Source organism: Typopeltis vanoorti, chromosome 23, assembly GCF_054136105.1.
Source record: "Typopeltis vanoorti isolate ZY-2024b chromosome 23, IOZ_Tvanoo_1.0, whole genome shotgun sequence".
Lineage (NCBI taxonomy): Eukaryota > Metazoa > Arthropoda > Arachnida > Uropygi > Thelyphonidae > Typopeltis > Typopeltis vanoorti.
This window is the reverse complement of record NC_143571.1, coordinates 15,001,923-15,120,202: the sequence shown is the minus strand read 5'-3', so window position 1 is coordinate 15,120,202 and position 118,280 is coordinate 15,001,923. Positions and strand designations below refer to the sequence as shown.

At 34.4% G+C, this 118,280-nt stretch overlaps 1 protein-coding gene across 1 annotated transcript; it reads right to left on the bottom strand.

Moving 5' to 3' along the window:
- Positions 1 to 9,908: 9,908 nt before the first annotated feature.
- On the bottom strand, positions 9,909 to 102,906 carry LOC150093642 (uncharacterized). Its single transcript, XM_090413170.1, has 3 exons — positions 102,720 to 102,906; positions 14,013 to 14,353; positions 9,909 to 10,452 (listed from the first exon to the last, which is right to left on the bottom strand). Exons 1-2 carry the CDS (start codon positions 102,775 to 102,777, stop codon positions 14,058 to 14,060), a joined length of 354 nt encoding a protein of 117 aa, XP_090269296.1. The 5' UTR covers positions 102,778 to 102,906; the 3' UTR covers positions 9,909 to 10,452; positions 14,013 to 14,057.
- Between the last annotated feature and the right edge of the window lie 15,374 nt (positions 102,907 to 118,280).

The window sequence follows — 118,280 nt, the reverse complement described above, 5'->3', positions numbered from 1 at the left end:
CTTCCTTATCCATTTCCTTATTACGTTCCTTAAAATTAGGTATGTAATTAGTTAAAGTATTTTTTACAAGCTCGTTACAACCTCGCCATGTGCACACTCACTTACTTCCGTACCATCGTATCGGTCAAAGGTTGCGGCTCTTCTGTCTTACCTGAATTATTTTGCCTCCAAAAGGACGCGTAGTTGACCACCCCTGCTATAGACCAAACATGGAACTTTTTCAAGTCACTTCAGATCTCCATGGCAATGAAATGCATCTTTCACCTAAAGACGATCTCAAGCATCCATGCTCATGGCGGGATTTGAACTTGCAGTCTGTTGGTCGAAGAGTGGGTACATTAACCCACTTGGCCAACGAGACCATTTGGGTTTCTCATGGCTTCATTTTTTTTTCTCTTATTATCCTCCACCATGCATCAGTGGGTTTTCAATTGATTGCAGACTCAATTCACATTTCTGCTAATGAATAATATGCCAACCACACTTTTTATTTTTAACAAATTAATATTTAATATTCAACATTAATAAAATCATACACAGCAGTTAGTTTTCGTAGTGTATTTCTTCATCTCATCTTTCAGTAAAACGATTGCTAATTTAACTACAGATGAAAAATTGCCCTTTCATCATTGCGAGCATACAAATAACTTTTATTAATCAGGAGCTAAAATAGCATTAAATAAAAATTCGCTAGCGACAGACAATCACCATCCTAAGAATCAGCGTAAATGTCCTACCTGAAAAGAGCAATTAGTGAGAATCATGACGTCGCTAAAAGATGGAAGACTCGACTTTATCTGCTGGACAACTTTTTGAAGTAATAACGCTAAGAAGTTATGAATGACCTAAGGATCAAACGTGTTTACTAAGAGAATATTTTGTTCTGGAAGACAAAATACGTAATAAAAAAATAAGCCATTTTATTATCATCTTTTGTTCTCCCATTCAACTCTATCCATTAACCAGATAATGACTTTAATAATTAAATTATTCGTTAATTGATAAGACGTGACCTTTCTCTTATCAAAAGAAAGCCGCTTCACCACCCCATCGTCTGTTACGTTATCGAATTTCATTCTATCCATCTTTTCTTCAATATTGAACGGAGAACTACTGACCAAAGTATATAGAGGCCGTAATCTTTAATTACATTTCAAACGACCCTCGGCTTTTAATTTTACCTGTTGACTTGGTGCAGAACGCGAGGGAAAAATTCTCTATTTTCTTTTAAACCATTAGCGCACTAACTCTTCTCTATCCTGTCTCTTTTTTTTTTTAACCAGTCTATTTACTGCTGTATAAATGATGCGTAATGAGGTATGATAGACTGTGCACTGATCTTTCAATCGTTCCTAAAATGTAAACAACGTCGTTCTTAAAATGCTTTTATCGGGCAATTAATTTTCGATTATGTAGCGAATAATTTAATATGTATAATATCTCATCGTACAGGTCAGTCATTTTCCTCTTGCGTATGCAGAATGATCTATTTATTTTGCCAGCTGCCTGGCTGTGACGTCTCTTTAGTACATCTGTAGATGAAATACGCTGTTGGAATGGTTAGCCTATGAGAAGAGAAATCCCAGCAAAAGAAATAAAAAAAATCAGCAATCTCTTTTTTTAATTCTAGCTTATAAATAAAATTTAAAGCTCCCTCCCCCCTCACAAATGATGAGTTTGAAACTGTTTACCCAGGGTGGCTTCATGTATTATACCAGTTTATTTCGTTACTTTCGTTACCCACCGATGCCTCCAGAGTGTAGCTCAGTGGATGTGGCGTTTGCCAACCACGGCGTTTGGCCGCACGAAGGAAGACTTGGTTTCGAGTCTAGTCGGCGACTAGAGGAAATTTTTCTAAGCCTTTTTTCGACCGGTTCCCGAGTTAGTCGATCTCTGGCACGGGCAAGCAGGTTTTTCCTCCCGGAAACTCGGGTTTTTCGTCCTGTAAACTCAAGAAAATCGACCGTAGAACCCACATTATTTCAGACATTAAATATGTTGTGTTAGGGTTAGGGACCACGAGATGGCGGCACATTTGAGCCGTCTCTCTTCACTGCGTACCGCTTAATTAGTGATAACCTTGGGCCATCTGTCTCTGATTGGTACCAGTGGAACTGCCCACTCAGTCTCCAAAAGTTATATAGGGCTAAATGGCCTCGCCTACTCCCCGTATACGGGAATAAAAAGGCGTTAGCTGATTTTTTTTTTTTTTTATTTCGTTACTTACATGTATTATTCATCTTTCCACTCTGATACGTTTATATTTTGAATATGAAGGAATATGGAACCGAAATATATCATTAATTATCGAAAATATTCAATCAAAATATATCCCTAAAACCCTTTTAATATGACATGTTGATTACTGCTTGACAGAAGGTTTACTGTGCATTAGGCATGATCGAATGAATTGTCAATGTTAGCGAAGGCTTATTCTACAGTAGAGTTTCCATTTTTAGATCACTCAAAGTATTTTTAAATGTGAATCCCACCCATGAGAAGCTTCATTACCTAACGAACATTATTATGGATGTAGTAATGAGTAAATAATCCAGAAACTCTGCTCGAAAGACCAAACATGGGCTATTTCAAACTACCTGAGGCTTCCAGTAATCAGGGTGATCCCTCACCGGGAATGAAATTCATTTATCATTGAAAAATGGTGGAACTACAATAAAAATACACGATAGATGAAAACTTGATGGAAATTTGCAGTTTTTGATTTTTACCGGAACACAAGTCTCGTATATACTGCTAGGAAAGAAGTCAATGGACCCCATAGTGTGAGGAACAAACAGCCATAGTGTCCACCTTAATAACATGTAGATTCCTGCGTATTTATATAGTTCTGAACCTAGCTTATCTTCTCCAGGTGATTTTCCATTTCTTGTTTCTTTCAGGGTGATTTCCAATTCTTCTTTAGTTATTTCCTTTTTATTTTTGTTAATTGTTTGCCAGTTGTCATTTTTAAAATATTTGTGTCCACAATTCTGTGTAGTAATTTAGAAATTCTTCTAATTTCAATTCGGTGTTTAATTTTATGTTTTCTTTGGTATCTGCATTAAGTGTTTCAAAATCTTATATACGTTGGGTCTTATTTTATATAAATCATGTTCTAAATTAGAAACAAATTTATTCCATGATTCTCTATGTCTTTTTCTGACTTCTCTTTTAGCTATGGCTCTTATTCTTTTATATTCTATTTCATCTTCTAATCTTTTACTGCTTAACCATTTGTGATAGGCTTCTTTTTTCTTTTTGATTATTTCTTTGATTGTATCATCCCAGATCTTCAGTTTTTTTCTTTTATTGAATTTTTTGGTCTTTCCTAAGCTTTCATTTGCTGCTGCATTTAGTATCGTTTTTATATTAAGCCATTCTATTTCTATTTCTTCATTTTGTTTTATTTTATCTAGATACTGGTTAATTCTTTGTTCATATAGCCATTGTACATTTGTATTATTCAATAGTCTAGTTTTATAAACAAATGTTTCAATTTTTCTTTCTGTTCTTGTTACTTGTAGCCATTTAGGTGGTAATCTTAATTTTATTTTAACAAGGAAGTGGTCACTGCTTATTTCATATCCTCTGTGAACTCTAACATCTAGTGAAAATTTTGATGTCTTTTCATTTAATATAAAGTAATCTAATATTGATTTCCATCCTCTTGCTGCCCAAGTATATTTATGCATGTCTTTATGTTTATAGAAGGAATTCATTATTTTTAGGTTATTATAAACTACAAAGTCAATCAATTTTTTACCATTCCTGTTTAGGGTATGTTCTCCATATTCCTATATTGTTATTAATTCTCGTGTTTCCAATTCTTGCATTTAAATCTCCTGCTAAAATTACGTAATCATTTTTATTTATTTTATTATATATGTTTTGTAGCTGATTATAAAAATCAATATTATCCTGTTCTCTTCCTTCTTCTGGGGCATATAAACCAATTATTGTAAAATAACCTCTATTCTATTTTTATTCTAGCTTCTATTATTCTTTCATTCCATAATTTATAATGTTTTAACTGTTTTGAAAGGGAGTTATGAATCCAAATCATGACTTTTGCTTGTGCTTTTTGGTCTTTGTCAACTCCACTGTATATCACATTAAAATTTTCGGTTCTCATGGTTCCTTTTAATTTCTTTTTTGTTTCAGTGATTACTGCTATTTTAAAATTTCTTTCATTTAATAGTTGGTCTAATTCTATTTCTTTATATGCTATTCCTCTTACATTCTAGTTTGCTATGTGTATTATATTTTGTCGTTTCCATTTTTGTTTTACCTTTTCCATTCCAGGGTCGTTTTCCATAGATTCAATCAGATTATCTTTTTCTGTCAGCTTACAAGTAGGATTATGTTCTCCATGTCAGGGGACTAGCCTGACGGTGGAATAGTTCAGTGGTAGGGCTGCTACCTTGAGGCTTCTGAACTAGCCTTCTTCCAAATTTAAACCCATAGGAGGAATAGGGTATATTGAAGGGGGAAAGAGTAGATTATAGAAGAATTATAGTAAGGTTTATAGAGAGGGCAGAGTTGTAAGGCCAGAAATAAAAAGATCCCCATGGCCCTAGAGTAGTCTAATAGCATAAGGGTCATAAAATAAGAAGAGTCGGCTGATAAGGCCGTATAGGATGGTTTAAAGTGAGTGGATCTTCCTCAAAGTAGAAGAAGAAGAGGATAGATCCAGCTATGGGTCCTTGGGAGTGCCACTTCCCTTACAATCAAGATGATTACCCCTTATGGCCCTGTTGGTCCATGAGTCCTTATTCAGTATATTTGGACCACCCCACCATACTCACACACACGCGCACACACACAACACACACACATACATGGTGGGCTCCCCTATCCGCCACCCAGGGGATGCGCTTTCTAGGGATTACAGGGTCCCCCCGAGAGCTTTAAGAATTATGATTCGAACTATATGGCATTTCAGCAAATTTTATTATGATTTTTCCAGGTATTTACTTTTAATTAAAGTCTTCAATACATAAAAAATAAGTTTGCATTCATTTTATGCATGCATAAAAAGGCAAGTAAAAAGAGTTTAATTTATCTTTTCTGTATATCTTTGTTGAAATAAAAAATGTCAGAAAGAGAAATAATGACGTCGATTAAACCAGGAAGTTCTTTCAGCCGAGATTTTCATTATAATATTTAAGCTGTCAGAGTCAGATTAAGAAAAGATCAAGTTTTAAGTAGTTAATTAGGAGCTTAAGAAAAGTGGGGGGGGGGCAAAAACGGTGACATTAATATTAAGCTAGTTAATTAACGTTAGAATAAAAAGGATTAGTCATCATTATAGGAAGTTTTTTGTGCAGAAGTCAGTAAAAAAAATAAACAAAAATAAACTTCATTATTAGGATAAAACATAGAGGGGGAAAAAGGAATTAATTGAACCGTTTTAATAAAGGAAACGTGAAAGGGGAAATACCCGGATGTTTTCTAGTGATTGGATGGATGACAAGAGTGTGTTTTTTCCAAAGGGTTGCGGGGTACGAAACTGCTTGCAGACAAGTATGCTCACGTAATGCTTCCTGTGGCAGATGATTTTCATCGCCTGGTGTGACGCTACTAATTATCAGCATTTTTATTTTATGAACCGAATTGGGCACAAACTATTCTCATGCTAAGATTCGTTATTTAAGATATGCACGACTTGTTTTAAATATAACCAAGACGCGGTTCGTTTATTTTTGAATTTTCTTGGGATTTTCTAATTGTATTTAAAAGTTTGGAAACAATGTAACGGTGTTATTTTTTTTTAAGACGTCTGTAAAAGCAAAGTCGTGTTCTGTCTTTTTTGTTTGTTTGTTTGTTTGTTCTCACTTACGATCTTATTTCAATTTAGCATTCAAACACAAGCAAGTCAAAGAGGATTCGGTTCAGAATATGAAGAAAAGAAGGAAACAGCAAGTAATGTTTTAAGGATTAGTGTGGAAGTTAACGGTAATCCCATTGCTGGGGGCAAAGCTCAACGGGATAATATAAGACTTAGTTGTATACTCATGAGTACTTGCGTCTTTGACATTTCAAAACAATACTCCAAGCGTCCAAACTCGTAAGAAAAGTTGAAATTTAATTAATGACCAACACGACCCTTCACAGGAGCAAAACATTAAAACAGAGACTTTAATTACTTTTTCTCGACTCCTACTCCCCCCCCCCCCGCTCTCGAAGTAGAGACCGCCAAGGGAGTTCGCATTTCTTTTCTTTGGTTTCTTGCTTTTTTTTTTTTTTTTTTTACAAATCATCGAACAATGCAAGTCACTTGCCTACTATTCAGGCGTTGTGTGTGTGGGGGGGAGAATTCCAAGTGTTCTCTCTGACCTTCAACAGTAATTTATACTCAATAACCTTCAACTATTCTGGAAGATAAATTCATGTTATTATTTTTCTTTCTTCGCTCTTTCTTACACATTGCATTACCATTAAAGATAACACTAATATTCACCGGTTTCTTCTTTCTCTGGTATTTATCTTTATAAATGTTTGGTTAAAATAAATGCATATGTTCCAACTTTTTTTTTTTTTTTTTGGTATGCGATGCGAAACAGATAAGAATTCAGGTTTCGATAATTATTTTCCGAAAATAATCTTATGGTAATGAAGAGAGTAATTTTTATTAAAGTACCTTTCTAACTGTATTATCTTCCCACTGAATCCGAAATCTTTCACAACCTCCCTTTGAGATAATATTTTCCTTTGAAGTCTCCGAGACTAACCTTCAATCTTTTAATAATAACCTTTTAACACGCTAGTCGTAGAAATGATTTTAACCACCCAGTGAAACATCGATAGCTTGTTCACTGGAGGCCGGTAGTAGAACAGATATACTGAGCTTCAAAAGTAAGCTCTCCTGTATTATTTAACACGGATTTACATACAGGATTAGCGTGCCAGAGCCCTCGTAGATCAGTCGGTTTCGATAAAGTCCTCTCGTTGGAAAGAACTAGGTTGGAATCACGGGTATGGCACGAAGAATCTTTATCAGGGCTTTTCACCTGGAGGTGAGCCTCCGTAAGTCAGTCGGTATAGACGCCATGATGTGAGGAACCTTTACCAGGTCTATTTCGACTAAAGGTGAGTTAGCCGATCTCATACGGAGGAAGCAGGGAAACTCGGGTTTTTCGTCCCTCAGAAAGGCAAACGGGCCCGTAAACACACACACACAGATCTGCAGTCATATAAATACTAAATCCCTCATTAGAAGGGATTAAGGAAAGGTTGAGGAAAGGGGGGAACCCCACACGAATAAATAAATAAATAAATAAACCTGGAAGTGAGTTAGCCGGTAGAGTGTTTCTCCCTCTGGGAGAACCAAACACACAGAGTGTAATACAGACATAGGAACTACGGGATTAAGGGATTAACTGCCTTATTCCGTCATATCTCAACAGGCATATCGGTACGGTGTGTATTTACGCATAAGAAGGAGCTGCTCGTGCATAGGCACTGCGGAACTGCAGTACCCCCAATTTTTCTCGATATATATTTATTAATTTATTTATATTTGCTTGTAATATTTAATTTTATAATCCTTTACAATCCTCTTATTTTGTATAAAAAGTAATAAAAATCCATCTTATAGCAGAGCGAAGGACGCTAGCAGCACTGTGTTTAGCACAGTGTCATATTGCTACGCGCGCAAGCATATGCACGTCATAGTGAGATGCGAGCTATTAGCGTATTGCGGCACTATCCATCGCGCAGTTCCACTGTTGTTTATATGCACTTTGAGCCAGTAGTAGAGTGTTCGTAGTGCTTATCGTGTTTACTCCTTTTCTTTAAATATTTGGACATTACAACTGAAGACATAACATTTGTTATAGTTTTTATTTTAGAACATTATTGGGGTTATGATAATAGATTTTATTTTTAAGTAATTTTGAATTACACCAAACTTTATAATTTTATCGATAATAAACAATATTTTTTCATGTTCAATTTTTTTTTAATGTTAACCATAATTTTGATATTTGATCCAAACACGCATACACTGTACTTACAGTGTGTATGGATATTTCGAAAGTTGCAGCACCCTCACGATTCCAAGCCACGAGTCGACACTGCGCATAAGTGTAAAACAAGAAGGATTAAATTGCTAACTGAAATGGAGACTATTTAAATCTGAGTTAGGCACATAATCACATATTTTTTCCACCTATTTTAATCATTAATATAAACTTCCCATGGAATATGCCTAAAATTTAAAATCCCGAAAGGGATATAATAAATTATTTTTGATCTGAGTCCATGTAATGATATTTTTCTGCACCCTTCCCCCCCCCCTCATGGAGTGGAAATGTCTTCACTTTGAAACAGTTCTACGAAGGATGGATAATAAATGCTCTTCAGTAGTGTGTGTGTGTGTGTGTGTGTGTGTGTGTGTGTGTGTGTTAAAATACACCGCAATTGCTCTTTCACGCATTGGTGGATTCAAAAAAGTTTGTCATTTAAAAACTGCTGCATTGGTGGGTTTAAGAGAGGAGAAAGTACGACAAATCCTTAATCAGTAACTTCGGTTACAAGTCTCACTTCCACGATCCGTTGGTGCTTGACCTGCGTTACCAAACTACTCGACGTATAACCTAACTGACTGATCCCAATGGGTTCGACTGTTACCGCAGAGTCCGGAGTTAGTTAAACTTATACAGAATATGGAGTAATTTAAGATGATGTCTCGCCAAAATAGTGTCCGTGTACCATAAGAAGAAAATCTAGAAAGGCATCCTGACACTCTATAGAAAATAAAATCGGGAAAAAAAAAACATACCTATAGAACATAATTGCAATATTTTATTCATAAACGTCTGTTTACTAGAAATTCGATATTTTATAGCACAGAATAGGTTTGAAAAGAATATAATAGTGGCACGTTCATTTTCTGATTATCTATCGGGAAAATGCAGCCGTAGATGGAGTAATATTTATTCAACAGTTATTTCGAAATAGAAACGTTATAGGTGGATTCTCTATGCACAGGAAGGGTATATGTAATAACTCAGCAGGCACACAGTATTTTGTATTAAAGATCCCCCCCCCCCCCGATTGCGCATGCAAACTGAAACGAGAAATTCTGTTTACCGGAGCGCGTGAATCACCGAATACCTTCAAAAAAAACGTGACTTGTGTGTTTAACATTGTTATTAACAAAACAAAGAATTGTTAGTCAAATATAATTTTTGCTTTATTCTTTATTTTTCAGCCATCGGAAATTTACTCAAGACACTCTACGACACTTCACATAAAATAATTTGCAATGAATGCCAATTTACAGACAGCTTTGAATTTACACTTCTTTTTTTTTTTTTTTTTGAAATTTTACAGACATTTTTAAATTCTAAAATCAATGTTAATTAATATATCATTAACATTAATGTGGATGTTATATTAATAGTCATGCTAGCAGCATTCATATTAATATGGCCAAGCTATATTTAAATTATAATGTGAATATTTATGTGCAACAAATCACCGATAGGAAACAACTTACTGTATTGATTTACACATGAAGCAAACATTGATACAAAAAGGGAAAAAATAGACAATGTTGATCATTATACCAGTATTTGAATTGTTCGTTATTTTTTATAATTATCAATTATCACAAATAAAATTAAATTATATAATAATTCAAATTTTAACGGTGAATAATATAATGAATAATGTGAATAATATACATACAGCTATAAATAAACAAAAATGTCTAAAATTTACTTGAGTGTATTCTTTAGAAAGCAATTAACAAAAATGCGATTGTCAGCCAGTCAGAACAATCGCTTAAAATCTGTGTTAATAATAATTATTTCATATACAACAATACGTTAATTAAAAAAAATAATAATAATCGTATTTAGACATCGTCTTCTGTATTTATTGAGTTGAATTTGTGTATCATTTAACTGCGCGTGTGTTAAAATAAAAATGTGCTATAAATGTAGCATTTTTTTTTTTTTTACATCACACAGTAATAAAGTGCTGAAATTAACACAACAGGAACCGGATATTGAGCCCCCTACATTTCTCTGAAGCTGGGAATAGGCATTTGCTTTAGTTTTAACTTATGCGCGCGCGTATGATAGGCTGAACGAAAATAAAAAGCATGTTATGATGTTTTCAGCAGCTAAGCACGAGTTTGATTGTCATTGGATATTGTGACGTATTTTATTAATGTAAGGCAAAAAATTATGTTTTAAAAATCTATATTTCGCTGACTCAATGTACAATGCTCTAGAGGAGTTATGGGGTTAATTTAAAAGGATATTTTTTCGGATAACAACTTTTTGATTTATTTATCCTGTTACCTCAGAGAAATGAGTGGTTTGTATCCTATATTTAACTTTTTTTGACAATAGTGATATCCTCCCATATCGGTAGGTGATTCATTTCTCTACTTCATCAGCAGCAGTTTGTTCTTTCCATTAATGAAAATTTTTCTTTTATCTGTAAAAAAAAAGCATTTAAATAAATATAAGTTAGCCAAATGATGTAATTATGTTTATACATATTTAGCTCCAGAATAAAACAGTAACTGCGTTATCTAGACCAGTGCTTCCCTAACTTCTGGATGTCAGGGCCCCCCTTTGAAAAAATTGAAATATTTCATGCTTCCACCCTCGAAAAGAAATCGTAATATAGACATATAGTATTATAATATTTATTGTATTTATAATCAATACAAAACATACACACGAATATTGCAAAAATCAAATGCAAATTACATTTTTAGCATTTACATGCATATTTGACATGCCACATTATCTTATATTTTTATATAGATAGATATATTGTTATTATACATTTGCAACGTAAAACGATTAGTAATAAAGAAAGAATTAAAAACATAAAAGAAGTTTAATAACAATTTAATGGGATGGATGTGTTTCAATACCGCTACATCAATATCAGGTGAAATATTTGAAACTGCAGTTCTTAGATTTCTGCTTTGAAATGAAACTTATATGAATAAGCCTATATTTACTAATATTCATTAAGCGCCGAAATACGCAGGAAGCAAAATTTGTGAACCAACACCAATGTGTGCTTTTTTCCAATAAAATATAAAAAATAATAATAAAGAAATAATAAATGATAAAAATGAAATACTTTTCTTTTAATATAAAAAAATCTACTTAGTCTTAAAAGATATTAAATTTGTTTTCATTATTTCACGTCCCTCCCCTCAACAAAACCTACGGCTTCCAAGGGGGCCACGGCCCACAGTTTGGGAAGCGCTGATCTAAACAGTATGACATGCTTCTACGTCGAATCTACTGCCATCTAGTGGTATTGTTTGGTTAAATTAAGATCAAAATAAAATTTATTACGGTAAATATCTTTATGCTTTTTTTGAATGATGTTAAAATATGTAAAGAAATTCGATTTAATAATTTCAGTTATTTAATTTCATTCTATTTAAGCTTATTAATTAAATTAACGCATAATTAATAATTGTTTAAATAATTTTCAAAGAATAAAATGTGTCAAACATGCTTAATTAAGAGATAGGTAGACATCAAGGTTTTTTTTTTGTCAAAAATTCATTTTTGGACGCCACGATTCAGCAAATTCAATTCATCGCTCATTAGTGGTTATTTCAGTGAATATTGTTAATAAAAAAAATATTTATAAAAACACATTGTAAGATGCAAATATTTTATCAAAATAAAAATATTTTATCAAAATAAATTTTTTTAATTTCAGCAAATAAATTACATGTTTTTATTAACTGCTTTCATTATGACTCATATAAAACCACATTAAAAAAAAAAGAAAGAAAGAAACATTGACAGAATGAATAGAATGAATGAAGAGAGATAGCCTTGAATCTTTAGTGTTATTCCGCTAAGTCATTTAAATAAAAATAGAGAAAATAAGAACAGAAATAGAACACGGAAAAACGCCTCGGACTGCTCTCCGAGGAATCAGAAAATCATAAATTTCAGTTAGAAATATTTTTATCGACAGCATTCCTGATCCGTTACACTTCATGTTACAGCGAGCGGATTTCGGCTCTCCCAACATATACCAAGGCTTTCTCGTTCAGTTCCTTTGAATTTCGCTTCTAAAAATTCACCGGATGTAAGCCACTGGAACCGAATACAAAGATGCCATAGAAGGGATGCAAGTTCCTGTGTTGGAAATCTTTTATTTATTTATTTATTTACCTTTAAATCTTCACCTTCGAAATTCGCACTGACATACGTATTTGTCAAGAACGGTCACCACTAGGGGGCGCAATAATAGACGTTTATTACATTCGCAAAATCAAAGAGAAAGAATGTTTTATTTCTGAAGAGAAAAATAAAATAAAAGTTAATGCATTCCCCCCCCCTCCCACTGACCTTTTTTCTGATTTCACTTTAAACATATGGAAAGGCTTATGTGTTACACGTTGATTAATTTTAATGATATTAATGAGAACACAGACTGACTGATAAGAAAATAACTATTTATTAACTTATTGCTGATATTTCGCTGGTATTCTATCCAGCATCTTCAGAGCACCACAACAGTTTGTTACAGCACGAGAAACAACAACAATCCGGTATAACAATGGGACTAGTCTGAACAATTGCAACGGATAACACAAAGACTAAAGTCCTAATGAGGCGCCATCTATGTTTAAAAAAAAAACAGAGAGAAAGAAAGCAGGTATTAATTAGGTATCCGCCTCAGTAAACATAAAAAATACATTCGGCACTGTCGTTATGGCAAGTCGGGTCTAGCAGACCATGCCTTGGATATCTCTGCACACAGGATCAATTGGGGGTGGGGGGAGTGCTGCAGAAGTCGTCATAAGTCGGAGAGATTGTTTTTGGAATCAACAGAAGCCTTGAAACATACTCCAAACCTCAACAAGTATAGCTGTATAAATTTACCAAAGATTTGTGAGACAGTCATCTTAAGACCTAATTAATATCTGCTTTCTCTGTGTGTTTTTCAACATAGATGGCGCCTAATTAGGACTTTAGTCTTTGTGTTGTACGTTACAATTGTTCAACTAGTCCCATTGTTATACCGGATTGTTCTTGTACTGTAACAAACAGTTTTTGTGCTCTGAAGATGTTGGGTCCAATACCAGCGAAATATTAGCAATAAGTTCATTTTCTTATCAGGCTTGTAAAATTAATGAACATGATTTCACTTTAATTTCTTATATTCAATCTTAGATGACTACTTTTTTTTTTTTTTCATAAAATAAAAAAGAATTTAAGGATGAATGACTGTGATTTTTTTTTTTAAATGAATATTGCTTAATTATGTGAAAATACATTCCGATTAGAAAAGTTGAACTCGGAAGAAACTAATAGGGAGTGAAAAATTAGTGTCAGCAATAAAAAAAAAAAAAAAAGAAAAAAAAAGTATTGCTTAGCACTACTTTCTGAACGTAACAAATTAGGATTTATTCCAAATTACAGTCATAATAAACCAAACTTTAAAACTCTTGCAAACAAATTATGAAGAAATATACTTAAAACCAACTTTCAAATAATCAAAATGAAAAAAATATATATATAAATTTAAGCCTTCAAGTTTTATTTGTACCTTAGATTTTCACAAGAGATTTTTTTTAAAGATTGATTATGGATCATTTCAGCGAACGAAGACTAACAGAGAATTCTTGCATTTCAATAGCAAATCAATAAACTGATTTTAATCAGTGAATATGTCCGAAAGAATTTTAATACAGAAGAAAACTACAAGACACTCGAAAATTGGAACAAACATTTTTTCAAACAATGAAGCAAACATATTTTTCAAACAATGAAACAAACATTTTTTTCAAACAATGAAGCAAACATTTTTTAAACAATGAAACAAACAATGAAAGAATGATTTTTTATGTGTGAATGCGAAGTATTTTAAGTCCATTTTATCGTTATCTGCATCTATGCATCAACTATTACTGATAAAAAAAAAAAAAAAAACATAAAATTTCCATCAGCAATTATCATCTATTTCAGAATTCATCATATTTCAATTTACGTAAATTTACTGACCTTTCTAAAACCAACGGTATACACGATGATACACGAGGGGGTTCTTTAACACAAAGTATGACACTGAACTGGATGAAGAACACCTTGGGCTATACATTTCTTCATGCAGTCCGGACCACGTTTCATGAACTGTACTTCGACCCTCCAAGGAAGGGATGCTCTGTATGCATTGCGTTCTTTAACTGGTTTGTTCCCGTTCGGCGAATTCATCACTAAAGCACTCCCTAGATGGCTTGTTTTCCAGAAGTAGTGGGCCTTTTCGGGTACGAAAGGAAAGAGTCGTTTGAACAGCCATTCAATTTCCTTCATTGGACCATGGAGGTCGCCTTCGTATTTAGACGCTACAAATGGAGAAATGAAAATAAAAAATTTTTATTTTGTGTTGGTACAAGAAAAGAATGATTAATAAAAGAACGAATAATGTTATAGTAAAAAAAAAAAGTGATTATTACTTTTGGGTGATTTCGTCGAATGAAATACATCAGTTCGCTCTTTTAACAATATTCGTGATAATGCCAAAAACTCTGATGCAGATGTGAAGGCATTTCTTTAATATTTTTAAAATTAAGGTTACTACATCCTAGAGGTATTTCTGTAGTTCAACTACAGATGCGAGACCCCTGTATACTTTTGCGCATGGCAGAAGAAGGCGAATCCATTCCGACAATAGGATAATCGATGCGTTTCGTAGGATGAGTGTTCGTTATTATTCGATGGAAAATCAGGTTTTAGTTTATGAAAATTCTAGTTTTTAAAGAATGGTAACTATTTTGTTTGTACAACAGTTGGTAAATTTCATGTATAAAGCACGTGATTTCGCGTGTTGGTAACACATTCGTAGATCGCCTTATTCCTTTCTCCTCTTCAACATGAATCGACTCGTCTTGACACGTTGCCAGCCGAGGGTCTCGGATCTGTGGTCGAACAATAGTATCGAAGATAGCCATGGTAAGCGTCAATATCATTCGAATTCCATTCTGGGATTAAAATATCTGTTATAAGTGTGTGTGTGTGTGTGTGTGTGTGTGTGTGTGTGTGTGTGTGTGTGTGTGTGTGTGTGTGTGTGTGTGTGTGTGTGTGTGTGTGTGTGTGTGTGTTTAGCTGGTCTCATACCGAGGTAGAAGGGTTTCATTCCAACAAACAAACTCCCTAGAAGAACGCACGCACAGTTCAGAGACATTGAAGTTATTTTAACTTCGGCAAGGTTTCGAAATCCTTATCCTCCAGTTACTTTTAAACCAGGAAAGAAGATAAGTGTCCCACGAGATCTATTTTTATTAATAGGACGATGGTATACTATAGGGATGCTATGCCTACCTAAAACGTCTTGGTTTCTGGAGAGGAAGATGCTGCAGTGTCATGGTGTAATCACTTAGAAGACTGTGAGATTATTTCCCATTAAGTTAGCCGCACACGTAGACGTAAGAGAATTGCCGTATCGAGAGTCAGATTCAGAATCTAATCAGGGGAAGGGAATTCCAGATACATCAAATCCTTAGCATCAATGAGGTGAAATCAGAGTTGTCTCGACATTTTTTTAAATTGTGAATTTCAATCTAGCGATGTGTTTGAATCGCTGCATCCCTGTTTCTCTGAATGCATCTTGTAACATAGCTTAAGTGCCATTTGCATTCACATGTATGTTGTTCGTTCAACACATCCATGCTTCGCTATAATTTGCGCACTAACGACTGAGTTAAGCTGCTACCTCTGAGAGATGACATTAGAAGTTATTGTAATACGCATGCTAATAATTTCAGATGCTTACAATCTTAGCAGCAGATAATCTTGCTGCCACTAATCTGTCATGTGTATGGAGCAGTGTTTCTCAACGTTTTTTGGATCGTCAACGTCTCAAAGATTTTGATGCCCCCCTCTAGCATAATAGTGGAATCAACTTGGAATTTCCTCCTTTTGATATTCTTTTACTCAAGGAATTTTATCAGATTCGTGTATTGTCCCTTGTTGTCACTCATCTAATGTAGTAAGATCATCTTTCTAGGAGATTTTAATATTCATAACACAAACTGGCTTTCATTTTCCAATAGATTAAACAGACAGAGAGGTTGAAACGTGTGCTGTCACCAATGATCATGCAAGAATTGTTCACTTGCCTACAGAATACCATATCATCCTAATAATTTTCCAAAGACTTTAGATCTGTCCTCACTATTTACCTCTACGTATAGTGGTTTTTTTTTTTTTTTTTACTTCTAGGAAATTCGGACCACAATCACGGAGTAACTGACGCATTCGAGTGCTATCTGACATACGAAGGCCAAGTGGAATTATGTTTGTAACCTTTTCTTGGTTGAATTATTCTTTTTAATCTTCTGTTTCAAATATGCACTGAAAGTTTCACTGATGTAATTCTTATTGGTATAAAACGATTCATCTTTAAATTCTTGTCCCTTATCAAGTATAGCCTTGGTTATCTAAAAAGTGTGCCAAGGTGTACAAGAAAAAATCTGACACGTCGCAATTGACTTTTATGGAAATCTCCATCGTCTTTTTCTATTTATACTTAAGCCTGAAACAGCTATAAAGAAATTATCAACATATGTAAAAGTAATTCTGAAAAGGGTAATCTTTCTACCACTGTACATAAACGCGTGAACAAAATCCATTATGTGAGGTCTTTCACAAAGATAATACGAATACAACACAATTAGAAATTTAACGGCAATTTCTAATTGTGTTGCGCCCATTGCGGATAAAGCAGCCGGATTAACCAAGAGGGAAATCGTCTCCGGGTTCTAAATTTATCATCGGCCTTCCACCAGGAGGCTTAAGTTCATCTACGGTACGTACGGATAAGGAGTGAATTCAACGAATTATCTAAATTCTTACTTAATACCTTTAACAGTACGTGAAATCAGTACCAAATATTTTCGAAGTTAGTTTTATGATTGAGAGGATGATGGAACCCAAGCATTTGAGACAAAATTCAATCCCACACTACGCATCCCAATAAATGCTGAAATAAAAGAACACCAGCCGAAACATATGCGTGACTAAACCGACATTCTCCTCTCTTCGTAACTCTTTTCTCCTACAGTAGAGCCTAGTTCAGTTACGTGGAGCAAAAGCTTGATGCCTATCTTATATAAACCCTTAGATAACTTGTAAGTTTAAATTTAACATCCTATCTTTACAAAAATTCAGATTACAACTGACTCTTATATCATCATTCTCATAACTACCATAACTGTTAAGTCTTTGGCGAGTGCAGTGGTGAACTGTAATACACCATTGGCCTCACCGAGAAGGCTTTTATAACCATATAATCGCTTACTTTTTCTACAAACGAAATTTATTCTAGTTAAACTTACATCTACTCAGTTGCATGGAGTGTCTTAACAATTTAATTTTAAAGTTTTTCCATTCATTTAAGATCGAATTGACCATCTTCTTATCATTCGATTTCCTATCCAATATCTATCTGGGGCATTTTAATTGGCAGGTTCTTATGTAGACGCCACCGAAGACGTTTCCAAAATCCAAATAAATTAGATTTTATATTACCAGTACTTCTCTTGGCAACCTCCTAATAAAGTTGTCACAATCGATCTTCGTTTAACGACACCATGTCCAATGATTGATCCCTTCCAGGGAAGTCCTTGATGCAGTACCTAATTAATTTTTCAAGTACTTCTCCATAACATCACTAAAATTCGTCCGTTTATAATTCTCCACTTTATGGATGAATCACCTTCACGATCTGGAACAGCTCTTTCAACCATCCAGTTAGAAAGTGTTGATTAAAAACTCAGTGAGTCATCGAAGACGATTAAAAGAGGATTAGTAACCCTTACACACGCCACTCCTTACCACTTAAGGAAAACATCATCCCTTCTACCAGCCTTAATCGTCAATGGATTTAAGACGTGAACAGATTCATGTCATTGGGTAAAGTAGTGTTAACTCTATTATACTATGAAAGTTAATTTATTTTAAATTCTATCCCTGTTGCTTCCTAATTAGTCATTCACTTATTCTTAATGTTTTCTGGCAACGTCAAATGATCACCATCGTTACATACGGCTCTAAGTTACTGATGTGATCTCATCATTAAAATATGGAAAACACTTATGCCTGAGCTACAAGAAAGCTGCGTGGTAGTCGACCAAAAAACCAGACAAAACAAGATTTCCCTCAGCCCCCCCCCTTTCTAGTGTATGCACACGTAACTCTTTTCATATGCGCTGTCTCGTTATGTGATGTCTAACGAAGAGACATCAAAATATATTTTTTGTTCGTTAATTAAAATGATTTTATTCTGCGAATTATTTTCTTAAATATTTTATTTTACGTTAGTCTCCATCATAGATCTTCTTTAAGAGCTTATTATAGAAATAACATCTCTCTAACTATAAAATATTTAAATTATTCAAGATCATGAGATATTGTCTAATACATTACACTTCTATTTAGTGACAAATTAATTAATAAGATCACTAAACAGTTGCCATTTCGTTTATTTTGTACATATGATAAATAATTATTTCAGTTATTAAATCCTAATTAATTTAAAATAGTAAATTATCACGAATCATATAAGAAAAAATCATATAAGTTCAAGAAAAAAAAATGTTATTTCTTTGAGTAAACCAGAACATTTCTCAAATAATAAAACAAAAAGTAGCAGAAAATAAGCATATTGTAGATATTTGTATACGTTTGTAGACATTTATTGTCTGGTTTGAACATTATAAAAAAGCACAACAGATGTTAACAAAGGAAAGTGGTGAATATGCTCGCAGAAACTCGTGTGTGTGTGTGTGTGTGTGTGTGTGTGTGTGTGTGTGTGTGTGTGTGTGTGTGTGTGTGTGTGTGTGTGTGTGTGTGTGTGTGTGTGTGTGTGTGTGTGTGTGTGTGTGTGGTACTCTTCGTTTGAACGTAAGAGTCTTCTCATACAACTACCAGGTGCAGATATAATTATATTAATCTTATTAAAGGAGCACTACAATATGTACGTACATATAACCTTAAAGAATAATATTAATAAAATGAATATTAACATAGCATTCAGACCACTTCTGCATGTGGAGAAGCAGATCGTGTCATCAGAGAATAGAAAACAAAAAATCCTCGCAAAGAATTTCCAGTTGTTTTTAATTTAATTTTTTTTTTTTGCGGTCTGTCGAGTATTTGTGAAATGAAAATTAAAACAATCTGAAAGATGAAAATCTTTTTTGAGAATATCTGCAGGCAATTCTGTACGCAAACATGAGTAGATCCGAGGACACCATCGCTCGTGCATTGCTTAATAAGAAACATAAACATTAAGTCAGAGAGCGTTTCTTGCTGTCAACCATAGCGTGAATACCCAACTAAATCTGAGCGACCTTCATGAATTTTAATACTACGTTTAGTTACAATTGATAAGAATAATCAAAATAAAGTTTCTTGGAGGGCTGTGGATAAATCATCGATATTTCATTGTGAACTTGAGAGCAGTGTTTTTTTTTTTTCTTTTTTTTTCCCCTCCACTGTCAAACTTGCAAATCCAAATGAAGACGGACACAGTATTTCTATTTTTATACGGATACTTATTGTTTCATATTACAAATTATTTCATGCGGTCTTTCTATTGATCGGATGCTGTCTCTAGGCGATGCCACAGGGGATTATTTGTTATTAATAATCTTATGGACGCCGTCCTTTATATTCAGATTTCTCTAGCAAGATTTAAATGTTTATTTGTTAAATTTTTATGGACCTTCAACTACTGTGGCCGAATCATTATGAATTTTGAATGAAAAAAGAACTGATTATCCATTTTTATTTCTGAAGTAGTGCCGAAAAGAACTCGTCAATGATTAAGTTAAGGCGGTTTTCTAAACAGAGTGCAGGTTTGCAGAAAAAAAGAGCGAAGAAAAAGAAAGGAATGACATAAATGGTAAAAGAAATGTTGATGATGATAATCAAAATAATTTAGTTGATGATGGTGATCAAAGAAATGTTAATGATGATTAAAGAAATTATGATGAAGATGGAGATAAAAAATGATGATGATGATGTGTGATCAAAGAACTGTTAATAATGATCAAAGAAATTATCATGTTGCTGATGATGTTGATCAAATGAATGATGATGTGTCTGACAATGATGATGATGATGATGAAAGAAATGTTAATAATAATCAAAGAAATTATGATTATTGAAGAAATGATGATGTTTCTGATTATGATAATCAAATAAATGGTGATGTGATCAAAGAAATGCTAATAATGTTCAAAGAAATGTTAATAATATTCAAAGAAATGACGATGATCGAAGAAATGATGGTGTGATCAAAGAAATGTTAATGTTCAAAGAAATGATAATGATCAAAGAAACGATGTTGCTGCTGATGATGATGTTCAAAGAAATGATGATGTTGCTGATGATGATCAAAGAAATTATAATGTTGCTGATGATGATGATCAAAGTAATTATTATATTGCTTCTAATGATGATGATGATCAAAGAAATGTTAATGTGTGCTGCTGATGATGATGATCAAAGAAATGTCAATATTGCTGCTGATGATGATGATGATGATCAAGGAAATGTTAATGTTGCTGATGATGAGGATCAAAGAAATGTTAATGTTGATCAAAGAAATGATGATGTTGCTGCTGATGATCAAAGAAATGATAATGATAAAAAATATGTTAATGATGATCAAAGAAATGATAATGATAAAAAATATGCTAATGATGATCAAAGAAATGTGAAGCAAAAGGGATCGCAGTACGGTAGTTTAAAAATTTGGCGATTATGTTACAATAAAGTATTCCACAAATTCTATTATAATATTTTTCCGCATTGCAGTGTTTATGATTCACCTCTTTGCGTTCTACTAAAGCCTAAAGAAAACAAATCTAGGTTACAAGGAAAAGAATGACAGGAAGTCCATTGATTTCTTTGACCTCATCAAAGAACTATTTCAAGGTTTAAATTTTGCATTCTAAAAACGAACGTAATATGAATGAATCTCTTCAGGAGATCAAAGCTCATCCCGATAGGAGACTATCATCTTTCTCATTGGAGGCCTGAAATGGCTTGAATAAATTCAATTTTGGTGTATTGAGCAAGATTCTGGGATTATCTAACTTTTAACCCGCTCTTGGTACTCACGTGAACTTTCGTGAATGGGATTCACATTAAAAAAAAAAACGAAACTTTTCAGAGGACAATATACAAAGAAAATCAGGAGCGATCATTATTTTTTATATTCTCATTTCTACTTTCAGGGATGACAAAAGAATTTTACGAATTAGCTATTCAAACTGCTGATTCCACGCGGTAATACATTTACGTACTTAAATTAATAGTTTCATTCCTTTAATTCTATTGTTACACACTAGATGTCACCACTATCTTACCATTATTTATAGTTTGCGTAAAATAACGCTTTTTAATACTCACTGCTAAGAAATGCGCAAAAAAAAAGAGGTCGCTGAACTCTGACTAAGCTTCGGATTGTGAAATATCCCAACGACTCTGCTATCTCATCCTGTAGGAATTTCCAGTCACGAAGTGTTACTGACCTAAGACACTCTAGAAATGTTTTTTTTTTTCTTTCTCTCTGAGAGCGTTTTGTAAGGTCAATTAACACCATCAAGACAGCAATTAGAAAGAAAATGTGACATAATTTAATCATGTTACGTCTTCTTTCTAATGCAGAAAGTGAAAAAAATAAAATAAATTGCTAGATTTCTTTTATACTATCACTCTATTAATATAAAATCCGAGATTTTATCTCAACGACGCAATTTAGAGTTTTAAAGCTCGTTGAAAGGACAAACAGATTAACTTTTCTTTTCTTTTTTCACGGCAATTCCACACACCTAAGGTTAGAATCCTTTCGTACATTAGCACTATGAGTGGACGAAAGATTAGGCGGGTCGTAAACCCTGTTCTTTGAGACCAGACGCTCATTTAGCGCCGTCGACTAAGAGACGTCAGCATTAAATAGAAATTGCAAAGCTCTTTTCCATTCGGAGTTGATTATAATGAGCTGATGAAACAATTCAGATCGTATTCATCAATTCAGACGGAAGCACAATTATTTGTAAAAAATGTATTGAGAAAAATCCCAACAACCAAGTGTTGTTGTTGTTGTTCAAATCTCAAGAAATAATTAATTATATCGCTTTAACATATATCTGATTTCAACTTTTGAGCTAATCATTTGTAAACAATGCTAGAAAAACACATGACACGTGCCACTGGCTCCTCGTGCTTCGATTGTTAATACTATAACAATCCGAGCTCGTTCTTTGTGGTAAAACTAGTTGCTGTTCTTTATGGGATTTTATTATTAGGATTTATTAACGACCAATAAAAACGTAATTTATCGCGTGATATGCGATGAAGTTTTGAATCGAAACTTTAAATCACAAAAAAAAAGAAAAAAGATTCAAACATGTTATATCTGTACGATTCTACCGCCCTTTTAAAGTGTTTCTTTGAACTTACAGCATTTGATATTTTTAAATGTCCTTTAGGGCAATCGCCTTCATTTTCTTGCGAAAGTTTAAGGGGATCGGGAGAGGAAGAAGTGACTCACTGATCTTGACGCGTGACAGTTCGTAATGTCTTTGCTGAATTTTTGGGATCAGCAAGTGGAATTTAACCTTGAGACAAGAAGGTTCGTAATGACTAGGATAAGTGCGTGGGGTCAGCTATTTTCCCTTGCTCGTTGGAAATAAAAAAAAAAAAAAATAAATAAATAAAACGTTTGGTGATGGCAATCGTTGGATATTAAGATCCCAGTGTGATACGAAGAAGTTATTTCGTCATAAATGGCGATAATGTTGTTATTTGAAGACAATGCTTGAATAAAGTGATTCTTATTTCTTTATAATGGTGAAATCAGTAATGCCTTAGTACTACCTTAAGATATTGGCGAATGGAATAGGGTTAGTTTGGTTGTGATTATAACCGAAGTCTGGAAAGTCAATATCTTAAGTTAATCTGTTTGTTACGTGTGCTTCTGGCCGCTTTGCCTGTTTTAAAGAATTTAAAAAAAAAAACGAGTTTTTGGGAGAAAAACCCTGCACCACTCTATGAGTGGTGCGCTCTCCTTGTAAGAGTGAATAAGTGAAGAACAACCGAGCAAAACAACTACGAAATTCAATCCAATGAAAAAAAAAAAAAACGTTTTTATCATAAAAGTCAGTATAGTACATAATTTAATTCTATAAAGAAGAAGACGATGATGATGATGCTGCAATGATTATGAATCATTGTGTGATTCATAATTATGAGTGATTAATACGATTCATGATTAATTCATGACAAATGTGATTCATGAATGATTATTAAATTCATGATTCATAATCATGAATTATATTGAATCATGAATGATTCATAATCATTGTATCATCGGAGTACCATGGCATATGTGTAACGAATGAGCTCTTCTGGTTTTCATTTTATTGTTAATACGAATACTAACTTATTCTAATGGTAATTGGTGAAGAGCATGGTGTTGAACAGCCAAACAAGTTCAAATAGTAGCGACTGTGCAACTGCTCCAAAAGCTCGATAGCTAGTATTTTTTTTTTTTTTTGAAATGCCTAACCAAAATGACTTTTACTTTGGAAATATACATAACTTTCTTTGTTTTGTTTTAAGCTTTTAAATCGGGCGTAGGAAGGAAGACCGAGTAATAAATAATTTAAGATAAAAGAGAACAGATAAAGCTGCCCACATAATGATCTCATCTCCATCCACATGATAATTTATTTATTTATTTTTGTAATACAGACACACCGCCGACTTTCCGGCAGTGGATGGTCCAGCACTTCCTTTAGCCAAGACAAAATTACCAGAACACATATGAAATTCTCCAGACTACCAGACTAATCCACTGGGTAACCACAGATGGCGTTGCGGTTGCGAACACTAATTATTTAAGTCTGCAATCGACGATTTTTTTTTTTTTTTACTTTTGATTCTTAGCTTATTCTGTTTACATTTATATCCTAAGCGTAAGTCTAAGTCTATTTGCACTTGCAATGCATTATTTATGCTAATTTTTTATAGAAATTTTTAATTCGCTTTTAATTTACATTCAATGTTTAAATTTATAGAAGTCCATGTGCTTTAGAGACAAATGAGAGGTATAATTAGTGGGTTAGAGGTGTACGGATGGATTTATATTGCGTGACATCCGTTGGTACGGTAAAACTGATAATCCGGCAGGGCTATAGAACCAAGGAGGCCAGAAAATCGGGGGTTACCTGTAGTTTGTTTTAAATAAATTAGCATTCATGTATTATGTACCAAGAAGACAGAAAGTCTTCCGTTTATTGATCTCGTAAGTCGATTTATGGGCCTCCTGCAAAGCAGCTAGTGCACGAACTGAAGAAAACAGTTACAAATAAACTTGTTTATTTCTCCCACGGCCGTTTTTTTTTTTTTTTTTTTTTTTGGACTCATTTCAGACTGTGGAGTAAACCACCCAAATAACAAACAATTAAAATAAATACTTTTTAAAATAATGTCTTGATTTCTCTATTGTAGAAACAAAATTTTTGTTTTTGTAAGAAAATTACAATAACAAATTGAATTTTCTGTAAACAAAAAAGGCATTCGATAAACTGAATGAAATCCACACATCCTCACTCAACATTACTGAACAACTGACACTTTTAATCATTTGGAATTTAAAAAAAAAATTGTTTTCTACAATGTAAATACCAATTTCCATATCTCTGCAAATGGCTGAACACGCAGCTCCGATTTTTCTTATAACGCTGATTGAATTTTATTATAATCTTAATTGTATTATACTAATTACAGAATTAATCGGAAATTAATATGTTTTTCCGTTTCATAAATTACGAAATTTCAGTGCCGTCCAACTGAATATCTTTCAAGAATTGTTTATCATTGTATAAAATGATATTTTTTATTTTCAATTGTTTGCTAATCTTTGCTCTGTTCATCGTACTTTGTTATCTCTTATTGTCTCCACTGGCATTGTTGGGAATTCCGATTGTTTTTATCGTTTGGTAATTGCCATTGTTCACGTGGATATCACTGTTTGTTAGTTTTAATTGCTATTATTGATTCTGCACATTAATTGTTATCATTGTCTGCTCATTCTAACAAAAAGGAGTTACATTTTTACGTATTTATATAAAATCAGTTTATTGCACAGTAGCTGAATTTTCAGGGGACAAATATTTTCGACATTTTTTATCACAGATAGTTGAAAGATTTTTGTTCTCTTTTGGTGAACAAACGATGATGAATCAACTTTTACGTTTTTGTTCTGATACCTTTGATTAAAACCCATAAATAAAAATCAGTAGAAAACCCATAAATAATTATATTCGTTAGAGCTTTGTAACCCCTTAGAAAGCGAAAAGTATGTAAATAACAGAATGGTTTACAATATCACATAACATTCACGAGAAGAAAGGTTTCAGAGAACGTGAAGTTAATCAAACCCTTTTATTCCTTCCAGTGTAATATTAAATAAAGGTGTGTGTGGGATATCCAATAGTTTTTTTCTTCTTCTTTTTCATGCATTATTAAGACTTCTTACGGTACTAGAAATCTGCTCGTTAGGCCTTTTGCCAAAGACACTGAAATCGGCATCTTAAAGAAAGCCCAAATTGGTAGTCTAGACACGTCATAAACAGAAGACGACAACGTGCATCTAACACTCCTTTTTCAAGGACATAATCAAGATTTTTGTGAATAAGGTCTGTAAATAAAGTTAAGATCGTTTTTTTTTTTTTTGTTTTGTTTTGTTTTGTTTTTGGAAAGAATGCCATTGTGGGAGAATTACGCAACTTGACACCAAGTTGCTGACCAGGGATGAAGAGAAAATTATTTCTTCAGCTGGAATCTGTTTTAAATGTAGCTAAATGCAAAATTTAAAAAAAAATGATATGTGAAGTGTTTGTTGTGAAAGAAAAACTAATTTTTATTTAAAAAAAAAGATCTCGAACTGCTACGCTGATTATGATGCAATAACAATTGATTGTGTAACACAATACTACTATTGCATCATCTACAAGCATAATTGCATCATTAAAGAATGTATATAGAAGACGTAATTATAAGTGTTATTGTGGACTTGTGAATACGAAACGGTTAACGCTAGTTAGAGACCATTTGCACTTACTCCTAATGAGGAGGGATATTCACTGCGAGATATTACAAAAAAGAAAAAAAAATTGTATTGGCTTCATTCACGTGAAATGAAATATTTGCAGAATGTTGCAGTAGTTGCCGGTAGGTACTGCAACGTTAGACATTATTAGTAGATAGAAAATGACAGGCTTCCTGGAGGCGTCATTGTCTGATCCTGTTATAGACTTTATCAGACAATTTGATCTTAACTTATAAGTGTTTTGTTTGCTGAAAGTATTAGTGTCTTTGTTTTATTCTAATTGTTTGTCACTTTTTACATATTTATTTTGACTTATGTACCTTTTGACTTATTTATTTTGACTTATGTATAACTGCATGTAGATTGCCATAGGCTAAATAAAATAAAATAAATAAATAGTAGATAGAAACTTGAAGTCCACGGTTAGCCTAGTGGCTGTGTGCTTCGCAACCATATGCCTGAGGAAGGAGCGTCCTAGGTTCGATTCCCGTGGACGACGTGAGAAGCTTAAGGATCTTCCTCAGCCGTAGCCAAGTTAGCTGGTCTTGGGCGTGGACAGCAGGATTTTTCCCAAGTTTATCCTGGGGTTTTTCATCCCGCAAACGGGACCCGTGAACATACAGGATACAGCCATAGGATATATAGACGAAGACAGAAGAGGAGATGGGCGCCATCTGTCTTAATTCACTCGCCATTAGACATTCATGGCTCAGCCATGAGTGACCCAATAAGTGACGTAGTCCATTAAGGACTACGGGAGAGATAGATAGAAACTTGAAAACACTGCTACAAGTAATAAAATGAAGGACACAAAGAGTAGGAGAAATGGAATTAAAATCAATAAAGTGTTGTAATTTTGTTGTTATGAATTGAAGTTCGTCTTAAAGGGCGATATATCCAGCCAAAGAGAAACATTTCAAAATGGGACATTCGAAAACTATTTCAGGATAACTCCACACCATTTCATTGAGATGATAAAAAGTAAACTTTATTTTCTACGGATACTTCTAATGATTAATAACTAAAAGTACATTTTTTTGCCTTTTTTTTTATATATATTTCCTCTCTCCACAAAATTTTAAGCACCAGAACATTTGCATAACGTACACAGCTGAATGCTGCCTTCGACTCGGATGTTAATTCTATTGCACATTAAGTATTATTTGATAAGTAAAGAAAAAGGGAAGAAGACACACTAAAATCGAACAAAGAAACGCAAGAAATAATAATAGGAGTGTGGTATCATGAACTCTATAGAGGTGCTGTGGTTAATAAAGACAAAAGGTCTTCATACCGTTGTTCTGGACGGTTCATATAATAAGGAAGGTGTGGACCATCTACCTCCGTGTTATATTGCTGCAATTGTCACACAATATCCAGATACATTTCTTTGTTATTTTGTGATGAAATATTTTCAGAATAAAAATATTACTTTTAATCATCTGGCATTTCGCACAGTATGAGTCCTTAGGTGATGAATTTCATCATCCAGTGTAAGACCACCTGCTTACTGGAGGCTTGAAGTGGCTCGGAAAAATTATCGTGTTTAGAACAGCTCCGGATTATCTTTACCTTAGCAACCATATGGGTTTACAACCTCTCATGAGGGATTCCCATAAATTGCACCTCTGCAGAGGAAGAGGTTCAGGTGCAGCTGCTACCACAATGGCAGTCGTCTAGACAGTTAAATGAAAATACATGCCCATTTAACATAAATATGACATCATCAATACGAAGTTGAACAATAATTTAAGAGTTTGTGGCATCTATTAGGGGTGGGAGAGGGGAGTGGCGTCATTAACAAGTTGATTAATATTTTTTGAGCACTGTTGTTCTCCTAAATGAAAACTGCTTCGATTTAGGGCAGTGATAAAAGGTTGTGGGGGAGGGATTAATAGATTTCCTACACTGTTCTGCTCTGCCGATTCTCAATTCAAGGCATTAGATGCAGAGATCAACACTTCACCTCTGACCCCCCTCGCTTTCTCATTAGCGGTGGCATCGTTGCGTACTTACAAGACGATCTTCGCGTTTCAACTTTACCGAGATTTTGAACGAAGTTTGTACTTCGATTTGCATTAAAGTTACGCGTCGGCTGACACCCGCCTTGACACTTCCCACGGCATACGAATAAACGATTGAGAATGCCAACATTAAGCCTCTTCTCTCGGTATTTATTAGACTGGTTCAAACTGCAGATGAAACGTCGCAGCTAAGTTCGACTGAGCGTCACCTGGCACAGACGTATAAGCATCGGAGTCAAAAGCAAAGAGACAGAGCATTCGTTGCTATTCATGCGTTGACGTCGTCATCCTCATGAATTTGTAGTTGTAGTTCCGGGTTTTCTCAACAGATGGCAGTAAAGACAATCTTTGCTCGGCAGCGGAATAAAAATACACTGAATTGAATGATTATGAAATGCAAACAGGAAAGTATAATAACATGTTGAAATTTGCTGAAATATTCGTAATATACATCATTGTTGAAGCATTCATTGTTGTCAATATTTAATCGACAACATTGTTGAGGCATCCATTGTTGTCAATTATTTACTGTTGTAGCTGATTGTTTACTCAAAGAATTTTTTTCACTGTTCCATTTGTCGAATCCAGAATCCATTAGTTATTACTATTTAAACGAAGATCGCTGATTTGACCTTCTATCCGATAATGTACATTGCAATAAATGGAATCTACTTTTACCTTGCAATACGTTCCACATCATATTTCTCTATATAATACGATATTTTTGTTTGTCTGATATCTGATGTTATTAGACAGAAATCGCATAAGTTTTATGTTTCCATGATAACAATCCGCTGTTCTTCCATCTACTCATTGCTTTCAAACGAGTATATATATATCTATATACCATAGATATATATATATCTATGGTATATATATTCCAATATATACCATAGATATGTGGAACATGAAAAATATTTTTTAATTAAAAACAGTAACTTTATAATTGTGGATGAAGAGCTGTATTGAAAGATTTATTGTAAGAGACTGTTGTTAGAGTTTGGGTCGTTTTTAATTTGGGTGTCGGTTATTTTTCCAATGTATAATGCTGTCAGGTAACACTGCCTACGACTTAATCTATTGGCACGTCTGTCGCCTCATAAACTTAATCTTCCTCAAACATTTACTCTATTGAGAAAAAAAACAGGTCAGGAGAATGTACTTATCGCTCTCTCTCTCTCTCTCTCTCTCTCTGTGTGTGTGTGTGTGTGTGTGTGTGTGTGTGTGTGTGTGTGTGTGTGTGTGTGTGTGTGTGTGTGTGTGTGTGTGTGTGTGCGTGCGTGCGTGCGTGCGCGCGCGTGTGTTGCAGTGAGTATGTATTGTTTCAAAGATCAATAAATTGAGGGCCCTACGCAAAGTGTTACCAAGTAGCCAACGAGGGCGTCGGCCAAATTATGCTAAACAAGACTGTGTTTATCTGAAATTGCTCCGCTAACCATAAACCAGCTAATTACAGAAATCATCCCACAAGCAATTGTTTCTGGGTGGTGATCTTAATCGATTGGCAATTAAAGGTAACCGAAAGCTCTGAACAAGGTCCCTTGAAAAGGCATTCGTTTTACATGCACCACATGTTTCTAACATTACAAACACCTGCATGATCACCTTGCAGCTAAGATTTATGACAACGATCATCGTATCACTTAGGGTCATCGCAAATGAAGATGTATTTTCATGTGTCGCCACCTGGTGACCATGAATGTAAAATATCAATAATAAGAATCCCAACACGCAAATGAATCGCCACTCTCCAAAAATATAACTAATTAATTACTAAATAAAGAGCCATACTGACTAAATAAATAAAATAAAATAAATATACTACCCGATATTGCACTGATAATACCCCTACCAGTGTTCATTTTTAAACAATTATTATATCAGGTACCTAACATATCAATGTGATATTTCAAAAAAAAAAAAAAAACTAATAAAGAATTCAACAGTTATCTTTGTTTCACGTGCACGAAGATATTCTATTTAAAACAACTCATATCTGTAGTGAAACAGAAATGGATACATTCATTAACTGCAGCCATTTCTACTGCACTTATCAACAGAGTTCCAGAACTTTGTTCCAAAATTGATTGGGACGTCATAGGCGCACGCCCTCTACTAGAAATTCTATTTCTGGGCAACCTACAAGCTCTTTTTACAAGAGTGGCAAGAAACGCGGACTAAAAATACAGCACTCAGACTAACAAATATATGTAGAGATACGTTTTATTCTTTCTCTCTATTTATCTAGCTTGCGAAATACAGCACGTGTTGTCATTGTTCCCTGACGGCTACCAAAACCCAACAACCGCACATTATGAAATAAGATATTTCTTCATCAAAAAGCCAGGGATTTCGCCCTCCCCCATGTTAAAATATGACTAGAAATGGAAAACGTGAATATTCAACTGGAAACCATATACATGTTTTATTCTCTCTCTCTCTCTCTCTCCGTTGATCCAATCGGTCAATATTATAAGGTAGCTGTCAGTGATGAGGCTTCAACAAAGAAAATGTTTTCCACGTGTGGCGATCAACAGCCAACTGCGAAGCGCGCGCACATACACAGAAACTGATCTATGTTGGCTACACCAGGACGAATAATAACACAGTAATAGGTACATTGTGGGTGTTTTTACGAGCTATCGGAGAGGAAAAACCGACATAATGTGATATTAAGACGTGAATGAAAGATGAGGATGCGCGACATCATAACATTCTAAATGCATCCAAATCTAACAAAATGGTTTTCTCTCCCTCTCTCTCTCTCTCTCTCTCTCTCTCTTTCTGTGGTATTTAGTTTCTCATCCTCTTGTTAAAAGTCCACTCCTCCTCCTCTACGCATGCGCACATACTCCTAATCAGATTAATCGCAGTCAATATTACGATAACATTTCTTAGTTATATTTGAAAAGCATGTCATTAAAACTATTCCTTCTTATTTTGCCATTCACGTATTCTACAGTCCCATTTGAATTCGCTCGGTGCAGCGTGCGTCATAGATAAAATAAACTTCTTATTTGAAACAATCAGAGATTTTCAATTTAACATTAAAACATTAAAACAATTTAACAACAACAAAAAAATAGCATAGATAGGCAGTAGATAGCGTTGCATGTTGATGCAGGAATGAGTAGAGTTAGCGGTGGGTTGTGTGGTGTGCTTATTAATAATAATTAATAATAATAATAATATTTGTCATTTTATCAAGCCATTTCGTTCTGTATTGGAAACAGGCCGTGTTAAACACGCAGTTTAAAAAAAAAATGATTCCTAATGATCATTTCAAAACACAATTATTTCAATTAAATTACAACAGAAAAACATTGCAAAATAAAAAAATAATAATTGCAGGAAAGTTTTCTAGTTGCTGAAGGATAAGGACCATAAACTATCATTCTATAAATAACAAAATGTTATTAATATGTCAGCAAAACTGATACAGTTTTTGATTGATAGTTTTATAAAAATAGGGCTAATGTTCGTCACACATGTGGCTTCACATCATTAATGATAAAACGATTATTATCCATCATGTCATGTGACATTGGATTTCTGCAAATTATAACTATGTAAAATCTAAATGCTGTTTGCGTACTATTATATAAAAGCAAAATTACTTACCAGACATATTTTAATATTTATATTTACCAATGTATTAATTTGATAATAAGTTTTTAATACAATAAGCACTTTTATTCTTTTGAAAGACCATTTTAAGTAATTTGTAACGAGAGAAAAAAATACGAGTGTATAAGCGCAGACATTGATGATTATTCTATCTCTGAAAGGCGTTTATTCCAATTCTATTAACACAATTAATAATGAATTAAACATCATTTAAAGCTACTAAATTACAATGCTATTTTATAAGTATTATAACTACATTGTTTCGATTTAGAATGGAAATGTTAAATATCTAATTGTTAAGTAATTGTTACTCTTCACGCGCCTAACAATGAATTAAATATCGATGAAATCGCTAGTTCAACAACAATAATAGTTTTAAGAATCAAAGCTGCTATGTTTCAAACTGGAAACGTACAATTTATAATTGTTGGATTCTCATTGTTAATTTTCACTGAAGACAAAAGCGCTTCTATTGACTATAATTAACTTTCACTCGTAAACAAAAAAAAAATGTGAGTCTCATCTAATTGTTTAATTTACTTAATTGAATTGTCCACCAATATTATTGGAGTGGCAATTATTTGAACAATGATAAACATGATGAATTTATAGTTACACTACACTTAACAGCAAATTTAACGAGAAGCTTTTATATCGATTTCCTTTGGATATTTTAAAGGATGCACTTCAGATACTTCTTTTATTAATTAATCACATCTGTTGCAGCTTCTTAAACTATAAATAATATTTCAGTTCAATCCAAAAATTCTCAAACCAGCTCGCGATGACCAACCTAACATGCAGTTTACACAGCAGATGTGTGGCATTGATAAATGACTGCACTTCAAACTGCACATCGGTTCTGTAGTTCGTGATTGTCGAGGGTTTCCGGCCATATGATATTCGATCTGCTTTTCATTCTACCATGGCTTCCCATTGTATAGAAACTAACAGAACAGCAACAGAAAGAAATGTTTGAGTTTCGGAGCACGTTATTCAGAATAAATAAAGTCCACAGCTGAATTTATATCAAATGAAATGCTCTTGTTAAATCAGAAAAGTTTATGTTATTATTGAGTACACACGTGAAGAAGCAGCATCGAATAATAGAAATCAAATGGACAAATGTGCTCGATAGAAGCGATGTATCAGATTGAGGGAGCAGCTCACTGCTTAACTTTTTAATGTGCGCTATCCGAGTTGAGGTTTAAATGGCTGAATTCTAACCTTCTTCAAGAGTTTTCATTCTTGACATATAAGTGAGACCATAATGGAGAAATAATTGTTGGCCTTGAACTATATCATGAATGGACGAAGTCGTTTTAGAAGAATCTTGTTAGATTAGTTTGTTTATCGGTTGTTAAGATTTTTTGAGTTTCTCTGCCTACTAGAGAATTGCCGACTTCCTTCACTTGAAAGTACTGATAAGTTCTTCTTACTGACGTCATTCCAACAGTGGTTTTTTGACACTGTCTGGGAGAGAGATTTCTAATCTTTTGTACTTGCGAACTGCTATTAAACATCGGAGTAATAAAGGAAAATGTCTGAGGGACAATCTAACAAATGGCCTTGGATTAAACCAATGGAAATAAGAATCCGTTCACGAGATAAGTGCCATATAAACTTGTGCCTTTTAAACACTGACGTAAAGGCTTCTCCATACCCCCGCTCAAACACACACACATACATTTAAGCCTTCATACTAAGAACAAACTTCACAAAAGAGCGAGTAGATTCTAGACAAGGAAGTTTTCCCAAATTCTATTTATCTTTTTCGTTCTTTCTTTTAATACCTTTCAAAGGAGAGTCGTAAGAAACAGTCTGCCACAAATGTCCTCATGTCCGATTTCTAATGATGATCAATCGTCACTTTAAACTGCTGGATTAGCTACTCTAAGAATCCTTTCTTTAACTCTCCTGTTAATATTGCCACAATGCCCATCACAGTTCAATCTTGGGCGTCTTTCTTTAGCTTCTAGTAAGTTACGGAGAGGGGACTCTACAAAATAAAGATAGTTGCGGAGAAGCACTTTTTTTTTGGAGGGGGGGGGGGAGTTTGCAATTTTTTCAAATTGCAAAATTTAATACTAATCTCAAATCTACACACACACACACACACACACACACACACACACACACACACACACACACACACACACACACACACACACACACACACACACACACACACACACACACACACACACACATCCAACGATCATCTGATACTTGGTTTTGTACCTTACATTCCCGGTCTATACTCTACTTCACTATTGAAATGCAATATTTCTCATTCGGATGAAACCTGCGATATCTCTCATCATTTCATATTTCTAGTTCTTTATCATACTTGTATTCAACGATATATTCACAAGATTGATCAGCACAACAAAAATATTTCTTACCAACTCCAAAATACATCCAATTGACAAGCAGATTCATCTTAGGAATGATTTGTCATCCACTACAATGCATTCATGGATATTCAGAAGTTGGATTCCATTGTTGATGAAAGTTTTCTTGATATGTATTGTTGTTGCCCCATTGTTATGTCAGGAAAATAGTGCTCATTGTTACCTAAGATCTAATGCAGAATCCTGCATTCATTGAGTTTTTTATTTACTTTCATTTGCTATCAGAAGACCTCTCATTTATAACTAAATTTATTTTTTAATTCATTTTAAAAAGTATAAAATAAATCTACACACACTGTCAAAAAAAAGTCACTAATTAATATGTATTTCTGAACATACGTTTCATTAAGCGTCCCTTCAATTAAAAATAGATCCAGATAAATCCAAATCGCCAGCCTTTGTTTTAAACTCCGAGCATTTTGTTTCAAGCATCGGAATATTATCCTTGATGGACATGACATTTTATCATGCTTTTATGTAGTTAATCTGTTTACCAATATTCCTACCGAGGATCTCCTCGCTCCTTGTACTGCTACAAGATAAATTCTCTAACAGGTTATGGCACTCCTCAAACACTGCATTTCATCTGGATACTTCAAATATAAAAATACAGCATAAAAACAGAACTCTGGTCTAGCCATGGGCAGTCCTCTTTCTCCAGTTTTAGCAAATCTTTATATGAAAACATTCGAAAACAAGGCCCTAGAAGAATACCATCATAAACCAAAATTGCGGAAAAGGCACGTCGTATCTTAGTCTGGAACCATGGACTACCTTCACTTCTTCTTTTCTATGAGTACCTGAATCATCAACACCCTAACATAAAATGTGCCTATAAATTAGAATCTAATGGTTCATTCCCATTTCTGGACCTTCTACTAACCAAGGAATCGGGTAAATTAAAAGTCTCATCCCATCCTTATATAACTCAAACATTGGATGTCATTTCCACACTAGGAGCAAGAGCCCACCGTTTCATTGATGACAACAATGAACTAGCCAAAAAACTTCAACATTTAAGAAACACTTTCCTTCAAAATGGTCATAGTGAACACACCATCTCCAGACTACTCAACCGACATAAGACCAGAGAAATTTCTAATGAAGAATAAAACAGTGGATTCATGACGCTCCCATATATTAGTTCTGTTTCCATAAAACTAGCAAAATACTTAAGGAATATAAAATCAAAGTAGTATTTTACCCTCTTTATCGAGATGAGATTACTACTAAGATCTTCGACATAGCCCACTTCAATATTTGGGTGTTTATCGTCTATGGTGAGATTGCCGGTCATCGTATTATGGACAGACTGAAAAATCAATTTAACAACGCATTGAAGAACACGTTCGAGATATTGAATACCATAGAAATAGGCCTCAGCTTTGAATCACACTTGTGTCATCACCACAAGACGCTTCGTAAATGAATAATTAAGATTCATGGGATAAATCGAAACTGTTACACCGTTGCTACGATAAAACAAAAAGAAAAAGATGGGAATCTTTTTGAAATAGCATTAGATCCTAAACATCTAAACATTAACCCAAGTATCAACTTGTCTGAATACATCCTAGCGCCTTCATTAGCCAAACACGTGCACGTGAATATGTAAACACGCACAGCGTTCTGAACAATGAAACATACAATTAGAAATATTTTAAAATAACACCAGTCTCTTCTATGAGTGCATAATCGTTGCCACCTTTGTTAATCCTTACTGTCTGATGTACCAGTTTGTATGTTTTCACCTGAAGAAATCGTATGAAATTAGGGTCAAACGTTATGTTGTCAATTAAAATAAATGTTATTAATAAAATAAAAGTTATATATATATATATATATATATATATATATATATATATGTTTTGTAATGGTATAGTTGTGAAACTCTTCAAGAGTTGTAAGTCGTAACTAAAATGTCCTCAAGACGTTCCCTTAAAAGAATAAGCTATTTCTGTCAAGTATTCTGTTCTTTACTACAGTGGGCTGTTCGGTGCTGCATTAATGTTATACTCTTATCCATCAAATACTTTAGTAAACACAAAACAAACTTATATTGTGGAAGCTATTTTTCCCTCTAATATAACCAATAATCCTGTTAGAGAGCGCCCTCTATGAGAGATCCACTAGTCCGATATTTAAGTACAAAACTAACTTAAGTAGCCGTGTATAAGATAAATATTGGAATGAAATACTTTTCTCTCTGATTTTTAGTATTAAAATGGAATTTTAAAACACTTAGAAAAACATAGTGGAATGTATTGTCTTCCTGAAATCCAAGGTTCTTGAGAAATATAATAGAACTACTGGGATAGAAGATGTTTTAAGCATCTCAACGACAGAGAGAAGAAATAAGTATTTACTTTTATTTGATGTCTTGTCAGAGAAGGGAATGATATTTTTTGTAAAAATGAATTCAAAACAATATTACGGAGTCTATTTGCTTTAATAACTTATAGAGTAGATAATGACGCATCTTCTTCGTTTTAAAAGCCAATATCCCAAAAATGATTTCTCCCCCTCCCCCCCTCTTTATTTATTTCGCAGTGGTGGCAGCGCTCCGACGACCTTGAGCGGATTGGACATTCAGAGTCATTTCGAAGGAGATTTGTAAGACTTATTCTGAAGAACCCCCCATAAGAGAAAACAAAAGATTTCAGTCTAAACCTCGAATCCGAAATAATAATGCGGAACATAATCTCAAACCCAAATAGAGCTTGTCCATAAATTATATGATATAGGACTAATTTTCGATTTTGTAAATCCTTTTCGTCCCCTCTCCTCTGACAAATTATAACTCCATTTCAAGCATTACAGAATCATACTCCCCCCCCCCCCCCCTTTCCAATTGTCTCAACCCTTCTCCAGCATAGTTGAGCAGTTTATAGACGAGCCATAAATGATGAAAAATAGAATTCGACTGTTAATCCTAAAGAGACAGAAATAATATTTCCAAGAGCGTTTACAGTCTAAAAGCAACTAGCGTTGGGATGCTAATGCTGTTAGCGCGCAATGTTATTATCTTTAGGATGATGTTTAGGGGAGGCGTGAATGATTTGTACGCCACAGTTTAAGTGAAAATGTGTTGAAAAAATGATGGGAATGTTGGTGATAAAAGTGAAAGAGGTACACATTTTGGATAAACTTTTCTAGAGTATAACAACTGTTTCTTATAAAGTGCTTCAACTCGGGACAACAGCTTCGATAATGGATGCATTCATCCACAAAGCGACCCCACAACACGCGGGGATTTGGCGAGTAAGAGTGGTCAAGGATTTCCTTGCTTGCTACTTTACAATAATGATGATCATTATCCTGTTTTTTCCACCCACTACAGGGTGAAGGCCTCTCCCATTACGGGAGGATTGGGTCTACTTCTCCCATGGTGACCTAGTCCGTCTTGAGACACAAACATCCATGCCTAGGAAGGATTCAAACCCGCAGCCTCTTAGGCTGGGGAGCGGATCAGTCGGCCAACCAGGCTGGCAGATTTACAATAGTTCTTTAATTAAGGCTAAGAGGTTTCCTTTTTTGTAATAACAAAGAAATATTTGACCAGATGGTGGAGATGTCCGTTTACGGCCTTCATTACAGAGTTCAATGTTTTGAATTAAAGCCGAAGCAACTAAGGCTGTGAGATAATGTGCTATGTCTACTCTTGCCGGTTGGTTGGTTGGTTCATGTCATTGATATCAAAGTACAGTGAACCACAGACTAATTCGTTTTCATTTGAAAAGCCCTCCTGAGTTTGCTAGCATCCAAGACAGGATTGGAACCTACATTTTTCCAATTGAAAGACAAATGTTGCATCTCATTCACCACTGCATAATATCCTGAAAACGTGCCAAATAATTAAACTAATATTGTTATGTTTAAGTCGTTCCTCTCGTGTACTGGCCTTTTATATGCGCGAGTAAAATTTTAAATACGACAGGTAAAAACTCTGACACCTTCTGAAATGCCTACCTCGCATTCTTGAGGGATTATTGGAACCCAGGTCTTTCTAATCTAATTTCTAAGAAAATTTCTTAAAAGAATTAATGCTTGTGACGTAAGAAATGCTTCTTAAAGATATCAAAAAGATTTTTTTAAAAGTTCAGTAATGTTTCCTTAAAGAATTTTCTGATTTCATAATCCACACACACACACACACAACACATTCTTCGAGATATTTAAAGATGCTTCGTTAAGGCCTTTCTTAACCACCTCTGCTCCCGTCCCATTTGTTTCCCTGTCAGAAGAAGCGCTAATAGTTTTCTTACATTTTATTAATAACTCCATAAGCAGGAGATATTATTAGGTGGCGTTCTTGCGCTCGAGACGTCAAGTCTTATATTAGAAATTTTAAAGCAGAAGAAAAACACAAGAGCGTGTGGTTTCTTTGTGCCGTCGGTCAACATTAGCTCTTCTTGTATGGTATCCAGCAGTGACGGTCTTGGCTGGGCCATCAACGCTTAATCTTCTCCCAAACACCGTCCAGTTTTTCCGGTTAGCATCTTCCAACGTCTTTCCTCTTAAGATGACCAGTATCGATCTTATTTATACTGAAGCTTTGTTCATACACTGTAGATAGCTGAATGTCTACGACCTTCTGGCATTAAAAAATGAAAAGAAAAAAAAAAAAGTTTACGCTGTAGTTCTCGTTTCGCCAGCAGACATCCCGAGTCATATTTAAAGTTCATGGCGGTCCGTTGTCTCAAATATAAAAAAAACGAAGCATGGGAAAGTAATTTAATAAAATATATGTAATATGCATGTTTTATCTACTAGAATTTTAATACTACAAAATAAATATATCAGATACGGTTACAAGTCTGTCTTTTTCGCGTATATTTATAACATTCGCTAACTATGGTTACAAATGGCTCAACGTTTCATCCCAACTACCATCGTCAGGTGTGAAATGCAAAAGTCTGTATGGAACGATCACGCGCATATATAAACAAATATTAAAAATTCTCCAAATGGATCGATTAAAGTGGAATTGTTTCTGATTAATATTGCGCGTATATCATCGCGCGATTTCCATTGGAATAGTCTAGTCAATTTCAAGAACTAAACGATGCCTTTTATAACTCCAAATGCTACTCTCCTGGCAGTTCAATGTTTGATCACTCATTTCTATAAGGAAAGTATCCTTAAACATACTCTCCTGTTTTTTTATCAGGTACGGTTTTAATTTTTCTCGAATCCTAGTCTACAATATACGTGTTTGTATGTAGATATTTTTTTTTTTTTTAGCCGTGTGCGCCCACAGGTGTTTGTCTTTAATTATCACGTTCTCTTTCATCTGGTGGCCCTTTTTCCTTCACTTGGAGAGACAGTCTGCTGGTCCAAAAGTTTATCAAGCGGTGTGGCATCTTCAGCAGTGGCGCACCCAGCGGGGCAAGGGGATTTCCCCCCCCCCCCAAAAAGGAACAAAACAATAGAAAAATTTCCGAAAATCTTTCCCTAATTAAAATTAATTTTTTTTATTTATGTTGTGTCGTGTCGTGTCTTCTATTTCTATACTACTTATGAATTAGCGGTCACATAAGGTGGGAATACCCTATAGCTCTCGGGAATCACGGCCGCTGTGAACTCAAAGCGAACGATGTAGTGTTCGGGTGGTCCGAGTGCTACTTCGTTTTCCCGAGCCGGGCCAGAGGAGATCACGGGTATCATGTGTTGGCGATCTCTACAGATCTTCAGTTATAGGTCGTATTCAATGTGTAGTGTGTATTCTCAAATCGTCTACTCAACTCCCCCCCCCCAATATTAAATCTTGAGTGCGCCACTGATCTTCAGCAATATTGGTAAATTTGATTAAGCACAAGCAAAAAACTCTGCACAATAAACAGAGAATATTGTTAAGGAAGATCTAAGATTTTCCGATCGTTAAAGAGTTGGCTGATTATAAACAGAAGTGGAGGACTTTTCCTTTTATCCTGACGCCCATTTTTTGGAGGATGTAGTATACTAAAGTACATCGATGCATTTCCATCAGGCTTCATAGCTCCAAAATAATTCAATCCTGTTGGAAGCAGTTCGTGTGATCAGAGATTCGATGTTTCTTCCATCGGATAAAAACGGTCAATGGCAAAATTGTTTTTTTTTTCACAAAGAATGCCTTTCATTTCTCCATATTCTGAATGATTCCTCAGGAAGAACCCCCCCCCCCCCCCCATATTAGACCGAATAACTTACCATTTGATTGCAAACATCTGATAAAAGTTCCTCACATCATAGACGGGATACGAGCCTTAATTAAACAAACAGACAGACAATCTTTCCAACCAAAGGACTCATCTATGCCAGTTGAGCTAGGGAGGATCTAGAGATTAATGAGATGACATATGACGACGTTAAGAACGTCTTTATGATAAATACCTCATTAATAAGTATACTCTAAAAGGCGGAACAAAACTTTTATCTACACCCACATTTTCTTGTCATGCAGGTGTTCCGATTATGTTGGTTATTTATCTGTCTGTCGTTTACAAGAAGAATGAAATTATTGCAGCAATAATTTCATTATCAGTAGATTAATCTTTATCTATCTGCATTTACAAAGATAAATAATCGAATGTGTTTCATTGTTGGGCTGAAAAAAAATTATTCTCATCACTCCATTGTTAAATGAGTTGGGTGTTTGGTTGTTTTATGACGTAACTATTAAGTACAAGGAAGCGTGAAGTGGGCCTTCATTTGTAGCTTTTAACTCGTGCTAAAGAGATAAAAGCGCGAGAGTCGAGTAAACTATGTAGCGAACGTAATAATATTAGCCTTAATTAAACAAACAGACAGACAACAAGCACACACGTCAAAGTTATAAGTGGATTCATTTTTAAATGAAGATAGATCATTTCCTGCCGCCAGAGGGAGATGACAAGATACATGGAAATGCACTCCAACATTTCCCTCCTCTTCAATGACTTTTGCTTGAACTAAATATGAAGTCGGTATTACTGTCATTTTCTTAATGAGAATGTATTCCTTATACTTTCATCTTAAAAACTAAATATAGACTTGAAATTTCGTCTTCTTTTCTTAGTTTTGTTTTCTCGAACTAAAGCATACCGAAAAATCCATTGGTGATTGGCATTAATAATATGATAAGAGTGGCACATTGCGATCTTACAGATACGCCAAGCAAGATGTCGAAAGTAATATTAAATTCCATAGATTGCGAATTGAGTAATCTGCCACAGAAATGGACAGTAACCTCTTCCATAATAATTCATTTCACATATCGGGCGAATGTAAGTTCACCCAACAATGAATATATTAACTTTTTATTTTATTTACTACTTTTTTGTTCCAAGTTTGTGTTTCTGTTAACACTGATTTCTTCGCTACAAAAGCTAAATATCAAATCAAGTGGAAGATCACCCCAGATGGAAACACATCGATGCTAGATGGAACAGAAGTTTGCAAATGCGAATACTTCTCAGTACCATTATTACATGCTTATGTTATTTCAAGTAATTACAGTTGCGAATTCGGAAGGCACGGAGCCTTTTGGATACACAAAGCCCTTGTGAAGGTTTCCATCAGTACTATGACAGAAGTCAAAGTCCTTGTGAAGTAGAAAGTTATGCAGGTTATCGGATTACCTAAGATGGTGCATGACTTTGAGGTTTTAAACACAACACACCTAAATAAAAACCAACTGGTATATCTTAAAAAGCATAGGGGATTATCACTGTCAATGCAGACACTCACCAAGGACACCGCAAAGAATGGTTGACACCGGGACAATAATTGTGACGAATAAGATAATTCTCGAGACGAATTATGACCTTGTATAATTGCATACAATTATACAAGGTCATATGTTTACAAAAATGTGTGGGTGCGTGGTCATTTTGTGAAAAGTTTTATGAGCAACATGTCTGTCTATAGTGTTTCGTAGCGCAGTTGGTATCAACGCTGTCCTTTGGTTGAAAAGGCAAATTGTTTTTGTCTTTTAGACAGATGTATTTTACATACTTTATTGGGAAAGTTATTTTTTTTTCTCGTGAAAAATTAATTTTCCTCCTACAAAAAAGAAAAAAAAAGATAGAGAGAAACCAACCATACAATATTTACCATTGCTAGAATAGAAATAGAATATAGAGATAGGGTTAGGTCATTTTATTACAGCATAAATTGGGTATATAAAAATCCTCCTTATGTGGCCAGAGACGTGAATGTGAGATTAGATGGGATCTTCTTTCATCATTCTTGAATGAAAGATGAATGTGGCAGTTTAATGGAACTTAATGACAAGTCATTTATGGTCATCACTTCTGCCGGAATCATAAATGGTTCCATTACTACAGCTAAGATAACTTAAATATCACCAAAATGTTTCGAGAAACATCGTAAAGACTTTACGGTGTCACCTGGCAACAATATTGTGTAGAATTAAGGCCAAAACAACTAAAATATGAGATTAGTGTATCATGATCATAACTGCTTGTGTTTATGTTTTTCACCGGATTATTACTATTCAAATGAATATCAATAATTTAGCATATTTTATCTAAATTTGTGCTTTTTTCAACAACATTTTTATGCACGTACTTTTAAAAAAGCAGATGCAGATTCAGAAATGGTGGGCTGAATTACTGGCGGCGATAGGCACTAATTTTTGACATGCCTTTTCCATACTAGCAATAATAATTTTAAACCAATTTATACATATTATTCCATATGAATTAACGTGTATATAATAATAATAATAATAATAATAATAATAATAATAATAATAATAATAATAAATTAAAATGTAATTATTATAGACCTCAAAATTATACACCGCCTAATTTAGTGCAATAGGCAGTTGCCTATATATATTCTATGCCTGAATATACATCATATATTCTTATTTATTTCAGTCAGTTTTTAGCATTATTATAGAAAACATGTTTGAATTTGTTTAAATAGCGAGATAAAATTGTGCTATGCTTTTTTTTCGCTTAATCCTCAAAGATGTGTATTTTCTTATCAATATTTCATAATTAAACACAGTTATGCCTTCTTCTATATAATAATTTTAATATTCATACAGCGTAAATTTATGAAGGTGAACAAAAACAAAAATAAAGAAATCAACCTTTACTAAATTATTATCGTTAGGTTAGCAATTAAAACACCAAAAACACATAAAAGTTTGGTTCTATAGTGAGATTACGCCATAATAAGTTCATTTAAACTATAAACAGTGTCCTAAATAACGAGAAAGTTACTCTTATTTTTCTAATACTATTTCCCTTTATCTAAGTTTGCATTCATTAGCTTACATTATCGCATAATAAATGTTTTTAAGCTATCCGCATTGATAATCTTTAATAATCGTGTTAGGAGTAGGCTGTTCTACAAGTTTCGCTTACAGATTTCAATTTATATACGTCATTATTTACAAAATATCAACCCACGCACTTGGGTATTTCTGGGCCAAACATCTTAACCCTTATGAATTTAAATGTGCTAAGTGGGTGGACGATATATTTTAATTTGGTTACCTTCTACTAATAAGTTCAACTTCGACTAAAGCTATCCACTCTTTAATACTGGATGAAACATTCCTTCATATATCAGACAAGTTCATCCTCCTTCTCAGCAGTGTTCTGTTGACCTACTACACACACTCACGTACTCTTAGAGCAAGAAAAAAATAATTATAATAACTTACCAGTTCCGAATAATATTTAATTAAGACTGTTTACATTAATGAGCTCAAGTCTACCTTCGTTCTATCTAATTAAGTACTACTATTTTAATGAGAAAAGAACACTGACGTCTGTCACTATGGTTTTCCGAATTCTTCTCAACAGGGAGCATGAAAAATTATCTTTTGCTTATGCCCGGAGAGTCAAGGCTGTTGCTTTAAATTTAATCAGCTGTTGCCACCGGAAAATGATGATGCTAAAGAAAGTATGTTCTTTCATACAAGACTTAGACTTCTAAAAGATGTGAAAGCCTTCCGAATTTAGATTTAAGCCTCTCTGGTATTAAAGTTGCCGTTTCTATACGTCTAGGCAGTCCCTTTCCTCCATCCTATTTTCTACACTTCAAGGTGAGAATGACGTGCAAAAGACTTGTTTTCTAGCAAAGGCACAGATACTACGGGGCATCTGCCATGGCAACGACAAACATCTGGGGATGTAGTTTCTTTGCTTATAAGAGCTATTACGGTACAATTTGTATGAGTTATTCATGCTCTGTTCATTTAACATAAAGACAAAGTTAAACGTTCTTCGAAATAAACTGTCATGTTTAGTAGGAGAAGTATTTAACCTGTCACTTTGTGTTTCTCCTTCCGTTAATAGTAAATGTGGGTTGTATGTATAAATAAGATGCCTTTAGTTTTAAATAAGACTTCACTCAAACTGACGGTAAACGATTTGGATAAAAATAGTCACAAAGTTTGTACTTTTATATAAATTCAAAATCTCAAAGAGTACTTCAAATTTAGGGATGGTTAGCTATTCCTAATTTAATCCTTCTTGTTTTACACTTATGCGCAGTGGTGACTCGTGGCTTGGAATCGTGAGGGTGCTGCAACTTTCGAAATATCCATCAGTGTATACGTGTTTGGATAAAATATCAAAATTATGGTAAAAATTAAAAAAAAGAATTAAACATGAAAAAATATTGTTTATTATCGATAAAATTATACAGTTTAGTATAATTCAAAATTACTTAAAAATAAAATCCATTATCATAACCCCAATAATGTTCTAAAATAAAAACTATAACAAATGTTATGTCTTTAATTGTAATGTCCAAATATTTAAAGAGACGGAGTAAACACGATAAGCACTACGAACACTCTACTAATGGCACAAACTGCATATAAACAACAGTGGAACTGCGCGACAGACAGTGCCGCATTACGCTAATAGCTCGCATCTCACTATGACGTGCATATGCTTGCGCGCGTAGCAATATGACACTGTGCTGCTAGCGTCCTTCGCCCTCCTAAGTGCTACAAGATGGATTTTTATTATTTTTTAAACAAAATAAGAGAATTGTATAGGATTGTTGATGATAAAATTAAATATTACAAGCAAATATAAATAAATGAATAAATATATTTATATATCGAGAAAAATTGGGGGTGCTGCAGTTCCGCAGTGCCTATGCACGAGCCGCCCCTGGTTATGGATATCTTTATTCCATTATCTTCGAATAAAAGTATTACCTTCGAACTATTTTGTTAGGTGTTTGTTACACCTGAAGAATTAGAAGAAATATCCCTTCTCAATAGAGGAAGGTTAACAAATTCATTTTTCAACAAACTACAAGAATTATTTTCATTCCACATGATAAACAACTGACTTATCTATAAACTTAACAGTGCATTCTATTCTTTAACTCGTTTTACCTCCTCAACTACTGCTTTTTTTCTCGTTTATACAACGAATGGACAGAAAACACTGTTAATGTTATTGTGGTCTGGCACAAAGTCTCGGGACACATAATTCTACCTTTGGGGAATAAAAACACCAACTCGGGCATCATACAAACGGGAGGAAGTGCATAGAAAGTAACTTCTAAAGGCTATTGAAAGCTTTGTAGGCATGAAAGAGAAACGCTTGAAAAAAAATCCATCTTATGAAAGGATAGAATGCTGAGGACTGATGGCAGGAACTATGGGCGAAGATAAAGAATGCAAAAAATGCTTGGTGAGGAATCTAGTACGATGCAGCAGATTATCATACTGTCCATCGAACATTCACGTATCATTGCAACTGGGAGTTAAAGTTCCATTTGGATTGGAAATGATACTTATTCTCAATTAAAAGTTTCTCAGTTGTAAGACATATATGATAGTTGATATGGCTAATTAAGCCGTAAGAAACACAAAAAATACAGCAAACTGTTCTTATTTTTTTTTTAAAGCACCACGATTTTAGAACATCTTCCAAGGATGAATTTAACGAGGATGCTCATCGTAGATTAATCAAAATGAGTCAAAATGTTGCCGACTATCGTTTGCCTGGTAAATAACTACAAAATCGTGCGAGGGAATATTTTAAGTAGATCTGTTCCTTTCTATGGTGGTGGTCTGAAAGCAGTTCAAATAAACGAATCAAAATTAGAGTCCAAAAATTAAAGAGACTGACATAAGCGGAAGAAAAAGGATTAGTTTGATAACTAATACACTTTGCTTTCGATTTCTTGCCTTACTGTATTAAATGTTTTCCACAAATTAAGCGATAAAATTAATATTTCATTGGGGTTGACCACTTGCCTTGATAAACGCATCTTTAATAGGCAAGCAAGCAACAATCAAGTAACCAATCAGATTCAACAACGCCCTATTATTTAATCTATGAAGCACGTTGAGCACTTGACCGTCAGCTGGAGCACGAGAATCAAAGTCATAGATTATAGAAGTGTGATTATTACAAAATGGCAACAGTTACAACTCTTTCCGGCAGATGGCAATAATTCTATGATAGCCACAGGGAAATGAAGCTGCGCTGAAAGATCAACAGAAGATTACCAAGCAAATTACGTCACACAACAATAGAAACTAATTTAAGTGTTAAAATGTGTAATGGATAAGTAATAAAAAGACCGAATAACTCATTTTCTATTAAATTTATTTAAATGTTCGTTGCATTCCAGACAGCATGTGAACTTAAGTCTTTATAACCACACGACGTCAGTGCCACCTACTGCGCTGGTCATCTATATATTACAGCTTTCTAACGCAATGTTTATGATAATAAAAAAATTAATTTTTAATTACAATTAATTCATTTAAAAACTCGCACAAATAAAAATAGAAATTATAAAAATTCTTATAAATCTACAACATTCATGAAACTTAATAACAAAAGACAAACAGGAAGACTATATTACATTTAAAATTAAACGAAAAAAAAATTGTTATTTTAAACATTCGTCACATTATTTCCTAAATTTTTAGAAACAATTTTTAATTGCGTCATTCTCTATCTCTTTCTTTTCGAAAAACTTTGCATAAGAAGCTTTCAATGTTCATTGTCATCAAGAAGAAGCATCTGAATCATTTTTACAAATTTTAATGGTTATCTCTTTTTAATTGAAGTCTGAAACTGTAGAGGATATAGCCAATGGCGATACTTCAGTTGCCATCCAAGTGATTTCTAAAAGAAGCGAGAATGAAGCCTACATCGACACATTTTTACCTTGCAGCGAAATGGGAGTGAATCTTGGAAATGGAGTTATAATATTTAAGAGTTCTTTTTGATATAAGGACAGCAGGAGACAAACAACACTCTATGTTGTTCTAATTGTTTGGAATTAGGCAGTTTTTATGCAAGATGCAACTCTGTTAGTCAGATCAGCGCTTCCCAAACTGTGGGCTGCGGCCCTCTTGGGGGCCGTAGGTTTTGTTGAGGGGGGCCGTGAAATAATGAAAACAAATTTAAATTTTAAGTAGATTTTTTTTTATTTTAAAAGAAACGTATTTAACTTTTATTATTTATTATTTCTTTTTTGTTATTTTTTATATTTTAATGGAAAAATTCATACATTGGTGTTGGTTCACAAACTTTTCTTCCTGCGTATTTCGGCGCTTAATGAATATTAGTAAATATTGCTTATTCGTATGTTTCATTTCAAAGCAGTGGTTAATTGTATTTACTTCGAATCTTCTCCAGGGAAGCTCCAAATCTTCCTGTCCCTTTCATCACGCGTTCGTAATCAGGGACTGTTGATATTGACTTTATATATATATATCAAAACTCGTTTTATATTATCACTGTCATCCGAGCTAGTTTTCTGTTACCAATAAAAGTTTCGCATATACTTCACACATGAAAAAAAGCTTAAAGAAGTTCATGTGGGGACATAGTAACTCGCTTGCAGTGGTAAACAACACCGCTCCCTAACAGCCACTTACTGCAGAGGCAATAAAAACAAGTACTTTTATTATGCCAGTGAATAAGGTATGAGGAGTCTGCGTAATATATTTCTCAACAAATAGTGCAATTAGAGACAAATGCAATAAAAACACACTAATTAATGAATCACATGTCCCCTCATACAGAAACTATGCTGTGTAGACTGAAACAAAACCATATGCTGCATGGGCAAACCCGGTATCTAACTAAAAACTATTGTTATTAATTAGATGTGTGTGAGTTCGATTTCCCAAGGCAGCAATAAAATTCAACCGAACGTGTTAAAATTCGTAAAAGTGTTAAAACTAAGTAATATATATATATATATATGTAGAAAGTATTTTTTTTTATTTTTTATTTTTTTTTTTTTATATAGTGAATGTTATGGCAGTTTCACATATGGAATTCGGTTGAAGAGAGTTAGCATTTCAACTCAATTGTCAGCTATGCTTTTATCTTTCGGTTGCGCGATCTTTTGTTAATACCGCACCAATCATATGCACGTTTTAATAACCTGCCTTTGCTGTCTGTTTCGCGTTAGGCTGAATTACCGTAAAGGGAGAAAAGTCACAAAAGAGAAAAATGTTCCTGGTCTGGGGATTCCCTTATTCAGGTAATATTCACTAATTTCATGTTATCAGTCTGTGGTGTGCCAGTATCGGTAAGTGGTGATATTATGTGATCTATTCTACGTTAAAAAAATGTAACCCTGAGATGGATAAGTAGCCGATAAAAAATTAAAAAATATCCCGCGAACAATCAGAAGAAGCAGAAACAGACTCAAAAAAAGGACAGTATTTTATATTTTACCAGAACAGCCCGCATCGTCTTCAGAACCAAACAATAAGAGAGAAAAAATGTAATATATGCATTTTTGCAATATTCGCTGTGTATGTTTTGTATTGAATATAAATACAATAAATATTATAATAAGATATCTCTCTATTACGATTTTTTTTCGAGGGGGGCCGTGAAATATTTTAATTTTTGCAAAGGGGGCCCTGACACCAGAAGTTTGGGAAGCACTGAGTTAGATAATATCCAAATATCATCCAACACTTTGAAGAAAATCATATTTTCTCAATGGCAACCACGATTTGCTCAATCGGTAATGACTGAAAAAATCTGATCATGGATCCAGAATTTCTTCTATAGTAGTCACGAAAAAAAGAGTATGTAAATGTTGCATTTAGTGATGCTACCTTGTGGTGAGAGCAAAAAGTAAATGTCTTTTTTTTTTTCTAATTGTAATTTTCTATAATAAGAGACGAAATGTGTTTTTTTTTTCTTTCTTTCTGACAGTTTGTGATAATGAATGAGCTTACTAAACACGCATTGTTTTTGAAAAACAAAACTGAGTTCACGTTCAATACTCTTTGATCATCATTGTATGGATATAAATTAACTGAGAGAAAAGCACGCGATGGAAGCGCGCTCTAAACAAATTGATTTACAATTGAAGCAAATCTCTTTGCTAAAGAGTTTTACGAAAGTGAGAATATGTGCGTGTGTGTGCGACAAAACTAGTGGTGATATTCGAATTGCAGGAAACCAAAGAAAAATCAACCGATCCTCTTTAATCCCTCGCAGAAAGGAATTCTTTGAACTAACGAAACTGCTTTCAGCACGGCGTTGTTCTCCTTGTGGAAATCGGAACAAAAATCCATTCACTTCGTCTACTGAGGTAAACAGATGGCTGGGATCATTTCGTGCTAAACGACTTTCGAAATTACATTACGACAAAGAATGCGATCCCCTGCTTATTGTTGCAAATCCCATTTGACTACTTTCAGGTAAAATCCTTTTGAGAAAAGGAAAACGATTCTTCGTAAATAAAACACTTTTACTGATTTTCCGTAGTTCGTTCTGCAAGATCTGTTGACAAGTAATCTTGCAAATTGTATTGATTAGTCTATCAATAACTTTTGCTTGCTTGCTGAAAACTGGATTTTTGATTAAATCGTAAGATTAGATAGAGAAGAATATTATGATGGCTGAAATTCATCCGTAAAACCTTATTTCATCAGTGAATAATGATATAATTTTGAGCATTTCGAATTTAGAAAATACTATAAATATCCCCTCGTATTCATTTCTAAGTGTTATATGATTATGCGTTAATAACAGGTGTACGTTTACCACTATGATGACGTCACTGAGAATGGGATTAATACAAGTTTTTTTGCGTTTTTTGAAGCAATGGTAATTCTCCTTTTCCCAAAGAAGGTACAAAAACAATAAGAGCAAATACCGAAGGAAATACGACAAATTTTGAATTAAAAAATACTTCATCTCTAAATAATCCATACTCGTATGGATTATTTAGACTACTATATAAACTCGCATGTTAATAAAAGAAATATAAAAAGATATAATATGAAATGTAAAAAAAAGTAAATATTTTGTTACTTATGCTTCGATAGTTCGAGACTGTATTTCTCCCTGTTATCGAAATATTCTAAAATCGAAAAGATAAAACAAAGGTGACGTTTCTCAAATTGATTCATCATCACTGCGTGTTCATCTTTTACAAATGAATTTGGAAAAGCTGTTTTCAATAAACTTACAGCGGTCTATTCGAATTGTTCTGATGGTATTATTATTAAAAAAAAAATCAAGCTCTTAGAACTATTTCTATTGATACGTTTGAAATACTTCCAGTCAGTTTTAATATTTCCTGTTTCATCTTCGACATTACACAATACATATTACATTTCCATTTAGCAATACAGAAAAATACTTTTTTCAGATGCGAAAGGAGAATACGAATTCAAGGGTGACAGAGATTAAAATTGGGGAAGACTGAATATCAACCTCAATATCCTTCTTCCGGTAAGATTTTTCAAATGAATTTTTGTCTCAAGTTTCTGATACATTTTCAGATAGTTTTTATCTGCTGCTTCGTGGTTTTATCAGACAGAAAAAAAAGTACTAAACAAAACCGAGTGTCAATAATAATATAATTATTATTTATAAATAAATATAAACAATTGATACAACTGTATCCGTTATATGACAACTTCGTTCCCATCTTTACTTCAAGAGGGCGCTTGTGTTCTCGCGTAGACTTGTCTACTTGATGTGTTTGTGATAACTTACATTGCTTAACTTAATTTGTCTCTTAGAAATGAAAATTGAATTCCCCTACCAAATGATTTGAAAGCATATATTTGGAAAACGTGCACGTGGTGCATGCATGCATGCCTTATCTGGAAGGTAAAATTCATTGCGAGAGAAGATTCGCATTTGTAATTACAAGAAACAATACGGACGGCCATGCCTGACAGACGGAAGTTAAAGAGGAGTGCCCACAACTACTGCATTCGACACAGGCACGTTCCGAACAAACAGGCTTAACCGCGCACCTCCTTTGTATTAGCGACCTCTTTATGTCAACACGGATCATTATAAATTGCACCAGTGGAATCATTTAAAACCGCAATGTCTTTTACAAGAACAACAACGAAGGGGAAAAAATGTCGAGATAAACACACCCAGAGGTCAATAAAAAAATAATAAAATAAAAGGTTCAGCGAAACGAGAAAAGAAAGCCTGGGTGAAGTTTTTCTTTTCTTTTTTTTTTTGCTTTAGAACCTCTGGATTAAGATGTTAATTAAATTCCACGACTACGCTCAACTCGAGTGTCCTTAAAGATCCTTCAAGGTCCAGTTCTCTCGCGCTTAATAAAGGTTCCCCTGAAATTATGCTGCTTGTCAGTTGTTAAGGAATATTTCTCGCCTTATCTTAACCCCTCCTCCCCCCCTTTTATGTTGTCGTACACACTTATAAACATGCCATTCAGCGTCTCATCCGCCATCTCTTCGACTTACGTAATGATGAAGGGCTTCCCGTCGTAGTTCGCTTTGATTCGTGTTATGAATCGAGTCTTTTTTTTATTTTGTTCGCTAAATGATGCTTATTACTCATGGAAATAATGCGTTTTCGCGAATAAAATACTGCTGTTGATCTACGTTTATGATAGACTCTTCGCTCTGAATCATTAGTAGCTACGATTTTTTTTAAGCGTCAGTGACCCAACTGAATTAAAATTGCTCGATCAACTATTCAATTACGTGTAGGATTGCCTTGTTTTATAAAATCTATTTTTCCTTCATTTTTTTTGGAATTTATAAAGAGCGTTTATTTATTTTTTTAAAAGCATTTTTGAGGTTGATCTCTGAACTTTTATGACTATCCTAAGAGCAAGCTGCAAAATTGTTCCCACTTTTACTGTAGAAATCAACAAGATAAACCATCTTTCTGATGTCTGCTATCCCATTTCATCTGATAGCGACCACTTTTGAAGTGCTTGCTATTTTTTGAGCACTAACTCTGCCACCTTTTACAACTCCCTGAAGAACGTGGCGAAGTTGAGATTCGGTTTACGTGCTCTATTTTTTGAATAAATTATTATAAATTTTCTTTTTTCATCTTTTTCCGTGATGACTTCAGAAAACGAATTTTGATGATACTCATCACATCGCTAATTTTCTGTTAAGATCCGAAAAAGTATCGGATCCAATACCAATTGTAAGATGGCGATCTGTGAGACGTGTTTTGCGAACTTTAACTAATATCTCTCATAGGCAATATGGATGGTTCGCAAAATCTTTAACGCTCGGACGCCTGAATACTCAAAAGTACTAGACAAATATTCAACTTCATATGATGAGTCTTAAGATTTTTTTTTTCAAATTTCATGATTCACACTTTGTTTGTGTTGATTAATTTTAACGATATTGATGATAACACAGACTGACTGATAAGAAAATAACTATTTATTAACTTATTGCTGATATTTCGCTGGTATTCTATCCAGCATCTTCCGAGCACCACAACAGGTACGAGAAACAACAACAATCCGGTATAATAATGGGACTAGTCTGAACAATTGCAACGGACAACACGTCAGACGCCATTTATTTTGGAAAAGAAACAGAGAGAAAAAGCAGGTATTAATTAGGTTTTGAGATGACTGTCTCTCTCCCAAGTCTTTGTCAAATTAATACAGCCATACTTGTTGAGGTTTGGAGAATGTTTCAAGGCTTCTGTTGATTCCAGAAACAATCTCTCTGATTTATAAAAGCTTCTGTGCTGTACTTTTGTTTTTTTTCAATTGATCCTGTGTGCCGGGGGTATCTGAGGCATAGTCTGCTAGACCCGACTTGTCATAGCGATAGTGCCGGATGTATTTTTTATGTTCACTGAGGCGGTGTCTACAGTTCTTCCTGTCCGTTCATAGTAAGCTCGATCACATGAACAGGGCACATCGTAGACTCCTGGATGTGATAAAGAAAAGATTCTATCCTTGGGTGAACGGATGAGAGTTGCCAATTTCACATTAGGTTTAAATACGGTGCGTAGTTGTTAAGCACCCTAGATATCTTTTCAGATGTGCCTTTAATGTATGGGATGGTGACAGTTTTGTTGTAGTCTTCTATGGTAGACAGTGGAGGGGAGGAATTTCTGGGAACATTTAATATTTTTTCTATCCTATGGGGATTATAGCCATTGGCTAAGAAGGTGTGATGTAAGTGAGCGAGTTCAAATGACAATGAGAGCATTGTCATTGGAACAAAACGCTCTAGTTCTGTGGGTTAGTGCGGTTAGGATACTATTCTGTTGAGATGGGTGATGGTGTGATTGCTTGTGCAAATATCTTCCTGTTGTGTAGATTTTGTAGTGAGCAGAAAAGGGTAAGAAACCATCTGGAAGCCGTGTGATTAGTGTATCCAGGAAGGACAGACAGTCATTAGCTTCCAGGTCCATTATAAAGTGGATTTTTGGGTGTTGGTTATTTAAATGCACTAAGAATGTATCCAATATGTCTGGGCCATGTGGCCAAATAGCAAACACATCATCAACATAGCGTAGCCAAAGCACTGGTTTGAGAGTGGCTGTATTGATAGCTAGCTTTTCCAAGTGTTCTATGTAGAAATTGGCTAAGGAGGCGGGGAGGGAGGCCCGTTGCTGTCCCATCTAATTGTTTGTATATCTTCCCTTTCCACGTAAAATAACCTGCATGTGCTGTGAATTTAAATAGTTGAAATATATCAGAGGGAAAGTGTGACTTTAGTAAATCAAGGGTTTCAATTAATGGTACATTTTTGAATAGTGAGCTGATATCAAAACTCACCATTATGTCTGAACTTGTTAAGATATGGTTTTCTAAAATACTTTTTAGGTGGGTAGAATTTTTAACAAAGGAGGGAGAATTGTTTGTGAGAGTGGCTAGTAGCTTGGATAAATGTCTAGAAAGTTTATATGTGGGACTGTTTATACTATCTACAATAGGGCGTAAGGGTGTACCTTGTTTGTGAATTTTTGGTCTCCATATTCTGGGTGTTTTAATATGGAAAAGCTTGAGTTTGTTAACTGTTTCTTTAGGCCAGGAAGTGACTTTTCTCAGTAATTTGCACACCTTATTCTTTTGCAAGTTGGTTGGATCCCGATCTATAATTTGGTATGTTGACTGATCTTGTAGAAGTGTGTCCACTTTGCTTTCATATTCTGTTGAATCCATTACTACAGTTGCTTTCCCTTTGCTTTGGTTATCATAGTGTGGTTATTATTGTGTAGCTCTTTTAGGGCAATGATTTCTTTATGTGAGATATTGTTTTGAGGAGGCTTAGCATGGATTAGGATGTTGGCCACATCTAAACGAATGTTATTGGCTGTTGCTGGAGGCATGTCGCATATTCTCCGTTCGACGGAAGCCGTTATTTTGAGTTTTGGAACTTCGCTGTTAGTAACGGCAAAATTGTGTCCTCGACTTGACACACTATTGGCTTCTTTAGTTAAGGTTAACGATGATAAATTCACAACGACGCGATCTTGTTGTAATTGCGGTCGATGTAGCACTGTGTTGTTGGAGAATTTCAAATTTTCTCTGCTGCCGGTTTTTAACTTGGACGAATTCTTTTTCATCTATTGCGTCGAAGATGTCCAGGATATCCCACAGTTCCGGGTTTAAAATATTAAATAGTTTGCCACGTAGGGTGTTCATGGTTGAATTTATTTTTGATAACTCCAAACGAGTAGCGTTTATCTGTTCCCGTAATAGTGCTAAACTTGCTCGTTTGTGTTCTCATCTACACCGTTAAAATGAATCAACATGTACGACGAACGCATAAGCCTTCCAACACGTTTCAGGATTGTATACTTTGTTTGCTCCAACTAAGCTAGCATGTTAAAATATATTCACCCACAATGTCAAAACATGACATTGTGGGTGAGTGTGTATGAAACAGATAAAATAAAGTAAAAAAAAATTCTTCTATTGGCCAGATATTTCGACAATTTCAGTGGCAGACTAGTATCTCTATGACAAGAGTGTATTGTCAAGCGAGCAGTACAAAAATGACCGATGAAACAATAGTAAACGATTTTCTAATCAGAGCTAATCATAGCAGAAGTTTGAGAATATTTAAATTACATCATAAAAAGTTTGTACTACCTAAGCATAAAAGTTATACAAGCAAGGTATGTATCGAGTTTAGGTATTAAAGAGGAAATAAAAAAATAACTCAAATTTACTCAAGTTTATAACTAAAGTAATATTAAAGAATCAAAAATGAGAGATATAATCCTGTCAGAAAAGTATGATCAGTTATTATTATTATTATTATTATTATTATTATTATTATTATTATTATTCCTGATACCTCCAAGGAGTCCGAAGGCTCATCGCGGGAGGATACAACTGTCTCAACTACTACACCGAACCTCTACTAAGAATCATCTCCATCAACGCCATCTACCGTCCACCACAGCTAGTATTTTTTGTCTGTAAATTGCGTGTGTTCTGAAAGGCCGATTTGTCTGTATGCGGGATGAAAAACCCGAGAAAAAAATTATAAAATAAAGATGCTATTAAGAGAAAAAAATAAGGATGAGAGAGAGAGAGAGAGAGAGAGAGAGAGAGGAAAATGGAAAGAATAGAGAAAGCGAAGAGAATTCTTCCAAAATAAAGAAAGAAAAAGAAGAAGGAAATATATACGTAATAAACTATATTATGCGAACTATATCGTCAGGAAAATCTTATAAATTGTAACTATGCTCAGACAATGCGAAATATCAAAGCTGTCAACACGGAAGTTACTGCACTTCCGTAATCTTCTTATAGATTTTTTTTTTTTTTTTTTTTTTTTTTTGTAAATCATAAAGATTCCAACAGCAGGATCGATGCCAAAATTTCTTCCATAAAAGTATCATTTATTGCACGTAGCAAATTTGTTGTTGTTGTGCTCAGAGTTTAGTTCCGAAAGATAAGCGCGCTTCTTCTTTGCTTACATTATTAAACAGAAATCAGTCCGTAAAAAGGGATAATGTAGAGATGGTGCAACGATCAGAGATGTGTAGGAAATCTAGAGTGGTACCTCCAGCTTTTCTGTAATATTTTATGGATTACAAGAAACAAAAACTCTTTTTGAACAAAAATAAGCCAGTCTCAAGTAGCAAATCATGTCAACACCTTTAAACTGCATGGGTTTCCATTGGTCCTGTGTAAACAACAAGGGAAGTTAGAAGATGCCCTTAATCCGACATACATAGCAGTCTCACCTCTTCTTTAAATTGGAAAGAAAATGTAACACTTAGTCGGATTCTTCGGAATGTCCGTTGATATCATTCCCATGAATTTGGAATTATGGTCGAAGCGACTGGCCTAAACCCCCCCCCCCCCCACACACACACACACGTACAAACATAATTTTATTCACATTTTGTCATAATCATTGTGTATCCTGATCGTTTTGCACGTAAACATTCATAAAATCAAATATGTTGTAGTATATATTCTAGAAAAAGGGTGTCGTAAACCAATTATTGTAAAAAAAAAGAACTGAATGAAACAATGAAAATCTGGCCCTAAGAACATCAATTGGCTGCTTTTATTCGACTCAGGTCTTCAAATGGACATAGCATGCTGTGAAAAGTTAAATGCACTAAGAACTTCTGTAGGTCAGTAGGTATAGATCACGGCTTTTGGTTAGAAAAACGCGGGTTCGAACCCGTCTAGGACGCGAAAGACCTTGATCAGGGCTTTTCAACGTAAGGTGAGTTAGTCGGAAGGGTTTATTCTCTCGCAAGCTCGGATATTTCGTCCGGTAAACCGGCTTCGTGAGCACAGATATATCTACAGACATAAAGGCTTGCTGTTAGGCAACGGGAAAACAAATTGTTCCATAATTATTATTTCCCATTGATAATACATAGGAAAGATTTTGAAAATATATGGATTTCAACTAACTTTTCGTCACAAGATGTTGGTTGAAAGCATCTAAGAAGGCTCACTGTTTTGATTGGCGAAATGTAATTCCCATCTGAAATGCGAAGAATAAAGCTTTTTATATTCGTTTACGGACTGTTGTTGATGGATAAAAAGTAAAGTTAAAGTCTCTTAGTTTTTATTGAAAAGAAATCAGCCTATAATAGAATGCATAGATTGCTACTTGAGTATTTTCGGTGTGCTCGATATTGATGCCGTAAAGAGCCTAACGACCTTTCACTAACTGAAATTTCCAGGTAGAGTCACGAGACTAGTTTGATTAATGGACAAATATATATGAATTCAACCACGTGGGCTTTTAAGTGAATTCTTTTAGCAAAAGAATGGCTTGAACTAACAACAAATATCTTGGTAAAATTAAAATTTATGGCTTCCGAACTTAGGCAGCAACCAACTAATTCTTGTATTTGATGAATATGAATCTGTGATTCCTCCAACAACAGATTGTCTGTTAAAAAGGGTGAGTTTTTATTTTTGTCGCATCACAAACGTAACATAGCTTAATGTGAATTGACCTTTTGTTATACTCGTAGATTCCAGGAAAATAGTTCAGTTGAAGGCATTTATTCCTATTAGTAGCCGAAATTTAAAAGAACTCATATTAGCAGTCGGCCTTAATGGAGTCACTGATAAAAATATATATATATAATCCAGACTGACAAAAGCTTGGAATGTAATACACCCGATATAACAGTGGTTGACAAAAGTGAAAACAAGGGTGTTAAGTTTATCGCAATATCAGTACCAAGAAATAGTCGGATTGACGACAAAGAAACTGAAAAAATTACAAAGTATCGTGAGTTGCAGGTCGGAGTTTAACGAATCTGGCAAAAGAAAACGAAAGTTGTTCCCATAATAATAGGTGCTTTAGGCACCATTCCTAAAACATTGAAAAAACATCTAGAAGCACTCGAGTTAGATGGATTAGGCAGTTGCAAAAGGCCGCTTTGTTCGGTACAGCATTAATATTCAGAAAATATTTCCACAACTCATAGGCCCTTGGATAGGGCTCGAATTAGTGGAATATTTATAACCATCCTTTTACTTAAGACTGAGGAAGCAAATCAAGCTTGGGTGAATATTATATATATATATGTCTGTTTTGTGGGATAAAATAGACTTTCCATGTGGATACCTCTTCCAAGTAAGACCTGCTAACTCACCTTTATTTGAAAAACAATATCTGGATGTGAATTGTCTCCTAGAAAGAGAAACTAAACCAAAGTCTTTCCAACAACAGGGCATCGTCGATTACTTGCTTAGCTATGAACGGCTTTTTTTCATACAATTAGATTCACAATATTTATTTTGCTCAATTTGCTTGTTTTATTCGTATCAATAGGGTCAAGTAAAGCAGTCATAACAACAGAATATATGCGAACAGTCGATTAAACACACATTGATAGAATGGACGAATAGTCAGGGATGATATTAACATGAAGTAAAAAGCAAATGGTAAACGAAGTAGAGAATTGCCATTAGACCCAAAAAAGATCACATGGCCTAAATTCCTGACAGGATTATGATAATAATGATAGAACAAACTGAGGAAGCCCAAGCGCATTTCATTGATCTCTTCCCCTTTCATGTAAATGCTAACACTTGCTTATCATGAGAAAATGATTATCCATTTTTTGTTCCAATAGAGTTAAGTGCAGGTTTACAACTTACTCAGACAACACTGAGAATTTTGGAAATTTAGTTTTTCTCAGATAATTTTTCCATTATCAATGATATCGTTAATAATGATATGGTTACTGGAGGCTAGCCAAAATGCTGCGGGTTCGAATCCCGCCATGGGCATGGATGGTTGTGATTGTCTGTGAAAATACTAGTGCTGGTGGTGGGCGGTAGATGACGTTGGTGTAGATGATGATGGTAAGTGCGGTTCTTTGTAGTTGGTGAACTGAGTGGTGGAGACGGAGGGTTGTGGAATAGGTGCCCTCCCTCGATGAGTCTTTGGACTCCCTGGAGGAATCGCGTAATAATAATAATAATAATTAAGAAAAGTGGTACAGAGCGCGCTTTGGTGTAGAGGTATGTTGGGTTTCTGCTTGGCCTCTGATGAGAATCAATCGTTCGATATTTCGGTTTTACTGCCAGACCAGTAAAATCCTTAATGAAAATTATTAGAAAAGGAGAATATTCTGACTGTTGAGCAGAGTACGTGTTTTTAAGTAGTCCAAATACCAAGGCCACTCGTCATAAAGAAAGTTATATATTCGTAAGCTCTAGAAAGAATACGAAACTTTTATTGTTCTTAAAGACAAATATTATTTGAAAACAATAATGAATATTTATTATTCCTCCTTTGGTAAATATTGACTTCACATTTATATTATTGACAGAATTCGTATGATTATTTTAAATGGAACATTTTCGTCAACAGAACGTGTGATAAATAGTTTAGGAGATGAATATGTGGAATAATGGTAATCCGTCTTGTTTGTGGAGACAACTGGAGATTTTTCCTGCTTTATAGACGTTTTAAATAGGAGAAAAGAGGTTTCCAGTGAACTGTAGTCAGAGAAAGGTTGACGCTAATGTGATAAATCAGTCTGGTGAATTTATTAAAAACAATAAAATCAATTCTATAGATTCATATCGCGTTTAAAAAGACTTGGAAAAGTCAGAAATCTCTTAAAAACAACCAATGCATTCTGGAAAGAAATGTTATTTTCTATCTTTCAAGAAGGAGAAACATATTTTCGTCGGTTCTGTTACCTTCTATCTTTTATTTAAATTTGGGGAACACACCAATTAAAGAACCTCAAAATTCACCATTGCTTAAAATGTGATGCTACAAATTACTATAAATTGGGTTTAAAATAATATTTACTTTATAAGGCCTCCAGAAACGATATCATTGTATGCCTGTTAGAAAAAAAGGCTCGAGTTAAAATAAAAAGAAGTTAAATATTTGATTTCGGATACAAAGATCTTCTACTAAACTAGCCATGGATCAAAAGAAGATGGCGTCTCTCCTCGTATTGAAATATGTGGACAAAAAAGTTCGTAGCAACATTTATTGTTGAATTTAAATTTACTTGCACATATTTCAAAGAATCTAAGGAATAATTTAATACTCAATCATCGAATGCCAACACAGAATATTCAGATGTAAAGCAACATTCTTATCTACGGCAATTCAGAGTTCTTCAGATGGTCATCCAGGATGGACAAATATTTGAATTTAAAAAAAGAAAAAGAGTATGGTGGGTTAACAAAGGCCAACAACTTTTCAATAAATTCATTCATTTTTTTAATGATGTCTCCCCCAAACTCCCCCCACCCACCCACACACATCTTACTACTATTGTGTCACACGTTTTAGAAAACTCTGGTATTTAGGAGATGAAGGATGAGCGATGGACGATAATATCACGCAATTTGTAGATTAAGCAGTTTGAAACGTAGACAGCTTAATTTGCTTTTTGCTTTTTTTTAGAATTTTTTTTATCGTACAAGAAATTGTACGAAATATACGCATGCCAATAACTGGAGCTCATCTTCAAACATCTGTTGCTCCATATGTTTGTTATGCCTATCACTGTTTCTCTATTGGCAAAACATTTCAAAACAGACTTTTTAATGTGAGAAATGTTGACGTAAATTTTGTGATTAGATTGTTGGAATATTAACTGTGAATATTTCATATTCGGAGTTGATCAGCGTGTCGGGATGTGTATACCCCTGTTGCTGACCTCTTAACTCTTCGTGTATATCAGACTGCATCAGTTTCTCCGTGTGCGGATATAATTCTAGTGCTAGACATGGAGAGCTGTGGCAACACTCGATTTGTGCATAATCTCTGACAGGTTTGCGAGTAGCGGAAATCCTCGTCTGTCAGAATAATCGAAGCTTCACATCACAGCGAATTCAGAGATTTGCGCAATCACCTGTTAGGATGGAGAAAATACAAGAAATTCCAATTAGAATTTTAAGAACTTTTCCGGTTTATTTTTTGCTTTATTTCCACACACAGTCAAAAGAGGGCAGGCGTGTTTTGTGTACGTGTGATACTGATGACTTAATGTGAAGCGGATCTAATAGTGGAATGCATATCTTTCAAGCTGATACATTTTAAGCATCATTTACATGCGTGTATGACACAATTTGTGTCATACACGCATGTAAACATCGACAAACAAATATGTCATACACATTGTCATTGTCATACACTGAAAACATCGACAAACAAATATGCAAACTTTGCATTTTTTGATATGCAGATAGTAGTAAACGTGCTTACATTTTTTGTTTTTGTTTTGTTTTGGAAAGCTTCGTTGCTTTTCCTATGGAAACTGGGGATATTTATTGTACTCGTATAGTAGAAAAAGTACCTGATAGGAAATTGAGTAGATTATATGTTCCAGTAAAGTAACTTTCTTGTCTACGGATAGATGGCGCTAACATTTCCTATCGCAAATTTAGTGTTTTTATTGAATTTAGTTGGTCAAAAAAGATAAATAAATAAAATAAAATGAAAAGTTGGATTCCAAATAAAATGCTTTCCTCGCAAGAAGTAAAACAAAATTTATTTGCTAGGTGTGTTTGAAATTTAACTTCGCGTGTGGAATTCATCTCTCACGCTTTCTTTAACGCTATTTTGGTCTTCTTTGAGACACGTTTAAAATTGCAAGGGTGCATTGGCGCAAAAGAAAAAGGAAAATACCACTAGAAAAATTTCCAAAAATGTTTTCCTAATTAAAATTCTTTTTTTTTATTTAAATGTATGTTCTGTCGTGTCTTCTATTTCTATGCTACTTATGAACTAGCGGTCGCATAAGATGGGAATACCCTATAGTTCTCGGGTATCCTGAACGCTGGGAACGAAGTAGTGCTCGGGCGCTACTTCGTTTGCCCTAGCCGAGCCAGAGGAGATCACGGGTATCATGTATTGGTGATCACTACAGATACTCAGTCATAGGTCGTATGCAATGCGTAGTGTGAATTCTCAAATCGTCTACTCAACTCTCCCCCCCCCCCCAAGATTAAATCCTTAGCGCGCCACTGCAAGGGTGTGAAATCATCTCGACTCTAGCATGACAATATTTATTTTCACTGCACACTAGAAGCAACTGTTATTCTAATAAAGAATAGAGTTTTAGGCTGCAACAGTGTAAATGCATTCTCTGACTTGCATTTTCAAAGCAGTATTCTCAGCAATCAACCTAAGAGTCGGCTAACTTTTGTTACGTATTTTCTATGGGTGGCGACAATCGGTGTGTGTGTGTGAGAGAGAGAGAGAGAGAGAGAGAGAGAGAGAGAGTAAAGTTCCAAGAAATATAGTGCTGATGCTTTGTAAATATCTTTCAAAAAAGTTTCATAACATTGGCCTGCTCCAAAAATAAATAAATAAATAATAATGATACTGTAAATTGCAATAGGAAAAAAAACTGTGAATTTTGGTGATGGATCTCTTATAGCATTTAAAATGGACAGTGTATTTCTAATACCACCGTATTGTTATGGAAGGGAGGAAGTGATGCAATAGACACTGTTCAAAGGTGACGTGTCAGTTATTAAACAATGGAATCATGTGACTTTGATAACGAAGACTGGAACGATTGGATCACATTTTCATGTTTTTTTTTAACAAACCACAAAAGAGGATCCAATCTTACGACGATTTTATGCCCTAATAAGCTTTTTTTAAAACCATCCATGATAGTTAAGAAACATCGTGGAGGAACTTCCCTTTCCAGTTCTTAACCATCTTCAATTTCCAGCTTACACTTCCATAGTTAAGATTTCCATTTCCTTCTCCACGAACCCTAATAGCTACTCTTTTAAGAATTGATTTTAAATTAAGATAAATCGGCTTTGAAAAGTTAGTTTACTAGTTAATGTGAAAGTTCAACAATAGTGTTCTATTGTTGAACTTTTGAAGAGTTGATATATGCACTAAATAAGATGGGTAATAAAAAATAAAGCAAGACTTATACGGTACCTTAAAAGATTACTATTTTTTTTGCCATTAAAGTTAAATATTAAGCGATGAAAATCTAAAAGTGGGAGTGCCATATTTTTTTTTACTTTTTTTTTAAATATCCACACCGTTCGTTAAATATTGACAGTGTACCAACCGTGCTTGTATTGTAACAGATAGCATTTCGTTCTAATGACCCACAGCGTAAACAACAAGATCATCTTTCCTTTTGGCCATTCAACAAGTAGGTCCGTTGTGGAGGGGAAAAAATCCATTATCCGATGTGCTCTTTTTAATTTATAAACAAAATATAAACACTAAAGTAAAGTCAAGTTTAACCAGAGGACGCAAATGTTAGCGCCACCAGCTGGTCACGTAATAACAAAGCATGGCTTTTCCAGGAAGGTTGCGTACATAATTGACATCACCGTTGCTATTTTTACTTCGTTATCTTACTTAGTGGAAAGTTTGATGCAGAATACATCCATCTCTGTTTAGGAAAACAGGATTTTAGCGTACCGTTGTTTTTAACCATTCAATTCACAGGGATAATTCATAATAAGTCAGATCCATTTTCTAACATTACTTAGTACTAATTATAATTTTATGTTTAATTTACAATTTATATATCTTGCAAGAGCGCAACATTTAAGTTATTTCAAGATGCTTTTTACTAATTTATAATTATTTCTTATCGTCTAAAATGTTATTTTGGAAAAAATAAATAAATATAATATAGAAATCCCACTTCTTTTAAACAAAAAACGAATAAATTACTATGTTATTCTCATGCACAATGAGTAAGATTCGGTTTATGGAATGCAAATGGGATCTCCACTACTATAGAGTACGTTGAGTACAGTACGCAGTAACATGTGTATGAAAGTTCAATTTTTTCCTTTGCGGCTTTCTTTATCGCTGTTGGGACTGACTAACTCAGTTCTCGGTGTAAAATCCGAAAAGAAATTTTCTTACGAAATCATACGATTTTAAGCTCACCTTCTACTTTAACTTGGATCTATGAACACGTTAATAGGTTCAACTTCTTTTATTCACTTAATAACGTTTGTTCTGGAAGTGATTTTTAAACATTTCGCACACGAACACAACTTTCCTAATCACATCGCTTATCTGTAATGCATACGGCTCCAAATTTAGCAACAAATATGCCAGCATTGAATGGTCGCTTATTTGTTTATAGATTAGTCGTAGGAGTTAAAATGTTCTTTTAATTCCAGAAATAGCATTACCGAATAAGAATCGAGTGCTATTGAAATCCTGCTGTGGATTATCATGGAATCCGTCGGTTGAATGGCAATAAAACGGCAGTAGACCCAACGACATTTTATGGTCCAAAGTTTCATTAGTTTTAGTACCAGTGGCGGCATCACGGATACTTACAAGTATCATGTGTCGCTTAGTAAGTAGCTGTGGTCTTCTCTTTGTAGGGTATTTATCAAAATCATTACAAACTAGAAAAAGTAGTAGCCATGCAAGTACTTTGAGTGCGTGTTATTCAGTGTTTTGATTTTTTTAAATGCAATTCAAAGACAATTTTTTTTTGTCACATAGTGTTTCATTGTTTTATGAATCAGTATTTCTTCTTTTGTTCTATTCATTGTTGAGTTATCGCCAATTATTACTTTTTCAATTCTCCTAAAGGTTTACATAGGTAACTGCTGTCTTCTGTAAGCTAAAATTCAAGTGGTCACCTTATGAAGATAACGCACCCAAAGGCAGACACGTTTTCTCTCAGACTCCCTAATTCTGTAGTAAAACCCGTTGAGAATGGCGTCCGTGCACGATAAATGGAATTCCATGTTTACCAAATGTGCTGAATTAAATAATGAAGTTAGTTCGGATGTAGCTCTTCTCCATCGCTATGTTGGATAAAACGTTCTGAGCTGCATCAGGATCAGTTCGCTGTACAGTTTCACCAGATCGTAAAGCAAATAAGGGCACGGAGAAGCAGTGCACTGGGTGTTCTCAACTTGACCATCGTCAAGCATCGAAAAGCTTGATTTATGAACTTAGTTGTAGTTATTCGTTCTTCCTATTTTCCACTGGATACTCCAATTTCGAACTTATGCTCTCTACTTGATTTTATTTCTCGTCCTTGAATCCATTTTGAACTTGAAATTCACGATCAATACGTAACTTGTTATATCAACGTTTAAAACTCCTCCACGTTTTATAGGTCAGAAATACCAATAAGAGTTTAAGTGAATTTATTAATTAGAAGGCATAGAAATATGTAAGAATGTTCAATAAAGATTTCTAAATTACTATTCGTCGTTTGCTGTCAATAACAATCAGAGATATATATCTCTGATTGTTATTGACAGCAGACGATCAACTAAAGCTTCTTTCTGTACATTTTTGCACGCGCTGTGTTTTAACAATCGATCCAGTCAACAATGATGGATTGGATTCATTTGAAAGTGCGTTTAATAATCTATAAAACATATTTAAATGAATTAGTACCACTAATTCATTTAAATTATATATCCTAATTATCAGAGTTAATATTTGAATATAATAATTCTTTTAAAATATTTTAATCTGTTTTCAAAAGCAGAGATAAGTATTTTTTCATTTTAGAACCATATAGTGTTATTCTTTCATTTAAATGCTTATAGATTTTTTATTCTTCATATATATTTCTGTAATATAACCTTTCTGGTAAGAGCATTTAGCAAAGTAGAATTATCTTTATTCGTGAGTTGAGTACATTTACTAGCTTCTGGAGAAATTGGGAAGTATCACATATAATGAAAATAAAAAAGAAATAAAGTAATAAATGCCGCACGGAATGATCTCTAACAAGGACAGTTTATTATCTTGAAGGCTGTCTGTTAATGAAGTACAAAGAGGAAGACGTTAGCATAGAAATGCTAGCCAAGAACGTATGACAAACACATGAATCAAGTCAGAACGACGGTGAGCACGCAACTTGGGGGGAAAAAAACAATTAAAACAATACAACGGTAAGCAGCGTCCCTAGTGGTAATGATGAGAACTAAACATAGCGTCATAATTAATGAAGTAAGAGTAAAATTCCCATTTTTACGTTTCATGCATTGTTGTTAAATGGCTAAAATGAATGCGTGAAATGACCGTAACATTACGCGTGACATATTAGCATCTCAAGAGACAACAACAAAAATAAAAGATTAAAAACAGTTGAACTTCTAGAAAATCACATTTCAAACTTAAAGTTAATTAAAATAGGGCCTTTTTTTGTTTACTTTTTTATTTTAGAAATCTTCTGCAAAGTCTAATGCAGAAGTGTTAAAGTCACAGCTTCATTAGAAGCAAACAGCTGATGCTCTGACACCGGAAACGCCTTCGCATTACAAACATACGAACTTTTCTTACAAAAACAGATTACACTACAATCTTTGAGTTTTTAAGTAATAATTCCATACGACTTTGGTAAACTATCTAAAAACTCATTTACAGTACTACAACAAACACATAAATGGAACGCTTTTTTGTGGGGGGGGGGGAGGAGATGGATCGAGTCCTTGACTCCTTATCCCTTCATCTGAATGAAGAAAATCTGTGTGGGTGGGGTGTTATTGAGCTAAAAGCTCTAGTCATGGCTGAGTGACGGCATTAGCCGAGCCTCAGTTAAAACTTCATTGACTACAGCACTGCCATCCATTACCCTGGAAATCCTAAAAAAGGACTTTGTGGTCATTGCTTCCGTTTCATCCGAACACTTTGAAGAAAATCATATTTTCTCAATGGTATTGCCATTTTTTTCAAAATCTGAAAATTTTCTCAATGGCATTGATTGACATTTTTTTCAAAATCTGAAAAAATAAAACGTCCTTATAAGGACTGGCTTCAAGGGGCGAAGCAAGAATGCTTTTCATCTTCCCCGTTATCTGTAGAGGACAGTGTAGGGATAAGGTGTTATTGAGCTATTAAAGCTCTGATCATGGAGAGTAACAGCAATAGCCGAGCCTCAGTTAGAAATTCATTGGCTACAGCATTGCCATATGTTAAGGTAAAGCCGCCTCTAAAAATTTGGACGATCCCGAGGCCACTCAATCGTGGGCGAAAGACCGTCCATCTCAGCGTTGGCTCCACTCAGTGATGGCCTTCCACCCACCACCACCACCACCACCGAGCAGAACCGCTCAAATTCCGAAGAAAAGCATTCACTGACAAAGCCCCTCACCTGGCCGTGCCGGAAAACACCTTCACCAGAGACTCAAATTGCTCCCTTAAGGCAAAAACCTTAAGAGAGCGAACTCAAACTCTCTAATCTCTGCGCCCCAGGGGATAACACCAACAACCGAGCCTCAGTTAAACTTCATTGGTACATTGCCATCCATTACCCTCCAAGGGTTTGAATATTCTCTCCGAAACTATCAGCTATCAACTTTACTGACATAAGGGGTGAGGGAAAAGCTTTTCATATTCCCTGCTATCTTGAGAGAAACTGTGAGTGGAGAAAGTTTATGAGCTAATTGCTCGCCCTGGGTGGGCTAGGAGATTAGTCCTCAGTGTTGAAGGTTGGGATGGCTTTAGGTCTTTTATGTTTGAAATAATCCATTGCGTCATAATCTGCAGCCAGTTGGATCAGTCTGTTAGGGTGCACAGATGCTTTTGAGAAGAATTTGATTGCTATAGTCTTATATATATATATATATATATATATATATATATAGTAGCTAATTTAAAGTAATATCATGGTAATCCAGAAAAGGAGGATGATGTTTTTGTAGAAAAATTAAATCGTCATATATCTATAATAAATAATAACCTTATTATTCGCTTACATTTAATCTTTGCAATATTTTTTATACAAAATACTCTATTAAAGACTACAATTAATTATATTTGCATTAAAGTTAAATTTCGGCTCACATAAAGTACACAACACATTTATTAAACAAAATAATTTCATAAAAATATGAATAAAAAAATAGACTTCCCGAAAACTATATAATTATTTATAAACGTTCATTTATCTAAATTATCAGAGTAGGTGTAACAGAACGTATATTATTAATAAATAATTGTAGTGACAATTATAAGTTTCGACAAAAATATCTCTCAATTTTCTTCTGGTTACCGAATGAATATAGGTTTTAACAATTGGAGCAAACGCATCAATTGTTAATATGATCTAACAATGGATTCGAGTATCAACAGTCTTCAGAGTCAGTGACTTGGGCATTAACCGGCCACAAAACAACTCTAACCAACAAAAATATTTTTTGAAATAAATTTAGAAAGCCGAAAGGCAACTAAGTAGTGTCCATCTTCCTATGGATATTTTATGAAATACAATTTTTAATCTGTATTCAAATTACGTGCTGTCTGGCAATTTCGGAAAACTATGAAGGATTAAAATTACTGTTATTCTCAGACCTTAATGGACAAGGTAAATCCCTTCAAAGAAAAGGTTATATTGGGCATCTGTTTAATTGCCACCACACACACACACACACCGTGTTTTCCAACTACTTTGCAAGGGCGTTCAACTAGAAAACAAAGGCCTTTTTGCACCCACTCAACCAAGGTTGCATCATTATTAGTTGGTAAGCCGGGGATTATATAGAGAAGATAAATCATAGAAATTTGTTTCAAATATTGCACAGTAACTCCTAGCGAATGTTGATGGAAATACAAACAAGGTTGTCTGAGAGTGTTTAATCCGCAGAAGATTGTTTAAGCCTTTGCCCTGTAAAATAAGCAAACGAAAACAGAAAAACTGAAATACATTTCTATACTAGTATATTTCTATATACTATACTAGTGGTGTATGAAAATGACTAAAATCTATCCTTAAGAAAGATTGCATTCCTCAAAATCATAATATCCAGAAAAATTCAAAATTCCAAGCAGGTTTAGGTCATTAACACTATGTCAGTAAATGCGTTCTCGGAGAGTTTTATTCATTCTTAGTCTTAGGTCTACTTGGACGATTTTCAACATCAATCTGATATTGTTGTCTTTTAACAATACTAAAGGTTTATTGTTGCTAAATCGGACATCTAAAGTTTCATTTCCTCTGCAGTTATTTGTTTTGTACTGATGCTATTGCAATGTGTACTCTCATAAGGAATGCATTTCATAGACGTAACGGATTGTGGGTTAAAAAGTATTCAAATAATAGAAAGAACAAGAATACATTATTAAAAAAAAAAGTTATCGACTCAAGAACTAGCATATCCCACTACTTATAGGGATAGCGTGGTTTAAGCCTATCTCACGGAAATATTCATTCATCTCGAAAAACTTATCTTCAATCATTTGTTAATAACCCTGTGGGAATTCTATAGCTGATATTTAATTAGTCATTTGAAATCCGTATTTAGCTAAAATTAACTGTCACCGAATATCGTTCGCAATACATTATTACACTGCTCGATATATTCCAGGGTAATATTCATTAATTAAACTGTCAAGGGATTAATGCTTATTAAAATTCTAAACGTCTTTAGCAGATTTCATTTACTAAGTTTTCGGTCTTAGCGCTTTCTGATGTCTTCCGCTAGAGGGCACGACTTCCTCCGTTATGAGCTCAATACTCATCTTCCATTATGTACATTACGAAAAAGGAAGCAGAACAATTTCCTAACCATTTATTTCTTGATTTGTTGTTTCCGCAAAGGAACCTACCATTTATCAACAAGCAATTGGTGTCCTTAGATTACACTTATCTTTCTTTCGTTCAATTAGTAAACGGATTCATAGAGAAATTTTTCTTGCTTCATTTTCTGCTAAGAAGGATGAAACACGAAAAACTTTCGTTTAATCAGTTTTTTTAATATTTTGCTACTTTCATGAATTTCTTTGTGTGTGTGTGTGTGTGTGTGTGTGTGTGTGTGTGTGTGTGTGTGTGTGTGTGTGTGTGTGTGTGTTATTTTCTTTACAGATTAAAGCCTTTTAGCATTTAAACAGCGTAAATACAAATTAGTTAGTGATTAAAAACATTTAATATCTCTGACTTTTCTCTGTCAATTCCAAGCTTTTCTCTCGTCACAACATGGTGAATTACCATTTTGCACGAAAATCTTACATTTACAACAAAAACAATATCATTAAACATCTGAAAGGCTTTATCATAAAGCCCATCACGTTTTTCAGTGTTTTAGACACGAGATAAAGTAATAAAAAGGGCTTTGTTTGGTAGCCTTAGTTCGTGTTATTACTGTACATAAGGTTAAACCAGTTACAAATTATCAAAAAAGATTTAAACTTATTCCATCCTGGTAAAATATAGAACTTCGATTGTTTCTTTAAACAGTCTATCTAGTTTGACTTTCAACTAAAGTAAAGTAGTTTCCGTCCCATTTTTATTTTTAAAGCTAAATGCTAGTAAAGCTTCTAAATATTGGGAACCAAGTTATTAATTGAATAATTAATGAAGTTCCAATTTCCCTGCTCCTGAAAATTTTAGAAATAATCAGAATATTGGTGAAACATGTAAAATGAAACAATAAAAACAAAGTCGTTTTCCAGATTTAAAATTATTTTTTCTTATCTGACATAATAAAAATACATTTATTGTCAGAAATGTTTGGTATTGAAAGTTATATAAAGATAAATAAATTAATAGACCTTAAAATATTTTATAATGAAGGCTAGCGCTTCTAGCTCAAAGGTAACGATACTCGTTTATGAAAAGAAACGCATTGTTGTAAACAGTCACTAGCGAACCATTTCGTCCAATGGCATGAACAATTTTAATTAATTCATTTACAATTAGTAGCCTTACAAAACAACCTTAATAAAAAAACACTTCGAAATTCTTCGGACAATACCAGCTTTATAAACTGATGTGCGTAAGCAGAACCCATTGTTACCATGAGAATCGAGAAGCATGACGTCACAATCGTTTCATCTAATCACCACAATGAATATGTTCGTTATGATTATTTCGTATGAAATTTTACTTTTTTTTTTTATAGTATCGCTTTTGTCGAATATTGTAGAAGTAATTGGCATCGATGGCCTACAATTTCGTATTAAATACAGCGAAGTGTAGTAAGAAAAAATAAATTATTGCTCAGTCTTTTGCTTATTCCTGAGAGCAAGTTCTGATCTTCTATAGAATATCGCTGAGCAGATATGAAAAATGCGGTCAATAATCAAGATTGCATTTTGGCACGCAATCATGATGCTGAAATACAATCGTATCAGTGGAGCTCACCGAAACAAATATCTTCATCGATTTTTCCTATGACTTTTCCAATTGGTGCTAATTCCAATGTTTCATATGATCTTATACTCGCTTGACGAAAACAGTCTCTTTCAAAAATAAATACAACCAGATACAATTTCTTCCGTTTTCGTCAATCCACAGTTGACACGGTTAGTGACAGTGGCTCCCCCTTGCGAGTTTTTCCATCCGTGTTTTTTTTTGTGTTTGTGGAAGGCATGTCGCTCGATAATTAAATGTCGAGGAAGAAATACCAAGAGCTGAGATGCTCACATAATACCGTTTGGATCTAAATACATCTGTCCCACTTCCTTCTCGGTGACGTAAAGAAATGATGAGATAAAAAAGAGAACTAAAGACAATAATAACTGCGATGATGAGAAAGCCAAAAGAGGTCAAGAAAAACGTCGGAAACAGAAGAAATAAAAATAGCAAAAGACGGAAAATAACAAGATATGACGCGGTAAAGAATAAATAGACGAAGATAGTAACAATAAGAGACAGAAGAATAGATTACGTAACGAATAATAAGGCAATAGAGTAATAAGATAAAACTCAGAAACTGGAATAAATCAAAGCGGGCTGCAAGGGAAAAAAAATACAAGAAATAAATTTGGAAAATGTCGAGATAGAGAGACAGATAGAGATAGTGAAAGAAAATGAGAGAAAGAGAAAAGATTAAAGCACACAACAAAAAAAAGAGAGATTGATGTCAAAAGTAGATGAATTTCGTTTCAGAATGATTCCGTAATGATGGTTGATGTGTTCTAAGGGGCACTGATGCTCGTGAGATTAAACCCTCGCTTCCCCTACTCCCCCCCTCAGAAATACTCATTACGTCTTCTTTAATTTAATGAAGCAAACGTGTGACTTGTGCACATGGTGTCAAACACAAGCAATGGCTGTATGGCGACAAGCGCTTTAGTTGCGGTAAGCAAACGCAGGTAGCCGCTTTTGTATTCGTCGCAGATCGTTGCCTGTTCCGGTTAGCGTGAGAGTCAGACACGTGGAGCCACTTGTGGACCGCTGTTATCTGGTTCGTGCACCTACAAAGTGCCTGTTCAGAATGAGTATTTACTTCGACCATTGAAAATACACACGCGGAAAGTTCGTGACGTCTGATATTACTTAGTACATCGAGGTGGGCTTGTTGCCCAACACCCTCAGTATATAAGGAAAAAATGTGTTCGGTAGAGAGTTATAAACCAAACAAATATTACAAGCAACCAACAGCATGTTTTACTTGTACAACGAATAAAAAATAATAAAAAAAAATAAAAATAAAAATAAATCAATCACAATGTTCTGTTGTTGATGATCGGAACTGACACTTCAAAAGTTGTAAAATAAAATAAAATAATAAAAAGTCGTGTCATGAACTAAAATTTATGGCATGACCCTTATACAATGAATGGCATCATTGCATCAATCTCCGGGTCTCATTATCCTGAGCATCATACTACTTTCTGGTCTGATACATTTACGTTGAAAATGTTGGTTCTTTTCTGTCATTGTTGTTTAATAAAAGTCCTCTTCAAAACTATGAGCTTTGCAGCTTATAAACATTTGCAGATAAACATATTTTCAACATGAGTGCCCTAGCTTTAGTAATGCCTAAAGCGATTGATCTCGTTTCTCATAGCCTGATTAGAACCAGGGATTTGGCACACTTATACGTCCATAGAGGTCCGTTGAGTTTCATATGGAGTTCCTAGATTTTTATTTCGGTTAATTCTGTCAGAAAAGAAATGCAAACTAAAACTGTTCGCAGCAAGCAATAGGAGACAATCAATGATGGATGAAAGGCTGTCGAACTGCTTGTTGGAAGCTTTGAAAGCCCCGGAGTGTCTAATGCTATGTCTGATTCCAAAATATGAGATTCTGGATTCAATTTCCTTTCCTCTCTTTTACTAGCAGTATGAGTGATATCTTTGAAGGGCATGTCAAACATACTGTGGAGAAGCGAAACATTCTGCATTCCAGAACGTAATAACCGGCCTCAATAATACACGGTTTTAACTTGATGGTAATCCATTAGGATATTTCCTGACTAGTTAGTGCATAAATAAGCTGCTCTGTCAGACATGCTTGGAAGGAGACCGCGTAATATGATATGTGCAGAGACGTGCCGAAGCGGTGTTATGGCAGAACACTTCTTTGTCAGTCCATTTTGAATCTCTGAACCAGCTGTGGATGATTCCTTACAGCAAAGATGTGTTTTTGCATTCTTGCAACTCGATATGCGATGCCAAGTCTAAAAGAGAATCTTCTCTACATGATTACCAAAAGAGGATCCTATTTTAGATCTGAGGGTCCTCCCCCCCATCTTCCACGGTCCTACTGAATAGAAAAAAGATAAAGAATATTTGCTATGATCAGTTATTTATCTGGCCTTTCCCACCAGAATACGCGACTAGTCTCAAGCACTCTTTCAACAATCTGGATCTTTTCATAACTCATTTTTCCTCTAAGTATAACGTGGATATCACCTAACTTACACAATAATCTCAGCAGTATTCTCTCCTATGAAACCTTCACCCACTCACTCACTAAAATCTAAATAAAAAAAATTAAAAAAAAATAATTGAATAAATAAGTTAATAAAAATGAACAAGTCAATAACGTTAAACTACTTCGTCATTTGAAATCCATTGCTTAATTGGAAAATTACGTCACTCGTAAGTTAATAAATTCAAACAAATGTGAGAGACTTATTTGTTTGAGCGGACTTCATAACGCTGTGACCTTTCCTACATTTTATAAGATGTTTTCAAGTTCGAATTACTGAATATTTTATCTCAGTGCACGGAGTTTCACTCTGCGTGAGTATTTGCACTTAAAATCATTTTATGAACAGTAGATGGTCGGTATTTCTAAGGATTTTTTTTTTTTTTTGCATTTGATACAGTCAATATCGGAGAAACAGATCCAAAATAATTATGTATGCATATAGAAAGCGCGCGCGCACGCCCATGAGACCTGGATGCCCAAGTAAACCAGCGACCTCTACTTTCATCGCAAAATAGAGGCTAATCATAAAATGGAAAGCGGATTGAAAATGCTGCTTGCTGTTGCTATAGGATCTACGGACTCCACTGAAAATTTTCCAGTACCATAAACATCACGTGATACTGGCTTGACTGTTTAAGAAAAAAAAAAAAAAAACGTCCCTCGGATCAATCTTAATAACCTACGGGAACTAAAGGACAAAATGAAATTTCCTACAGTGCCGTAACATGAAAGATGGAAGAAGCTCTTTCAAGGAAAGCTCCATTAGCCTCGCGTTATCGCCAACCTGTTGAAGGAAGTTATTAATGTCCTCTCTTCTAAATTCCGCAGATTAATATCCGAAGCGGACTTGCCAAACAGAGCATAAGTGTTTGGATGGTTCGTTGACTCGCGCAGTGATGCAGCAACTTTTTATCTATTTTTTTTTCGCGTGTTACTCGCAATATAGACTAAAAGACACACAAAAGTTCAACACAAGCAACAAATGCAACTGCTTGTTGTAGATCTAATCATTGTCCTAGTAGTTCTTATTTTTTAAGTGTTTCAACATGTTTTTTGCCGAGAACAGTCAGAACAATTTGGAATAATTCCTAAGAAGTAACAGCTTTCTAATTTTAACGTTAAATATAACCACTTACGGAATGAACATCTTGTATACCAATACCACAGACAGGCTCAAGTTCTTTTTCTTTTTCCTTTTCCCAAAATATCATCTGAAATTAAGTGCAATGTGGTTGTAGCAAATAAAGCTCACCGAAAAAGAATTTATCGCTCCTAGGGTTAATAAAGAATATGAGAATTCGTAGTAGTTCGTGGCAGCAATGCTTCAGCATTCATGAAATATATATCATCAGAAGAAAGCATTCCAGGCTTGATTCTGTTAGACCGACTATATAAAATTTTACTTGGTCTTTTTTACCGAGTTCCTGAAATTAGTTGATCTCTGTCACAGGTAATTAGGGTTTTCCCTCCTGCAAACTGAGATTTTTAATACTACAACTCACAAAACATCGACTGCAGAACTTAGTAATCTACACTAGGGTTTAGGATCACGATATGGCGGCAATTGTCTACCAAACTCTTACCATAGAGGTTTTCGAAATAATTGATGAAGGGTGGATAACACCTACTCTCTTGAGAAAATAAAAAGGCTCAAGAGGATTACTTATTTATTTACTTTAGAAGTGAAAGACAAATCCATAATGAGTTTTCGATGCGGAAAGATCGGATCTGCCGACCATTTCCGGCAAAATACGTCACTTCCTGGATGCTGATATTCAAAACATCAAGTGTGTGTGTGTGTGTGTGTGTGTGTGTGTGTGTGTGTGTGTGTGTGTGTGTGTGTGTGTGTGTGTGTGTGTGTGTGTGTGTGTGTGTGTGTGTGTGTGTGTGTGCGCGCGCCATCCTCATAACTGCTCTTCCATACAGCAGTTAAGAGTTATATAACAACTTTTATTTTTTAATTGAAGGTGTGTTAGCCGGTTTAACATAGAGGTAGCAAAGTTCCTCCCATCCTTTTATAAAACTGGCGATTTTTTAATCCACAAAGCAGCCGTACACACCAGACCTGATTTCTTTAGCGCCTTAGTTATTTCGTTCGTATGGCATTACAAATAATCTTCACATTTCGTACGATTCTGTTTATAGTATTATTCATATTTCAAGAAAGGTGGTGGCAAGATAAATGCCGCAAACCTCACTGAGGACCAAGTTGCCATGTGTTCTTTACTGGCGAAGCAGAAATTTGAAATGTGCCATCGGTAATTGAGGTGAATAATCCGAATGCATCTCGTTATACTCGAGAGCATGATGTGCTTTTTAAGAAGATTCTACAGCATGAACATTCGAAAAAACCATCGAACAATGGGAAAAGGGTCCGAAAAAAAAGTTTCCGATTTTCTTGCAAAGTGTGTATACGAATGCCTCTTTTATTTGTAACTTCATTTCTTTTAATTTAATTAATAAATAGAATAATTTTGCAGTACTGCATGTAGGGAAATATATTGTTTAACTAAACGCATTTTGTATATATGTATTTTTTTAAAACAAACTTATTTTTCTAAAGTTATTTTCAATAATCAAATTATACTTATTCAAGGAAGTTTATTTAGAACACGCCTAGGAAAGTAGCATCTGCATGCTTCAACTCTTCAACTAATAATCTGTACGCTCTTATGTGTTACAAATATATTTCGAAGTTCAATTGCGATGTTATGTACATACATGCAATGTTTGAGATCAAACTCAGTTCCACAAAAATTATAAAACAAAGTATGGAAAATTTCAAACCAATCCAATGCAACAACAACAAAAAAAAATCACAAATTATAACAAGTATTAAAATGATTCAAATTCAAATATGTTAGCAGGAACATTATTTCGCAATACTTGAACCAATCATAGGAACTATTTTGTTATTGACAGGTCTGTCTTTTACGATGTTTCTTCTCTTTATCAAAAAGTATAGCTTACGGTTCAGAAGCATTGATCAATTCAAAATAAGATGCAAGATTTCGTAAAGTTGTTAGAATAAAAGATCGATTTGTTTTTATTCGCGACACCATTCGAGATAGTTTGAATAATGGGAAAAATCTGAATCAAAGAAATGTTAGGTAAAGCGCTTATTACAAAAAAAAAAAAAAAAAAAAGAGGTGTTTGATTTTTTTCTCAGAGAAATAGCATTTGTCGTGAAAATATTGGAGGATGACGGTGGAAATGCAAAATATCTACTGTTGTTCTAATATAACTTCGGAAAACAAATTGCTTGTAGTGATTGGTTCCTGGTCTTCCTTTGTTGCACTTGAATTCAATACAAAAATATGTGATAAAACTGCAAGATTATCAAACGAGAAAAAAACAACTACAATTAGATTTTTAGAATGCTTCGGATATCCCCTTAAGGGAAAAAACTATAATAATAATAATAATAATAATAATAAACTGCAATTCACTTTACGTCACTGATATTTGATTTATTTCATTGATTTTTTTAATTTCTTTTCAAACTAAATTGTAAAAACATCTTTAAATAATATTTTTTTCTCTATACGTTACCTTTTATGAGCTAACAATAAACTATTAACTATAATGTAATTCGATTGTTCAATGATTTTTTTTCCCTAAACACGTGAACAATTTTTCCTCGGGGTGTTAACTGCTTCATGTTGAAGTATTTCAATCGCAAACTACCACCAACACCTTAATGTAAGCATCTATTAAGAGAAAACTGATTGAAATTCATTCGACTGGAATGCGAATCCATTTCGGGCTTTTCAGTTGTCTGAATTTTTTCCCGACACGTTCGTAGCACATTTAACAAGTTTGTGAAGTTGAGTATTAAAAGCGGTAGTAGTTGCGGAATTAAAATGCATTACACATTGTAATAGTTGGATAAGGAAACTTCTAAAAAAAAAACAGATAAACAAGTACGTGATAATTGGTAATGGTTCTATTTATAGAGCTTGGTTTGGATTAAAAATGAGATACTTTCAAAAATTAAATGAAACTGAAATGAAAGAACAAATAAATAAAGTATATTTTGGGGGACTGTAAGGAAGATCAGTAATTGCCACGTTCATTTTCAGATTTTTTTATCTGATTTATATTTAAATATATCAAAAATATATTGCGTGATTAAAGAAAAAATATTATTCTGTGTGTGTGTGTGTGTGCGGGGGGACGGTCCCCCTGATAGTTTTCCATTCCAAATAGACCATATCATAATCAATAAAACACAAAGAAACTGCATCTGGAATATTTGGAGTTAGAGGAGCTGATGTGATAGGGATCGCTGTTCCAATTGGAGCTATTCATGCATCAAAATAGAGAACACGTATTATTCTGTACTCATAAAACGAACATTATCCTTATATGTCAATGTCCGTTTGAACATTATAATTATCCTCTAAGTTCTATTTGCAATTTTTGCTATGTGACCTTTGAACTTCCTATCCAAAATCATTCCAAGATCCATATCTTGATCGGCTTCTTCAGGCATGCTTCCACCATTACAATATGATTTGTCTTTTCTTTTCTATCTCTGCATTAACAGAAACTTTCATTGCCTCTCTGGTCATAAACACTGAACCATTAGCTATTATCATTTGCCTGCAGATCTAGCATGTTCAAATCATTCTATATATCAGCAGCATCCTTAATTTCCCTTCCTATCTTTGCATCAGTCTCTTTACAAGACCTCGATACAACAACACTTAGACTACTTTGTACAGATATGGTCTACGCAGGAGTGAGTAGAGCAGTTTGCTGAAGTGGTGAGTGCATCTAGTGTGAATCAGTTTAAGAGAAGGCATGACAGTTGATGATGTCTTTGATTCCATGGAGGTCTCTCAAACCAGCTACTAATGTAATATTAACAATACTTATATACTTTAATAACAAGTTCGTAGTAAACCACAACAATCTTTAATCAAGTATTTTATTAAGCGCTGCCCGTTAAAAATAAAAATATCCATAAAAATAAAAATAGCTTTATCTAAAAATGTTGAACAAAAGTTTCTTGTAACTCTTGTACGTTACAAATCAAACCAACCTTATAGTCCTTATAAGAACTGGCTTAAAGGGGCGAAGCAAGAATGCTTTTCATCTTGCCTGTTATCTGTATCTATAGAGGACAGTGTAGGGATAAGGTGTTATTGAGCTATTAAAGCTCTGATCATGGAAGGAGGGTAACAGCAATAGTTGAGCCTCAATTAAACTTCATTGGTACAGCATTGCCATCCATTACCCTCCAAGGGTATTAATCACCGCATCTCCTTAAACCAACCTTATAGTCCTTATAAGGACTGGCTTAAAGGGGCGAAGCAAGAATACTTTTCATATTCCCCGTTATCTGTAGAGGACAGTGTAGGGATAAGGTGTTATTGAGCAATTAAAGCTCTGATCATGGCAGGAGGGTAACAGCAATAGCCAAGCCTCAGTTAGAACTTCATTGGCTACAGCATTGCCATCCATTACCCTCCAAGGGTACTGGATTGAATGAATCAATCACCGCATCTCACGGTCGATTGTTCCTCCTCCTTAAGCCAGCCCTTTCTTATATGAGAAAGGGCTGGCTTAAGGAGGAGGAACAATCGACCGTGAGATGCAGTGATTGGCCCAACCGAACAGAAATCATTTATTAAAAAGAATACAAAAATCATAATGGTGTTTTAAAAAATATTTAAGTATTCCGTATTTTTGAAAAATATAACATTTTTCTCTTTAAAATAAGCAAGTTATTATATTTCAAAAATAATTTATATTATTATTTCTTATCATTATCTTCTGTTTACAAAATTTAATTGTGAAATTACTTTACAGGTAAGATTTACTATTTGCATACGCCATCGGTTTCTGAATCTCATTTAACAGCGCCCTCTTTTATTTTGTAATGAAAAAAAAAAAAACTATGCATGCCCCATCTTTCATAAAATAATCGAAAAAATGTTTCTCGTAATATGTATTTTATTCAATTAAATTGTTAATTCCATATAATATTTTTATAAAACATAAATACAACATTAAAAAACATATAGAAAATAAAAAATAATTAGATATTGAAAGACAAAAGAAATGTAAACTTAGATATTTAAAATAAATAAAAACAGATGCATAGACATTTAAAATAAAAATATATAAATATTTTATATAAGAACATACACATATGTTTAAAATAAAAGTACAAAAATGTATATTAATATAAATAAAAATGTATAAAAATATAAAAGAAAAATATAAAAAGAAAAAATCGGGAAATTGCATTAGTTTTCTTCTCTTACTTGTTAGTATTTATCAATGTAATTTCATCGGACCACATTTTAGATATTATTTTATTTTAGTAAATTATTATTAACTCTTGTTTTGCATTCTTCAACAAAGATTATCTCGCACCACTCCAAGGGGGGTCATACATACTGGAAACCTGGGTTACGTTAAGATGTACTTGTATGGATGAAACCGAACTTGTAAGTATAATGTGCTTCGTTACAGGATTTTACTGTGTTTTATTAGATAGCGATTTAGTTACTTTATATATATTGTACCTTGAAGGTTTTCACTTCCATAAATGGAAAACATTTAATGCTTATCTCAACAGAATAATTACATATTAGCTCTGTCCTAACAGGAACATTCTGCACTTGCTGATCTCTACAGAGACACATCCAATGAAGTGTATACAAGATGACAGATAGAATGATATAAGACGTCCGTATACGTGGCAAAAATACGAGATTACGTTTAATACAAACGATAGATAGATAGCTAGACATAGAAAAATGTGCACGTTTTGGGCAGAAACAGACACGAAAAATTTCCCTTTTCGCTGGCACACCTGTCACCATAAGATGAAATAAAACTAAACCTCTAGGCGTTGTATCATCCAGACGTTCGCTGCTCGTGTAATAACCTTCAATTTTTTTGAACACACATATTGCGACAGGCTTGGCAATAGTCCAAGAAATGTGTCTTTTTCTTTGACTTAGGTGTTATAAGACTTGAGATCACTCCGGTTCACAATCAGTGGCTAATAAAGGAGAATTGCTCTGTCCATTCCAATCCACATATTCCACACTCAGCGGTTTCTTTACGCCTGACACATCACTGAACTATTTTCTATGGTTTTTTTATAAATGCATGGGAGCTACGGTCAAATAGACAAAAATATTTATTTCATACGAATCATGGCTGTTTTGAGTGTCAAATTCTTATTTTTCCGTCTTTGAAATGATTCAAGAAAAATGGGGATTTTTACCATCTCTCTCTCTGGTAAAAATCACAACGAAACTATTTGAGTTTCAAATGTTGCATTTATTTTTTCATACTTTTTACAATTCCCTTTCAACCGATGAAAAATGTATCATTTCGCGTTTCTTTTTCCATTGATTTATAACTTTAGCTGGATTTCAACACTTCTGTAATAACAGGTCATTACGAAATAGAATTCCTTGAGCTATTCTGGAACCAAGACTGGTCGAAATACTCTTAATATTCTTGCCGATCTTTGGGGATGACTCTTTTGACACTACTGAACAAATAGTTTAAAGCTGCATCTATAGAAGGCATTTCCTAAACAGGTAACCTTAGAAAGTGCAACAAAACAAACGTAATACTGTAGGGGAGAGCAATATTTCCTTCTGAAGCAATAGACTGAAGCTGCATCAGCTAATTAAGAAAAATGTGTATCACCCCCAAGAAAAGAGAAAATTATTTAGCTTCGGAGGTTCCCTAAGCTAGCTCGCTAGACCTCTTCTTTTCGTGGGGGTATGTTAATGAGCATGTTTATATTTCACTACTGTTAAAGGTGCCAGGGGAATAATAATGCATTGTTGAAGGGAATATACATCAATGAATGTAGAGTTCGACGTAGAATCTGGAGTTTGAATACTGGGTAGATATTTATCGTATTGTTAGAGGTTAACATATGCAATTCTTATAAACAAACGCATGGAATAAAAACGTGGAACTTGTCCATGCTTAATGTTGTTTGACTATTTACTTTTCCTAAAGGAGGTTCAGATATGTAAACATTATAATTGCTTAGATCATTAAAAAATAAATTGTATTTATGCTATCTAGTCGGAGAATACTTTGAGCGCAAAGATGTTTAGATAAAGGGGTAGCTATATTTTTCAAAAATCGGTGTTGTGTTTCACTTATAACAACAGCATACTTATTGAGATAACGTTAATGGAATCCTTTATTTCTTGAGGTAGTAGGATTTATTATACATAGGAAAAAGCGTGATATTTGCTGTAGAGAGCTTCCATAAAGTTTATACCAACAATTCAATGATGTTTCGTAGTTAAGAAGTTTTCTATTACTTTCTTTTAATTTCTTTGGTTAAACGCTTAGTTTACTTTGCACAAAGACAATCTTGCTTTTGTTTATTTGTTTGCAAGGTGCGGTGGTAATTTGAAAGGCAAATTATTATTAAAATAAATAAATCGTCTGCATTATCTGCTTTTAATAATCTCGCTCTCGTGCGTGAGTGCGTGCGTGTGTGTGTGTGTGTGTGTGTGTGTGTGTGTGCGTGCGCGCGTGCCTTCTGGATCGTTGATGAGTGAATAATCTTGAATAGCAAATATACGCATAGCAGGAGAATAGCAGCATCTCAATCGCTGAACTCCGTGAATAGCCGTGGACTTGAATACCCCCACAGGTGGTAGCGTTATTCTGAGAGAATGACTAACTTAATTGAAGTAAACAGTAAGAAAGGTAATTGAGAAACAATTCATTCCATTGTTCTACATTCTTTCAAACTTAATTAGAGAAATAAAAGATCTCCTTGTCTAATGTTCATTTACACCCTAATAACTAAACGAAAAATATCTGCGATTATTTTTACGAGATTTCGTTTTGAAAACAGACATTGAATATTCATGAGTAGATACATTTAATCTACTATTCATACTTCCTCCTTCCTTTCAACATTTTAAGTTCAAGGGAAAATAAATCAATAAGCAAATCTCTCTAAATTGTCCGTATTCACCTCAGGACAGAAGTGGTCACAGTTCACACTTCATTGTCCATTTAGGGTGAACCTTTTCAGTGAAAATCAACTCGATTTCCCTAACTAGCCCTTACATTAATTATCCTATACCACCAATCGACATAAATATAAAAGAATTCTGACTTTTATTTACATACTTTAATTCTTAAACAACTAACTATTACATAAAATAAACAAAAAATTAATGAACAATATTAAATAGTAAAAAATTTAATTGTAAAAAATTAATAGTAAAAAAAGTAAATAGTAATATTTTTACTATTTGAAGTTTGATCCAGGTTGCCTACACGAGTGCTAACAGCTACAATCAACTGGTACACTTCGCCAAAATATTATTTGCTACATCGTAATTTGTCGTAACAAAGATAAACGTACTCAATATTTTGCACCCGAACTTTTTATTATGCTAAATATATTTTTACACGACTTGCGATACATATTATCAAGGAGAGGGTGTTCGGGTAGGTAATATTTTTGTCATTCGATCGAATGACATCATCGTTCGAAGCCATTGAAGTTAATAATTAATTATTATTAATGTAAGTCTTTTAATTTCATATTAGTTTTCAACAAGAAGCATTGAGAGTCACGCTGGACAGGGGGATAACCATTTTTCCACGCCCCGTATTTCAGTTATTAATTTGATAACGTTCCACTGAAAATAATAAATAAATATTCATATCAGAAAACAATAATAAAATAAAAATAATAATAATCTGCGGGTCCTTACGATGTAGCAAATATTATTTGCTACATCGTAATTTGTCGTAACAAAGATAAACGTACTCAATATTTTGCACCCGAACTTTTTATTATGCTAAATATATTTTTACACGACTTGCGATACATATTATCAAGGAGAGGGTGTTCGGGTAGGTAATATTTTTGTCATTCGATCGAATGACATCATCGTTCGAAGCCATTGAAGTTAATAATTAATTATTATTAATGTAAGTCTTTTAATTTCATATTAGTTTTCAACAAGAAGCATTGAGAGTCACGCTGGACAGGGGGATAACCATTTTTCCACGCCCCGTATTTCAGTTATTAATTTGATAACGTTCCACTGAAAATAATAAATAAATATTCATATCAGAAAACAATAATAAAATAAAAATAATAATAATCTGCGGGTCCTTACAGGCCCTTAAACCTGGCGGGCTATGAATTGGCATTCGTTACCATAATTTTTATGGTTCATAATCAGGAATTGGCTTTGATAGATAAAGAACCGCATGGCAGTAATTGGCATCAAGGTTTTATTTTGTTTATATCGATAATGATAAAAGTTAATTTGAATATCTTACATCGAAAGTGAGAAGTTCATTTTCTTATCATTCCAGTTCTCCACAGTTACAAGCAAGTAACTGTGGAGATCAATCAATAAGTCCAGTTATTAATTTTGTAAAATTAATTTTTAACATCTTTTCAATCACACTGCATTGATACTGAAACGAAGAAGAATAAGATGAATAAAAAATCGTATGATGAAATTTGATTTAAAAATGTACGCTATAAAGTAACTCCCAAAAATTATTATTATTTGTTATCCTGCTTTTGAGACGTTAATTATGAGATAAACATCAAACAAGTGTTAACTATTACATATTACTTATTATTGAACTTTATCGAACCATTCACATCGTTTGATCAGAGCACATGGGATCCTGTATCTTCTTGTTCCCATGTAGTCTAGTGGCTAGGATGCTTAGCTTTCCCCCCGGAGGTCCGGGTTCGATTCCAAGCATGAGAAAACCATTTGTTAAAATTTTCATATTTTTTTATTTATTTAGAGAACGACCTACATTTAGAAACAGCGATAACCGAATAAAGAAGTGGAACTATTGCATAAAAAACGAAAAAATCAGAACATTACAAGTTCGCTCCTGAATTCATATTAAACCTTCAGGATTAAAATAAAAAAAAACTCTACACAAATTCCTGATAAAAGAACATCGAGCAGTCATTAACGATAAGTTTAATAGCTTGGACTAAAGTGTCACAACCAACAGAGAGTCAATCCATTTCCATTCGTAGAACTCAGGTTAAGTTTAAACCATAGATGTCTTGAGGATAAGGAAATGAGTTGGATAAGAAATAGTGACAAGGAAGTCAGAGGTGTGTTCGGACCAATAAAATTTCCAGGATACGGTGATATTAAATGCCTCATATGACATTTGCATAGCGATTTTCCATGGAGATCGTCTAGATTTAAAACTCTTAAATCTAGACGATCTTAAATCTTAAATCTTTACCCCACAGGATAAAAGTAATGATATTTTCTAAAGCCTTTTCTTTGGTGATGGAGGGGGTACAATATTACCAAGAGTTGGAGCAGTAAGTTGATCTTGATTTTAAGGGTCCAAAGATCGAGTTTACAGCTTGGTTAAGATGAACATCAATCAGTGAGGTGTGAGCACTGCTGAGCCAAACTGAAGAACAACATTTTGCTGTATGGTATACTCTAATGTTAAATGTGCGTAATGTACTGTACCGTGCTCCAAGCCAGCTAATTTTTGCAAGATGTTATTGACAGAGTTGAATTTACCAGCAATGTTTGTCAAATGTTCCTTGAAAGTCAAGGATCTGTCTAGAGACACTCCAAGTCATTTTCTGGTTCTTCAAAAGTAGACTTTTGAAGCATAGTTTGATTAGCTACTATTTAAACAAAAATTAGTGACTCAGTTTAATTTTTATTGGGTTGTAAACTCCATTCGTTAACGTAATGTTCAATTTTGATGTATGGAAGGAAATGCTCTGAGTTGCAATTGGATTGTAGCTAAATTTAAAACCCTACCTGTTTTAATGCTCATAAGTGAAGGCGTATTTAGTTATTATTTAGCACAATAATAATCTTCCTGTCATCTTAGAGTTAGATCTCTGTTCTCCTTAAGATAGAGTGGACATTCTAACTTTATTTACTTCCTGGTCTGGCTGACAGTGGCCCGATGAGACAATTAACCCATCTTGAGTTGAAAAGCTGTTCAGTAATTCATGCGAAGTTTTGAGTATCAAAGTTTAAAATTTGTACTCCGAAAATTCGCAAAATTTATTTGACCTTAAAATTCTGATTTGTTTTAAACTTTCAATAAAACGTAATCCAGTTACATTTTATAGTGGAAAAAAATCTGGTAGTTTTTTTTTTTATTACTGTCGATTTATTTCTCTTACCAAGGGTTAGTGATGTCACCTACATCGCCCACACTGCAATAAACATACCTTGTATGCTCGACAAAACCTACCCACGCTGACTCGAAAAAAGAATTGCGCAAAGAGGTTGAAGTAGACCCTTCACTGCTCGGAGGAAATTGAAAATTTCACCAAAAAATGCACTGATCGTTTAAAAGGAATGAATAATGGTTAAGTGTTGAAGTCCTACGAGTTTGACTTCTATCTTTAGCTGCTATAAATTGCTTTATTGGAAAAAACAGGTAACATTACTCAGTAATGTTTCTCACATCATGAAACAAAGATTTGTCTTGTGTTGTACCGGAACGAATAACTATTAGGATTAGTGGAAGTAGGGAGAGGATGAGGAATTTTCTCGTACTTGGTACCATCTCTCCAACGGACACATTACAATTTCCGTAATTAAAGTTAATAATTATATGACTATCTGCGACTTTGATCTCTCTCTAAGGTCACGACTGTAGGATCTTGTACACATCGTAACGATAGGAACTGTAAATGCACTCGTCACGCCCTTCGTGTGATTGGAAATGTGATCACTGTTGTCGTCCGTGGCTGGTCAGACGTGTGCTATGCTTCAGATAATTGGTTCAAGTGGCCGACACAAAAAAAGATAATTACAATAATACGGTAGGGTTTCTTCGTTTGGCCTTTATTTGTCTCGTGTGGTGATTAAGCAGGCATATCGGAATACGTCGGGTGATTAGCACTGAGATAACTGTCTGTTAGCCGTCAATTTGATTTTAATTGGTCGTTCATCTCATCTGTTAAGAGCAATTAGAAGGCTGAGAGCTGGCTGTGTCACCTTCATCATGAGACTATTCTCGTCATCAGAGGCGTACTTTGAGAGAGAGAGAGAGAGAACTATTTTAATAAAGCCTTTTACTGTGATTGGTGACTTTCTTCTCTGTATCACAGTACAAAGAGAGGATATCCCATAGGAAAATTATATTTCTGATTCCAGGATTAACATTCTATCGTACTATCATTTACAAGACTTTTCTGACTTTAAATCGTTAGCATTTCAGAAGTACAAACCACTAGCGTTTTATTGTTCGTATCAGCAAACGCATCCAACAACAAAATGTATTCTGAGATAGAATGACATATGAAAATTTATTATTCAAACCAATACTCAAAACAAGAATAAAATAATAAAAGAATGATTTAAAAAAATCTAAGAAATAAAAAACCCCGTTAAGTTCAAACTTTATTTGCTGGGCCGGTTGGCATGGTGAGCATCTGGACTTTCGAATCAGCAAGCCGGTTGGTTCGAATTCCCTGCGAGCATGGTTGATTGTGGAAAATGTTGAAGTATTAGATGATTATCACCGAATAGTGTGAGACGCCACTATGCTGCTTATTGGAGGCATGAAAAACTGGCTTGCAAAAGAGTACCATCTTTGGTGTCTAGCGTAGAGTTCCAGGATTATTATTTAGCCCTTTTCTCATCCATCTATATAACATAGAATAATCTTACAAGCACACATGGCTTTGAACAGCTTGTGGCTTGAAGTCCCGGTGGTTTTGAATAGCTCTTCGTTTCATTATTTCAATTTAGTAATCATTAACTAAGTATCGATAACTTTTTAAGAAGTTACAAAGGAAAGGGTTTACTATTGAAAGGCATTCGAAGACAGACAGAGACATTCAAAGCGACATAAAATATGTCATTGCAAAACTATTGAGAATTTGAATGGTTGGTTTTCTTACATTGCACCGACTTCACTACATTATAAAGATGTTGATTCAATAGATTTCTTGAAGAAATAGTACTCGACACATAAACTATTATTATTTTATTGGTTTATTTTTTTTCAACATCTTGCCAAAGATATTAGCACATTTAGAATGGTAAGGGCAGGAACTCTACGAATGAATAATTACTGCTATGTCCTTTGCGATATAAAACAAGTATTGGATGGTCAATCATCTCAAAGCTAAGAAAACCAATTCGCTGACACTTCTCCAAACAATGAACCATTTTGATATCAACAGACGAGACTCTCTATAACTCTTAAGCAATATCTAACGAAAATATAACCTAATTAGCCTTCAACAGGAAACAATGTACGGTAAATGTGGTATTTGAGCACTTATGGCTTGAACAAACTCCCATCATTTAGCCGACTGTTGCACTTCCGTAATAAATAGCTCATCGCTCTCTCAGTGAGACAATTACTGAGACTTCTTTCCCGTTAAAAATAGCCATAATATTGAATAGCATAAAAATTAATCGCGATCTCTCGAAAGAGCAATTGCGTGTTAGCGTGATGTGTGCCATTCAGAATCACAACATGCCTAGAACGATGGAAGGAGAGTGAGAATTGCTAGAGTGACATTGAGAGCTTCTTTATCATTTCCACTGAATGGTTTTCCTGTCCTAGTTGAGTGTTTGCAGTCATTTCTTGAAATAGTACTGCAATCAGCCATGTTTTTAGGATAGATAAACCTATTATTTTCTCCATTTTGGATAAGTGCGCTAATGGGAACATGGCAATTCTAGCAATGGTCCTTTATCTTCCAGATCGTGATGTTTAACCTCTCCTACGCACAAAAGCCCACATCCCAATCTGACCATCTGAAAATTCTATCAATCATGTAAGGTATTCATCTACGATTTACCAAAATAGCATCATTAGAGGATGACATCTGGATCATTTATCATCATGGCGGACATCGCTTTTAAAACAATCTGCATTTCCTAATATCCGTTTAGCCACACTGTAATTATCGCGATCTGTCTTCTAGTTGGAAAATTAAAGTAGCACTCCATATTGCCACATTTCTCATCATTCATTAACGGTGCAATTTTCTTTAAGTACAAGACATCGTTACCTTTCCTCATGACTTATACATCGTCTAGGGTTTGCTGCTTGAAACAGATAGCTTTCCTGGAATAATCGGTCAATTATTAACTCTTTCAAGTTCCCACTTTATAAAGGAATCACGTGCTCTTCTGGTAAACCAATCTGTATATGTGTTACATAATTGATCACGGGAGCTGATTAAGCTGAAGCCACTCTTGTTCACACTTATTGAGGACATTAATTAAAACCGTTATTATCATATACCTTACTTCCATCGGATACATGTACAAATAGGCTTGAGTGAACAGTTATCTGTTGATTAAGGTTGTTTTTAATAATTCTTTTTATCAGTGTGAAACTTACAAATCAGAAATTTCATAAAATATTATCTTTTATTTACTTTTTATTTGTTTGTACATTATTACAAAAATGGTCTCTACCGAATTTTCTCTCTATATCCTTTATATAGTACGCAGTCTTATTTCTTTACATTCTCCTTAAAAAACGAACATATATTTTTTTCCTTTATTTAATTTAAAAACCCAATTCTATCTTTTTAGTGAATGTCGGTAGCTATGTTTTTGTAACGAAATATGAATTTTCCTTGGTGTATATATTCTGGTAAATGAAATTCAAATTCTATTTACAAAATGTGTACTCTCCAGTTATTGATCATATAAAAGCAGTGTGTTCTGCACTGTGCTTTGTGATATCCGCCCATGAGCATTCTATCATCACTTTTTTTCTCTCAGTTCATCCAACTCCAAACAGAAACTTTCCAATCAGCAAGTCTTGTTAAAGTCTTATCAAATCGCTTCTTGCAGTATCAAAGAGCACACAATAGCATTCATCTGTTTCGTGGAAGCGTGCCTTTATTTTCTCCGAAAAATATGACACAAATGCATCAAGCAATGACTAAAATATATTGGAAATAACTAGAAAAATATCCAAAATTGCCGCCTTTAATACATCGAACCATTTTAGGAATTCTGGTGCTTTATCGTGTTCTATTATGATAGAATGCTAGGACCTACCAATAGAATAATATCTTCAATTTTGATTACATTATAATTCTTCTGTCTCATACCGAGATGACATGAACATTATAAAACCTGTACTAATACGAAAACATATCTATTTGCTTGGTTATACAAATAGATAGGTTTCGTTTTTTGTTTTATATATATATATATATATATATATATATATATATATACTACGATTTGGTAATATATGCTATAAATTATTATTTTTTTTCTTTTTGGCTAGATGGGTGGAGCAAGAATGCGTTTCATATTCCTCGTTATCTGTAGAATAAAATGTATGGATAGGGTGTTATGGAGCAATAAGCTCTGATCATGGCAGGAGGGTAACAGCCGAGCCTCAGTTAAAACTTCATTGGCTACAGCATTGCCACCCATTACCCTCCCTGAATATCCATTTTAGTCGCCTCGTACGACATGCATGGGCTACATCGGGATTTTTAACTAAAGCCGCCTCTAAAAAGTAAGACCATCTCCCGGACCACTCCTTACGAGTGGCCGAAAGACCGTCCGACTCAGTGTTGGTTCCACTCAGTGACGGCCACCCCCACCACTGAGCAGAACCGCTCATATTCCAGGGAAAAGCAGTCACCGACAAGGTCCCTCATGGGCCACGCCGGAGAACACCCTCCCCAGAGACTCAAAATGCTCTCTCAGGGCAAACCCCCTCCCGAAATCAAGCCTCCCCCCCTCACCGGGAGCAAAATTTCGGAAGAAACCTAAGAGAGCGAAACTCTCGAAACTCGTCCCATTTTAGTCGCCTTTTACGACATGCATGGGTTACAGCGGCGCTATTCTTATCCCGGCCACCACACGGGGTTATAAATTATATAAATTATTTAAATTAATCATGCTTATAATATATCGTAAATTTTATGAGTGACAAAGGTTTCGTAATTATTAAAAAAAAAATCCTAAAAACGTCCATTAGGTAAAATAAATGATTAAAAATAGAGAATATTATAAATACGTCCTTATTTTATAGCCGAATATATATAAACGTAAAAGGTTTCGGAGATATAGACCATGGAGCTTATGGAAATACAAACCAAACCAAACCTCGACATGTTGCCTTGGAGTTGCACTGCTTAAAAAGACACGAGCTTTGTCCAAGAGCCGCTATATTTAACTTTTATTACGGCATTTAGGTTTCACTGATCTGGCAGCTGTTCGGACTGCTGGTTCTTTCTAGAGAGACCAGAAAAAAACCTCAAGAGTGCAAAAACACTTAAGACCATAGCAATCTTATGTGATAGAAGTGTATTATCCACTTAAGATGCCTAGTCTTTGATGATATGTGTACCAACAGTCCGAAACAGATGTTAGACGAGTGTGAGATCTAAACGCTTTAATTTTGCTTTAATAAAAGGCAAATATAACGGGCTTCTGGGCTCATGTCTTTTAAGTAGTGCAACTAAGAAATTCCGATGCTGATGATTATATTATCACGAGCTCTCTGGTTTATTTTCTTCGAAATGTCTAAGTTTAACATTCGGGTATGGAATAAGGTTGGATTAATAATATACGTTATTTTTATTAATTCGTTTACTTTTAAATTTCTTAAGCTGTTTGAACTGTGCTGCTCTATAAAATTGTATAATAGTTTTAATATTTAATGATATTTATTAATATTTATTTCATCGATGTCCTAATACGACATGTCCTACAGTCAAACGACAAGTGATAAAAGAAACAAAGACTCCTCTAACACATAATAAAAAGGACATTTCTAACTTAATACAACAAAAATGGAACTTGCTTCATCTAATCACCTGCTTGCCCCTGTTAAATGTTTCAGTAATGCTTACTATAATATGTAATTCTTCTGCATCGAATATGTCCAATCCATTTTTCAGAATGAGATTAAATAAATCGTTGTCGATTTTAATCTTCTGATCCATTTCACAAAAATTAGGAATTATTTTCATCTGTTCTCTAACTCAGATAATATCCATCTCTCTAAAACACTTCTTTGAATTGTATTAATTACCAATGTGGTCTGAAAGGTTCTCGGCCTCGATCATAGATGGCAATACTATCGGCAAGATTTTTTTTCTAATTTGATACATCTGTCATAAACATTCGTGTGAAATTGATGATATTTATTAATATTTATTTCATCGATGTCCTAATGCGACATGTCCTACAGTCAAACTATAGAATGCTTATCAAACTACTTGATAGCCATTCTATCAAGTAGTTTGTTTTATACAGCTGTCCGAAGCAAAAGTGTGGTCCGTATCCCTTGAAATGGATAAAATTGAGTATCGTGCGGTTATAAAATTCTTTGTAAAAGAAGGTTTAATGCCAAAAGAAATTCATTCGAAGTCCAGAAATGGGCTGCCTAGTTTAAACTGGTCGTACCAGCCTTGAAGATGATTCACGTGAAGGACGTCCAAATATTGTAACAACACCAGAAATCATTGATCAAGTGCACGATATGGATAACCAGCGAGTCAAAGTGCGTGAAATTGCTGAAACTATAGGCATTTTAAAAGAACGAGTAGGATATATTTTGCATGAAGAATTGCAAATGAAGAAGCTTTGCGCAAGATGGGTGCGCGCTTGGTCACAGCAGATCAAAAACGCACTCGCATGAAAATATCTGAACAGTGCTTGGAGCGTTTTAACAAGAATAAAAGTGATTTTGTGCGTCGATTTATTACTACGGATGAGACTTAGATTCACCATTACACACCAGAATCCAAACAGCAGTCAAAACAGTGGACAGAAGCCGGTTGTTCAGCGCCAAAGAAGACAAAGTCGGTTCCATCAGCAGGGCATCGATGTTTTGGGAGGCTAAAGGCATTTCATTTTGTTTATTGATTATCTTGAAAAAGGTAAAACAATAACCAAGCAATATTATTCCGATCTTTTAACCAGACTAGACGAAAAACTTCGTGAGAAAAGACCCGGTTTGCAGAAGAAAAAAATCCTCTTTCATCAGGACAATGCACCTGCCCACAAAGGTGTTTTGGCAATGGGAAAATTAAGGGATCTGCACTGTGAATTGTTGGAACATCTGCCCTATTCCCCATATTTGGCTCACTCTGACTTCTGTCTCTTCCAAAAACTCTTCCTCGCTGGTCTGCGTTTTTCTTCGAATTAAGAGGTGATTGCAGCTGTGGAGGAGTATGTGCAGATCTTCCTCAGAACCACTACAGGGACGGGATAATGGTGCTGGAGCATCGCTGGAATGAATGTATTAGTTTTAAGGGAGATTATGTTGAAAAATAAAAATAATTTTGAAATTATAAATTCGTTTTTTCATCAAGAGGCCGAGAACTTTTGAGACCACCCTCGTAAGTTTGTTCCCCAAAACAGAATAGCCCGGAGACAAACTACACAATCAACATACATTTTCTAAAAATATATATTTATAGGAAAGTTTTGAGAAAGATATTTGGCAATCCATCCCGATGCTATCTACCAGAAATAAAGATGACAATTTGACTTGGTTGCGTGAACTATTCAAGATTGCAGGCATTTTCTTTCTGTCGTTTCGTGAAATGTATTTATTCAAAAGGCATCTCATGGGTATCAAGATCTATTGCAAACTTGGTTCGAATAAAATACTATAAAAATAGGAGAAATAGCATCATTACCACCTCGCTTGAACCTCCTGCAAAATCGTTTGCTAAAGCTTTTTACTTGAAGAACGTAATAACATAACTTCTATGAGTTTTAATTTACTTTTAGTTTCGTTATTTTAATCAGTCCTAGTATGTAGTGGGGACGGGAATATTAAAGTAATGCCTATACATAATGAAGATCACATCTACACTACCAGAATGATGTAGAAATAAACAAGTCAATCCTCCAGAGCTTCCATAACTACAAGATTAATAACATTTTAGATTACTTTAGCGTGAATATGAGACTTGCTCTTTCTATGGTGAATACGAATCACCTTATCAAATTCATAAGATACAAATGATGATACATAAATTCGTTATTGCAAATATTTGTAAAAAAAATTAATTCCAAAAACTCGCGATAAAAAGTTCGTTTACCTAACTTGAATGCAACAAAAGTCTAAATAAATTACTCCGTTGAAATCACCACCTTTGCAATCTACATGATAGCGATCCCTTCTGATAGAAAATGTTATTTAATACTGAAGACTATTCGCAAGTAACGATGAGTAAAAGCAAACGATGTGAAGTAATGCTATCGTGTAATGAACAAAGAAGAAAAGAGAAAGAAAGAAATATATGACTTTTTTATGAAGCAAAGAGATAACTGTGAAAAGAGATAACCTTCAATTAGATCTTAGTAATTAGAATATAAGAGTGAAACACAACGGAATCAATACTGAAGAGAATTTAATTATGAGTCACGAAACATGATTAGCATCTAAGATACCAAATGTCTTTGGTTGAATTAATCTGTGGTCAATGAAAGTGTCGGTTTGTTAGTAAATTTTAATAAAGATGCGATGGCAGCCGTCATATTTAAGGACTCAATGACAAGAAAGACAGGTTTGAAGGCAAGATAGAAAGAGAAAGATGCAGCCATAAAAAAAGAATAATCTAAAGAGAAATAGACAAAATCATACAGACGAAAGTGAATAAACAGGCGATCAATATTTTATTAGGGTGTTTTAGGCGTAATGGCTATGTAAAGAGTAGTATTAAGATGAACGTCTTAATCTTAACTCTTTCTGGGCCGAGATATCTAGTTTAAGTTTTTTTTTTATTTCGTATGGCGATTCAACGGCGGTGAGCCCCTATTACGGGGGGTATAGCACCACCTCAATTTCCCCTATTTTTGAATCCGGGCTCGGGACCGGCTTAGCTGACAATTCAGGCCTATAGCTGGAGGGATCGTCTTAGGTATTCCTGACTGTATTCGTGTGTGTGTGTTCACGGGCCTGTTTGCCTGTTTGCGGGATGAAAAACCCCAGAATAAACTGGGTAAAAAAAACCTGCTGCCCACGCCCGGCTAACCTGGCTATGGCTGGGGAACATCCTTCAGCTCCTCACGTCTCCGACGGGAATCGAGCCCATGACACCCCTTCCCCAGGCATATGGTTGCGAAGCTCATAACCACTAGGCTAACCGTGGAGACGGTTTAAAGTTCAGGGAATGGAAAGATATTGTACGCATAATTGATTTTTTTTTCTGTGAAACAAATAATATAACCGGATAAACAGTTGACAGCATTCCCCAGTAAGGTCTGTTAGCCATGGTTGCCTTAATACGAATTATGAATAATTTTCTATCGTGTACACTTGGAAAAACAACATTTCTGTCTAAAAACTAAAATCCAAACGCATCCTCTGTTAATTTGAATTACGTCATGAATTCTTATATAAAGGCTATCACATTAAACCCTCTTATTCATTCATATGAATGAATTCATATATATGAATGTCAAGTCAACTCATACAACCCATCAATTTTAATAACCCCACATAACTCGCAAAAGAATACAATCAACTAACGCGTGACATTAATATTACACTTTTAAAGGTCAGATCTCATCTTCAATTTCAAATGTTTGTCAGTTAAATATATTATGCATTAAAATACAGGCATACTCAAGAGACTGAATATGTAGCAATCACAGCAACCTTTACAGGAACATCGTCACCATTAAAACAAATCACTTTCTCATTAGATATAATTTACTGTTTTCGTACTAATTCTCCAGTGGAATCATGACTCTCATTATCAAGCAACCTCCTACGTTTAATCCAAATGAATACGAGGCGTATCCACGCCTATATATATCTTGGATTATATACTCTATAATCCAAGAAGCCTTAGCAGTGTGTTTAGTAGGACGAGTGTCCTCCTACCGGAAAAGATCTTGAGGAATTCTGATGCATTTTCTAAACTTAACATAATAAGAGAAAGACAGAAATAGGATTAGTCAATCATTCAAGGGCATAATGTCAGGATGTTCGACAAGCGACAGCAACTTTCCTGGCGGTAAACAAACAAACCAGTCAAATTAGTATTACTTAATACAAGCACATTGTAGCTGATTTGGTACTGACATAATTATAATATGGCTAACTAAATGAAATCAGAATAACCAAAAACAGACAATTCGCCGCTCCTGGAAGAAACAATTTCAGAATAATGGACATGTTGTTTTTCCTCTCTGTATATATACTCGTGAGCCAAAACGTTATCACTGCCGCCTGGAAGCGTGTTGAGACTTGAGCCTTCTTTTCGCCGAGATAACTTCTTGCGCCTCTGTTGGCATTGACTTTACCAGGCCACGGAAGATCTCCTGAAGTACTCTGCACCAAATGGACAGACTAGTATCCCGGAGATCAGCGACCGAGCGGACTATAAGTTTCGACGGCGGATATTGTATTCCACATGATCCCACAGATGTTCGATGGGATGCAAATCGGGAGAATTAGGCGGCAAGGGGAAACGCAAGGAATTCTTGTATCTGCACTTCGAAGTATGCCTGCATAATGCGAGCCTTGTGCCAAAGGGCGTTGTCTTACTAGAAGTGTCCAGATCCATTAGCCGCACTGTCGCCATGTAGGACACCTGGTCTAAAACAGTCTAAATATAAGAATTAATGGTGATGTTTTGGGATGAGGGGATCCAGTGATGTGAGAACAATTCCCAAATCAGGATACCGTCACTACAAGTCTGTTTCCGGCCAATCGTGCAGTCTGGTTGGCTGTAAACAGGTAGTCATAATGTTTTTGGCTCACAAGGGTAACATAACAGTTTCGTTTGTTTGATCGACCCAGACCGATATGAAGTTACATTTTCAACGTTACCATGACAACAGGGTTCTATTTGTGTCTATGGTCCGCAGTATGCAAAGTAATCGGCCTTTCAATATTGCATTCAATGTTCGACATTTCAGCTCGCGTTGAATCTCTTGTTATGTTCCAAACAGAATTTTTTCCAACTTATAGTCCAAACCTTATCCAATCGAGTCTCTCTACGACACATTAAATGTTAATATTAAGATGTAATTATCATTATAGTGTTCCTGATTTATTTAATAAAATGAGTTTTGCTTTTTAAACCAAACGGATCAAATGCATGACTAAAACGCGATGAGTCTAAAACTTACATGGAAAACTTTCACTTAATGGAGATGTTTCTTCACTTTTACATAAAAAAAAGAGAATTTTCCTTACGAAATCAAAATAAGCTTAAGTGCATGCTTTATATTCTCGTTGAGAAACAGAAAATTAATGTTTGATCAATTGTAAACTGGATATACCAAAGAACATAGCAACCATTTCTCAAATATAACGCATTGTTTTTGTATTGCGAAAAAACCCCCAGTCTATATCGGCGTGTCACTTTGGTAATCCGACGCCTGTAATTGACAGAGGAATACTGGTTATCAGACGGAACTTTTTTCTTTCGTACGCGAAACAGGTTTAATACAAAAACACAACCATTTCAGCATTCTCTCCAATTTCAAGTAACTTTAACGTCCTTTTAATGAATTCTGTTAGAATTATTAACCATTATTTTCTCAATTTTCTTCATCACAATTACCATCTCTTTGCTTTTTACTAAAGCGATGCATTTATTTTGTTATACTTCTTTCATGTATTAGTTTTTTTTATTATGTGATAAACACTTCACGTATTTAAGATGGGCCATATATTTTGAAATTCTCTAAATATACGATACGTAACATAAAAAAATTTAACGAATATCTTTTTTTTGTTAAAAGGCAAAGCATTTAGTGGATAGCACATTAAAGGAAGACATATTAAACAAAACAATCACAATAATAAAAATAAGACCAGTTAAGAATGTATCTGACTAAAAAAGGAAAAAAACTGCAAAATGGTGCAGGAATTGAAGGTCTGTGCTATATCGTTAGATCCTAAAAAGTCTTTAACTATCTCCATCCTTTTTTGTCATTCTCATTCTTCAGATTTAATCCCTTAATATGCTTTTAATTTCACGTTGTTTCTTTCCCCTTTATGTTTTTAAAAAGTGTTTTATTCGATAGAAAATTTAAACAGGTTTTAAAACATGAGGTCAATCTTTAGCAATCCTGTCCAACGTACTAAAATACTCAAATATATTTGAGTTAGCTATCCGTTCTCCAATCGCAGGTTGCTAGTTCGAATCCTGCCACCGGCATGAAAGTTTGTGATTATCTTTTGATGAATTTCGTCATTCTAACTAAAGGTCTGACGTGGCTTGAAAAAAATTTCATGTTTAGTCTGTAGAACAGGGTTTATGGGCTATATAAAAAATTAAGAATAAAAAAAAATCCTTGGCCCACATACGATAGGAATGCAATAGATTTACAAAACTTTTCTTAGGTGGAAACCATATTTAAAAAGAAAACAGACGGTGTGCTTTAGAGGCATATTTTTATTTCTTATTTTTAGTTTATTTACTGACATTATCACAAATTATATAAAATATACCTAATCAAAAACGAGTCATTATTACACGAGCCTCATAAACGAAATATTCGGAAAATTGTAAGTTTATGAATACAGATTTATAGAAAATTTGTGAACTAAGACAAAATCTCTTCAAGAAACAGTAAATAGTTTAATAATCCAAGAGACATATTCAGAAACTCAATTATGCATCCTTCTCTCCAACATTGATGAAAGCAAGCCTACCTGAGAGATATTGACTGTTCTGATATTTTATACTTTGGAATATTTATTAAAAGATCGAATGATGCGTTTACTAAGTGAAATGGATATTGAAATGATTGTCTTTATTTTAATTCTCATTTTTGATTAGGTATTTATGTATCCTATATTGAATCATAAACCGTCGTAGTTAAAAAATCAAAATAAAGAATACCAAGACGCATAAATATGTCATAGATGTCTAGTCTCTCATACAAGTCAAATTTATTACATACCTATCATAAATACGTCGGTAAAATTGGTAAGTTCTGAAGAATTATTACATATCTGAAAGTATATCATCAGCTATTGCATTGCATTGCATTTCAAAATAGGTGGAGAGGCCATCAATTTTAATTTGCTATTCAACTGACACTTTCTATAGCTTTGTTCAGCATCTCTGTGGTTCCGATGTCACAATCCCAAACAGAATTCTTATTTCTGATGTAACATGAAAAACAAGATTTCTGTTTGACAAATTTAGAGAATCATTATTTATCGAAACAAAGTTTTATAAGTGACGCAATACTTATTTTTCCTGTAATTTGATATATGAATGAGGAATGGATGTTATTTCATAGTCTCGTACATTCTAATGAATTAGATAAAAAAATCCAGGGACATTTCATTATTATTAACATTAACAATCAACTGTTACAATTTATCTAAGAAAAAAATTGAAATACCCAATGGGAAAAAATTAATTGTGAATTTGGAGCACACGTTCGGCTGGTTTTGTACTCTAAATTAAACATGGATGAATTTTAAACGATAATACGAAAAAATAAATTACCGTATTATCAAAATAAAATTACGAACAAATGATTTTAACAGTAAATAGTGGGAATCAGTGATGCAGTAAGATCGCCGAATTAACATTCTAGGAAGAATTTATTTGCAAACTTAAAAAACAAAATTAAAAATTTAGATTTTTTAAATATTTTAATATTAATATCTGAGTACTATTCGCATATAAGAAGAACTTCCGTAGCTAGCTCAGTCGGTTTCAGCTGTATTCCTAGGCTCTTTCCATCTACGACGGGAAGAGCCTAGGAATATTTTCAATTGAAGGTGAGTTAGCCTATTTTCGATGCATGAAGTTTATACGTAAAAGTGTTTGACATGATTAAGGAAAGAAACGAAGAAAACATCCTTCCAGCAAATTGAGCTCACATAACCGCTGTGATGCAAAGAACTTTACTTCAGATTCTGTTGCTCTGTTAATATAACGACTACGTATCATATTCGAGAATGGGATGTGAAATTTGTTCCCAAGTTAGAAAGACTGGAGTTTGGAATCCGTCTAAGATGCGAAGAAAGGAGGGCTTTTCAACTTAAAGTGAGAAAACCTAAACTTTTTACTTTAAGTTGGCAAGGTATTTTTATTTAGAAACACCGTCGTTGTTTTTTTCCACTGGAACAAAATATACAATCTAGGGTAAACTACACACAATTGAAAGACAATCACTGACGCGTAGTGATGGTCGTCAACTAAGCCAAACCAAATCTGTTAATTAAGCAACTTTCGTTAATTTACAGCTTTATTTTGTAAGCTAATCATTGAATCTGAATCCTTCTCGCTTACCACTTTAGTTTCTTCGTGACCGCAGTGGAATAGGTATTTCAGAAGCTTGAAGAATTCTGAATTATCGTTTCGCTATTTCAAGAATTTATTCAGCATGGGCTTTTATGTCTAACCTTCCTCTCCATCCAAATGATATTCTATTTCTTGAAGACATGTGCAAAGAATATTTGCTAACTAACGTGTAGTGAGTTCCAATTCCGTTTACAGTTGACGAAAATTTTTAAGGAAATTTAACTGGTTTCATAAAGAAATTGAGAGACTTACGGAAACCGGCAGAGGGATACACTCGATTAATATATCTAGCAAACTTGATTTTTATATTGGTTACTTTACCGCATATACAAACAAAATCCAACACGAATGGGTCATGTAGCATAAGATATATTTATATACGCCACTTCCCAATCACGAGGTGGAATATCCATATACATCACGCAAAAAAACCATGTAAATAATTCCATAAAAAAGAAATACCAAAATTTCGAAACTAAAATTACCCATTAACGAAATTTTGGTTTTGAAAGCTAATCATTAAATCTGATTACCTTTTTTGGACATTCTTTTGAAAGAGGCGATCTAGAACCTGCAGATCGCTTCTTTATTCCATCTTTCTTTCAGTCTTTGTTCGAAGAAATGGTGGATCTTTTTACAATAAGGTGTTGAAGTACCGTTGTTAGATTGCCATGTTCCTTATTAGGAACTTGATCAGAAGAACCAATATTCTTCTAACTAGCTTTTTCCAATTGTGTACAATATAAAAGTATGTCATTGCCAAAGTAATGATTTATCTTGATATCTTGCTATTGAAGAGGATCGTTTGTTCAACAAAAACATGATAACATCCTTGTTCTAGAAAGAATACAAAGCTCCTTAATCTTTGCAGATAACTTGTATCCTTTCCTCCCTTCGGTTTTTCGTCTCTTTATCTGATTCTGCGATGATTAATATGATTAATTATTTTTAATTACAAATGACTTTATTTTTGAAGATGATCTTTGAAAGACAGAGAGAAAGAAAAGAGAGATCTATTTATCCATTCCTTGAGATAGAACAAACAACATGACATTCTTCTTCATCTAGCTTATTAATGGCTTAGGAGGAATGAAATCTGTAGTGCATAACAAGTTTATGAATATTTTTGACATTCGATGTTATGGTGTACCTAACTTTAAAGTGCATGTCTACCTCCGCCTTTAACCACTCGTAGATCATAAAGCTTGAAATTCTTTCCCGATGATCTTTAATAGTCTGATATTCATGTTACGACAACTAATACAGTCCTGGACGACATACTAAAGACGTGGTGTAGCATTGGGGAGGGGGAAATTGAATACACATATAGCGTACGATTTCTCTCTCTCTCTCTGTTATAATCCTTTACAACAATGTCCTAAGCTCCTTCATCCTCCTCAAAAAATAACTGATGTATTTTTGCCATCTTCAAGGAAGGTGGATAACTTTCTATGGAGACATTATTGTAACCTCCCGTGCTATTTAATCCACTAAACTAGAATCTGACTGTAACTAAAATAAAAGTTAGCTGTGCGTTAATCACATAAAAGAAGTGACTCGGATGATTTTTATTTTTGTTTAAACAGAGATAAAAACCGTGCTTGATGTTAACTTTGAAAGTTAATATTGCCAACTAATATTTCTGATGTTCAAATATCGGCATTTTTTATATAAACTTTAAAATCGCCATAAATAAGTCATATTTAACCTTATATGAGTGTCTTGATATTATAAAATCGGTATATTGCACAATAATTATGTTTAAATTTGAAAAGTGAATTTATAATGAGAAAAATTAGATTACATATGAGTTTTGTCCCCTTTATTGCGTTTTCCTGCAAAACAGATCCAATGTCGGGAAGTAGCTTTTACAGGGGAAATAAATAGCCGCTAAAAATCAAAATAAATATCTTACTTACATACGATGCAACAAAAACTGAATCGATATAGTTCTTTCTTTAATTTAATTTCAATATTAAGCTGTTAGCGAAATATTTTATTATATTCGTCATTGAGGAAAATATCAATCTAAATAAAAACTTGAAATATTAAAATCAAACAGCAATGAAGTCATTGTCGCTATTTTTGTGATAATATCTTATTTATTTCAATTATTTTTCGTTGCTTAAAAATGAAATTAAAGAACTTTAGTTACTTAGATGTTTCGATAGTAGCAACAAGTGTGAGAAACAAAATATAGTCACGAATTTTAATAATTAGGTTTCAACCTTTTTGAAAACATTTCAATAAAATAATAATAATAATTCTTTATTAAATATATTTTAGCGAAGGATTATTTCTATAATTCTGAGCGATTATCTGTGTGTTTCGCGTAACTTTGCAAGATTAAACGCTTAAACTTGCTATTTTTATTTATTTATTTTTTTAAATTTCAGAAACTGGAGACAAGTTAATTCCACATAATGAACAAAACTTCATTGACTTTGCGAAAACTATCGCCTTAAACTATGTCAACTCTTACCTGTTGTAACTACAGCAGCAGCGAAGGTAGCTATCCAGAATACGTACGCACAGCGCATCGCTCTTAGAGGTGATACAGCCAGGGAGTGATGAATTTATCTGCTGTTGCTCAGATTGAGTTTTCTACTGAATAGTGCAGGACTCCTGCAGCCCGTGAGCCTTCTATGCACAAACCAGGTGTCAAGTGAAAGGGGGAGAGAGTAGGAAAGAGAGAAAGAGAGAGAAAAGAGAGACGGGCAAGGGAAAAAAGTTGCACCTGGATTTGAAGTGGAACTTTTTTTTTCAAGGTGACTCTGTGCTTGATATATGATGCTAAGGATTTCGGGCCTCTCGCACTAGACTGTGGTGGTGTCCTCGTGCCTCGCGCGCGCGCGAATTTAGCCGCGGAAACTTGCAACACCGCCTATATATGACGTCTTCGAAGGCGTCATTGCTAGTGGTTCGTTTATCTTCAACGTCACTGTTCGGCACCCACGCTAGCTGTCCACTTAAGGTAGATATCGGTGTAACTCCCCCAGGTATGAGAAAACTGGCATCTCACTACAAGCTTAGAAACACAGCGGGCGAGCACCTGGACGTCGTGTTTTGTATGCTCCGGGCATCCACTCAGTAAAGACATTTTATTAAGAGTAACGCGGACCTCATCTTGAGTGCACTTGAAGTAATGTGTGCTAAGATCCTCTCGTTTTTCCGAGTGTGTTTACCGTAGTTTTTCAGAACTTTAATTGCCACAATCACACAGGTTTATTTCCAGGGTAGAATTACCTTCAGAGTAATTCATGGGATTATACAGCTGCTTGATCAAGCAGCTGTATGATCACGTTTTAATTTCTGGATATTGACATACAGCTGTATGTCAATGCCAAGCGGCTGTATGATCCTATACAATGTCAAGCATCTGTATGGGATCATACAGCTGCTTGACATTGACATAACAGCAACAACACTGATGGAAACACACGCTTGTTAGCGATAGTAAAGTAAATGATGCTTTTGATATTCCAACCCTTTTGCACTAATTGCGTCACAGTAATAACAAATTATGTATTCAACGCCATTCGTGAGCAATATCAAATACGTGTAACAAGTTCTTCGGTCGTAGTAGATATATAAAGACATAGTTCAATAAATGCTTATTTTTATATAGAGTATATAGAGTAATATATATATATAGCTCCTTATTTTCTCTTATTTAAGCCACTCGAAGTAAATAAATTAACGGCTGCGTTTGAGTTGATAAGTTTACTAATAAATTGTTACACGTTTTGCAGCTTCCTCGCGTCTTTGTGTGTACTGCTGGGAAGCGCCTTTTACAGGGTGTATTTTAATAATGTTTCAATAATGTAGCGATTAACTGTTACGCTCTTATGACCAGAATTCGTTGAAAAAAGGTTGACGACCTTGACATACATATCAAAAATTACAGAAGCAGAAGTGCATCCAAAGAAAACAGGTAATAATATATCAAATTTTAACACTATGGTAAACTAAATTCTATGACTGACGTACAAAAAGCATCTGTATTGATCAATCAGCTGTATGATCACGTAGAAAGTTTTTTACCTTGGGTATAATATAATATATTATACCCAAGGTAAAACGTTAAAGATACCAAGCTATTTTAAACCTAGTTTTTACTCCATTTCCCAAGTAAGCAAACAGACAAATAAGTCAAGTTTGCGCCTGCACGTAATGCATTTAAATCTCCTCAAAGATATGGGCTTTGCATTAAGGGTAAATATTAAGAATAGGGATCAGAGCTTATTTCAACTTTACCAACGAGTTGCCTTGACTTGTACTACTTTACAGGTCACTTAGACTTGCATTACGTGCAGGTGCAAACTTGATATATTTGTCTGTTTGCTTACTTGGGAAATGGAGTAAAAAACAGGTTTAAAATAGCTTGGTATCTTTAACATATAAAGCTGTATGATCACGTTTTAATTTCTTGATATTGACAGCTGTATGTCAATGCCAAGCGACTGTATGGGATCATACAGGTTCTTGAGATTGACACAACAGCAACACTGATGGAAACACATGCTCGATGATACATCAAACCGTGTAGATGAATGTCTGATATTTCATTTCTAGTTGAATGTTTCTTCAATTCTATATGCCGAAAGTTTGTATGAAATGTATAAAGACAATGCGATAGATAAAACTAAAATAGAAAATAATTCAACAGCGAGAACCAGTGATAATTGCACGCATTTCGTGGTGGATTTAGTTGCTTGCGTCCGCGTTCATGTTTTTATATTTCTAAAAGATAATGTAGATCCGAGCACCGTAAAATTAAATGTTTTTATCATTGAAACAATAAGCTGTTTCTTAGAGAGTAATAACGCGTATCTACCAGACACATTTTATTGTTAATAACAAATAATTGTTTTTGATTACAATATTTACAAGCGAGTGATAAAGTGCTTAAAATAGATTCACTTTTCGAGTGCTGTGATGTTTCCTTTAATTTGGATGTGGTAGCAAGAAACCAGTAATAAAATTTACAATTCACAAACGTGTAGGTAGTTGTTAGTAATGTCGATATGATAAATTGTAGAATAGCTGAAGACAATAACTGATGAAATTAATTAACAGATAACATGAATATTCTAATGTGATCATCCATGACGTTCTCTTGGTGATTACAATAAATAAACTATGAACGTTCGTAATATGAATGACAATGAATCGAATTCTACGCGCAAATGAACTTGAAATATTCCCTATTGACCTTTGTGACTGAATATCAAACACCGCTTAGAATACTCAATATTCGCTTGAAACATTCAATCAGGTATATTACAATTACAAATATTAAAAACGAACTACTTTTCAAATAATACGAAGGTATTTCGTATCATTTGAATAATACGAAACTAAACTTTTTCTTATAAATTATACCATTCGTATAACGTAATGGATTGATAATTTGTCTTCAGATTATTTTTTAAAATTATTTTTTTCTTTTGTAAAACACGCGCATGAAATGCATATGATTAAATAGTGAGATACAATTTGTTATATATTTTTTCATCATTCTTTCTTTTACACGATCAAATTTTTATTCAATTGTGAGAGTAGATCAAAAGAGGATTTTACATCACTTAGAAATGAATTATGAGAACAAAGTGGGTTGTTTTATATAGAACTGAAATAAAACGGTACTATTTATATTACCTTCGTAATTAGTTAAATAAAAACTACATCAATTGATATGTTTATACAAAATATGAAATATATCAATTTTTTTAGAAATATAAACCACATGATTTCTTTCTTAGACCATTTGCGCAAAATTCGAGTTCACCCCTTTATTTTTGCTTCTGTTTAGTTTGCAATCACTCTTCCTGTCCTCTCTCTCTCTCTCTCTCTCTCTCTCTCTCTCTCTCTCTCTCTCTCTGGCCCTTAGGAGAGCGGATAAGCGCAACCATCTTTATATGAGTTTAGAAAACAGTGCAGAGATAATAATAATAATAATAATTATTATTATTATTATTATGAGGCCTCCAGGTAGTCAAGAACTTATCGAGAGAGACTATAAATCACTCAAACCAGCTATTATACCCTTCCCTTAAATTATTCACACAAGATGCACTCACTATCCCTAAAGGCAAATTATTCCACTCACTCCTGCTCTTTGGGAGAAAAACCTAGCTCTTACCCTACCCCTTTCTTGACTGAGAACAACCTTAACTACCATGGATGCCCTCGTGTTCTCTCCCAGCCTTTCACATAACGAAAACTTTCATCATTTTAAATGCTATAACACCCATTCAAAAGTTTACAGACCTCTGTCATATCACCCACTTTCTCCTGTTAACCAGAGTCTGTAATCCACATACTCGCAATCTGTCCTCATAATCTAAATCCCATAACCCGGATATAATCTTTGTAACTCTTCTTTGCACCCTTTCCACAGCTTCTTTATCCCCTTGGAACCCGGGAGATCAAATCTGCGCACCACATCTTATATTTATTTAATGTTCTGACTGTTTTTTTCAGAGTTGTCTCTGATATAGAGAATGGTAATAGCATTGTATGTTGAGAGGGATGTGAGGTGACAGACTTTACAACTATTTTGTTATTCTTTCTGGTACACTGTGGTCAGAACAGACGCTTTTCATGGAATGAAGATTCATTCCATTCAATGAACTTCATGGAAATCATCTACGTTACAATATGATCAAGAAATTAGGAAACAGATTGACTTAGTGCACCTATCCATTGAAATAAGCAATTGAAATCTTTTCCACTATTCTACCAAAACACGCAATGATAAACTTAAATCTCCTCGAACCTTGTTCAAAAAAGGATTCACAGCAAGAAAATAAACGAAAAGGACCTTGATACTATACATCACTTAAATAATCCAAACCATGTCATTGCCTCCTACACTGATGGATCATCTGATGAAGCACTCAACCAACGGGTTCAGGAGTTTTTCTAACTCTACCTGGAGGCGAGGAAATGCAAATCAAAACCACAGCTGGCAAAATAGCTTCAAATTTCACTTGTAAATTAACAACCATGCAAGCAGTTCTCAAGTTCTAATTCTCAAATCCAGTAATAAACATTACAGAAGGAATAACCATCTACAGCGACTTAAAATTTGCACTTGAGACATTACAAATGGAAACACAAAACTCACACAGGAAATTCATGAACTACTAACAACTTTAAATTTGAAAAATAAGAACTGCACACTGCAATGGATACCAGCCCATGTAAATATTGAAGGCAATAAAAGAGCAGACTGACTAACCAAAGAAGCAAGATACTTACCTCAAAAATTACACACACTGTCACTAACTGATGCTAATTCTGTCGCCAAAATGAGATTGGTAAAACAAACTATCAAGAAAAAGAAAAATTAGTGAAATTAATAAAAATAGAGAAATACCACAATCATCATCAGATTAAGGATGAAACCTTTTAATGACATGAAAATACAACCAGACGGTAGTAAGAACTATGAAGCATGCAAAAACTGTCCAGGAGTTGAACTAACACCTGTTATATTTATCCATATTTATTCTTGTCCATCAATTGCTGCTGCTCTACAGAAAATTGACAATAACCCTAGAGAAAAGCTGTACTTCACAAAAGTTCAACAGATTGCCAAAGCAGTTCTACAGATCCACGGTCATGTCTAGAAGCTCTTCAGTGGACTCGACAACAACAACAAAATAAGGGAGAGTTCAGCCATGATAGAAACCTGGAGGCTCTGTTGGCAAAGGTTCCAATGATATCATATTGTTGGCAGGGGGGGAAGGATGATGGGAAAATTTATATCCGCACAGGAATGTGGGTAGGTTTTCTGTAACCGTGCAAAGAAATAGCATTGTTGGGAAAACGAATGATTATCTCTCATATGACACCAAATCTCTCTCAATATGCATATTATTAGTAACGCCATTACTATTCTCTATATCAGGGCACCTCTGAAAAAATAGCCAGAACTTTAAAGAAACCTAATTATCTCTACACTGCTTTCAAGCCTCATTTGAAGCTCGTTGCCCTTATCGGCTCCCCTGTAAATCAGCTCCATGTATGTACAAGATACCTTATTCTTGCATCTTCTCATCGTCATCATCAAATTCCGGATATATACCCTCGGAGAGTTATACGGGCATCTTGACGTATTATGGATAAACGAGAGATCTGCCAATATACGCTTTGAAGAACACAAGAAATACATCCGTTCGCCACAGCTATGTTCAGTGCGGTCTAGCTGATCATGCCTTGGATACCTCACAGAATCAAATGGAAAAAAAAAAACTATGCTTCACTGCAGCAAATACAAAACATGTGTGTTAAACTTCTCAAGAGATCTGGGAAACGCGCCAGCGCGCGTGTCAGAAATATTGGAACCGATAACTTGAATTGAATTATTTGTTATGATGTTTCCCGTCCATTAAAGCTAATTATGAAACTTAAAACTACACCTAAGCCTCAATACATGGGTACAGAGCATTGCTTTAAAACAAAATAGTTTCCAGAGGAGGGGAACCCTACAATGTGTATCCTAAAGATCAAGTAACTCGGAAACCGGTTGAAGAAAAAAAAATAGAAAACGTTGCTCTTGTCGGCGATTAGGAATAAACCAATAACGATGTTCTTTTCCTGGAGGTAAATTCGTTGCTACTGAGTACAGAGGCACCCTGCTATCAAATATAAAAGTCTTATTTTTAAAACCATTTTTCAGTGACGATCATAAGATTCTGAAATTTCCACTACGGTGAACAACAACAACAACAACAAAAAAGTATAGTATTCACTCTAATGACGATAGCTTTATCACCAGTCTGGCTATTTAACAATCAAATACAACTACATTCCCTTTTTGTGTGATGTAACGTAATCCATGTTGTTGTTGTTGTTGTTTAAGATGATTTCCACGAAATCTAAGCTATTAATCTCATATCCGGAAGTGTGTCTGTTTTATAGGAAAAAAAAGTAAAAAATAAATCGACTCTCACCATCTAAAATCAACCAAATCAACCTTACTTGGAAAGGTCAAGAAAAAGTGTTCATCCTCGCTAACAAACTTTCGCACAGTTAAGTTCTTAGTTTTCTGAAATAGGAGTACATCCATAATAAAGATCAAACTTAAATTGATTTACCAATGCTGAATAAGAATAAACCTCGTGAGAAGCGAATTAAAAATAATAAAAATTAAGCCCCGTTCTATATTGAAAATGAAATAACCAATGAAATATTCTGAATGTTCATTTTTAAGGGATTGTTAATAAATTCCCGTTATATTTTGCGTATTTATTTCGTATTTATTTTGCAAGCTTAGTTTGAAGAGAAGGAACATCATTTTCCGTGAAACAATCATCTGAAAAAATAGATGCAAAAAGATTTCAGTTTCTCTCGGGAATAACCGATGAAGTTCTTTATTGTAACTCCATGCGATATCCCGAGAGAAACTGTACTTGTTCGTTATTTAAATTCAAAAACCTTCACCGTATTGTTCCAAAGGGCACTCAATCATAAAAGTAATTTGGAAGTAATCTGAAGTATATACGTTTAGTTCGTTAATTTAAACACCTTGACTTGAAGCAAGGGGAGACTAAATAGAGTTCGTCTTAACATTCTCAACAGAGGGAATTTAACTGAGAGTGTAATTCCCTTGATTTGAGTTGAAACAGTCATACTTTATCAAATTTTAACTTTTCATCCTGAACATCGTATCTCGATCTCTTTCCATCTTATCTCCAGATTTTTGCTTTACACGTATATGATAAAAAAGGAAACAATAAGCACCCGCTAATAAAGACCACAAAATTACTCTCCCAATAAGATTCTGTTGGTCGCGAGCGAGCTCTGTGAATTGTTGTTCATGATCGCGCAACAACACATTAGCAAAGTCAGAATTAACACCTGACGTTTCATTGCTTCTTTACTCTTCAACAAAGTTTAAAGAGCCTTCTTATAACATTTATGGTGATATGAATAATAAATTGCTTTCTTATATATTACGATTCACTTTCGTAATCGGGAAAATAATAATGAAGTACTTGAACTATATATTTATTATTATTTCATTTCTTACCTCGTTTAATCCCCCTAAAGAAATAACTTCGAGATATTAACAGCAACTCAACTTGTGTTGCGCAACTTCTACATGAAAGGTTTCGAAGAAAGAGAGTATTAGAAATTATTCCGGGGAAAGACTGTCGTGCAGTTTGGTGGTTAAATTTCTTGCGGACATAACAAGGTTAAGACTTCAATATATTCTTCATGAGTAGTTACCAAGCTATAAATTTGTGCTTGGAAGACGATATGATAGAAAAGATATTGAGGTAAGATTTAAAAAAAAAAGAGAGAAGGAATGATACAGGCCAAAAGAGAGAGAGAGAGATGAAAAAAGAGAAATATAGACCAAAAGAGGAAAAGAGAGAGAGAGAGAGAGAGAGAGTTGAAAACAAAAAGAGAAAGAGAGAGAGAGAGAGATGCACGGAAATGGACAGGCGCATTTAAAATTTAAAAAAGAGAGAGAGAGAGAGAGAGAGAGAGAGAGAGGGAATGATACAGGCCAAAAGAGAGAGAGAGATGAAAAAAGAGAAATATAGACCAAAAGAGGAAAAGATAGAGGAAATGAGAGAGAGAGAGAGAGAGAGAGAGTTGAAAACAGAAAGAGAAAGAGAGAGAGAGAGAGAGAGATGCACGGAAATGGACAGGCGCATTTAAAATTTAAAAAAAAAAGAGAGAGAGAGAGAGAGAGAGAGAGAGAGGGAACGATACAGGCCAAAAGAGAGAGAGAGAGATGAAAAAAGAGAAATATAGACCAAAAGAGGAAAAGATAGAGGAAATGAGAGAGAGAGAGAGAGAGAGAGAGAGTTGAAAACAGAAAGAGAAAGAGAGAGAGAGAGATGCACGGAAATGGACAGGCGCATTTAAAATTTAAAAAAGAGAGAGAGAGAGAGAGGGAATGATACAGGCCAAAAGAGAGAGAGAGATGAAAAAAGAGAAATATAGACCAAAAGAGGAAAAGAGAGAGGAAATGAGAGAGAGAGAGAGAGAGAGAGTTGAAAACAGAAAGAGAAAGAGAGAGAGAGAGAGATGCACGGAAATGGACAGGCGCATTTAAAATTTAAAAGAGAGAGAGAGAGAGAGAGAGGGAATGATACAGGCCAAAAGAGAGAGAGATGAAAAAAGAGAAATATAGACCAAAAGAGGAAAAGATAGAGGAAATGAGAGAGAGAGAGAGAGAGAGAGAGAGAGAGTTGAAAACAGAAAGAGAAAGAGAGAGAGAGAGAGAGATGCACGGAAATGGACAGGCGCATTTAAAATTTAAAAAAAAAAGAGAGAGAGAGAGAGAGAGAGAGAGAGGGAACGATACAGGCCAAAAGAGAGAGAGAGAGATGAAAAAAGAGAAATATATACCAAAAGAGGAAAAGATAGAGGAAATGAGAGAGAGAGAGAGAGAGAGAGAGAGTTGAAAACAGAAAGAGAAAGAGAGAGAGAGAGATGCACGGAAATGGACAGGCGCATTTAAAATTTAAAAAAGAGAGAGAGAGAGAGAGGGAATGATACAGGCCAAAAGAGAGAGAGAGATGAAAAAAGAGAAATATAGACCAAAAGAGGAAAAGAGAGAGGAAATGAGAGAGAGAGAGAGAGAGAGAGAGTTGAAAACAGAAAGAGAAAGAGAGAGAGAGAGAGATGCACGGAAATGGACAGGCGCATTTAAAATTTAAAAGAGAGAGAGAGAGAGAGAGGGAATGATACAGGCCAAAAGAGAGAGAGATGAAAAAAGAGAAATATAGACCAAAAGAGGAAATCAGAGAGAGGGAGAGAGAGAGAGAGAGAAAGAGTTGAAAACAGAAAGAGAAAGACGAGATACAGACAAGAGAGAGAGAGAGAGAGAGAGAGAGAGAGAGAGAGAGAGAGAGAGAGAGAGAATGCACGGAAATGGACAGGCACAAAAGAAGACACAATGCTAATAATGAAGATAAACAGAAGAGACAGAAAGCAAATCGGTAAAGAACACCATATATCAGCATCACTTGTTGTTAATCTACAGCACTCATTTGCATTTCAGATAAGTAAAACGCCAACTGTTGCCCTTTTCTTTGTCTATATTTGAGTTCCATAAGCGTGATCTCTAGCTTCCAGTTCTATCGAAGAATTTTTGGATACATTAAAAATTTGTTATTTTAATAGTACAATTTTGAAAAACTGAATTGTGATGGAAAAATTATTAAGAGCAAAATTTGAAATAAATTTTGTCATAGTTACGATCAAATACAGAGTTAAAACAGAGGAGAATAAAGAAATACGTCATAGAAAACAGCTTTTGTTAAGGTATACAGTTTTTACTCTGCCATTGTTGCCTTGTATTTTTCAACTGGCGATAAAGAGAGAAACTATGTATGATTATGCAGTGGCGCTACAGGCTTTAATCATCAGCTGTGAATTAATATTCATACCTGCTAAAGAACGTATGCAATTAATAGATATAATGCATTAGCCTCAGGACCGTAGTTACCTCTTCAGTACTTCCCACCAATGCAACTCACTTCAACCCAACTCCTTTATTGTGAAGGTATTTTTTGATTTTGATAAATAATAAAAAAAGATATCTTCTACCGCGTTTTATTTCCAAAAGGAGTAGGCAGAACTCTTTTAACTATAATTAATTTTTTGAAAAACTTGAAGGTGAGCGGAAGAGGTAGGCTGATGCTGGGTTATCACAAATGTCAATCTCAATCTGTAGGATTGAGTTTGACATTTGTGATAATTATACTCAAAGAATAGAAATTGGCGAGTGAAGTCATTGATTGTAATCAGGAAAAGATGCTTATCATGCTATGTTGTCTAATTGACTTGTCATGGAAATATTTTTTCAATTTAATAATTTCAAAAGTTCTAAAAAATAAATGAATTATCTTTTAGTAGTTTTATTTTTCCATATTGTGTTTGTTTTATTTATTACTTTTTAATGTTGCATTTAAAAAAAATATCTTGCAATCGCAAATATTTTTCTCCAAAGAGACTGTATCGGAAATCTAAATAGTTTAATGTAAGTTGAAATTGATTTGGTTGGTAAATGATAAACAAGGTTGATTAGGACGAAATATTAGCAAAATCTATTCAACTAGACCAACGCTATTATTTGTTTAAAGAGAGATTGATAATAATAGGTCCTCCTCATAGATTCCTAACATTGAATTGTGCAAAATAATGGAAATAACAAAATAATAAATAACAAAACTAATTTATTTTGAATTTCCCAAAAGATCATAAGGATAAAAGTGTCGTTCATCTCAAGAGATGCGACTATTTCTTTCCTTGAAATCGTAGAACAAAGAACAGTCTCGAGAGATAACGTGAATGCAGACAAGTGCAGAATTATGAGAACTCTTCAGATAATAAACAATGACGACATAAAGAGTACTGCTTAACTTTTGTTTGTTTATCTAAATTAAATATTTCACTTCTGGTTAGTTCTGATATCATCGGAAGCTGTAAAAGGAGTCTCGATGTATCAGCAGACGTTTATTTACTCACCAGAGAAAACTCATATACTTCGTTGACTGGATGTTTTCTGGATAAACAATATCTTAAAAATAACGGAAGCTCAACATTTTAACACCCGTAGTCTAATTTATATATTCACCATGTTTATCCGTACGACTACACCTGTTATCCAAATCATTAGGTGACACAACCTATGATGCATTTCGCTGCTTCTACGACCAATACTAAATGTTTTAAACAAATGCATTTTCGTGTTGACGGGACGTGATACCAGCGCCATTACTTATTACCCAATACGTTTATATTATGTATCATATTTAATTTGTAAAACTACATATATAAGAACTTTTAACAATCTTATTTAACTAAGTGTAGACTCTGATCTTAGGAAAGGTCTGAAAATAGTTTAAGAGGATTATGTATGGAGAATTGTCTACTCAACTACTTCAGTAGTAGGAATTTTCTTCTTAATTTAATTCTGAGGGTAATGTGCAACCCGAACTCAAAACGTAAGTGCAGTAGTGGATAAGACTTAGATGTACTTAGTGCATCAGGATAACACTTAGATGCACTTAGTGCAGCAAGATAACACTTATAGATATCACTTAGTGCAGCAGGATAACACTTAGATAATTTGCATTCTAAACATAAATATGTATTATTTGCTTATTTCTCTAGAGGAAAAGAATTCGGTCGTTTGATCATTGTGCGAGGAGAGACGCAAGTCCTCAGTCCTTTTAGGTGAACCTTATAGATTATCTACTAACCTTCCTTACTTGGATATCTGATTATGGTCCGTAATCGAGGTTCTCAACATTGTCCCTCCCTAGATTAGGTTTCCTATATTCTATGCACTGATTCAGATCTTACTTAGGCTACTTCTAGCATTGATCATGGTCCCTTGTTCTGCAGACTGCGTCTAACCAATAGCGTCCATTCATCTCATCGGATCCATTACATACTCCAAGATATCCCTGTTAATATTAAGCAATTAATTAGACTTTGAGCATTGAAATTTACATGATTAAATTGATTAGACTTGATTCATTTATTCTCAGCAAATATGACCTTTCGTGTCACATCACACATAATAAAAAATACAAAAATATTTGCCTCGTTTGCAAAGTTGAAATGCGCAACTGGAATGCCTTAAGCCTAAGAGTCTCATAAAAAAATATTATTCTTTGAAAATGTTTATAGAACCAGTTTTCAAGTAACAAATTGCGTCTAGTTAATAATTTACAACTGTACAAATGGAAGATAAAAATGAGACTGCAATATTATACCTATGAGTAATGAGCAGGGAAATATCCTTCTTATCTCTGATGCATTAAACTTGACTTTATTTATAATACAGCTATTACTTCTTAAGCTAATGCGTTTCTTATTATTTCTTAATAGATGAATAAACAGTCATAGTCCGCCTCTCCTCTCTTCTTTGATGAAAATAAATCTCAAACATGGTGCCGTAAATTTCTATACAATTTTTTGCTTATAAAAAAGCAAACCTTTTGCTTATAAAAGCCCACAGTCAACGCTATCCATTTCATAGCTAATATTTAAAGAGTTGTCATTTGATATCATATTCATAAACAAATGAAGTCTCATAATTAAAACATGTATTTGAAAAATGTATAGTTAGCATAATTTCGTCGTCTACTTAAAAATAAAAACTATTAGACGACCCTACAAAAAATCAAAGCACACACAACTCAATTCTATTAAACAATAAAGAGAGAGAATCTAATTAACGTCGAGACAGGATGGCGCCTTGCTTTAATAATTTACATCTTAAAAACCAAAAAAAGAGGACGAATAGTACACATTGTTCAGAAGATTCATTAGGAATTACAAATAATATAATTATCACATTAAAGGTTTCGTTTTGTTTGATGAAACGTTATGTACATTAATGTTTTCGTGTGTTTCCTGTATGTAGGAAAAGAAAACAAAATAGTAGAGTACTTCCTGAAAATCGATTTAGACTAAAAAGGTATATAAAATTATAATTCGTAATTCTATTTACTCATATCACACACACGCACGCTCGTTGACAGACAGTCGACTCAACATTAAGTAATCCATAACGCAATATATGGATCTCGTGACATCACGTACTGTCTTAATTGTTGTTGAATATTTTATACTGATTTGTGTGGTCCATATTTATGTCAGATTAGTCTAAAGAGATGGATGAGAGTCATACTACATGTACGTTTGAGTCTCATCTAAATCAGGCAAGCGATTTTTGAACCTACATTACCGAACATAGAAAGGATGCAGATCTCTTTAGTGTTATGAATAGGAGTAAAACCGTTGCTCTTGCGGAAAAAAAATTCTTTAGTCTCCAGATACTTTTATCTTTATTTTTCTTAACAACGTAGAATGGAAATTTTCCCCATAATTTCCCATATTCCTAGCAAATATTGTTGACAATTTGTCTTATTATTCCTACTATGCTCGTCTTTTAACTGTTTAGCAATTAGTAATTTAAGATCTTCATGAAGTGATTTTTTTTTGGTCATTTTAATTGCACCACGAAACCAGACTAGAGATAGTCGTTTTTTTTATTCATTTTTGTTCTCGGTTATGCTTCCTTGTGAATTTTCTAGAGATAAACACATCAAAATTTCCTACACGATATAACCCTTGCGTCTTGAAAACTAAATTATGTCCTTTGACAATTTTCATCCTCTAAACTTATCAAAATTGGCTCGTATAAAGTCTGACTAGACTATTTTACATTCATAAATTGATTCTTATAATTTTGAATGAATTAACCTTTGTTCTTTGTTCATTATTTAAGCGAATCATAGAAGGAATTGAAATGGCTTAAACGTAAATGAATGATACGTTGGTAACAATAGAATAAGCTGAATACCCCGATGCTAAGAAGGCCCAACCAAACATTTCGATTGTCACAGACTCCGATTTAAGCCATACATTATACTGTTAGTATCCTTTATGTGTTACAAAGAACCACTTTCACTTAATATTAATCTTAAACGTATCTACTCTTCATCCAAAAGGCTCCAGATTTCAATCTTGCAAGGGTATGGTGATTTGTTATTGTCTGTAGGAGAGAGAGAGAGAGAGAGATGAATTTCATTATTCGTTTGCGACTCTCATCTCGCTTATTAAAGGCCTGACGTGGTTTGTAAAGTTTGACGTGATTCCCAAATTTTCGTGGTGGGGATCACATTAAAGCGAAAAGATAGCATAATATTGAACCTTCATAATCACAGCGAAAAACTGTCATTACTTGTTCGAATTCATCCTACGTTTTACTTACGAATTTCACTTTTATACTTATTTATATTTATCTTTCCACTATCCTAAATTAAACAGTGATCACTCTTCTATTTCTGGTATTCTGTTAGAGTTAGACATTGTGCAATATCCAACCCAACGTTCATACATCAGAACACTCACACGGATTAAAACCCAATGAGAATCATCGTGTTTTATTTGAAGTTTGCGGAGATTTCTAGAACAAAGAATTTCTACGATTTTGTATTGAAAATATCTTACTGAAACTTCCAAAAGATCAACTTTCTACAAGACATTTTGTGTACAAAAAATTGCAGCAAAAGACCTGACATGTTCGCCGGAACCCTCATTCTGTATGATAAATACAAACTGGAAATCCCTGGTTTCTTTTTAATAGATCAACTAAGATAAAAATGATCGCAGTTTTTCACAAACTTTCCTTATCAGCAGCTTCTTTGATATATGAAATTAAAATTATTATATTCATATCCAGACCACTCATGCATTCTATGAAGCTCGTTGTCGATGTATATCGCCGACATGCCAGATACCATATCCTGAAAATTTGGATATGCAGATGATTCGACTCTGGAAACAAGCAGTGACTCAATAGAAACTATAGAGACAACATTGACGACTGACCTGGACTGGACTCTCTTGGAAGATATTTCAGGAATTGGCTTCTTCAACCGAATACCAATAAGTCTGAGACCTGCTGCTTCCACCTTAATAACAAACTTGCCAATAGAGAACTTCAGGTTTACCTTAATGGACAACTTCTTCGACACAACAGTACCCCAAAGTATTTGGGAATAACTCTTGACAGGTCTCTGACATTTAAAAAACACCTCTTGAACACATCGGCTAAAATCCAAACTCTCAACAATTCAGAAATTGACCGGAACATCTTGAGGAGCTTCTGTGACGACGCTTAGATGCTCCGCTCTCGGCCTTGTATTTTCCACCACCGAATATGGAGCTCCGGTGTGGATTAACAGCGCACACACCCATTTGGTTGACAAACAGCTCAATCATACTATCGTCTTATTTCAGAGACGATCAAGAGTACTCCTATAGAATGGCTCCCTGTTTTAAGCCATATTCCTCTCCCACCGTTAAGAAGAGCCAACTTCTTATGTAGGAAGTATAGAAAGATCCAGGAAAAACCCCCATCTTTCAGTGCATAGAGATGTTTCAAATTTAATAAATAGATTGAAATCGAGATATCCTCCTGTTAGTACTGCTATAAGGCTGTTGGAGAATAATTTTGACATCAATCAAGAGTGGAGACGCGAATGGGAGG

Excerpts from the sequence above, each read along its gene's own strand:
- LOC150093642 (XM_090413170.1), bottom strand. The coding sequence starts at position 102,777 with ATGCGCTGTGCGTACGTATTCTGGATAGCTACCTTCGCTGCTGCTGTA. Across the intron at positions 14,354-102,719 it reads TGCTGCTGTAGTTACAACAG|CGTCTAAATACGAAGGCGAC; the intron begins GTAAGAGTTGAC and ends CTCCATTTGTAG.